The following is a 144,179-nucleotide window of genomic DNA, read 5'->3' as shown; positions in this document are numbered from 1 at the left end:
CTCGCGCACCCATCCCATTTTCTACAGTATTTTTCTACAGCAGCTCCTGCACTTCTTTGGCAGGCACATGTGAATGATGCAGTAATGAGAATGTAATACCCATATGTCCCAATTTCTATAATGTTTGTATCATTTGTGCTGGATAACACTAGTATAAAACTGGTGATCAGGGTTGCTTGGCAAAAAAAAAATGAAGGCAGAAGAGAATTTAAATAAACCAGTCTCTAAAGCCTGATTTTAACTGCCCTGTTAACATCAAACTGGTTTGAGTTGGGGGGGCTGGGCTGGGAGAGTGTTCAAATGGCAGTCAAGCACTGGGGATTGCATTCCCAAAGCAGTCATGCCCATTGCCAATTTAATTCCTGGGTTTTTGGCAGCACTAAGACCACTTGCTTCAAGAGTAGCAGTCTTATAACATCATTTGGACCCAAACAGGATTTCTCCTGCTGATCACAGCTGTAATGGAAAAGGGTTTGGAATATATAAGTAAAGAAATCTTACCACAGTTATATAGGGCTTTGATTTGACCCAACCTGGAGCACTGTGATCAGTTTTGGTGTCCTTATCTAAGGAAGGATATACTTGCTTTAAAGGGGGAGCAACAAAGGTTCACTGGACTGATTCCCGAGATCAGGGAATTGATTTAGAAGGAGAGACTGAGACTAAGCCTATATTAAATAGAATTGAGAAGAATGAGAAGTGATTTCACTGAAACAAATAAAATTCTTAAGGAACTTGACAGGGTACATACTAAGAGGATACCCACTCTGGCAGAGTGTCACAAACTAGGGGTCATAGTTTCTGGAAAAGGTATCAGTCATATAGGGCTGAGATTAGGAGAGGTCTCTTCATTCAGAAGTTTGTGAATCTTTGTAATTCTCTACCCCAGAGAGCTGTAATTGCACAGTCATTGCGTTTGGTCATAGGTTTTTGAATACTCATGAAATCGAGGGATATGGTGATAATGTGGAAGATGGAATTGAGGTAGATGCTCAATCACAATCTAACTGAATGGTGGAGTAGGCTCAAAAGGTCAAATGGCCTGCTCCCATTTATGTTTTTATATGATCCTCAATGTTTGCCCTGCCAGTGGAAACTGACAGCAGGCAAGCTCATTGCCAGAGAAGCCCAGTTAAGTACAGAATTATGATTCTTTATTAGGTTTCTTTGTAGGCCAAACAGGCCAGAAGTGCTCTGCTTGGTCCCACAAAGGAATCAGGGGCTTCCCTTGCCCTAGCTTCCCTCCCCTTCACTGACAGCAGCTGCCTCAGGATTCCATCATGCCTGCCGCCCCAACCCAAGCATTAATCTTATATCAGTGTCTGTTCCATTGGATTCCTGACGGCAGCCTCCTGTCACCCAAAAATCCACTTTCGTCTACCGGTGTCCTTGTAATTCATGTTAGGTTTATGTGGGATTCTGCCTTTGAACATTTTGCCCAAGATCCGGAATTTTAAATAGCCCAGGCCTGACACCAGCGTGCGAGTAACCATTGCAACTCCCACCAGAATTAAAATCGGGACTTACATTTACAGGTGCTGTAGAAAGTTTTACTGCTGTAGCAATTTTATCTTTACTTTGTACAGTTTTCACAGGGGCTACCACTTTCCTCCCTTTTCAGACAGGGCATAATCAACCTCTCTTTTCAGACAGGGCATAATTAATTGGTTTCCCATTTCCTTTACTTCTTGGATGAGATCACACAATAGAGGGCAATGTAGCTGCAAGATTGGGCCAGAGGCAACTACCTGTGGCAGCATTTGCTGAGCCTTGATAGTGCCATGCCAATCAGCTTTGAATGGCCTTCCGACTTCCTGCTAAGAGCCAGCCTCTGAAGCGCTACCAGACTACTGACACAGCAGGGGGCCCTTGCAATGCCAGGAAAATTCCAGCACTGTCAGAAAATGGCCCTTGATTGAAGTCTTAATTATGTTGATTATCTGCCTGCTTGCCTCCATGGTGCACTTGCCAATTCCAATGGTAGCTCACCCCTGGGCAATTTGCCAGAGTGGGACCACGTTGAGGAACGGTCTTGGGTTTTCTGCAACTTTCCTGTCCAGTCTGTCTCCAGACCTGCCGCCACAGGGCCAGAAAATTCTGCCCATAGTCTAAAAATTAAAGCTAGATCTTTGAGGGGTGAAATTGGGAAACACTTCTACACAAAAAGGCTGTTGAAAGTTTGGATTTCTCTTCCACAGCTGGCAATTGATGCTAGAACAATTGTAAAAATTAAATCTGAGATTGGTAGATTGTTGTTATCCTAAGGTATTACGGCATATGAGGCAAAAGTAGATATATCGGGCCAGATGTTTGTGGAGGAGGCGGAAAGGTTGACTCGGGAAACTTTCCAAATCGTCAGACCTGTCTCCTTTAAAAGGTCCCATGCCCATATATTTTTGTGTCGGGGAGGCGAGAATAGAATGGAGTTGGGCCCGCCACCTCATGAGACGGGCCTGAGGTAGCAACATAGTCAGGTCGATGGCCAAGCCAACAGGCTAGAACACGCACCTCTGTTTACTGGGACATCAGCCGAGTTTTAATGTTGAAAGTCAGGCCCTTAAACCATCACCCCTCACTCCCATCCACCCCAAATATCCATCATATTCCCCATGTCTCCTCATACCCCTCATATTCCCCATGCCCAGTCAAATTCACTATGCTCCCTCATATTCCCCATGCCCCGTCATACCCCCATACCCCCTCCATGCCCCTTGATATTCCCCAGGCTCCTCCTAGCTGCCTCCATGCCCCATACATCCTCCATAGCAACTCCAAGTATCCACAATGGGCAGACCTCAGGAGCCATGTTTTTGAAATGAATATAAAAAAATAAACTTCTAAGAACCTAATGGAGGTCTTACTTAAAAACACTTCCTATTTAAAAACCTCTCATTCATAAAGGCATTCAAAAAATGTAAATCCCCTCAAATGATCAATCTGTTGTAAAAACAAACATCTATTCTACTATCTACATCAAAGACCAATGATCCTTTAATAACATCTTAAAACTGTCAATGAAAATATGAACACAGCCATCTGCTGAGATAAATGGTTCTGGAATGTGAAACTCAGTCAAGCATTCATAATAGGCTCAACTATAATTACAAATCTTGGGAAATGTAAACAATGAAGTCTCTTGAAACTGAAAAACCAGATGGCCTTTTTTCCTCTAAGTTATACCAGATATGCTGACAATCAAAGTAGTCCAGGAGAAGATGGGGGCTTTTTTGCTCCAAGTGAAAGCTGCTGAGGATTTTTTTTTTAATTTTTAGAAGGACTCTGCATTTAAGTCACTTTTGATTATTACACTAGAGATCCCAAGCAGTATTTTCTTCAGTTTTGAATGCATAAGAACACTTTTTTCCATTGGGAAAAGGACTCTAATACATCTCAACACCTTACACAACGCTGGTGAATGTAATGGTCGACTTACCATTGCAGGACAGACTCCTACAATCAATCACTACAGAAAAACATATCTAACTTACAATACAGCATCTAACTATTGAAACTGAAAGAACTTCTTTTTGTATTTCAAAGCCTGTCAATGAAAGAATTCCAGGAGCAGGCAACTGTTTTATTCGGTTCAAAAATAAAAATACCTGGAAAAACTCAGCAGGTCTGGCAGCATCTGCGGAGAGGAACACAGTTAACGTTTCGAGTCCGTATGACTCTTCAACAGAACTAAGTAAAAATAGAAAAGAGGTGAAATATAAGCTGGTTTAAGGGGGGGGGGGTGGGAGGTGGGACAGGTATTTTTATTTTTGTTTTGGATTTCCAGCATCCGCAGTTTTTTGCTTTTGTCTTATTCGGTTCCCCACTTGGGACTGGGGTTGCCCTACATTGGTTCACGCCTCCTCTCAGAGGCCGTGAACTGTGTCTACTTACTGAAGAAGCCCAATTCCACCAAGACTGTGAGGGGGCAGGGGTGCTCATGATAAACTGCCCACAATGGAGTTGACAAGGCTGGAAGTGTTGTGTGTGGGCAAGGTTACCTGCACCCTTATCCCGTGCCATTGAAAATTGCCAGAAATGGGAATAGGGACAAGAATCAGGTCCCACCTGCCATTTTTAAAGGGCTCCTGAGTTGTCCTGACTCGGCAAAAATCTGGGCCATAGCGTTAGATCACAGGTCACCGAATCGATCTCACCGAATGACGCAACAGGCTCAAGGGCCTAACTCTTGTTTCAATGCTAACCCCAGCTACTCATTCTTTTCAATCCCCTGCACTTGGGATGCAAAGGAATATTTTCACTCAGTGACATCAGAATAAATTGGCAGAGAAGTTAACTCAATCTCATGACTCTGCCAGCAGCAAGGAAATCTCATGTTTGAGTAAAATGCTCTCATTTCACCCCCCCTGTCCCCACCCCTCACCCCTGCCCACAGGACTGGCCGTCTTTAACTGCCATTGGAGAAGTCAAGAATTATGATAACAATCATAAAATTATCCCTCTGGTATCTATACAGATATAATGTCAACCTCTCAAAATTAGCCTATATTTGTGTACCTGCATATTGTATCTTCAGCAAGTAGCAAACATATTTCAATTCCTCATGGAACTTAAAGTCTCAACAACACAAGGTGACCAAACATAAGACTTTAAAGAGAAGCAGCAATTCAACAACTTATCTTGTACTGTTTTGTACTGTTAATTACCTCACAGAATTCGGTAGTTTCACCATATACCAGACAAAGTTGAATAAGGCAGAAACAAATTTAAAGTTACGTGGGTCATCTTCTTCTGTCTAAGAGAAAGCAAGAGCGTTAGCGGGGCAAAATCTGCTGTGTGGAACAGAACATGGACAGAAAATGTTCTATTTCTGAAATTAGAGCAGAAGAGGAGGCCATTAGCTTCACTATACCAACGCCAATCTTTTCAGGCCATCTGCAATACTTCAACATACAGAGGTTTAAATGTACTGCACAGTAAAGATATGGATAGATGTCAGTCTATAACGACTTAGGTTGTCATCTGTACCCAGTTTTTGATACTGCTACTGATTTGTCTCGTCCAGAGGACAGGAGAGAAAGTATGTACATCCACGTCAAACTGGCTACTTCATAAACTTATTATTTTATTTTTAAAATGGATGAAGGCTTTACTCTGACATGCCTGACTAGCCATGACTCATACCAGAGGAATTTCTAACCTTCAGAAACCACATAACCTTTAAAAAAGAGGTGCCAATGCCCCCTGGGACTGAAGAAAATCAAATTCCAAAGAAATGCACCAATACCCTTTACCTTTCTAAAGTAGAGCTCTGGCCCACAGAAATGGTATGTCTGCAAGAACAAAAGGGACTCCGATTCCTCTATTAAACCTCTCAAAATTCCAGACCTGGAAAAACCTCAGAGAAGTAATAGAACCATAGAAAAATTATGGTGCAGAAAGAGGCCATTCTGCCCACCATGTCTGCGCTATCCAAAAAAGAGAAAAATGTAGCCGCTCATTTTAATCCCATTTTCCAGCACCTGGTCTGTAGCCTTGTAGGTTACAGTGCTTCAGATGCAGATCCAGGTACACTTTAATTGAGTTGAGCATTTCAGCCTCAACCACCAACTTATGGAGTGAATTCCAGATGACCACCACCCTCTGGGTAAAGAAGTTTTTCCTCATGCCCCCTCTAATCCTTCTACCAATCACCTTAAATCTATGCCCCCTCGTAATTGACCACTCAGCTAGGGGAAACAAGTCCTTCCTGTCTACCCTATCTAGATCCCTCATAATTTTGTACACCTCAATTAGGAGGCCCTTTTGCCTCCTCTGTTCTCAGGAAAACAACCTCAGCCTATCCAATCTCTCCTCATAGCTGCAATTTTCAAGCCTTGCAACGTTCTTGTAAATCTCCTCTGCACTCTCTCCAGAGCAATTATGTCCTTCCTGTAATGTGGTGACCAGAAGAGCGCACAAAATTCCAGCTGTAGCCTAACCAGCATTTTATACAGTTCCATCATTACATCTCTGCTTTTGTATTTCATACCTTGCCCAATAAAGGAAAGCATTCCATATGCTTTCTTGACCACCTTGTCCCCCTGTCCTGCCAACTTCAAGGACCTGTGGACATGCACTACAAGGTCTCTTACTTCCTCTATCCCTCTTAATAACTTCCCATTTATTGAGTATTCCCTTACCTTGTTTGCCCTCCCCAAGTGCATTACCTCGCACTTCCCTGGATTGAGTTCCATTTGTCACTTCTCTGCCCATTCAAGCGGAAGGTATATCACATGACCTCTCCCAAGCTGCTAGAACCTGTAATATTGCCATGTGGAACCGAACCCAGGCAGCCTACCATTTTACCACCCAACAGGTAACAGCGCAAAGAGCTCTGCCCAGGTAAATCGCCAGGTCCTAATCTACACTGAACTACTGGAACATTGGAACTCCTGTATCTGGGCCTATAAAACTAGTTAATCGCTACGTGCCCTCCTCCATTGGGGAAGTCCTCACTTCTGAAAAGAGGGATCACCCTGCAACAGTTCCAGCTTGCTACCCTCTGAAGGAATACACCATTGGACTTTTGATTCTGACCATGGACTCACATGAAACCATAACTTATTTTCAACGTGGTTTTATCCTGTACCCCCTTCTTTCCCTTGTCCCTCTTTTATTGTATGAGTGTAAAAGGGGCGGACATCGCGAAACACCTTCCTGCATTTTGTGTGCGTGTAAAATAAACCGACTCTCTTATTTTACCTTATCTCAAGTTTGCTAGGGGGTTATTAATAGAGGACTGGATCACTCCAAATTGAAGGGTTGGGGAAAATACACCGCCAGTTATAAAGGTGGAAATCAAAAATCCAAAGCATCTGTTTACAGATGGGTAGTGAGAGGAGAAATCAGGGCTGTTTAAATCAATCTCCCTCCTGTCCGTAACAGATTCTAGAAACACGAAGCAAAATTTTAACAGCCTTCACCCACTTGCAGCAAAGGGTCCAGCTGCTGGTTTGGAACCCTCCTGTAAGTGGAACAGGCTTTGCTGTGGTGGTTTAGTTCAGCTGCGGCGTTAACATCCCGCTCAGGGTTTCCCGACCAATCAGAAAATGCAAACGTTATGATGACCTGCACCTGTCAATTGAGCAATCTCAATTTAAAGGGATCCCAACAGGGGTCACAATGGCTCTGTTGCAGTCTCTCACTAAACATACAGTAACCAGAAGGATGGATGTGCAACATTGGAAGGCTGCACCCCTTCCAGTTCTCTGATGCTTCCAAGGACATCATGCTGTGGGCTGTGAGGGCCCAAAGATAGGTATTGTTCCCTGTGGATGAGAGGCCTCACAAACCAAACACACATGGCTGGAAGTATCAGATGAAGTGAGAGCAGAAGCTGCCATCAACTTTCCTTCTCCTGCAGCTCAATCCTCTCTCCTGCAGACCACTACAATTCAAGACACTCTTGCTGGTACATATTGAAGGGTGCCCCTGGCCTGTCCAAGCACGTGAATCACATTATCAGCAATCAAACTTTTGAGTACTCTTCTGCTCATGTGGCTCCAGGTGGACCTTCAAAAGTGGTAGGGCTCTTCACAGGTGTGGACAACCACATCCTCAGAGGGTAGCTGTTGTCTCCATGCAGTATCCATTAACTCAGTTTGGAGGCGCAAATATCTGTGGAAGATGTAACTGGAGCATTATAAAAATATCTTGGCAGCTTCCAGGATGTCTTGCACAAACATAATGAAAACTTTCTGGTGCTCACACTCCATTGAACATTGATGAAATGGATTCCCTTTCGACTAACAAATACTGCTGGTTAATCCTTGACCTCTTGACTCCTTGCACCTGTGAGAATCCAGTCAGGATCCTTTTGTTCAGAGTTATCTCAGAGTCAGAATCATTTACAGCACCGGAGGCGGTTCAGCAGCGAATTGAATGTAAGTGGCGGCCCTGGCAAACAATGGCATCAGTCACTTGGGAAATGCGCTTGTGTACTGAAGAATGAAATCCTGCAGATTTTATCATCAGCAGATCCCTGGAAAGAGCTGGAGGTTGTGGTGACCTTGACAACCCTTGGCATTTTGTACCCACCTGGCCCACTTAGTAGGAGATCTCATTTAAGGAGCCTGCAAATGTCAGAACCAACTTGTCATGGAAGTTCATGAAGCCTCCTGAGGCACTGTTGTTCAAACGTCATGAAAACTGATTCTCCACCTGTATACCCTCTGCTGACACTACAGCCTTCTTAGAACTAGAGCTCTGAGTCCATCTCCTCTGTTCTGAGTGGCAGCATATGGCTGAGGTTAGGCAGCTGTTTCTGCTCCTGCTATCCTGGGTGCTTGTCAGTGTTGCTGATGCTGCTCCTCTTGTTCCTCGGAAGTCCGAGGCAGAGATGCAAAAACGACTCCCATGCTGCAGTGAAGGCTAACAGCAGCAAAGTGCAGATTAAAGTGAGTAAAGTCCAAGTTAGTAGAAATGACATACAAAATATTGAAAATTTTCTGTAAAGCAGTGAAAACACACTCTCAGAACAAGTCCTGTGAACAAAAATCTTTCACCTATGCAGAGAAGCAGCTGTGCTGCTTCAGGCTTTAAACTAATGTTTTGTAACAGAGCTGTGCTGTCACCTTGTTGAACTTGGTGAGTTTCATACAGTTCCGGAAACCTGAGTGCTGGCTGTTAATGCCAGAATGCTGAGTTTAATTTTCAATTAACTGTCTTAATATATACAAATAAGACCTGCCATCCCCGGGGGCAGGGGTTACCTGCACACCTCCTAACACACAGTTAAAAGGAAGAACTGTGTGGGATCTTGCTGTGACAAGACCGCGCGGGTCCGCAACAGAGAACGATTCCAATTCCGACACCCATACAAAAGATTGTATCACATGGCCTCTCTCCATGTCAGTTGTATATTCCATAGAATATAGAGGAATAGCCCATGTCTCACATAGCTTCCCTTCAGCCAGTGTTTCATAGCTCATGTGATTAATTTTTTTAATGTCCCAGCCATTAACACCTGAATGATCCATCCTCCATCTTGATGAGATAGGAAGGAGCCGTTCACAACTCCAGGGGTCCCTATTGCCTCTGTTGGGGTATGTATAGACTTGTCTCTCCATGGAACGAAATGTGACTTCACAGGCACAAATTAGTAGCTACTTTAATTCAGTGTCCTTTATTCAGCAAAAGTGTCCTTTTCTTTAAAAAAAAGCGATGACCAGCTGATGAAATTATAAATTGTTATTCCGTATAGCACATCTTCGTTACAGATGGGAGAAATCATTCACTCAGTTCCTTTAAGAAAATTATCTTTGGAAACTTGCAATCCTTTTTCTATTGTCCCGCTATATCATAACCTTATTTCCAAGAACACAACAACAGAACTTAAACATTAAGGCATTTAAAAGAAAATGTGGTTTAAAAATATCAAAACTAATTATTCTACAAGAACCTTATGTACATTGGCCTGCATTACACTATCAAACCTCTGTAGTAACTAGCTGAGGTGCTGAAGCCAACTGTAATACTACTGTTACTTGTCTGCTATTGGCTATCTATTCACAGAATATTGGAACTTCCTGTTCTATTTTGATTTTGTATCACAGCACAAGGGTACAGAGAAGAATAAGAATGCTAAGTATAAAAAGATTGAGGTATATTAAGATGTTGGGTGAGGGGGTGGAAAGGAATGTCAATGACACATAAATGTTTAAAAGTAGAGATGGGCTAAACCCAGAATACTACTACCAATTAACAGAAAAGCAAAGGCTTTAACTTAACTTAAAAGTAGTGCAACAAAGTGTAGGGAAGAACAAATCAACACAGTAAAAAGAAAAATTACAGATGCTGGAATGAAACAAAAAGAGATGTTGGAAATACACAGAGGGTCAGCACATTCGGAAAGAAAAACAATTGGTTATAGCAATTCAGGTGTGTACTTTTCATGTTTTAATGAAAAGTACACACCTGAAATGTTGTAACATGTCTCCTCTCCCTACGGATGATGACTGGTCTGCTGTGTATTTCTGGCATTTTATTTTTTCCTTTTGTCTAATATTTGGGAAAATCTTCATGATGGATCCACAGAGGTAAATACATTAGGAACCATCAAAATGAAGCTGAATGCTATTATGGGAGAGGCAAAGCATAAGGGAGGTATTTTTCAATAGACAGAGTGATCTTTTCACTACTTCAGGTTTTTTGTGTTCTTTTTGTATGGGGCAAGTTGATTCTACACTGGAAAGCTTTAAAAATCAAAGGAATGATTTAGACTCAGCCTAAACGGACTAGTGTGTAATTGCCTGGGCACCAGTTGGGGATCAGGATATGCTGGTCACTTAAATGGTACTGGATTAACTGTCAACATCCTGAAGGTCACCCATTGTGTCACACCTATTTGTGGTTGATATGGAGCCCTTGGTATGGATTCCTTCTTCCCTGCTTTGCAAGTTACCACAGAATGGGGCTTCACCAAGGCATTTGCAGGGAGTGCATTCCACTAACTAACAATGTCAGGTCAGACCAAGGAAATGAAGTCTGACTTGCTGTCTGCCAAAACTCAATTTGTGCAGACAGTAGATCTGTGCTATGTTCCTGGCTCGTGTTTTTCTCTGTTCAGTTATGTACAACTGTCCAGTAAGTTTTTAATGTTAACAGAGTGTGCTGATTAAAAATTCACAAGCTCTTCAACAATCCGCTTGGAAACTTGCTGCTAAATATTGTTCTGTATTTTTTTTGGGGCACAAGGGTCGTGATTCATGTTGTGCCAGCATCTGTTGCCATGGAGGTAGGCAACAGGCAAATCTGATGGCTCCTCATTTCCTTCATTGCAGTGTTAGCCCAAGTAGAGGCTGAGTACTGAGCAGCCTTTGCAGACAGCACAATGTTGACAGTCTGTCCCTCTTAAAGGGAAGCTGCACTCGTGAAAACAGGCTGCTGCAGATGTGTGTGAAAGACTTGGAGAAGCAAAAGTTTTTAAAAATGGAAAACTGGGGAAAAAAAAAGAGGGCTCCAAGAATCAGAGATGCAGCACTAGATGCCTTAATGGTGAAGGTGGACAGAGGGAGAGAGGCCATGATCCCACATTGGGCCAGAAAGATCTCAAGGACCACCCTTTAAAGGGAATGGGAGCAGGTGGTCAGGGAGATAAATCTGTCTGGAGTCTGGCCCTGAAGGCAGCAGTGCTGCAAGACGTTTAATGACCTCCGCAAATGGTCAAGGTCAGTAAATGCATCTTCACGTGACATCTCCTACCCACTGCACCAGCCTCTCATGCTGCTCAATGTACCACGCTCCCATCATTTGCACAGGAACACTTTCGGGTACTCAGTACTCAGGTCCAGATAATCCACAAAAGCAAAATACTGTGGATGCTGGAAATCGGAAATAAAGACAGAAAGTCCTCAAAATACTCAGCAGGTCAGGCAGCACCAATGGAGAAAGAAACAGTGGGCCATAACATCTGATGGGAGTGGCAACTGAGTTGGATTGCCACTCTGCTCGAAAGTACTTACCTTGAAATGCAGGCGACTATTTGCCTAATCTTCCGACTCAGACCACGTGAGATCTGGGCAGAGCAGCCTGTCCCTAGGACCTAGCATCGAGGGCTGTAGAGTCACAGATCAGGAAACCATGCCACCCCACCTTTTTTTTTTAAAAAAAACACTAGTTGCCATAATTCAGGCAAGTTTAAAAGGTCCAGCCACATTTAAAGGTCCTTGACAGGCCAGGGAGAAGGCCGGTATATAAGCTAAGCGCGTACGATCAGCAGGGAGTGGGTGGTTGCCAGGTCTTGCTTTATGGGGAGGGTGGGTGGGGGGGTGTTGAGTCAGGGGCTGTTGGGTCGGTGACAGGCCTTCAGGAAAGGATTATCAGCTGTTGAATTGGGCCTGAAGGGGGTGATGGTGGCTGTCGGGTTAGGAACGAGGGTCTGGTCTGGCAGCAGGGAGGAAGAGGTCAGCAGTCAGGCCTGGCAGGAGTAGTCCCTTGGGGATGAGGGGAGGGTGGTAAGAGTCCCCAGGGGTGTCCTGGGAGGGTGGGGCAGTCCCCGGCAACGTGGGGGTGGGGAGTGGAGCATCCCATGGCGGTATACTTGGTGTGTGTGTGCGCGGGGGGGGGGGGAATCTCCTGGGGTTCAGGGTGTGGGGTCAGTGTGGGACTGCACAAAAGTTACGCAGAAGCTACAATTGTTTTTGATTTTTCTAACTTTTTCTGGGTAACTATTGATGTAAGACAGTTGGAACCATCTGAAGTTTGAGATTTAAATTGCATTTTCGGATGGTTCCCAGTGCAGGGCAATTGCCCTTGGGAAGTTTGCACTTCACAAGCAATTGCCGTACAAACCTACCTGGGAACCTCATTGGTTGGGGGGAGGCATTCCCCAGCGCATCTTTGGAATAAGCCCAAATACGATGCCCTGGAGCTCAGAAGTTATAGTCCAGTATTAATGTTTCAGATCAATAAATAGTCACTTATTTCCTTGCACAGTGCATTTTTTGTAGATAATACTCAGACATGAAAAGTAGGTCAAGCTATGGTTGCTTCTCATAGCACCCCAAAGCTATCTTGTTTTCACTGGAAAATCTGTTGTTCTAAGATACAAGGAAGTTTGTTTATTAACCCTCAACTCTCCTAGATGTCCAAAACTCTCATGACTCAAACAGGGAGGCCCATACTGGAGTTAGTGCAGCTATAGGATCATTCTAGCAATCAACTATTTCCAGATGATTTTTTTTTTTAAAATCCCTTTAATCTCTTGGTAAACTTTTGTTTGCCTCTCGTCATCTGCACTCCTGTTAGCATTGGACAGTAATAACTTTCAGAACAGTTTCCATACTCAGAAGAGAGTGAAAGCAAAGGTCCACACAGGGTGTTCCTGATTATAATGAGAAACATGGAAGAGAAGCAAGAGCAGTCCCATCAAGTAAGGCACAATGACCAAACACTGAGCAGAAGTAACCACTACCCCATCCCAAGAGAGACCGCAGAGAACCAGTGTTCTTTGAGACATCAATGGAGATAAATGTGTGCAGACTCTATTCAGCAAGAAGACAATTGGCCACCTCCAAGATCTGAAGAGGACCTGAAGTCACTTTACACTTGTCTGCGTTAAATTTTATCTGCCCTTTGTTCGCCCATTCCATCAGCGCCTCTTTGGACTCTTGTTGCGTATCTTTGTCCTCCTCACACTTCACAATACTTACAAGTTTTGTGTCATCCACAAATCTTGAAATTGTGCCATGTCACCCAAGTCTAGTTCATTAACATATATTATGAAAAGCAGGCATCCTAACACTGACTCCCAGGCAATTCCACTGTACACATTCCTCCAGTCCGAAAGGCAACCATTCATCCAATTTCGTATCCATGCTGCTTTAATTACATGGGCTCTAACTTTGCTGAGAAGCCTGTTATGTGGCAATTTATCAAATGCCTTTTGGAAATCCATGTACACCATATCAACTACATTACCCTCATCACTCCTCTGTTACCTGTCCCCAGTGCAGCAAATTTTCATCAGTTTACATAGGATTGCTGGCTACCCCTGTAAGCAGATGGCCATCAATATGGATGAACTTGATGAGTTAGGATCTGAGCGTAAGGATCTGCGATTCCAACTACACATCCCACATGTTAATTCAGAGCACTGGTGAAGTGCTCATGATGCTCCCAGATCTGCACACTCTTTTTCAGATCTTTGAGAAATGTCTGTGGAAAAGTGTATGCTAGGCAATGTTACATTAATTACCTTTTCTACTTGTAAAGTATTTTTTTAAAATGTTACTTTTTAAAAAATTGATTTAATATATTTTCAGGACATTCAGACTCACCTTTCAACTGGAGTTATGGCAGCTGCTTTCAGCATTTTATAGTGTCATAGGGTTGGTCGGGAAAATAGGCTAGTGGGTACGCTGTTTGCAAGTTCCCTAACCTAACATTCTTGGATTGACATTGTAGCGATTTGTGTTTTCAGGACAATTTCTTAGAGCAGCGTGTTCTTGAGCCAACCAGAGGGCAGGCTATTCCAGACCTGATAGTGCGTAATGAGGCAGAATTAATCTATGGTCTCAAAGTAAAGAAGCCTCTAGGTAGCAGTGATCATAAAATGATTCAATTGCACATTTAGTTAGAGGGAGAAAAGAGTGAGTCCAAGGCTGCTGTTTTAAACTTAAAAAGGCAATTACAAGAGTACGAAGGCAGAGCAGGCTAAAGGGAACCAGGAAATTAGATTAAAGGGTAAGTCAGTAGAGATGCAGTAGCAGACATTTAAAGAGACAGTTCATAACATTCAGCAAAAATACATTCCAGTGAGAAAGAAAGACTCTAAAAGGATGCACCATCCGCGGCTCTAAGGAAGTTAAGGATGGTATCTAATTTAAAGAAAAAGTGTAGATAGAGTTGGTAGTAATTTTCCAAAATTCGCTAGATTCTGGAAAGGTCCCATCAGATTAGAAAATAGCAACTATAACTCCTCTATCCAAGAAAGAAGGGAGACAGAAAGAAGGAAACTACAGGCTAGTGGGCCTAATAGCTGTCATAAGGAAAATGCTAGAATCTATTGTTAAAGAGATTATAGCAGGGCACTTAGAAAATCTTAATGTAATCAGGCAGAATCAACACAGTTTTGTGAAAGGGAAATCATGTTTGACTAATTTATCAGCATTCTCTGAGAAAATAACAAGTAACATGGATAAAGGAAAACCTGTAGATGTGGTGTACTTCAATTTCCAAAAGGCGTTTGACAAGGCGCCACATCAAAGGTTATTACACAAAATAAGAGCTCATGGTGTAGGGGGTAAAATATTATCATAGATGGAGGATTGATTGGCGAACAGGAAGCAGAGAGTAGGGATGATTAGATCATTTTCAGGTTGGAAACCGTAACCAGTAGAGTGCTACAGGATCAGTGCTGGGCCTCAACTATTTATAATCTATATAAATGACTTGGATGAAGGGATTGAAGGGATGGTTGCTAAATTTGATGATGACACAAAGATAGGTAGAGAAGTAAGTTGTGAAGATGGCAGTATCTACTTTCTCTGCAGCTACTTCTTTTAAGACCCTAGGATGCAAGCTATCAGGTCGAAGGAACTTGTCAGCCTTTAGTTCTAAAAGTTTTCCCAGTACCTTGTGATTGTGATTGTTTTAATAACCTCCCCTTCATCTCTTGATTTGAAGTATTTCTGGGATATTATTTATGCCTTCTACAGTGAAGATAGACACAAAATATCTGCTAAGCACATCCCCCATTTCCTTACTTCCCAGACTCACTCTCTAGCAGACCCAAGCTCACTTTTGTTACTATTTTCCTTCTTAAATCGACTACAAAAGGATTTAGGTAGGTTAATTGAGTGGGCAAAAATTTGGCAGATGGAGCATAAGGTGGGAAAATGTGAACTTGTCCACTTTGACAGAAAAAATAGAAAAACAGTATGTTATTTAAATGGAGAGAGATTGCAGAGTTCTGCAGTACAGTGGGAGCTGCATGTCCTGGTATATGAAAAACAAAGTTAGTATGCAGGTACAGCAAGTGATTAGGAAGGCAAATGAAATGTTGGCGTTTATTGCAAGAGGGATCAAGTATAAAAGTAGTGAAGTTTTGCTACAGTTGTACAGGGAGTTGGTGAGACCACATCTGGAGTAATGTGTTCAGTCCCCTTACTTAAAAAAGGATATAATTGCATTAGAAGCAGTTCAGAGAAGGTTCACTCAACTGATTCCTGGAATAAAGGGGTTATCTTATGAGGAAAGGTTAGACAGCTTGGGCCTGTACCCATTGGGGTCCAGAAGAATAAAAGTCGATCTTACTGAAACATTCAAGATCCTGAGGGGACTTGGCAAAGTAGATGCTGAGAGGGTGTTTCCCCTTTTGAGAGAGACTGGAATTAGGGGAGACAGTTTTAAAATAAGGGGATCCCATTTAAATGGAGATGAGGAGAATTTCTTTCTCATAGGTGGTCATTAATCTGTTGAATTCTCTTCTCCAGAGAGCAGTGGAGGCAGGGTCACTGAATATTTTTATTCAGATAGATTCCTAACTGACAAGGGAGTCAAAGGGTATAGGGGATAGACTGGAAAGTAGAGTTCAGGTCACATCAGATCAGCCATGACCTTATCAAATGGTGGAACAGGCTCAAGGGGCTGAATGGCCTACTCCTGTTCCTAATTCATATGTTCATATGTAAATACAGTGCGATACTAATGGTGAGCATTAAGGTCTAATTTACAGCATTCACCAGTCTTGCTAGCATAGCAATTGCAGGCCCATGGGCTGTATAATTAATGACGCAACTCACTTACTCCATAACGCCCAAGGATCCTAATGACAGATGCGCCATTACTTTGGTACAAGTAGCCGGGAAAATCTGGGCTGTTGTCTGAGTCTATTACTCTCAACAGCTACTGGTTTAAGTCATTACATTCCCTTACATAACCATATGAAGTCTGTAAGCACTACTGTCAAATGGCTGCAGCATTTAAACCTCATCTTGCTTACTTGTAATGTGTGTATTTTTATTTTTGCAAGGTATACTTGAACAGAGTTTATGCTTCTGTTTTGTAGGGCAGAAATTTCACCTATTACACCAGTACAAATAACTGCAGCGCAGAGTCTCAAAGATTACAAACAACTCAGATGAAAGTTAAACGACAAATTTGACATGGAAAACTTCATTTTAAAAATTAGCCTAACACATTGCTCCTCCTCATTTGCTCTCAGAAGAAAAAGTAATACATGCCTGGTTTATAACTTTTGGGAAAATTGTGTATACTCCACGCCTAAAACAGAATAATTCAGCAGAAGGAGATCTGCAGGAAAAAAAAAAGAATGCCATTATACTTTTGTTTTTAAAAAGTCTTTATCATGTCCATTGAATTTGGATTCTGAGAGCCAGCCTTTATGTCAATACACCTGCTTTCCATAGTCTGTCAGGAGACTATTACTCAGCAGACAAGTCTATGCTGGGCTACAGAAAATTATAAAAGCAGCTAGTGTTTTCTTGAATATAACTTAACCAATTAAAATCATTGTTATTCTATTACAAGTGGGTATTTATCAAATTAAACAAAAATTAATGATTTAAAAAAATACATTTGCCAATTACCACCCTACCAACCACCAAATGGCTGATATCAATCATCAATCAATAGCAATCATTCAAATGGTAGAAGTCATCAAGAATGCCATCAAGTAACTCACCTCCTGACTCCCCAAAGCCTGTCCACCATCTACAAGGCACAAGTCAGGAGTGTGATGGAATACTCCCCACTTGCCTGGATGAGTGCAGCTCCCACAACATTCAAGAAGCTTGACACTGACCAGGACAAAGCAGCCCGCTTGATTGGCATCACATCCACAAACATTCACTCCCTCCACCATTGTCGCACAGTAGCAGCAGTGTGTGCCATCTACAAGATGCAATGCAGGAATTCACCAAGGCTCCTGAGACAGCACCTTCCAAACCCACGACCACTACAATCTAGAAGGACAAGGGCAGCAGATAGATGGGAACACCACCACCTAGAAGTTCCCCTCCAAGTCACTCACCATCCTGACTTGAAAATATATCGCCGTTCCTTCACTGTTGCTGGGTCAAAATCCTGGAACTGCCTTCCTAACAGCACTGTGGGTGTACCTACACCACATGGACTGCAGCGGTTCAAGGCAGCAGCTCACCGCCACCTTCTCAAGTGCAACAAGGGATGGGCAATAAATGCTGGCCCAGTCAGCGAAGCCCACATCCCATGAATGAATAAAAAAGTGATACCTGCTTACCAATAACCTTCACAATGATAGTTAAGGTTCCATCAGAACCACTCAGCTCGAGTCCTCGTCAAAGCCTTGCTTCAGGCTTGCACACAGGCTGAATGCCAGAGGTGGTGGTGACAGTAGCTGCCTTTTACAGCAAGCCAACATTTGAGGAAATATGTCAGCAAAAGCCTAGCAAAACTAAGTTTAATAAGATTCATGGGGGAAACTTGCCAGCAATTGGAATTATGCCATATTCAGAGCAAGACAGTCATGGTTGTCGATGGCCAATTATCACTGGACCATTGGTGTTCTTCAGGGCCTAATGATCTTCAGTTTCTTCATAAATAACCTTCACTACAATGCAGGGCTGCTGCTGATACTTCTAGTGTTCAACTCCATTCACAATTCCTCTGACAATACCAGTAGCCCACGCTGGTCTACAGCAGGATCTGGATGACATTCAGGTTCAGGTTGACAAGCAGCAAGTAGTATGACCTTCAACTACGCTGTCTTGTCAAGCGCCATGATGAGCTGCAATGTTGCAAAATATTATGCAACACTGCACACATGCAGCAAGTGGACTCTTCCACTTATTTCATCACCTGTAGCTTGCTGCCTTGCAGAGTCCCAAAGCCCACCTTAAATCTAATGCTCAAAAAGTATCCTTCTTTCGAACCTCCCTTGAGGATCAGATTCTTACATTCAGAGCTAGCATGAGACTCAATCCAGCCCCCATTCTCCTTCTCTGCTAGTATCACCTCGTCACTCATGCTTTCTCTTATGCAGCTCACTAGCTAATTGAGCTGGCCACTTGGGAGGGCGAGAGAGCTGACATGGTCTAATCTAGCCCCAGTTTGCCTTCCTGTGACACATTGGGAGAAAAAGAGTGAAATAGGTTGTCCTAATCATTTGTTTTGCTGGCAGTAAGTGAATTGGAAAATAGAATGAAAAGGAAAGAACAGCAAATTTGCTAAACAACTATAACAACTCTTCTAATTCCCCAGCTCCAGAAACCGCTGGACATTTTTCGCCTCAAACAGGATTACTGATCTACTGTTATCTCTCATAATTGTTACGGACTGCTAATTTCTACAAGTGTAAAAGTGAGAAGCCACCACTGTAAGACCTGCAGCAATAACAGTTTATAAATTTTGTTCAGTTCATTGATGGGATGTGGGTGTTGCTGACAAGGATGCCATTTATTGTCCATCTTTATTGTCCTGGAGAAGTTGGTGATGAGCTCCCTTTTTGAACTGCTACAGTCCATATGGTACCAGTATACCAACAGGGCTGTTAGGGAGGAACTGTTCTAATCCAGAAAGCCAGAGAGTGCAGGATAGAACTGGAGCTGAATCTTTTCTTTACACACATACACCTCCAAACCCATTAACCACAGTTTCAATCTGCTCCTAAACATTCTTTTGAGTATACAAATAAAACAAATTAACTAATTAATAGCCCTGCAAGAAGCACTAACTAAAAACAAAAATTTCAACAGAAACTTATCAAAATTAAATTAAAATAATATTTTGGGAGCCAGTGATGCATTCCAGCCTTTGTGAAGCCCACCAGTTGCAAAAGGTCTCAAGCGTACCAGCTCTGCTCCTATATATTCTTTGAAATAAACCAATAACAAAAAGGGTAGAAAGTAACAAATCAACAGAAAGAACAAATAAAACAAGTTAACAAATTAACACAGGGACAAATTAACAAATTAAATGGGCAGCCCCTTAAAGAGGGACTGCAACAAAAAAGACAAAAATCGCAAAGAAAAATTCCTGTTCCTATATACTCTTTTGAGCATAAGAAAACAAATTGACAAATTAACAAATCAGGGACAAATTACTAAATTAAAGGGGCAGCCCCTTAAAGGGATACTGCAAAAAAGAAGAAATCAAAAAAGGAAACTTGTCCCCGTTTATATTCTTTTGAATATAACAAATTAACAGAAAGTGACGCAAATTAACAAATCGGGGGCAAATTAACAAATTAAAGGGGCAGATCCTTAAAGGGATACAACAAAAAAGGTAAAATTATAATGGAAACTTACAAAAGTTTCTACTCCTTATATAGGAGCACAATCCCAAGTTAATGTCCACTACCTGAATACAATTAAATACTCAAAGTATGATCAGTGCTGGTGCTACCAAGCCAATAGTGACAGACATTGTTGTCCCCCAATCAGAGTCCATTCTGTGCCCTTATTACTATTACAATTATGAGGTTTGTAAGATTATTTTTTGAACTGTGTCTTTCAACTTAGAGTAAAATGAAGGGGGTCATGACACTATTCCAAATTTTGCCTGACAACATGCCTGACTTAGTCAAGGGACTGGCTGAGCAAGGTGCGAAGCTCTCACACATTGGAACAAAGGGTAAGGACAGTTGTACTAACAATAAATAGACTTACTGGCTCCAAACATTTGAGGGCAAAAGAGAAAAGAGGAAGAGGAAAAGAACAGCAGTTGGTGTGGTCATCAGAAAAGAGGCTGCAGGTTCTTTGCAAACTACCAAAGCTAGATGTGGGTTCCACAGCCATCTAAGGAATCCATGGGATTCATCCTGGCATGGCCACAGGAAAAGACTCATCAGAGCAGGCTTCACTACTGGTAGTGGATTTGGGAAAATCCAAAACCTGAAGGAAGCACCTGGAGATGGTCATTCTAAGTTACTGCTCAGTGAAACAGAAAAACATGAATCCATTGGAAGCTGGAAGCAACTGTGCGCTGTTTGCTTTCAGGGCTGTAATTCTGTGGTGAGTGTGATGTGTGATAAGTGTAAAAGACAAATGTTCCTTTCTTTTACTTTAAAGTATAAGCTGCCTATGAAAGTAATGTTTAGTGTAACGAGCTCTGATATTTATCTTAATTGGCAGTCGGAGATCGGGAGTTCGGAGTTCGGGAACTACAGTTCCTAGCGGGCCTCAGGACTTCTGCGCATGCGCCGGCCAGGAAAGGGCCACACATGCGCGATTGGTGTCTTTCACGTCTTTAGGCCAGGAACTGGCCCTGCGCACATGCACAGAAGGGAAAGAAGAGAAGTGAAACAGTGCTGAAGCTGTAGGTCAAGTGACCTGAACAGGAGTGCCATTAGAGAGAAGATATCTCAGCGAGCAAGACATGGGGAGGGGGACAGGGAAAAGATCCCAAACCAAGAAGGTGGTCCCAAACCAGGGAGTGGGTAATAAAGACGTCCCAGGAAACAGTCCCAGGTAAGAGACAAGAGCAAAGATCAGAAACAGATCCCGTTAAGTAAAGTGGAAAGAAAGGAGCAGAGAAAATGGCTCCAAGTTAAAGAAAGAGCTGGGAGGAGCAGATTTGAAGCAAAGTGGGCTCAAGAGAGGCCCTGAAGATGTGAGAGGGCAGCGAACGGTTGGTGACTCCGTGTTGCTGGCCTTGGGTGCAAAGGTATCTTTTTGGAGCAATGGTATTCTGCTTGGCATGGCCGAAGATCTGAAAGTGTGCTTGGAAGGTGAAGCGTGAGTGTACTCAGCGATGCAGGGGTAAGGAATCTCGAAAGGCGAGATTGAAACCCTGGTAATAGATCCTTGTTGAAGCCGTCCAACTGGAAGCAATGTTTGAAGAGAATTCTAAGGAAAGTTCTTCAAATATGGAGATTGGAAACCCTCGTGAGAAAGACAGAGTTTCAGTGAGACCGGTAGGCCACGGTGTGACAAGCGTCTGGATGGATCATTGAGAAATCCAATCCATCTTTGGTTGCATCTGTCATTTACTTTGGAGTGTGGTGTGTCTGACCACAGTTCTCCAATTATTGGAAATTGTTTATCTGTCTGAATTTGTGTTTGTCTATAAAGATATTGCTGGAGTAAATGAATAGTGTGATTTGAATCATTTTCTTGTGCTTGTATTGAGATCTTTCCAACCTTTTTGCATGGTGTAATATAGTTTTTTTTGTTTAATAAATGTTTTATTCTTTTTGTTAGAAGTCTGTTGATGAGCTTTTGTGAATTTGTTCAGTAACTTACCTTTTTAAAAAAAGTTAGGATCCATCGAGCCAAGTTTCACTCTGGGGTCTGACTTGTCCAGTAGTAACTTCAGCTGGGATTGTAACATTAGTTACTAGTTTTTAGTCAACTATTACAGTAAAAATCTTAAAACGCGAAATCTTGTTATCCTTTTCAACTAATAGCTACAAGTTTGAATTTCTTCTTAAACATTATCAGTCTCTCCAGGGATTGTAACACTATCCTCAGTGCTTCTTCTAAGTGTTGTACAACATGGAGGGGTACTGATTTATCAGCATAGGGAGGTTGGTAGACAGTAATCAGCAGGATTTTTCCTTGACCATGTTTGACCAAATGCCACGAGACTTCATGGGGTGCAAAAATAATGTTGAGGTCTCCCAAGGCCGCTCCCTCCTGACTGTATACCACTGTGCTGCCATCTCTGGTGGGTCCATCCTACAAGTGGGACTGGATACATACAGGAATGCTCGTGGAGGATTGAGAGACAGTGGCTGAAAGGTCTGAATGTGACTATGTCGGGCTGCTGCTTGACTAGACTGTTGGACAGCTCTCCCAAGTGATGAAGTCCCCAGATGTCAATGAAGTGGGACTGGCAACTGGGCTGGGTGTGCCTTTGTCATGTCCAGTGTCTAGGTGTATGTCAGTTGGTTCATCTGCTTTTATTCTTATTCAACTTTTTCATAGTAGTTCTATATAACTGAATTATTTTTTAGGCTATTTCAGAGGACAGATAATAGTCAACTATATTGCTGTTCATCTGGAGTCCAATAAAGGGCAGAAGAGGTCAGGATGGCAGATTTTCTTCCTTAAAGGACATTAGTGAACTAAATGGATTTTTATGACAATCCAGTGGTTTTATGGTCACCATTAATAAGGCCAATATTTTATCCCAGATTTATATAATTGATTGAATTAAATTTGCCAGCTACAGAGCAGGATTTGAACTCATGTCTCTGGAGTGCAGTAAAATCTCTGAGTCAAATCCCAGGAGAACCGCCTCCAAATTTGTGTTAAGCAGAGTTCAGTGATGGCTGAGGAGGTCCCATTACTTCATGAATTCACCTCTATGTAACCCAATATGCCTACAAACGCAGTCTATGTCAAAAAGAACAGATTCAAATGCTGAATGAAAACAAAGTAAAGCAGCAAATGTGTTAAAAAAAAGTCTTTATTCAAATTGTTCACATCTTACAATGACCTGACCTTGCAAAAGGCCAGGGCTTTGCATTGAAAAAGGTCAGGAGTTAGCACTAGAAAAACTCCATAATTGTTTTCTGCTTTGCGTGCCATTTTAGGATGTGTGCCATACAGTCTGCCATATTGTCAATAAAGTTAAAAATGTTTTCAGTGTTTACATGCTGCAATGCAAAATCCTGAAGCATCTCTATGGCCTTTACAGCATCAGCTAGGGAAACAGGCCAGCGAGCATTCATCAGGCTCTTTAGCGTTACCAGCCTTCCCGGGCTCCTCAGTTTAAGAGCGTCCTGCATCTACGATGGCATCATTTGCCAGTTCTGTTGTGCACCTTACAGGATCGTCCACTTTTTAAAAAATTAATTAATGGGATCTCGGCATCAATGGCTAAGCCAGCATTTACTGCCCATCCCTGATTGTCCTTTAGAAGGTGATGAGCTGCCTTCTTGAACCGTTGCAATCCCTGTGGTGTAGGTATATCCACAGTGCTGTTAGGGAAGGTGTTCCAGAATTTTGACCCAGCGACAGTGAAGGACTGTGATATATTTCCAAGTCAGAATAGTGAATGGCTTGGAGGGGAACTTCCATGTGGTGGTGTTCCCACAAATCTGCTGCCCTTGTCTTTCTAGATGGTAGCAGTCATGGGTTTGGAAGGTGCTGCCTAAAGGAGCCTTGGTGAGTTTCTGCAGCGCATCTTGTAGATGGTACACACGACTGCCGCTGTTCGTCAGTGGTGAAAGGAGTGAATGTGGAAGAGGTGTCATTCAAGTGGGCTGCTTTGGCCTAGACTGTGTCAAGCTTCTTGAGTAGAGTCAGAGTTGCACTCATCCAGGCAAATGGAGAGTATTCCATCACATTCCTGACTTAGGCCTTGTAGATGCTGGACAGGCTTTAAGAGTCAGGAAATTAGTTACTTGCTGCAAGATTCTTAACCTCCAACCTGCTGTTTTAGCCACAGTATTTATATGGCTAGTCCAATTCAGTTTCTGGTCAATGGTAATCCCCCAGGATGTTGATAGTGGGGGATTCAATGATGGTAATGCCGTTGAATGTTAAGAGGCGATGGTTAGATTCTCTCTTCTTGGAGATGATCATTGCCTAGCACCTATGTGACATGAATGTTACTTGCCACTTGTCAGCCCAAGCCTGGATATTATCCAGGTCTTGCTGCATTTGGACATGGGCTGCTTCAGTATCTGATGAGTCGCGAACGGTGGTGAACATTGTGCAATCATCAGCGAACATCCCCACTTCTGATGTTATGATGGAAGGAAGGTCATTGATGAAGCAGCTGAAAATGATTGGGCCTAGGATACTACCCTGAGGAACTCCTGCAGTGATGTCCTGGGATAGAGATGATTGACCTCTAACAACCACAACCATCTTCCTTTGTGCTAGGTATGGCTCCAACCAGCAGAGAGTTTTCCCCCTGATTCCCATTGACTCGAGGTTTGCTAGGGCTCCTTGATGCCACACTTGGTCAAATACTGCCTTGATGTCAAGGCTAGTGACTCTCACCTCACCTCTGGAGTTCAGCTTTTTTGTCCAGGTTTGAACCAAGGCTGTAATGAGCTCAGGAGCTGAGTGACCCTGGTGGAACACAAACTGAGAGTCAGTGAGCAGGTTATTGCTAAGCAAGTGCTGCTTGATAACACTATTGATGACCCCTTCCATCACATTTTTTGTGATAGGAAAGTCGCATTGCTTCATGAATATCAAAACACTACCCACGCAGTACTTGACTAACAAAACTTACTAGGTGACATCCAGCAATTTTGAGGCATGGACCAGGAAAGTAGACAAACCGTTTCAACGCAAGAAAAGGAAGATTGCCATCATTACAGACAATTGCCCCACGCACCCTGACATTGTTGGCCTGGAGAGCATGAAACTGTTGTTCTTGCCACTCAACATCATGGCCAAGCTCCAGCCAATGGATCAGAGGGTGAATAGGAACCTGAGAACCCACTAACAACAGCAGCTGATCTCTTGTTATCGAGGCCATCAATAAGAAAGAGTACAATCCAACTGTACTAAAAGCAATGTTCATGATGAAAAAGGCGTGGAAAATGGTGACGGAAGTCACAATTGCCAACTGCTTCCACCATGTTGGGTTTAATCAAGTTACAACTCCATAAGACGACGAGAACAAACCCAATGACGATGCACTTTTTGCTCTGCTGCAGGAGGCAAGCATGGAAATTCCAGCAGAAACATCAACGGAAACTTTAAGGGGACGTGGAGGCGTAGTGGTATTGTCACTGGACTGGTAATCCAGAGACCCAGGTTAATGCTCTGGTGACCCGAGTTCAAATCCGACCACAGCAGGTGGATAGGCAGCCATTCTCATCCTCATCCTTGCTGGACAGAATGCCTGTTTGTCGAACTATTCCAAGGCCAGGATTTTTCTTATGGCGGACGGGGTGGGTGTGGAGCCAATCGCCATCCGTGATCGGTTCGGCGCCGCCATTTTAGGCAGGCAGGCCAACTAAGGCCCGCCCAACGTAAAACGCAGCCGGTAGCGCTCAGCAGTGCCTGTGCAGGCCGGGGGGGCGGGCGGGGAGAGTCAGGGCCAGCGCGAAAGAATGCAGCAACTTCCATGAGACACGGAGCTGCCTCAGGGAGATTGAATGGATTTTAAAATAATTGAATAAATGATTTTAAAATTTATTTAAACATGTCCCCTCATGTGATTGTGTACATCTTTTCACAAAGAGATTGTGATGTGAAATGATGACCTGTCCAATGCTCCAAGATTTCAAGCTCTTGTGTGGTCTAACTCCACAGAGCGGACGATCATATAACAAGTTTAAACAAGTTTGGCTGATCCAAAGTGACCAATGTGGAATCTCGGCTTATCACGGGCGTCGTTCTATGGGATTTGCTATTCTGCCGGTGAGGATGGTTGAGGATTTCGACATAACCGGAATTTCGTGACATCAGAGTTTGAATCATCATAATTTCACTCTACTAGTGCAGGCCTCTGGATTACTAGTCCAGTAACAATCACTATGCTACCTTTCCCATTGTCTCATCAGCATTCATGGCAATCCTTTGAAATAACTTTTAAATAGCATGAGGGGAAGGATATTCTCAGTGTATACATCCTTAGTGTACTACATTAATGTATGTTCATAGTACGTTCTTATACCTTGAGTGATTGATTTTCCTGCATTATTACCAGGTTCACAGTATCATAAAGGTGACATTCACAATAGTGGCTGCCTGCTTCCATCCCCTCTAGGCCATTCTTGGAGCTGTAGCTCTCAAAGCCTAACAGAGTCCCTGATCTGCTAAATCACTTCTATTAGAAAAGCATTTTATGGATATCTAACTGTTCTGTGGCTCACTCTATCCATAGATTTTTTTTTTTAAAACAGTCTTATATTTTGTTAAAATCAGACAACTTGTTCAATTAAGCTGCTGCAGGCATTTAAAACCTTCAATAAAATGTGATTTTCCACCCATCAAAGGGAAAGAGCTTCAGCACAGGCATTTTCCACAACAAAAACAAAAATAGCTGGAAAAACTCAGCAGGTCTGACAGCAACTGCGGAGAGGAACACAGTTGACGTTTCGAGTCCGTATGATTCTTCATCAGAACTAAGGAAATAGAGAAATGAGGTGAAATATAAGCTGTTTGAGGGGGGTGGGACAGGTGGAGCTGGATAGAGGGCCAGTGATAGGTGGAGGCAAAGAAGAGATTGCCAAAGATGTCATAGACAAAAGGACAAAGGGGTGTTGAAGGTGGTGATATTATCTAAGGAATGTGCTAATGGCGACATTAAGGGTAGCAAGCAGGACAAGCAAGTGGCAGCTGGCCCTAGTGGGGTTGGGGTGGGGTGGGGTGGGGGGGAAGGAATCAAAATGGGCTAAAAGGTGGAGATAAAACCATAGATCGAAATAAATTTAAAAATAGGTGGGAAAAGAAAAATATATATTTTTAAAATTATAAATTATTGAAAAAAGGGGGATCGGAAAGGGGGTGGGAATGGAGGAGCGAGTTCATGATCTGAAGTCGTCGAACTCAATATTAAGTCCAGAAGGCTGTAAAGTGCCTAGTCGGAAGATGAGGTGCTGTTCCTCCAGTTTGCGTTGAGCTTCACTGGCATATTGCAGCAGGCCAAGGACGGACATGTGGACATGAGAGCAGGGTGGTGTGTTGAAATGGCAAACGACAATGAGGTCTGGGTCATGCTTGCAGACTAACCGAAGGTGTTCCACAAAGCGGTCACCCAATCTGCGTTTGGTCTCTCCGATGTAGAGGAGACCGCATTGGGAGCAGCGAATGCAGTAGACTAAATTGCGGGAAGTGCAAGTGAAGCACTGCTTCACTTGAAAGGAGTGTTTGGGCCCTTGGATGGTGAGGAGGGAGGAAGTAAAGGGGCAGGTGTTGCACCTTCTGTGGTTGCATGGGATGGTGCCGTGGGAAGGGGTTGAGGTGTAGGGAGTGATGGAGGAGTGGACCAGGGTGTCACGGAGGGAACGATCCCCACGGAAAGCCGCCGGGGGAGTGCAGGGAAGATGTGTTTGGTGGTGGCATCATGCTGGAGCTGGCAGAAATGGCGGAGGATGATCCTTTGAACGCAGAGGCTGGTGGGGTGATACGTGAGGACAAGGGGGACCCTATCATGGTTCTGGGAGGGAGAGGAAGGTGTGAGGGCAGATGCGCGGAAGATGGGCCGGACACGGTTGAGGGCCCTGTCAACCACCGTGGGTGGAAAACCTCAGTTAAGGAAGAAGGAAGACATGTCAGAGGACCTGTTTTGAAAGTGGCATCATCAGAACAGATGCAACGGAGGCGAAGGAACTGAGAGAATGGGATGGAGTCCTTACAGGAAGCAGGGTGTGAGGAGCTGTAGTCGAGGTAGCTGTGGGAGTCGGTAGGTTTGTAATGAATATTGGTGGACAGTCTATCGCCAGAAATTGAGACTGAGAGGTCAAGGAAGGGAAGGGAAGTGTCAGTGATGGACCACGTGAAAATGATGGAGGGGTGGAAATTGGAAGCAAAATTAATAAATTTTTCCAGGTCCAGACGAGAGCATGAAGCAGCACCGAAGCAGTCATCGATGTACCGGAGAAAGAGTTGTGGGAGGGGGGGCCTGAGTAGGACTGGAACAAGGAATGTTCCACATGCCCCATAAAGGGGCAGGCATAACTGGGGCCCATGCGGGTACCCATAGCCACACCTTTTATTTGGAGGAAGTGAGACGAGTTTAAGGAGAAGTTGTTCATTTTCCAAACTTGGACCTTACTCACTACATTTTAATTTGGCTTGTTTGCAATTTGCGAGGGTCAGCAACATCCCAGGTGAACAGATTCAATTTGCCCAATTGAAAAATATATGAAAAAAAAACTTATACAACAAATTCTTTGGAATTAAATTATTATAGCACCATCTTGTTAACAGTATTTACTACAACATATCAGATGATGTTGATTTTCCCTGTCAAAAAGTGCAAAAGGACCAGCTGTTCCTTTCCAGTCTCCCTTAAATTTAACCTTACTTTGCAGCATCGACTCTACACTCTTTTGGAACAACCCATTCAATAAATGAGTTTCCTTCGTATTCCAGATGGAGCTGTAAACATTAAAATAGTTAATATTACCAAGTGATGAACCAGCTCAAAACAGGCATGAATGCATATAAAATTTAGATATCTATATAGTGCAACATCTCAAAACACTGCATAAATGAGACAATGGACACTTAATAGTAAAGGGAGAGGAACAGTTACGGACCGAGATGGGAGGAATGTGCAGTTAATTCTAGCCCCACTTCTCCACAGTTCATAAAAATATTTTAAATGTTTAATTCACCCACAAAATTGGCCACCTGTTAGCCTTTGATACTGTTCTCAGCATAAAAAGGCTAACTAGGCTTCTTTCAGTAAACACAAAAAATATTAGATTTATTATGAAACAAATTTCTTTTTTAAAACAAGTTATAAAACTGGTTAACATACAAGTTGTAGTTTAGAAGTTAACAATTTTCCCTCTCACACAAATATAAAACAGGACAACACAACCTGCAGAGGCTGAAGTATGGGAAAGCTTATTTTAAAAGGAAAAAATTCGAAGAGATCACTGTTGATCTAACAGAATTCTGGTCATAATAGATCTGCAAGTTCTTTCAGACTGATTTTTTCGTGAGACGGGTCCTTGATGACTCTTATTTACCACACCTCTACAGACTTTCAAAAAAAAGATGATTTATGCTGGTGAGACATTTCTGAAGAAGGTTTAACACAAAAGCAGGGCAGAGTGAGGGAAAGAGAGGGTATTTTTCTGACAGCCTGCTTCTAAGGCACCCACACACACACTCAGAGTTTTAAAGACTAAGATGTTTAAAGGATACTTCTCTTAGGCCAGATGTTTTTAACCAATCATCAAGAGTCCTTAGCCAGGCAACAGCAGTTCTTTGCTAACTTAGAAATACAAAGTATCTCTTCCCTCTCCAGGTGTTCCTCGCTGGACATCCATCTTGACCCGTGGTTTCTTGAAGAATGGCATAGTCACAGCCCCAAATTAATATTGTAAACTTTTAAAAATAACTCAAAAGGAATACACCAAAGTCCTGGGGATGCAATGAATGACCTCCAACAACCAAGACCATCTTCATGTGACATGAATCACTCCAAGTACTCATAAGTTTCCCTTTGGCTCCCAGTGACTTAAGATTTTCTGACAATTGGGCACTATTTTGCAAATTAGGTTTTCCTTTTGTGTGAATAGAGAGATGCATGGCAGTATCATAGATGCCAATGTTATAACTGCACTAAAGAATCTGGGCAAGTGGAGAAACCAATTCTAGTTCATAGGTCTTCAGCACTGCAGTGAAATGTCGTCATATATCATTGCCTAGATGACGTTCAATGTATTCAGCGTCTTTTTAATTGGAAGAACAAAATTGGCTAGACATCAACATCTATACTTTGGGGACTGGAGGAGTAGGATCATGAAATCAGCACTTTTGGCTGAAGACACTTAGAAACATTTCTGCCTTGTCTCTTGCACTTGTGCTCAGCTCCACCATGCTTGAGAATGGGGATATTCTGGCATCTCTTCCTCTCCTGTTATTGATTGATTGACCAGCAGCAATTCTGAGTGGTGTTGGTCGGATGAAAGAGTTCTCCGAAACTATTTATTTTAGGACCACTTAGTAATGTCTATTGTTTTCTGCTTTCAGTGTTTAACATCCAGGCAGCACTGAGCTGTAGTTTCAGTTGTTTATAACAGGACACAACAACTTATATTTATATAGTGTCTTTAATGTAATAAAACATCCCAATGCACTTTAGAAGTGTTATCAAACAAAATTTGACACAGCCACATAAGCCACACCAAAGCATTGAATGGTTACAGCATAAGAGACCATTCAGCCCCTCATGTTTGTACTGGCTCTCTGCAAGAGCAACTCACCTGTCACTCCCCCACGTCTAGAGCTAACAAAGAAACGCTGAATATTTCAGCAACAGACTTGCTGAGAAAGCGATGGAGCTGGGTGATATTATGTAGGTGGAAAATGGACTGCAAGAACTCACCAAGGCTCCTTAGACAGCACCTTCCAAACCCATGACCGCTGCCATCTAGAAGGAGAAGGGCAGCAGACACATGGGATGGAATTTTACAGCCCCTCCCACTGGCAGGATTTTTGTTCCCACCAAAGTCAATGGAGCTTGAATGGCTCATCGCATTTTATGGCCCCAGCCCTGCCACAACGGGGCCATAGAATTCCGCCCATGGGAACACCATCACCTGGAAGTGCCCCTCCAAGCTGCTCACCATCCTGACTTTCAAACATATACTGTTCCTTCACTGTCACTGGGTCAAAATCCTGGAACTCCCTCCCTACACCACAAGGACTGCAGCAGTTGAAGAAGGCAGCTCACCACCACCTTCTCAACGGCATTTAGGGATAGGCAATAAATGATGGCCTAGCCAGTGACACCCACATCCCATGAATTAATTAAAAAAAGTAACTGATCTTGATGATGGAGGATATGAGGTCGAATGCTCAGTTCAGGGTGAAATAGGACAGCAAGATTACAAACAGTCTGGTTCAGCCTCAGACAGCAGACAGGGAGAGAAATGGAATTGATGGTTAGGTCTGCTCCCTTTCAATGGTTTGATACAATTGCATTAAGGGCCACTGTTTAAAAATAAAGGGGTCGCCCATTTAAGACAGAGGTGAGAAGAATTTTTTTTATCTCAGGGGGTCATGAGTCTTTGGAACTCCCTTCCTCAAAAGGCAGTGGACGTGGAATCTTTGAATATTTTTTAAGGCAGAGGTTCTTGATAAACAAGTTTATCAGAGGTAGGGGGAGGTTACAATCAGATCAGCCATGAGCTTATTGAATTATGGAGCAGATTCACTCCTGCTCCTAATTCATATGTTCGAATTGCTTGCTAGGCCACTTCAGAGAGCAGTTAAGAGTCAACCATGCTGGTATGGAACAAAGGCACATCTAGGACAGATCTGGTAAGAACAGGGGGTTTCTTTTCCTAAACTAAGGATAGTAGAAACTAATTGGATGTATTTGGTCATCCAATAACTTCACTTTTTATTAGCATTTTTTTCATAGTTTATTGTTTGTTAATTGAGTTCAAATTCTCAAACTGTCATGGTAGGATTTGAACTCACATTGCATAACAGATTTGATGAGTGTTCAAAATCATGAATGTTTTTGATACAGTAAAACAGAAGAAACTGTTTCCAGTGGCAGAACAATCAGTAACCAGAGGACAGAGTTCTAAAGTGGTTGGCAAAAGGATAAACAGTGGCAACATGAGGAAACATCTTTCTAACTCAATAACTGATCACTGCTATTGTGTCAATATCACTTACAGTGCTTCGTGTATTCAGTGAAATTCGACCTTCCATTTTGGTGTAATATCTGAAAAGGACATTTGAAAATTAGAACAGAATTACAATACACTATATTCTGTTTAAAAAGGCTCTTGTTGTTTAATTCATTTTTAAATTTATTTAAGTTTTTTTCTCCAAAGATTTGGTGCTTTTCATGACCCAAGGATATCCCAAAGCACTGTACAGCCTATGAAATATTTTGAAGTTTGATAGGAAAAACATCAGCCAATTTGCACACAGCAATTTTCCACAAACTGAAATGGTGACCAGACTATCTGTTTTATTAATGTTGGTTGAGGGATAAATAATGATCAGGAGAACTTCCCAGCTCTTCTTTAAATAGTGTCACAGGATCTCTTACATTCACCTGAGAGGGCAGACAGGGCCACGGTTAAATGACATTTTAATGACGGGCAGGATTTTACCGTGGGCGAGCAATTGCACTTGAGACCATTGACAGGATCAATTAAGCAATTAAAGGACCTGCCCGTCCAACTTTAAGGTTGGCGGGCAGGTCAGGAGCCCCGGCGGCAACTAGAAAAAACATGAAACCTCATCCAGCAGCAGGGTGAGGTTTCATGTAGGGTTTTAAAAATTTTAATAAAGTTGTTATGGAAATTATGAACATGTCTCAACTCATGTGCCATTGTAAGGGATTTTGTTTTTCTCTGTTTTTAATATTTTTAAAAGTAGAGGCGATCTCCCTGAGGCTGCACTTATCCTCAGGGAGATGAGTGCACTCTTTCGTGTGCATGCGCGAAAGAGTGCACTCTCGATTTTAGGGATTCCGTCCCATCCGCACAGGGAGCGCATAGCGCTTCCCTGCGGACGTCACGCTGGGCGGGTCTTAATTGGCCCGCCCACGTAAAATGGCGGTGCCGGCGATCGGGTCCGCGCCCACCTGCGATTGGGTCAGCTCCGCCCACCCGACAAATGGAAAATTCAGCCCATAGGAACACCACCACCTGGAAGTTCCCCTCCTAGCCACTCACCATCTTGACTTGGAAATATAAGACTGTTCCTTCACTGTCACTGAGTCAAAATCCTACAGCTCGCTCCCTAACAGCACTGTGGTTGTACCCACACCACATGGGCTGGAGCGGTTCAAGAAGGCAGCTCACCAGCATCTTCTCAAGGGCAATTAGGGATGGGCAATAAATGTTGGCCAAGCCAGCGACACCCACATCCCCTGAATTAACTTTAAAAAACTTAAAGCTCTTAGTTCATTAATATCAACTCAAGCTGAAGATTGGAATTTGTTCCAATGTTAACACATCAAAATCATAAACGGTGAAACTAAAGCTTTAGGAGCCAACAAACGGTGGCTCAAGTTCAAGAAATTGACTACTTTGGATCATACTAATGCGCAAGTTATTCTTTTTAACAGATTAGAGCTCCCTTGTTGCTTGCTTTTGGATAGTCTGAAAGTGGCTCTAGTTTTTGATGTTTACAATGATCCTACAGCAGTTAAACAAAAGAGAGGCTTTCCCATCACCTAATGGAGCAACTCTACTCAAGCAATATTTCACATGCCCAACAAGGTAAAAATATTCAACACATTATCCATTTTGAAGGGCACAGACCTCAGGTATATATTTATATTATAATTTACCTACACTGTGGAAATTTTGTTTAAGATGCAAATAAATGTTTTTGTAATTTTTGATTAAATTGTCATCGGTGTACCAAAGTACTAGTCTTCCCACAATCAAATGTCCAATTGCAAAGGCCCTTAACAGGTGGCCATTTGCCGCTGTGGGCAAAGTTGACTGAATGGATCTGAATGTGGCTGCAATGTCCAAATGTCCTTATGCCTCAATATACCCTTCCAGCCACAGCTGGGCATCAGTCTCCTCAGTAACACAAGAAGAAACACCTCAACTATCATTAACTCAGCGTCAATGATTCAAACTGTATGTGATATTTATATCTTTTGAGCTTTTTTCTCTACCAGTCAGGTCCAGAAGATATCAGTAAGCTAAAAAGATTGAATCATTTCAGAACATGCTAAAAAGAGAAAAGGACACTCTGGTCTTAGTTTCAATAGAAAATTACCAGTGCAGGTTACAAACAGATTCTTTTTATCGTGCAGACTCCTGGGCATTGGAACCTCAGGACAACAGCAAGGTTGCAAACAGTCTTGTTCAGCCTTAGACTGCCAGGGGGAAGGATGGCTAGGGAGCAGAGTGGGTGGGGTTTGAGGGGAGCTTGTGCGGGGTGGCTCGGATCAAAGTCTGTGGTTTCAGCCTTCCCAATATTTTGCTGCAAAAATTTTTTCACTCATCCAGTACTAGATGCTCAACAAACAGTGTGACCAATCAGAGACAACGGAGAGGTCAAGAAAAGTGTTAAGTGATGGTGAGGTCAAGATGGGTGTCTTGAGTGTACACTTTAGGCAAGATGCTGAAGCAAGATAGGGTACAGATTCATTAGGAAAAGAGCTATTTTCATTAGAACAAGGGAGATTATGGGATGAAAACAAAAAAACTACTGCAGGTGCTGGAAATCCAAAACAAAAACAGAATTACCTGGAAAAACTCAGCAGGTCTGGCAGCATCGGCGGAGAAGAAAAGAGTCGACATTTCAAGTCCTCACGACCCTTCAACAGAACTGAGTATAGTTAGGAGAGGGGTGAAATATAAGCTGGTTTAAGGTGTGGGGGGGGGGGGGGGGGGAGAGAAGTTGAGGGTGGGGTGGCTGTAGGGACAAGCAAGCAGTGATAGGAGCAGATAATCAAAAGATGTCACAGGCAAAAGGATCAAAGAGGTGTTGAAGGTGGTGATATTATCTAAGAAGATGTGCTAATTAAGAATGGATGGCAGGACACTCAAGGTACAGCTCTAATGCCTGAGATTATGGGATGATTTGATGTAGCTGTTTAAACTTATGAAAAGGTGGGAATACAGTTATTAGAATCAGGCTGTTTTCAGTTCTTGTAGAATCCAGAATGAGGGGCATTGAAAATAAGAGATTTAGAAGTGAAAGCAAGATAAACGTGATTGTACATAGAATTGTGGAAATCTGAAATATATTGCCAGAGTTAGCGAATGAAGCAGAGACATTTAACATTTACGAATAGGCTACATAGATGTACAAAGGGAAGACTGGGAGCACATACAAAGTAATCTCCAACATGGACCCGTTAGCCTGAACATCCTGATTCGATGCTGCAATTTCTATGCAATTCTAGATTCGGATTGAGAAAGTGAAGTACTATCTAACATGGAAGGAGTAATTGGAGTCCCAGAAAATGGTGTGGAAGTAAGTAAATGGATAAATGTTGCCTTTCTTCCAGTTATATGGTAGGGCAGCTAGAAGTGGGAGCAGATTAAACTTGGAAATAAACGGTTCTGATACGATGGCACAAGTATGAGGTCGGAAATAGCTCATCTTGTGTTGGTGGTATCAGCTTGATGAATAATGAATAACTAGAAGATAAGGGCAGAGATGTGTATGTGCAGCCCAAGGCAGGCAAATAGTACAAAGATGCAGCATCTTCCTTCTAAAAGCTAGACTTCTCAAGACAGTCAGAAGTCCACAGCCTTGAAGGCAAATTGCGAAGGTCAAGCCTGAGAAACCAGGTTGCAGTATTGCTTGCCATACCGCAGAATTGTTGTACAATAACAATACTGTCATTAGCCAATACAGTATATTAAAGCTTGTTGTTGAAAACCTATAGGGACAGAATCACGCCAAAGTTACTGATGAAAGACCTAACTTTGCGAGAGGAACCAGGATAAGAAATGTACTATCAATAGTTTTAAGAGCAAATAGGGATTTAACCCAGTTCAACCGTTACCATTTAAGTCTAATTATTAAGAGTCAGGATATGGATTCAATAATGGAAACCGCATTCTATAAAGATTTACTGGGTATCATGTTGAGGAAATAAATCGGTTGCTCTGTTTATTACTCCAGGTGAGGATGGTTGTTGCATCAGTTGGTTTTTCTCAGTCATCGTTGGGAACTCTGGAACTCTGTGGTAACCGAAAATAACGCATCGTTTTTGGAACAAGCTCGGGCTGTTTGTCGCGCTTCCATAAAGCTTACATCTATATACCTCTGGAAGGTATACTTATTGGCTGGACTGCCTACCTCCACACGCTTTCTGAGTCCCTCAGCACCAGCAGCAACATCGCCGCCACTCCCCAGCAAAACATGCTCACCACGTGACACCCGCCAGCCGGCCGTTAACCGCCCGAAGCCGTCAAATCTCACGCTCGCTTCCCGCCAGACCTCACGGCTTGCGTCATCCCGTCGTCAAAATCCTCGCTCCCCATTGGCCAGCCGGTCACGCAACGGACGTAGTTTCGACTAGACCTCACTCCCGCCCGACGTCACCAAAAAGCTGAAGACGGTTTGGTAAGTGATGGAGCCGCCATTTTGTTTTTTTTCCCGTTGGTGATAGAAAGGTCCTTTGTGTGCTCACGTTGTTTGGTTAGATAAGGCACGACACTTGACTGGGCTCACAGAATGGTTACAGCACCATTCTGTCCGTCGTGTCTGTGCTGGCGCTCTGCAAGAGCAACTCAGCAAATCCAATACCGTTCCTTTTGCACCAGCCCTGCAAATTTAGTCTCTCATCCTTGCTATCATCCTGAATAATTCTTAAATCCACTTGGACAAACAGATCAATTGTTTTAATATTTCACATCAGAACAGCACCTCTGGTAGTGCATTCTTCATTAAGGACTACAATGTTCTGAATTTGATATATATCGACTCAAATTCAATATAGAATCAATAGAATGGTTACAGCACAGAAGGCGGCCATTTGGCCCACTGTGTCTGCGCAGCACGCCCCTCCCCCCCCTTGCTCCATAATGCCGCATTTCCAGATAATGATCCAATTCTCTTTTGAATGCCATGATTGAATCCACCTCCACCACTCTCAGCTACCGTATTCCAGATCCTAACCACTACCTCTCCAGCAATAACTTCTCAACCAGCTTCTAGGCTGTCACTTCCAGAGTTTCTGGAAGTTTAGGCGTTGGATCCTCTCTTGCTCACTACATGTCGTCCCTCAGTGACAATATACATGCACTGGCCTGGCTTCCACATGTAGTTAGTTGGAATGCTTGCCCCAATAATCAGGATGAGTTACAAATTATGTCATAATCCCATGCGTTTGCCAATAATTTCCATTCTCAACCATTCAAGATGAACCTGGCTATTCTCAAGCTTGGATTTTGATTTGACCCTAACCTAAACTTTAAAGCTCACATCTTACCCATCAGCAAAACTGCTTGCTGCCAACCCTGCAAGAGTGTCATCTCCTCACCTCAGCCATCAAAGCCCTCATCTCCAGATTTAACCACTCTTTAATGTTTTGATTGCTGGTTTCCCATTCTCCACAGAAGGGAAAAGAGGTGCAAAAGTTTACAGAGATAGTTTTGAAGGCTAAGTTAAACCTCTGGAGCAACCGGGGAGGTGGGGGTGCGCAGGGTACATATAGGCGGCTCGAGTTAAGGGAATCCAGTGTTGAGGGAATAAAGGGATTATGCAAAATGAAGAATTTATAGATGCAGAAATTATTTTGAGTTAAATATGCTGGGGTTCTTCTTGTGGTGTCACGCTGATTATAAATGCAAGGAAATGGTTCAGTTAAAGATTATCGAGGAAACTGATGAGTACTGATGGCAGATCAAGAAGTGCAGGAAAAAAATGGGTTACAGTTGCCACCCGCTGACTGTTGGCAGGTAAATTTATAGGTGATGGCATTGTCAAGTGCATGAGATGTATGTTAGGAATTACCATCACTACATTAATATAAAAGGAATCCTAAAAAGTGCGAAGGGATACCTACAAATTAATAAAAAGGAAGATGATGAAGCTGTACATGTATGTGCATTTTTTTTTAATTTACAAAAACAGGAAATTAAAAATTTTGTAACTTGTATTTTATGTGCATAATAGGCTCCTTTCATGGAAAGGATGACAGGCGAACATAAAATATGAAGCTCACATTTAAAACTAAATATTCAACAACTATACAAATAACAGCAGTTTGACTATTATATAACAATCATTTAAATCCCCTGGTAAACTGAGTTTCGTAGATCTAGACAAAAACGTTACCTAATTATTTAATTTGTAAATAAACAGGATACATTTGTATAGCTAATTTTCACAGTGTTCAGTTATAATACTGCAAAGTTTCATATAATATAAAATGATTGTTCTTCAGCATTTTAAAACAATCCTTAGCAAAGTACATATATCCTTCATTGTTTTCAAATAACTACAAAAGAGGTATAAAAAATCAATGTTAATCTTATGCTTTGTGACAACAAACACATGTTATATGCTTGAAGACAGTATAAATAATGCGGCACACAACGGTTTATGCATTCAACTCCTCAGTTCAAAACCTACTGGCAGAGGGACTGTGAGGGAGAGAAATAGCAAGCAGAGAAGAAGAAGAAAGCAAGTGTGCATAAGAGTAAAGAGAGTTAGCAAAAAATTATCTGACCTGTGGGGAATAACCCTTCAAAAGTTATGAATTCTTCAAGTGTGTTGTTATTGATGACACTGAGTTTGATTACATTATGAGTACTGTATATATAAGGAAATGTATGCACAACCTGTAACCACAATACTACACTATAAATAGTGTGAAATTAACTTTAAAAGACTTGGAGGAAAGAATTTCCTCTGGAGAGTTGTCCTTTCTCATATCTATAAAAATAGAAGGGCAATAAACTTTTAAATAGTAAACGTTCATTTGTACTTTGTAAATTTTAGCCACAGTTTTATTTAATCTATTTTGCTGTATTACTTCTGCAGTCTTCTTGGAGGATGAAAGCTACATTGTCACTAATTGGCATCTGAAAAATGATCAGACCTGAAGATCACAATGCAGTTGATTTAGCCTAGCTCCTCACATACTGTTATGACAGAGCCAAGGATCAGCACACCGCTACATAATTAATTTTAGAAGTGAAAGCAATAGGTAAAGTAGGCAATAGCAGACCCAGATAGGTGAATAGAGCAAGCTTCAGCTGAACACATTTGTAAAGATCACCTCTTGCTTGATTAATTGAAGTTTTAAAAAAATCTCAAGGTATAAAAAAGGTGCTAGAAAAAATGAATTTCCAAAGATATTTGACAGGTACTACTGAAGGGACTTGTTAGGAAAACTATGGCACATTAAATTAAATCTTTTTATCGTGTCCACGGACAGTCTATACATGGCCCAGCCAGAACTGGACACATTTTTGCGCCTTGTTGTTGAATTCGGCAAGATCTGGAACAGTGCATTAAATTAAATGTAATCCCATTAATAGAGAGCACCCCGGAATGGGAAGTAGGAAATAAGGATAAATGGATGTTTTCCAGATTGGATGGATATGAATAGGGGTCTGCCCCAGACAGCCACTAGAAGCTAAAGCTTGTTGATAATACCAACTTGAGAAATGGTAAACAGAGGAAGAATGCAAGAGGGCACGGATAGGTTAGTGAAATCAATGCATAGTTCAATGCAGAGGACGTGAAACATCCTTTTTCTGTTTCTTTCCCAAAACGTAAGTAATCCTTAATGGTTATAATCTTTCCAAGATATCCTGGGGTTCAAATGAAGTTGCTCTTTAAAGGTGGAAACACAGAAAAGGACCATAAAAAGTCAAATATGTTTGAGTTTTATGTCACAGATGCATTGAATGCAAAGCAAGGAAGTGATGTTGAGCTTGTAAAACATCTGGTTGGATGGTGCCTTTCATTTACATAGTATTGTAACATTTTTAGAACATCCCAACCAATGGGATGACTTTTGAAGTGCAGTTACTGTTGCTACATAGGCAAAACACAGTTTGAATATAGAGAAGTCCCTTAAACAAAACATGAATGAATGACCAAATAACCAGTTTTTGATGTTGTTGAATGAGTCTGCCAGGCTACAGCTGCAGAACTCTGGTTAGTTCTAGGCACTGATAAGGAAGAATATTGGAAGAATATAGGAGCCACAGAAAGAATAGAATAAATATTAACTAGGGAACTACCAGAAATAAGTAGTTAAAGTTTTTAAGGCAGGTTCAAAAAATTGGAGCATTTTCACTGTAAGCAAAGATTAAGGAGGGTGACCTAAGAGAGGATTTTCAAAATTAGGAAAATTTTGACATGGTAAATAATGAAAAATTGTTTTAGCTGCTGAATAGATAACTAGAGATCACAAATGCAAGGTCACTAGAAGAATGAAGGCAGATTTCTTACACAAGGGGGTCAGTAGAACATGGAATGTTTTACTGAAAGTGACTTGGCAACAAAGCTTATCATTTAAAAGGCAACTGGATAAATACTTAAAATAAAAAAGTACAAAGGATATGGGAAGAGGAGAAAGAAATCTACTTGGAGTAAGTTCCAAGCTTGAAGAGCTAGGTGCAATGGGCTGAATGGGCACCATCAGTGCTGTAATTTTTAATCATCCTGGGGAACATTTTTTTTAAAAGTGCAACAACCAGAAATATTTGTAAATAGGATGAGGAGGAGAAAGGAAAAGGAACCGATTCTGTCTCTCTTCATCCCCACTGCCTGAACTTACTACTTCATTTCACGAAACAGAATTCCTTTCTCTCCAAGTAGACTACATCTTCAGATCTTGATCTGGCATTTTGATTTTTCCATTCCGTTCTTATTTCTCAGTGGATAAATGCTGAGAATGCTGTTGCATATTCTCTTAATCCAATATAAGGCACATGTCAGCATCAAAGATACATTTCACAAGCAGCGCAATATTATTCCTTTGTTACCACGTTCAGTGCATTTTTGGTCTCCATTTACACAGTTAGCATTACAGAGGAGCAATTTACAATTTTGTTCTTAAGTGAACACTTCCTGTGCATCCCAAAACCACTTGGTCCAATATAATACAAGCTACCTATCATTTCTATCACTGTATCAATGCAAAATAGGTTAGACCAAGGATGGGTAGGAATATGATGCTGGAGTCTACTCTGACCATCCATATTTAAAATGGTGATCTTGGCAGCATAGCACAACCTTGCTTGAAACCAAAATGCTTTTGAAGAGAACAAATGAAATCTTGTTTCTCAGCCCTCTTAATTCTATTCCACACCTGCCGATTAGAGGTGCACAATGGTAAATAGTGACCCGACTGATCTCCAATTTTTCTTTCTTAGTCATAGGAAGCATCATACAATTGCTTAAAATCTCCCAGTAACAACAGAGTAATGATTGGGAGCCCATTGTTCATTAGTTTATTGGAGCATTGGTCACTCTGTTGCCACTGAAGGCATACCTTTCTTTAAATGATCAAAGTAATCATTCATTGGTATTTGCTTGAACGTTGTTCAGTTTAAACTCCATCCTCCAAACACAGCAGTGCCCAAAAAATGATTCTGAAGTGTGTACTCTAGATAGATCTTCATATTGTTGTTCCTTGCTGTTGTGGGTTGTTAAAAATGAACTTTCGGGTTAGCTGAAGCAAGACTTCTTAAATGCAGGCACATCTCCCACCAATTTTGTTGCTGGGGAGCCCTAGGAACACTGGATGAAGGCGACAATAAAGGCAATTCACTCCAATTATCCAATTCAGATAGATTTTTCATCAACAAAGGAGTCAAGGGTTAGGAAGTGGGGGAGCTGACAAAGACAGGAAAGTGGAGTTGAGGTCACAATCATATCAGCCATGATCTTATTGAATGGTGGAGCATGGTCGAGGGGCTGAATGGCCTATTCCTCCTAATTCTTGTGGTCAGTGTTCATTGTTACTCAACTCATTGAATGCCTCACAGGTAAAATGAAATATCTGTATTTTTCTCATTTGGGTAAATATGGAATTGTTTTGCAGAAGGCTAGTGTCGACAAAAACTCTGGTACTGAAATAGGAATGGTTAAGAGTTTTCCATTTGTTTTCTATGTATGAAATAAAACCCATTGCAAAATTACCACAGTAAGTCCCAAAGTTACTCATACAACTGCAGATAGATTCTAACAATGAATCTTTAGTTTGGGCTCCAAGTATTGGTGAGGTATACAGTACTCCATTAAATTGTTTGCAGAAATTACTGTTAGGCTCATGTTTTTGGACCTTACTCCCTGTGGATTCCTGTTACAGGAGATCTTCACATTATGTTTCGCAATACAACTTCCTTAAATCATAATTTAACCCTCAAAAATAGATCAGTCCAGGGCTTGCCTAGTTAGCAAATTAACCATGATGATACAGCTACTAATTATACCACAAATTCTAGTAGTTGCTCTTCTCCAAGGAGGTCCAGGGATAGGCAGTTCATTGAACGTTTGCCATAAAAGGTGGACTTAGTCTTACAATCTGCCGTGGAGTAAGTGTAGCAAAATTGGCTATCTTTGTCTTCACTGATGCAGCCAAAAGTGTAGCTCTGGGAGCTGTCTGAAGATAAAGTGGAGCCTAAAGGTGGTTGCTGTTGGTACAGACGTACATCATCCAAGCTTTGACTATGGCGATCAGTGGAATTTCGCGGCTTAGATCGCGTAGCCTGTAAAAGTGAAGACACATTTGTTCATTCAGATTTTCTAAGTTCTGAAAGATTAGACAGAATTTATACTTTCCCTAGAAGAAAGTTCTAACTTCCCTTTATAGTTTCCGTGTATGTTCGTAACACTGTTATCATTACCCAAGCTGCTTTTAGATTGATGTTACAAATGACTTAACAGCAAGTTAAAACATAGCAGTGTTCACCAAGTAAAATTATGGGAGAGCCAACTTATTGGTCTGCTGATCTACATTGCAAACATGGGTATATTTTTATATTTCTATACCTTCTGCTGACCAAATAGTTGATGACACAGCACCTTTTAATATAACATTTAAGCAATTACTGGTTTAAACATGTGAATGCAAAGAATTGGACTCCAGCTTCTTTACAAGATAGCAAAAGCAAGACTTTGTACCTGTGAGAGCGAGTCTACACTTTGTCCTCGAAGTTTTACTGAAGGATCGCACAAACTCACAGTGGTATCATTGGTAATATCTAGAAAGCAAAACAGACTTTTCATTGCTAAAAAGACAGAAATATATGATTTAATGTTAAGATGCTATTTTCAATATAGGCTTACTTTAGGTTATTTTATTAACAAGTTAAATCATTATTGTAAGCAGGTGAGATTTGGATGATTTCACTTTCCAGGATTCCATTAGTCTACAATTAGACCCTTTGGTCTTTGTTGACTGAATGAGTCTATTTATATTGTAAGATGGGATAGTATTCTGTGATTCACAGATCAGTGGCTTTGGCTATAGGCCATCACTATGGAGCTCTGTCACAGAAGAGATTAATTGAAAATCTTTACAGCCCACTATGTACCAACAACGACAACAACTTGTATTTATGCAACACCTTTAACATATAAACCACCCCAAAGTGCTTCACAGGAGTGTAATCAAACAAAATTTTACATTAGGGGCAAATAACCAAAATCTTGACCAAAGAGGTATGTTTTAAGGAACATCATGAAGACAAAAATAGAGTTAAAGGATGCTGAGAGGTTTAAGGAGGGAATTCCAGAACTTGGGACATTAGCAGCTGAAGGCACAGCCACCAATGGTGCAGTAATTGAAACCAGAGATTCTCAAGAGGCCAGAATTGAAGGAACACAGATATCTCAGAGGATTGTAGGGCTTGACGCATTACAGAGAAGGGAGGGACAAGGTCTTTGATAGATTTGAAAACAAGGATGAGAATATTAAAATTGAGAATATGTTTAACTAGGAGCCAATGTAAGTAGCAAGCATAGCGGTGATGGGTGAATTGGACTTAGCTCGAGTTAGGGCACAGGCAGCATAGTTTTGGATGAGAACAAATTTAGAGGGTAGGATATGGAAGGCTGGCCAGGAGTGTGTTGGTATTGTCTATTCTAGAGGTAATAAAACCACACCAAAGTACTGACCAGCACATAATCTACTCATAATACTTGAATTTGATTTTAAACTTTAAATAAAAACTATTGATTTAAAAGGGTTTTGTTTGTGTACTTTGTTGCTAAAATTAGTCACTATTGTTTGTGACTTTCTTTGAAGCCGTTCACAACATACTGCATTCCCTAGCTATCGAATCCATCTCTCTCCATGGTCACTGCCTCAGGCTGAACCAGACTGTTCACAACATTGACAACATATGTGATCTTTAGCTGAGCTGCCAGTCCCTCCATCATAAAGACCGTCTACTTCTACCTCCATAACTTGTCCCATCTCTGCCCACAGTGCAGCCCATCTGCTGATAGAAACCCTCATCCATGCTTTTGTTACCCTCCAGACTCAACTACTCCAAAGTTCATATCCTAACTGACAGTAAGCCCCTTTCAACCATTACCTTTGTGCTCACTGACAAATTGCTCCTGGTGCACTAATCCCTCAGTTTTAAAATTCTCATCTTCCCGTTCAAATCCCTCCATAATCTCACCCTTATCTCTATAACTTTCTTCAGCCCTGCAATCCTCTGAGAACTCTGCATTCCTCCAATTCTGACCTTTCGTGCATACGTAATTTTCTTCACCCCCACCATTGGCAGCCTTACTTTCAACCATCTAGGCCCTGACCTCTGGAATTCCCTCCAAAATCTCTCCACCTCTCTCTCCTTTAAGACACTCCTAAGAACTTACCACTTTGACCAAGTTTTTAGTTGCCAACCCCATTATCTCCTTTAGCTAGGTGTAAATTTTGTCTGACTGTCTCCCGTGAAGTGCCTTGGGACAATTTATAACATTAAAGGTATTATAAGTTGATGTTATAGTTTTAAATCACACCAATGAAATTATGGGGGCTGCAACCCACTTGGCTCCTTTAGAGCAGTGTTATAATAATGCTGGATCCCAATCTGTCCCTGTAAATTCAATTGGCCTTTGTATGAGCCAACCACATATGCTCCAATAGGCTTTATGCCACTGATCACCAGTGGGTACGATCACAGCGTAACTACTCTGATCGTAGCCTATGAATTTTTACCCATGATCTTTATTTCTACTTAATTTCTACTGATCCTCAACCCTACTATAATCTTTATCAATTTTGACCCATTTAACTTGAGTCTGAGACTAGGCCTTAATTCCTTCTGAACCTAAGTGAAAGTTACTGAATTAGAGATGGTCATTACTGAGCATGCATCCTATAACCATTCAGCTCACCTTGCCAATAGTCCTGCTTTAAAATGGGATAGTCAACAGATTCACCTTCAATTATAACATTTTCTTGAGATGTCTCAAGTGGATCATCGACAGGGACCTCCACCTCTGTAGCAGGAAAGAGTGGTAGTTAGCTATTGAAGAATTAGGTTTAATCAGAAAACAGTCTTATAAAACTGTTTGTTAACCTCTTTAAACTTTAAATTCTAAGCCGTGACTAGTGTTTTTGGAGATTGATTTAGAAAGTAAAAACTGAATCCAATGGGGCACTGACCTAATGTACTCCATGTATATTATATGCAAAGCATCACATATATGCTTCAACAGCTATTTCACTGCAGTTACACGTGTGGTTGTGTGAAAGGGTTTTAAAATCCAGTTTGCTAGTTGCCCATATTATATGAAAACCTGCAAAGCTTCAAATTTGTATTTTGTGTAAATTGCCTAATGTTGATTTAGGGAGATTGATATGGCTTTACAATCTAGCAGCTGTGGAAAGCAAAAGAATTTGATTCATCCACCATTGTGAGACTTGGACGACCAGCATCTTTAGTTAATTTAATAAGAAATGTTCCACCCCTGTATCTCTTTGACTTGACTGTCATTGACAGAGTGGTGTTGGCTTCATGGGTTTGGTTTGAATCAAGTCAAGCCCATCCCCACTGATTTCTAAAAACCCTTAGGACTGTCTTAGATTCACTTCATGGTTACAGATTATGCGTCAATTTTCAAAGTATTTTTGAAGATCAGAAGCAGCCTCACCCAAATGAAAAACTGGGCTGTTTCTCTGCCTGAATCGGCTGTGATCTTAATATATGTCACTCCAAAGAAGCTGAACATAAATGCTAAATACTGGTAGCTTTTTGTACAGACTGCTATAGTATTGTCAAGTGACTGGGAGAATAGTCATATAACTGAAATTTGCCAACATTCTTACCATCATCATCAGTCCGGTCTTTGCTGCTGCTCTCTATTCCTGATGTATGGGAGCTTCTGCGGCTCATCATACTACAGTATTTAACTGTACTGTGCACTGGCTCAGTAGAAAATGGTTCATCCACTGCCATCTCCACAGACATTCTGTGCCTCGAATCTGCCTCAATCCCAGAGGTATGTGAACTACCATGGCTAACGGTTGAATGACGGGAGAGCCGTTTGTTCCTTGCACTTCCTTGACTGCTTCCACTGCCATGTGAATGCTCATCTAGTCGCTCTAGATCCATCTCAAAGACATCACTGATGTACGATTCTCTGTAGCGCTTTTTCTCTGCATTGTACATTGTGAAGGAATGTAAACTTTAATGTAAATATGGAAAGCATCTTTGCCCAAAAATAAAGTAAAATAAATTAGTTAAATTATTCACTCTCCCAAATAATTGAGAAAGCCAGGAATTAATCGACAGATGTTGGAATCTGGCATGTCTCAACTGAGTTTCTAAAATGGTATGAGACTTTTTTATGTTCACAATCCTTTAAAGTACTGGTTCCTCAGAGAAGTGAGGCAGGATACCTATAGTGGGAATTCTTGTACACGTTAATCAGTATATTTCAGATTCAATTTAGTTCCTGAGGGAGAAAATATTTCTGAATTGGAAGCTTTACTGAAAATTATTCACACTATAATGATCAGGAAAATGATGATTGAATGTTTCATGTTTCTTGCTGACAGAAGCAAGCAATGACATAAACAAAAACAGAATTACCTGGAAAAACTCAGCAGGTCTGGCAGCATCGGCGGAAAAGAAATCAGTTAACGTTTCGAGCCTTCATGGCCCTTAGTTAGAAGAAGGGAGAAATATAAATTGGTTTAAGGTGGGTGGGGCGGGGGGGAGACACACATTGAGGGTGTGGTGATTGTGGAGATGAGCAGATAATCAAAAGATGTCACAGACAAAAGGGTCAAAGAGGTGTCGAAGGTGGTGACATTTGTCTGAGAAAAGTGCTAATTAAGAATGGAAGACAGGATATTCAAAGTACAGCTCTAGTGGGGGTGGGGTGGAAAGACTAACAAGGTTTTAGTTTAGATTTAAAAATAATGGAAATAGGTGGGGAAAGAAGAATCTATATAAATTATTGAAAAAAAAAAGGGGGGGGGGAAGAAACGGGGTGGGGATGGGGGGAGGGGGAGTTTAAGATCTAAAGTTGTTGAATTCAATATTCAGCCCAGAAGGCTGTAAAGTGCCTAGTCGGAAGATGAGGTGCTGTTCCTCCAGTTTGCGTTGGGCTTCACTGGAACAATGCAGCAAGCCAAGGACAGACATGTGGGCAAGAGAACAGGGTGGAGTGTTAAAATGGCAAGCGACAGGGAGGTTTGGGTCTTTCTTGCGGACAGACCGCAGGTGTTCCGCAAAACGGTCGCCCAGTTTGCGTTTGGTCTCTCCAATGTAGAGGAGACCGCATTGGGAGCAACGAATGCAGTAGACTAAGTTAGGGGAAATGCAAGTGAAATGCTGCTTCACTTGAAAGGAGTGTTTGGGCCCTTGGACGGTGAGGAGAGAGGAAGTGAAGGGGCAGGTGTTGCATCTTCTGCGTGGGCATGGGGAGGTGCCATAAGTGGGGGTTGAGGAGTAGGGGGTGATGGAGGAGTGACCCAAACCTCCCTGTCGCTTGCCATATTAACACTCCACCCTGTTCTCTTGCCCACATGTCTGTCCTTGGCTTGCTGCATTGTTCCAGTGAAGCCCAACGCAAACTGGAGGAACAGCACCTCATCTTCCGACTAGGCACTTTACAGCCTTCTGGGCTGAATATTGAATTCAACAACTTTAGATCTTAAACTCCCCCTCCCCCCATCCCCACCCCGTTTCTTCCCCCCCCCTTTTTTTTTCAATAATTTATATAGATTCTTCTTTCCCCACCTATTTCCATTATTTTTAAATCTAAACTAAAACCTTGTTAGTCTTTCCACCCCACCCCCACTAGAGCTGTACTTTGAATATCCTGTCTTCCATTCTTAATTAGCACTTTTCTCAGACAAATGTCACCACCTTCGACACCTCTTTGACCCTTTTGTCTGTGACATCTTTTGATTATCTGCTCATCTCCACAATCACCACACCCTCAAAATGTGTCTCTCCCCCCCCCCCCCAACCCCACCCACCTTAAACCAATTTATATTTCTCCCTTCTTCTAACTATGCTTCAGTTCTGCCGAAGGGCCATGAAGGCTCGAAACGTTAACTGATTTCTTCTCCGCCGATGCTGCCAGACCTGCTGAGTTTTTCCAGGTAATTCTGTTTTTGTTTTGGATTTCCAGCATCCGCAGTAGCTTTTAGCTTTTTGTTTTTATCTTTGCAAGCAATGATATGGTGGATGGCCTTTCATAAACACACCACAAGGTGGCAGCAGCAGCACGACCAGTGACCAAAAATAGACTCGGAGCAGTAGCACCATTCCCACATTCCAAAACTGGATGAGGAAGTGGAATCCAAGAATTGCATTCATGTACAACTTACAATCTTCAGTCTGTACTTTTTAACCTAAAAAAAAAATCCTAAACTCATTAATTTCATAGTGTTCCTATTCACACCCCCCTTTAAGCCCAAAAACAATCCACAATCCAGCTCTCCCTTCCCACAAAAGCCTCCTCTCCCCAAATGAACGTTACTTGGCAGAGAAACCCACAATTTCATTCATAGTTCCTAAGAGTCTTTCCAAAGAGTACCCCAATCCAAAAGTAAAACCAATCCACCACCCGCCCCCGCTTTGTCTCTTAGTCCATCTTGCTACAAGCTACCCAGTCTGAGATAGGACAACCCTTTAGCTCCAAAGTACAAAACTGAATGGTTAAATGGCCTGAAACCTGGTCCTGCTGCAGACTCCCTCCATTCGAAATAGCTGACCACAAATACATGCTACACAGCGCCCACTGATGAGAAAGGATGTGTAGAAAGGATCGAGTACTTCTGCTGTAACCAAGCACATGCACTTCTCCAGTTCTGTTTGAATGACCACTGAAGAAGAAAAAAATGCCCATTTGAAAGAAGTTGTATACCACAAGAATGTAATATCTCAGTTCCAATATGTAAATTAGGACAGGTAAGAAAGAAAGGAAAGAAGAAATTACATTTCTATATAGCTGCTTATCATATCTTCAGAATGATCCAAGTGCTTCACAGTCAACAAGCTACATTTTAATTGCTGTTGCGTGGGCACAGCATAATCTCACAAACAGCAAACAAATGAACAGCTAGATAACCTATTTTTGATGGTGCTGGTTGAGGGAGGAACGCTGGAGAGAAGATTACCCTGCCCTTCTTCAAACAGAAGTAGAGGAAGTTTATTTGGAAAAGGTACTACAACATTTTGGAATCAACTTGGAGCATTTGTGAAGGGTCCAGGCTAGTTAAACTTTTTGTTTTAAGTATGCAAGTTTAACAACAGAGTTTAAACTGTACGTTGGAGGTTTTCCCACACACCTAGGTTGTGTTTTCTCTGTTCTTACCTTCCATTTCTTCAATTTTTCGAATCTGTTTGAGCACGGGCTGAACATTCATGTAGAGTCGATGGCTGCTACTGAGGAGCTGCAGCAAATGCCTGGATCGGAATGGACAACCTGTGTAATAGATCAGCTTCCGGGCGGAGGGTAAACCATCTGGCTGGATCTCAAACTTCTTTCCCTACAACAGAAAAGGAAGCAAAAAGGTTTAAAATCATACAATAAAACACAACTCCAGTGACGGAAATAATCTGATAATTGATATGAGAGAAAAATCCTGCAACGTTCTCCTATTTATCACTTTTTTTATTCTTTCGTGGGATGTGGGTATCACTGGTAATGCCAACATTTGTTGCCCATCCCTAATGGCCCTCAAAGGTGGTGGTGAGCCATCTCTTGAACCACAGCAGTTCATGTGATGTTGGAAAGGAAATTCCGAGGTTTTGACCCAGCGACAGTGAAGAGAAGGTAATGTAGTTTGTAGTCAGGATGGTGTGTGCCTTGCAGGGGAACAGGCAGTGGTGTTCCCATGTGTCTGCTTCTCTTGTCCTTATACGTGCAAAATCTGGAGCAAGTAAAGCCTACTTGGCCAGTCAAGTCCACTCCACATAGAGTTCATATGTTATTCTATCATAGGCATCCCACAATCACCACCATCTCTGAATCCCCTACTCTACAGAATCCCAATCTGGCCTGGAAAATATTAGATATTGAAGAATATCTTTATAATTCCTCAATTTCCAATCTTCAGCATTAACTTAGCCCATGCAAAAAAAAACTGGAGTAAAATAAATCAGTTGTCCTTTCACAGGCAACTTATAGAAATCAGGAATATGCCAGAACGGATGAAATCTCACTTTTCCCTGACAAGTATTTGATTCACTGCTCCGACACTTGCCTCTGTGGTTAGAAAATAATGCGTGCAAAAATGTGGAAGGAAAAGAGGGTCGGGGATAAGTCAAATTAAATCCAAGCTTAAAGAAAAGAAACAGCTATCGTGCCATCATAGGGCAGTAAATTGGATTTAAAGTTTCAAAGGATAAAATGTCTCCTCGAAAGACAAACTCACATTGGAAAGATACACATACATGTTCCATTCTACACTGAATCAGCGGTGAAATCTACAGCAGAGCCCTTGACAAACCATGCAGAGTCTACATGGCTGTTTCACAAAAGCACCATTAATGATCGGGGAGTATTGTGGCATTCTAATTTAACTAGTAAGTGAGTGATACAGATTGTGAGCTACAATAGCACATAATTATTAAAATTAAGGGTTTAAGGTAAGGTTATTTCCTCAACTCATCTGCTTATGAAACCCTGACCCATTCCTATGTTACCTCTTGACTTGCCTATTCCAAACCACTCCTACTGACCCGCCCCCTCCTCTCCCCTCCCCTCCATGTTATATTCTCTGTGAATTTGAGGTCATTCAAAACTCTGCTGCCCCGTGTCCTAACAAGTCCCATTTGCGTATCACCTCTCTGCTCACTAGCCTACACTGGTTCCCAGTTAAGAAACACCTTTATTTTAAAATTATTATCCTTGTTTTCAAATCCATTCTTAGCCACAGCTCTCTCCGTCTCTAATCTATTCCATCCTATGTTCCTCCAAGATTTCTGCACTTCCCCCAATTCTAGCCCCTTGAGCAAGCCCAATTTTAATCACTTGACCATTGTCAGCTGTGCCTTCATGTGCCAAGGCCCTAGGTTCTTAAATTCCCTCCCTAAACCTCTCCTTCTAGCTTTCCTCCTTTAAGACACTCCTTAAATCCTACCTCTTTGATAAAGCTTCTTATCATCTACCCTAAAGTCTTCTCATGTGCCTCAGTGCAAGTTTGATTTGAGGACGCTTCCAGCTCTTAAGTGAGAGAATGCTCCATGCACTTCACAGTGGGGGTAAAAAAATACACAATTGAAAATCAATAGCAAATTTATGTAGCATTAAAAGAATAAAAGAAATCTGATGCATCCCATCACAGGGGAAAATAAACAGAATATGGCCAGAGCTTCCATGAAAATGAACATTGAACAACATTTGGGGTTAGAAACAAATATTGACTGGACAATGAAGAGAAACCTCGAAATGGCATTTTGCTGTTTAAGGAATGAATTGTTCAAAACTAGCCTTACAAGATTCCAAAAACTGGCAGGACCACATTCCTCCACTTACCAGGAAAGTAAGCTTGCCAACATTTGACCACGGAAAGTCATACAGCAATTGCCGGACGTTCTGAGACTCCTATAAGCAGAATAAACACAGAAAGTTAATATGCTTAACAATTAATTGCAGCAGGAATACAAAGTGCGTGACGTTGGAATTATAAATGCAGCTGAATACGGCCACTTTGCAAGCATTAAACGAACATTACATTTTTACACAGTCACATCCTTGTTTGTACCTGATAAATATGCATGCCTTTCAAAGTGAGCCCAAGCACCACCGAGGGACGCGCTTCCTTCTTGTCCTGCAACGGAATAAATTGTTAGCATATGCAGAGGCAAAACGGTGTTCAGGAGGTCATTCGAAGCTCTGTGACCCATGTCCTAACTCGTACAAAGTTCCATTCACTCATCACCCCCCGTGCTTAAGCATTGCCTCAGTTTTAAAATTCTCATTCTTATATTCAAATCGCTGCCCCTCCCTATCTCCCTAATCTCTTCCAGCCCTGCAACTCTCCGAGATACCTGCACACCTCTCGTTCTGGCCTCTTGAACACCCCACCCCACCCCCCTTCCAATTTTAATCGCTCCCTCATTGGCAGCCACATCTTTGGCTGCCAAAGCCCTAAACTCAGGAATTCCTTCCCAAAACTTTTCCATCTCTCTGCCTCCCTTTCCTCCTTTAAGATCCTCTTTAAAAGCTATACCTCCATGTCCCTCTGCCCTCATACCTCCTCATGTGGCTTGGTGTCAAATTTTGTTTGACCACGCTCCCGTGAAAAGCCTTGAGACATTTTACTACATTAAGGGTGCTACAAGCTGCTGTTGTTGTAGAGATTGCTGACCACCAATACAAAGTTTGGAGCATCCTTCTATACAGTTGATTAAAGCAAACATTTCAACAGCTAAAAGTCAACCTGTGTACAAATAGGCAGAACAACCTGAACGTGTAGCACACAAGGTTTTATGACACAAGTCATAACCAAGCTTCTGCCATAGGGTACATCCTACTTAACCAAATGCAGGTTGGCAACAACCAAGGCTCAAATACAGCCAGGTGTCTACATGTCTTACTGATGGAGTTTAGCCAGCTAAAGCCCTATAGGCTCACGGACACAGAATGCCGGTAAGATTCTAACTCCTTGTCCTGCTAACCCTTAGGCTTACAGGGTTAACTGGAATCAAATGGGAAGAATCATGGGTCCCAGTTAACAGATCCCATTAATGAGCCAGGTTGGCTAGAGCACTGCGAACCTGCTTAGCTCTGAAACAGAATTAGAATTCACGTGCAAGAAATAAAATGGATTCACCCATAAATCTTTGATCTATCGAGGCCAAATATTTCAAATAAAAATTGCCAAATGATGCCACTTTTTCTTCCTTGAAGCAAAGGAAGGTGGAAGCAAGGTGGGCAGCCCAGCAGCTGTGGGCAAAATGGAGGGGGTGCCTCTTTTGGGGGGTGGGGGGTCCCCATACCCATCAGAGGCACCCCCCTCCACAAGATCGTATCCCCCCCCTCCCCCGCTTTAACCCTCCACCCTGATCTCTAAAACACAGCCCTCTCTCCCCCTCCCCGGAGTTACAAAGAATGAGAGGTGATCTAATTGAAATTGACAAACTTCTTGTAGTGCGTGACAGGGTAGATGTAGATGGGATGCTTCCCCCTGCTGGTGAGTCTAGAACCAGGGTACACAGTCTCAGAATAAAGGGCAAGCCATTTAGGGCTGAGATGAAGAGGAATTTCTTCACTCAGAGGGTGGTGAATCTTTGGAATTCTCTACCCCAGAGGGCTGTGGAAGCTCAATCATTGAGCATGTTCAAGACAGAAATCGATAGATTTTTGGATATTAATGACATTAGGGGATATGGGGGTAGCACAAGATAATTGGGATTGAGGTAGACAAACAGCCATGATCTAATTAAATGGCAGGGCAGGGTTGACAGGCGGAATGGCCTACTCCTGCTATGTTCTTATTTGTGACTGCATGTGGTGGGATTTTAGAGATTTGAACTGATCTGTTGGTTTACTGCTCTCTGTAGCATTCTGCTTCTACTGTTGAGCACTCTTTAGTCTTGTTTGTGGCTTCATTGGGCTTACACCTCATTTTCAGATCCAGACAAACTCTCCCATGTGCTACATTGAACTAGGGTTGGTCAGATAGCTTGACTGTGATGGAAGTGAGAGGGATGTATCAGCCAGGCATGTCACGACAGCAGATCACGGGCTCGAATTACTTATGGGCATATTGAACTTTTAAGGAAGACGTGTTTTTTAAAAAGACAGACAAGCAAAAGCTGGCTGAGAATGTAAAGTAACCGCTTTCTGGAAAATTCCTATGTGGATTATACTTGGCCGACTAATCCAGAGAGACCATCGGATATCGCACCTAAAAAAAGGCGTCAAGGCCTACTTCAGACAGAGACACTTGAAAGGAAAAGATGCAATGCAAAAGACTGAACTTTAATTTCCTGTGGTTGCAGAGACAATGGATACCAATCTCAGCAGAAATCATCACCTGTTGACTTATATCTCAGAATGTGGAAATGATCCGAGTTGAAAGAAAGCAGACATGTTTGTTTTTCCCTTCCAGGAATACACAAGAAAATGGGTTAAAAAGCCTGCCGCAAACCTGATCTGTGTGCTGTGTGTTATAGTTCTGGTGTGCTCGTGTGTGCTGTGGGGGTCACAGCAGAAGAACAGCAACTAGGAATCCCTGCAGCTTGTAGATAATAGTCTCTATCTCTCTCTCTCTGGCTGGAGGCAAGTCAGCTAACCTGCAGAACCAAGTGTCTCCAAACCAACTGCTCAACTACCAAAGTCAGCTCTACTGGAATCACCTAACTTAGCTGCAACGTTTCACCATCTACTCCTCACAGGCAAGCCAAAGACTAATCCGTATATCTTTTTCAACTTTTATTTTTGGACTCAACTTCTAATTTCTGATCTGTGTGTGTGTTGCATTTTAATTTTTTTTCTTGGGTTTTTAGTAACTAATAAGCTTACTCTTTCTTTGACTCAAGAAAACCTGGTTAAATTGACTTCTAAAACATAAATATATTTGGACTGGGAGAAGGTATCCACGAAGGAAGGGATCCTTTTTAAAATAACCTTGTTGCGACCAACGAAGGGGAGCCAGGTCATTCCTCCTCACCCGCAATCATAACAAATTGGGGAACCTCGCCCAGGACTAGTCGTAACAGGCATAAGGTTACAGATTGCAGTCGTACACGTTTACACTGCTGATGATTGTCCACAGTGCCTTGTGCATGCCCAATTTCAAGCTACTGGATCTGTTCTCCACGTTCAAGGTGCTATTAGAGATTGCTTTTGTTACTGTTGTTCTTAATCCACCCTGTTCTACATAGTGGTAGTGCCACACAAGATAACGAATGATATGCTCAGTGTTAAAATGGAACTTGGTGTCCACAAGGATTATGCAGTGGTCATTCCTACCTGTGCTGCCAAAGACAGATGCATTTGCACCCAGCAGAGTGATGAGGAGTGTCTTTTCTACCCTGTGTTCAACATGGAAGAGTACCAATTCATCAGCTGAGGGAGGGCGGTAAGTGATAATTAGCAGGATGTTTCCTGAAGCCATCAGACTTAATGGTGTCTGGAGTCAATGTTGATGATATCAACTGTAAACTGCTGTGGCCAACTCTGTTGGGTCTATCCTATCAAAAATGACATAGTGATGGAGGAATATGGGATGTTGGCTGATTCTGTGTGTGTGCCCATGGCACAATCCACAAATGTTATGGAGGATGACTTTATAGCAAAGGATGTCTAAGTCACAGTTAAGTGATCCACCTGATTTTTTCTATACCTTGTATTGGTTTGATATGGTCATGTGATGCAGTGGTAGTGTCCCTGCCTCTGAGCTGGAAGCTCCAGGTTCAAGTCCTACTCCAGGACTTGATGGCCACGGAAGGTGCGTTCATAATATGGTCAAACAGGTTGATTAACAGCCTGTGTAAATCCTTATGCCTGATGGCAGGCAGTAAGAGTGGGAGAGTTTCCCGGTCAGCCATACTGCAGAAGGCGATGGCAAACCACTGCAGTACTTTGCCAAATATAATCATGGACCAATCCAAAGAAAGTCCATGGTTGCCAAAGTTCTCTTAGGGCATGGTACGTGAAGGAGGAGGAGAAGTGGTTTGATACAGCTGATTGAATTGGAGTGTTATATAAGCCAAACCAAGGAAAGGATGGCAGGTTTCTTTTTCTAAGGAACGTTATGAGCTAGCTGTTTTCTTTTTGGAGATCTAATCTGGTTATTTTTACTGATGCACACTTTTTATTTCCAGATTTATTTTTTAAACTTCATTCAAATTCTCATATGGCATGGTGGGATTTTAACTCACATTCTCGGTATCATTAGTCCAGACCTCCAGATCACTAGTCCCGAAATATATAATCATTGCATTACCGGCCCATATCTGCAAGGGGTGTACTTCTGTTAATACCACAAGCCAAGTCCTCATCTACTGTGATTTGATGGCATCATGTGAACATTGCAAGCTGTTATTTTAACCTATCTCAGGTATCCAGTGCTACTTCACAAACTTAATTGTTCCTGGCTCACAATCTGCCTCGCTTAGATATCTATACTGGAACCTGTGTTGCACAGGCATACACATGCACACAATACTGGCACATCAAAGTAGTCAAAGAGATAACTTTCAATGAAAGAAAACTCTTTTAGGCTACATTCACCATTAGGGTGACAAAGCATCTACCAGACTATAGCACTGCCAGCCAAGTCAAGAGGAAATTCTTCTAAGACTTGCAGCATACGTGTAATTTATTCCATTAGTAACTTTTTCTCCTCCCATTTTAACAGCCTTGTAATTTAGTAATAATGAATGAAAAGAAAATATGTTCCTTACTTTCTGGAGCCTGTAATAATGAACAGGCACGTCCTCCAAAAGACAGGCCTCTTTAATAAACCTCAGCAATCCCTCTTTAGGAGTCAGGCCACGATGCTCTCTGTGCATTTCTGGAACATGCTTCAAAATGTAATCACAGCCCCTTTTGTTAATTACCTATGTACAACAAAGCAAACATTCCACTTTTTAGTTAAAGCTCTAAGCACCATAATTATTATAGTCACATGGGTTAGAAAACACATTTGTCATCTTTCATTTTTTTTATAGTCTTTCACGGGACATGGGCCTCACTGGCTAGTTCAGCATTTTTATTGCCCAGCTCCAATTGCCCTTGAGAAGGTGATGGTGAGCTGCCTTCTTGAGCTGCTGCAGTCCATGTGGTGTAGGTACACCTACAGTGCTGTTAGGAAGGGAGTTCCAGGATTTTGACCCAGCGATCGTGAAGGAACGGCAATATAGTTCGAGGTCAGGATGGTGTGTGGCTTGGAGGAGAATTTGCAGGTGGTGATGTTCCCATGCGTCTGCTGCCCTTGACTTTCTAGGTGGTGGAGGTCACAGGTTTGGAAGGCGCTGTCGAAGGAGCCTTGGTGAGTTGCTGCAGTGCATCTTGTAGATGGTACAGACTGCTGCCGCTGTGCATCGGTGGTGGAGTGAGTAGATGTTGAATGTGTTGGATGGGGTGCTAATCAAGCAGCTGCCTTGTTGTGGATGGTGTCAGGCTGCTTGAGTGTTGTTAGAGCTGCACTCATCCAGGCAAGTGGAGAGTATTCCATCACACTCCCCACTTGTGCCTTGTAGATGGTGGACAGGCTTTGAGGAGTCAGGAGGTGAGTTACTCTCCACAGAATTCCCAGCTTCTGACCTGCTCTCGTAGCCATTGCCGACACTGCAGTGCTGCATCTCAACAGCAGCACTCCTACAGAACAAAACTACTGTTCACACACAGTTAAGCACATGAAACAAAATATTATAATAGTTGTTATTTGGTTTTTTTTTTAAAAAGAAACTGGACTGGTCTAAGTGTTTTATTTGCAGCAATTAACAAGACAAGAATGTATGGAACAAATAATTGTTGTGCACACCATCAAACCATTCTGGTGCTACCATAATTATTATTACTATCCCTTTCCCTCATTGACAGCACTTCAGGCAGTGCAAAGCAAGAGTCCAACCAGAGCATTCAGCTATAATTTTCTTTGGCAATGCAATTATAGATTTTATCCTTCTAAATTTTGGGAGAGAACATTGAGCTAACAAGGCTACGATGACATTCTGCTGGCAGATTCATTAAAAACATCACACAAAAAGCATAATCTCAGCTTAAATAGGTTTTTCATTTCTTTCCCTATAGTGTAGCAGGACCAAGGCATGAAATCATCTGGACATTCACGTTCATAACAAATTCCTTTGTAATTCACCACCTCAAAAAGATGCTGTTCTGCCAGGTTTCATGTTATTCTAAGTCACCATCTAATGCTAGAAAAATTTTTCCTTTTTTAGAAAAACAAAAGATTAGGGAGAGAATTGGGATGCATTTATAGAAGAGCTCTTAAGCTTCCAAATGCTCTCTGCTCACAGCAACTTTAAAGATGGAGCACAACACCGGAGTAGGGTCTTCACCTGATTCTGGAGCTCAATGGGATGGGAGCCCCTGGAGGAGGCAATCTCACATCTTCAGTTTAATATCTTGTGGAATGCAAATCCAATGTGGTGTAAAACCTGCCTTTAAAAGTCCTCATGTGGTGGGGTAAGGGGAGGGCTATCTGTTGGATCTTCTGGGCATCTCTTAAACTGACCCAGAATTGAATTAAACCTTGAGAGAGAGAGAGAGAGAGTACAAATGCTCTTACCAGTGCTCTCATACGTATTTCCAAGTTTCATGTAATCTGCAAACTTTGAAATTATACCCTATATACCCAAGTCCAGATCAATAATATATATAATATATATCAAAAAGAGCAGTGGTCCCAATACTGACCACTGTACACTTCCCTCTAGTCCAAAAAACAACTGTTCACCATTATTCTCTGCCTTCAGTTCACCCTATCATTGGACCTTTTTGTGATACTTTGTCAAACATCTTTTGAAAGTCCATATACACATCAACTACACTATTTTCATCAGCCATCTCCACTCCTTCATTGAAGAATTTAATTGAAGTTAGTTAAACATGATTTGTCTTTTACAAATCCAGGCTAATTTTCATTTATTCATCTTTAATTTTCCAATTCTCCAAACAATATTTTCCTGGATTATTGTCTCTATAAATTTCTCCACCACTGATATGAAGGCTGACCGGCCTGTAGTTTCTGGGTTTACCTTTCTCTCCTTCTTTTGAACAGTGATGATGTCACCTGAATCTTCAATTAGATCTATTCCCGCCTATTCAGGATCCTCGGTATCAGGCCATGAGCAAAATCCACATGCCTTAGCCCTGTCTGCACTCTCAGGAATAATTTCTATATCCTGACTCAAGCCCAGTTAAATACAGAGATAAAAACAAAAAGCTAAAAGCTACTGCGGATGCTGGAAATCCAAAACAAAAACAGAATTACCTGAAAAAACTCAGCAGGTCTGGCAGCATCGGTGGAGAAGAAATCAGTTAACGTTTCGAGCCTTCACGGCCCTTCGGCAGAACTGAAGCATAGTTAGGAGAGAGGTGAAATATAAACCAGCTTATATTTCACCTCTCTCCTAACTATGCTTCAGTTCTGCCGAAGGGCCGTAAAGGCTCGAAACGTTAACTGATTTCTTCTCCACCGATGCTGCCAGACCTGCTGAGTTTTTCCAGGTAATTCTGTTCCAGTTAAATACAGCCTTGTCTATAACTGTCAAATCTGGAGAATGTCACTAGATATACCTGGAACTCAAACAGGACATTCCACTCATTGTCTGCGCTTATATTGTGCCTGAGCAAAGCAGTTTTGCTTCAAGAAGGGGAGGGAAAACAGGTTTGTGGGCGTATGCTTTTGTCTTATTGTTCTACCTGGTTTCAACGGAATGCCAAAAGTAAATGCCAAATTGTTACATCTTATGATTCAAGAGCAAGTTTGAAAGCAACTTGTTTACTGACCGATAGACCAAGGAAATATCTGCTTTTTCTCCCTTTTAAAGAATTATTACGTTACTAGCTTATTCTTGAGATTTTTCCAATAAATCTGCATCTGCTAAAATTAAAACCATCAGTTATACTTTGAGAAAACAGGAATTCCATGAGAATATTAAAGTTTTTGCCTCCGCAATGTTTTGTCCAAGAAGTTTTGAAATCAGTAAAAGGACACTTGTTCCGCTTCCCCTGATAGTCAGGCTACCCCTGCACCTCCTCGCACAGGCCCCCAAAAAAGAGATCCCTGATCCTCTCCCAGCTTAGCCTCCGCGACCCGCCCCCGATGTTCTTTCTATTCTCATCCACTCACTGTTGCCTCCTCTTCCAGGTATTAGCTACAAAAATGAGCCCAGCTGCTCTTCAGCCTGTTCCTGGCACCGCTCCAAAAATCAATCTCCCGTCTCATGAAATATCAGTCGGCTTCTCTCTGATTTCCCATCCTGTGAAGGCCAGAGCAAGCACCGACTTACAAAGAAGTCTGAATTCGTTGAAGCGGTGGCAAGGTTGGGGAGTTTTCAGGAGAGTCTGCAGGTTTCAAGCTGGGGTGTTGTCCATTGTGTGCACATGCAGTTCTGTTGTGATTAGTCATAAGGCCAGCCTGAAGACCAGGCTTCTCATCATTGATCCATTGCTACATTTTGTTAACTTATGTCCGGGGAGAAAATTTTTTATAAGCCCTTGGGAAAAGATTGTAAATTGTTTACGGTTATGGTTTCAGGCAAAACAACCTGTTATGTTCATCAGTTCCCCAGCTTCAATGTTTTCCACGTAAAAGTATTTATTAGAGTCTTTTTCAATAAAAGCGTCATTTAACTCCACGCACTGATGACTAGGACAACAATTCTCTTCTCTTTGTACAGCAAGTAAGATATGAATCAGAATTGTTCCGTTGGCATGTGTCATTGAGGAGTAATGCTTTGTACAATTTTTTAAATGTGACATTACGCAACATTGCATTAATTAACCTAATAGAGGCCTTTAGCATTATGAAAGGTTATGAAGTAGATGGTGTATAAATTGGCCATCAGTCTAAATTAGTCATCAAGCAATCAAATAGCGAATTCAGAAAAAAACTTCTTTACCCCGAGACTGATAAGAGTTTGGAACTTCTTGCTACCACAGGGATGTAGATCAGATAAATAGTAGAGGTACATTTAAGGGAAATGCTTAAGGGAGGGAGAAGGGAACAGCAGGTTATGCTGATAGAGTTAGATGAGGAAGGATGGGAGGAGCATAAACACTGGACAGTTTGGGCCAAATGGGCTGTTTCTGTGCTGTAATTTCTATGTTATTCTTTGTAGTAATAAGGTGCATATTGGCAGAAGCTGAAAATACACTCTTTGTGCCTTGTGACATGGATTAGTTTTTGGACTTAGTCTGAATAATATGTAGTTTGTGTATTTGAGCTCTGATCTCCGAACCATGAGATTGAGGAACAAAAAGGAAACCTGATTGAGGGGTATATGACAGGGGAGGGGTGGGGTGGAAGAGGAAGTATATGGCTTGAAACAATCTATAAACTGAACAAAAGTCAGCAAGCAACAGTTTATAGATATGAAGTGCTTAGTGCCACTGTTTGTTTCACATAAGCTACTGGTACCAAGTGTGTATTTTATATTGCTCTAGCTATTAGACGTTTTACTCATATTAAATAGACAACATAATCCTGCACGTTCCAAATGCCGACTATGCAAACATCCAGGTTACCTTGAAACCTTGAGGAAAGAAGCCCACCAAGCATATCTCAAAAAAAAAACCAAGTTTTTAAAATATCTATTAGCGAGTTAAAATTCTTACAACTGCACATACAAAACCTGAAATAATGATCGAACTTCAGCAAACAAAAACAAATAAGTTATTCTTACCCACTGAGGGAAATAATGCTGAGGCTCAAAATATTTTCCAACATGTACGTGCTTCTTGTAGTTCCCCAAGTCAGCCTGTAAAGCATATGCTGCAAGCAAAAAATAGACTTCCTCTTTGCTTGTGCACCTCGAACTTAAAACTTGCTCTTTTAATTGGCAATAATAGAAATGCCTTGCCTTCTTGTCACTGCGGGGATAGGGAGAATTTTACAAGAGTTAGAAAATGAACTGAACAGCTGTTGATGTAAGTAACATGCATTGTATGGATAATGTTTTCAGCATGGTATCACAACCTGGCTCATGAAAGCTGTGCGCAACGGAGCCTTGTAGACCAGGAGGTGTCAAAAATGATGCCCAGACTGCACTGCAAAAACTGATCCCAGCTGGAAGAGTGAAAAAGGCCCCGTGCTTGTGAAAATGTAGATCAGAGGGCGAGGAGGAAAATCAGTCAGAGCTATTTCTCTTTATTCCTATCCGACGGCAACCGCCAACCTGGGAAATGCCCATGTTGAATATCAGGCAAGGAGCAAGCTCGACTGTCCTGTATCCTAACAGTCATTGTTTGCACCCAAAAAAGCAAGCACTTGGGGTAGACGGAAGGCAGAGTTGCCCGTGGATCTATACCTCAACAGACAAGCGGCACGATAGGGGAACTTGGATAAAAGTGGCAAACAGATTGGGGAAAAATTCTATAAAATCAGTCAGACTTGTATTCCAAGGTTTTCAACCATTCCCCCTCCTTTCCCCATTCACCCGCCACATGCAGCAACAGCTAAACAGCCATCTAACTGCACAACAGAGAGCCACAATGGAAGAACCCTTGAAATTATCTTCATTTTAAACTGCGGGTGAGCGGTAAAATTAAGTGCAACATTATTGTTCATTTTGCAGGCACTACTTTGTTTGAAAATCAAATATCATCAGTAGTCAACAGAATCCTTTTCAGTGCAGGTGTGCCTTCTATTTTTCTCTCATCATTATTTTACCTCTACTTTACTTATTTTGAAGATAAACAAATGAGTCATTGGAAGCACCCATTTGTCAAGGTCACAATGCTGACCAGTCACACAGTAAATGTACGTTTATTACTACCAGGCTCTCTTATTTTCATCTGAGATTAAATTATTCAGCAATTTTTTTTTTCTACAAAGTTTGACCCATGGTAAGTGTTCTGTGGAGATGGCTACTGAATAGATGTGTTTACTTTATTTTTAAACTCAACTATTGAAGAGGAACTCTGTACCTTATTATTTTTCCATTTTCAACATAGTACTGCACCCTTAAACAAACGACGAATGGAGCACCAAAACTTTCATTGTTCTGTTAAAAAAGGAAAAGGGGAAGGAAGGAGGCGGTATCATTAGAACGTAGCTATACATTTCTGCCAAGATTAAAGCTCTGATTTTAACCTAACCACATGGGAGCGAACGGTGCATGCTTGGGTCGGAAGCCTGTTTTGCACAGCTACCCGACTTTACTCGCCGCTGCTTGACTTCAGGTTATATTCTCTAATTCTACATTCCTGGTTTGATTTGAAGTAACCTTCTCCAATACACTATCCATACCACAACTTGCAACTTTCATTTACACAGCGCGTCTACCTTTAAAACATTCCAAAGTGCATCACCATTGGGGGTCAAGCCTCAACAACAGGAGGAGGAAGGCAGTCAAAGCACTCTTGAAGCAGTCAGTTTTAAAACTGGGCTGGAGATAAATTCATTGCACATAATACCCTTACAGTCTTAGAGCAGACTGAGGAGATTTTCATCCCATTAATCCACATTGTGCAGTGGGAGTCAGTTAGTTCAGTTGGCTAGATGACTAAAGTATGGTGCCAAGGGTGCAGGTTCAACCCTTGTACCGGCTGTGCTAGTTTATGAAGGCCTGCCTCCTTGCTTTGCCCCACACTTGTGGAGTGGTGCCCCTCAAGCTACATATAACCAATTGTGTCTCTCTAATGGAGAGAGGTGTCTCTGGTCCTTTGGCTAATTGCTGTTCACACACAGGTTGCACATAAAAAGATTAACATCTCACCTATTATGCCACCCAATTTCTCAAAAAAAATTGCCTAGCAAACTATTTCAGTTGCAAAAAGCACACAAAATCCACAGATCTGTTATTCTATAATAAGCACGATGCAGGAACTCAACTTGGCTATCCTAAAGACTTGAAGGTTACAGTTACTGCACTTGTACCAAATAACAAATAAAACTTACTTTGCTAATTTCTTTCTTCCATTCCTTGGGAAAATATTTGGTGAGCTTCTGCTCCAAGTCTATGAAAATGTGTTCATTGTCTAAAAATATGAAAATAACACTTCAGTTACCCTCTGTGAGAGTGACTGAGAGAATGGCAGCCCAGCCCAATCTGCTGTGTGGCTTAACATTGCATTGTTAAACAAGAAACAGAGAACATTTTGTAAATAGCAGGCTTCCCAAAATATTTGATAATCAGGCTCAGCGTTAATGCCTCTTGCAACTGAATATTCTTCGTCTGACTCATACGTGATGAATGGGCTACTCAGCTAAGGTAGCAGGGCTGTTGGCAACCGGCAATAGGGGAAAGAAAGAAAACCCTTCACTGTTACTCAAGATGTGCTCCGCATTCAATCCTGGCTTACAAGCTTCTTTTAACCTGCCATTGTTTAACCTTTACTCAATCCTCCTGCCTAGCAGGTTTGAAAGCCGCCTTCTTATTCCTGATACAGTACTATTCTTTACATCCTTACTTAAACAATTCAGCCTCCATTACCCTTAGTTACTGATAACTAAGCTCAGCAACACTCCCTCAAATACTTAATTGTCTACGATAGATTCAATGAGCTTCTATTTTGAAATGTAACATTTATGTGTCACCCTTTTTGCATACTCTCAGTTCCACGGATTTTATAAATTTCAGAATCCTAAATCTTCCCCTTACCAATAAATCCATCCAGGATGGCTGTTAACCATTCTGGTGTTTTCATCATAAATCCTCTGTAGCTCCCCTGCAGACACGTGCTTATCTCATTTTTCTTTTACTGTTTTCCCAATGACCGTCTAGCTAATCGTAATGCTCTACAATTAACATTCTGGCCTTGTAACAGGTTTCCCTGCCAGAATATTGCGCAGTATGTCCTCTGCCTTTGTTTACTAGCCTTGAGCACCATCTGTCAAACAGGAGATTCTTCACGCTTAATCTTCCTGATGACACTGAGCTTTTCAGTTGGTTATCCTATAGCCTGAGGTGGATTCATAAATATTTTAATAAAACAGTCAAAATTGGAAAGCACAGTTCACATACAGAAACATACAAATAAACACACTTCCAATTTGAATACCGATGCACAAAACCCTTCCCATTCACATTCAATTATTCTGAATTCTAGATTCACTAACAGACTGAAAATTAATCAGTCTGATCCACACAGAAACAATTCTGTATTAGCTAGCTTTTCACGACTCAGCACATCGATTCCAGGCTGTGAGACATGTGCCAGTCATTCATTTAGCATTTTAAGAAAAAGCAAAATATTGCACAAGTAAAATTTTTTAATTTTGACTAATTTAACTTGTGCAAATAATTCAAAAGGAGCAGTCTAACAAAGTTTGTGATCCGAGCACAGAACTCTTCGTCAACTTGCATCTCTCGGGATTTAACTACAACTTTTTCAGAGCCAAACTCACTGAAGGACTGACAGATTTGAGCAGGCAAGTCCCAATTAATTGAGCATGAAGCTTTCACTTCCCATTAATATTGAACAAGAAACCAGAGTCAAACATAGTTTTATTCCATCTCGGTTGTCAAAAGTCACATCACACTCCCTGCACCACCTTTACCACTCCTCCTCCAGCTGTTATTGTAAATGATTAACAAGTGAATTGAGAGCATGATTGGCACATTTTTTCACTTTGCGATTAACACACAGAAGTTCAAAGTTATTGAGCACCTGATCCACTGAACAAGAAAGGTGCTAAGTTTGATTTCTAGTTTGCACCTAACCTAAGGCAGTAGAGGCTGGAAGTAGCCTCGTTATGCTGGAGCAAGAGAACAGGAGAGGGGACAAAAAAAAAATCAGCCAGCGTGCCTGATCCCAATCACAATCTACTGACCCTTGCTCTTAAAGGGAGAGCACAACTGTGTCACACAAGATTGGGATTAATGGTCTATGATGGACCTGTGATCAAATGCTTAGGCCAGTACATAAAGGGTGGCTTTTTTTTGTTGAGATACTAAAAGGATGTCATAGCTTATTGAGCCCTCCCCTACAAAGGGTTATCACCTTCAGCAGAAGGCAGATAATTGAAAATAAGGGGGAAAAAAAGATCACTATCTTAAAGCAACTTGATCTATGACTCTATCCATCTCCCCCTGATTAAAGAAATTCCATCTACATTCCAGACTTAATGAAATATCATTGGGCTTCATACTTGTGGTAAGTGGTTACATGGATGAAAATAACTTATCTTGATAATGGCTATTCATTCGGTTTAGCTTTTAAATGCTACAAACTTTAACAGCTTTAAATTGCAGATTTAGTAACATAGCATCTGAAGTCATTAAGTACTCTCTGATAGACAGGTAAAGTGGGCACAGTACTTTTCTACCTCTGCTTCTCTAATGCAATAGGTTCTGTATCCAAAATGTTGTGTTTTTCTCCCCTCGCTTTTTTTCATTCATTCACGGGATGTGGGCGTCACTGGCTGGCCCAGCATTTATTGCCCATCCTTAGTTGCCCTTGAGAAGGTGGTGATGAGCTGCCTTGTTGAACCACTGCAGTCCATGTGGTGTAGGTACACCCACAGTGCTGTTAGGAAGGGAGTTCCAGGATTTTGACCCAGTGACATTGAAGGAACGGCGATATATTTCGAAGTCAGGATGGTGAGTTACTCGGAGGGGAACTTCCAGATGATGGTGTTCCCATCTATCTGCTGCCCTTGTCCTTCTAGGTGGTAGTGGCCGTGGGTTTGGAAGGCGCTGTCTAAGGAGCCTTGGTGAATTCCTGCAATGCTTCTTGTAGAATGTACACGCTGCTGCTACTGTGCATCGGTGGTGGAGGGAGTGAATGTTTGTGGATGTGGTGCCAATCAAGTGGGCTGCTTTGTCCTGGACAGTGTCAAGCTTCTTGAGTGTTATGGGAGCTGCACTCATCCAGGCAAATGGAGAGTATTCCATCACATTCCTGACTTGTGCCTTCTAGATGCTGGACAGGCTTTGGGGAGTCAGGAGGTGAGTAACTCATCGCACGATTCCTAGCCTCTGACCTGCTCTTGTAGCCACAGTATTTGTATGGCTAGACCTGAACCAATAAATACTGCATAGCCAAAATGAGCAGTTTGGCTATAGTTCTCCTTCTGGTTAAGTCAGCAAGTAGCTGTGTCCTGTTATACTCCTGATAGCCAGGTGGTGAAGGAAGTCACAGTCTTTACTTGGAATAGATTTATTCACGGCGTGAAACATTACAGGTATATATCGCTTGACTAGAGAAGATTATAAAAAACAGCCAGAGTTCCTGTTGCTGATTATTGTACAAGATGAAGGTGCATTAGTGGATATTGGGTAGTACAAGATCTGGATCGGCTGCAATGTCCCAAATAGGCAATTGCAAATAGGCTCACAAATGTGGAATTGCAACTCAAACCATGTAATAGAAGAAGACCGATGCTCATGGCACTGCTTACCTCAGTAAGAGGTCCAAAAAAAGGGTAAAATTTATGATTATACATTTCATTTAATCATGGCATGTAAGCTTTAGATTTAGAGAGTTGGGAATTTAGGAACATGTCTATTCAGTCCCTCATGCCTGTTCCACCATTTTATGAGACCATGGCTAATCCATATCTCAATTCCATTTACCTGCCAAGGTTCCATATCCCCCCCAATACTCTAAACATAACTAAAATCTATCAATCTCAGCTTTGAAATCTTCAATCAACTCCAGCCTCAACAGCTTTTTCGGAGGAAAGGGTTCGAGATTTACAATACCTTTGAGTGAAGAAGTACTTCCTGACATCACCCCTGAACACCCCTTGTTATGCCACTTGTTCTGGAGTCCCCCACACAGAAGAAATAGTTTTTCTCTGTCTACCCTAATAAATCCTCTAATCATCTTAAACATCTCAATTAAATCACCCCTTAACCATACTCAAAAAGAATACAAGCCCTACTGTGTGCAACCTGTCCTGTATCATTCTGGTGAACCTGTACTGCATCCCCTCCAGATCTAGTATATCTTCCTGAGGTGCAGTGCCCAGACTGAATTCAGTACTCCAGATGCAGTCTAACCAGAACTTTATACAATATATTAGAAATATCTTGTGACCATCAAGCAATTGTTTGTCAAAAGTACTTGGTGAATTCAGATGCAATATTATGTTACACTTGCCTGAATGGGAAGTATTGGAACCTGATTATTTTCTTCTTAATAACTAAAGCCCCATAGAAAAATAAATGTTTAGACTTATCATAAACGTTACAGACAAACCAAGTAAATAAGGATGTAGTGTTACCACAAATTATCAAAATAGAACAAGGATTTGGCAAGAATCATCTCTTGGCCAATCCATTCGCTGGAGGTCATCCTATTTCCTCATAAAAAGAATGTTTAAAATATTGAATCCCAACTTACTTTGTACCATACTCAGACCAAAGAAGTGACCATCCCGGATCTTCAGGATATCGCAAACTTGATTGTAGAGGTCCTGACCTGTAGCTTTTACCTACAAATAAACAAAAAAGTCAGAACAAGAGAGGCACAGCACAAAGCATTTTAAACAAGCAACATAGACTGTCTCCAAATATCGCTATACCAGGAGGTACTCATGGTGACTGAAAATATTGAACAAAATGGTGTAATTGCCCAAGAACTTGATAAACAGTGATGGCAATGTGGAATTAGAAATGCACACTGTCAACTATCAGTGCAAATCCTGAGCAGTCATGCAGTTTCAAATTTTAGAAGATATTGGGAGTCTATTTGATCGGTGGGAGCAGGAAGTGGCCACGACCAGGATCTCTGTTTTCTGTGTTGGGTTATCAACAGTGCATTAATTAGATTTGCTCAGCATTTTACTTGCACAAGATCAACCTTTGTGAACTAAGGGTAACACATCATTTCCAAAAGGACAGCAGATTGGTTAACTATTCTGAATAATGGAGAGGAGGATGAGTTGGGGGACTGGGGTGGATGAGTTGGGGGGCATCAAGGTGAGTCTTGTTTTTTATTTATTCTTTAGTAATTACTGACCAATGTCAAGAGCTGCCAATAAATGAGGTGCTGAGAGTGATAATCTGCAGCCTCTGAGTGTCTTCAGACTTAACAGATGTCTTTTTATTCTTTTACGGGATTTGGGTGTTGCTGGCTAGGCCAACATTTATTGCCCACTAATTGCCCATGAGAAGGCGGTGGTGAGCCACCTTCTTGAACCACTGCAGTCCATATGCTGTAGGTACACCCAAACTGCAGTTAGGCAGGGAGTTCCAGGATTTTTACCCTGCGACAGTGAAGGGACGGCGATATATTTCTAAGTCAAGGATGGTGAGTGGCTTGGAGGGGAGAAAATCTGGATTTAAGCCCAAAGACTGACGAGAAACGGGTCGCTTTAATTATAAATCAAGACAGCAGCAACCTTGTGAGGAGGGCCCTTACCAGACATTTTTTTTAAAAACCTGCAAATGTTGAAAATTTGAATAAAAAGAGAATGTTGGAAATAAACAGCGGTTAGTCAGTATCTGAACAGAAAAAAAAGACAGGGTGATTTGCAGGTGGATCCCACTAGTCAGAGTAGAAGTTGACCCATGTTTTCATTTGCTGATGGACACTTCCTATTTTTAATTATTGTTGAAGTCGCAGAAAACATGGATGGATTAGATCCAAAAAAAAGTGTTTCAGAAAGATTAATTATGATTATGATTAGCCATCATTCATGCATTATTAACTATATAAATGAAGGGTTTCCATTTAATAATTTTCTGCAGTGGTATGTTTCCAGTCCAATGAGAGGACATGCACTTTTGGACCTGGTTCTGGGGAATGAGTTGGCCCAAGTGGATCAAATGTCAGTGGGAGAGCCTCTAGGGGACAGTGACCATTGTATCATAAGGTTTAGTTTAATCATGGAAAAGGGCAGGGAACAATCCAGAGCAAGGATAATTAATTGGGGGAAAGCCAACTTCGATGGGATTGAGAACGCATCTGAGTCGAGCGAATTGGAATCAAATGTTGGCAGAAAAGACGGTGGCTGAACAATGGGCCACCTTCAAAGAAAAGGTATTGCAGGCAATGCCAAGGTATATTCCCTTGAAGGGGAAAGGTAGGACAAGTAATTCCAGGGCGCCCTGGATGACGAGAGATTAGCACATCAAATCACTAAATGATTGGCAATGGGTAGTTTTGCAATTGGTGTCAGCGTCAAACACTCCCATATTAGGTAAACTCAATTAGATGCTGAATAACGCTCTCTCTAGCCCTTCCAACAACTTGTCCCTACACCAGCATCAGCGTCCAAATAGTAAACCCCTCCACAGTGCAGCATCGTGAATAGTCCATTTATATCCTCTCTTTAAACTGAAGCCAAAGTAACCTGGCTTTTTAACTATTTCCAAATTTATTAGGTGCACCTTGCGACTGCCAGACAGCCAGCTTGTAGCTTTAAAATGAATGTAATATTGTGTTCAAATTATCCTCCTTCCTTTACATAAAGAAAATAATGACACGTTGCCATCACTAAAATACCTGTTTTCTGATTTCTGCCATTTCAGCTCTTCCATTCTCCAGGTTAGCTTCTGAAACATCGGTTAAGGGGCTATATGCATCCCATAGCATCTCCATTCATTTTCACAGGTGGGGATGGGAGTGGGATGGATTGGCACTTTAGGTTGGTCTGGAAACTAATCCAGAGTTATCCAAACCCTGATCAGCTCCTAGTTCAGGCCAGTAGACCAGCCCATAATGAAATAAATTAGACCACTGAATCCATCCCACTCTGTACCTATCACTACCGAAGCAACTCAAACCAGAAGGTCACTGAAATCAGAAAATGAACCGCAGATAAATACTGCTAGTGCTTTGATTTAAGACAGATCTGAGGGAGAGAGTGCTTTGAACACAAAGCACGCCTCATAGATTTTTCTTCCTCTGTCGTATAACATATTATTTAATTGTTATTTATTTATTTAGCAAATGGAAACCCCCGAAGTCAAGCAATAGCCTTCTAATTTGCTGAGTTTAAGGTGATTAATCTGCCACTTAGTCTGTAGAGGGGACACTCCATGGTAACATGCAGCATTGTTTGTGTATCTCCATAAGTGCATAAGGGGTTTGCACTGAGGCCCTAGCAGTGGAGGTTGGCTGCACTAGGGGCCCTGGCCTGTCCTGAACCTATTTAGCAAGAACCACTGTAATTTGAAAGTTCAAAGCCTGCCATTCGACAGATAGAGTTTGTCACAGTGAACTTGTTAGTGACTTCCCATGTTCCCCATTCCTTGAACCAAAGGATGTCTGACGATAGATTTTGCTCAGGAAGAGTGCTCCATATGGGGCACCGAGATGGAAAGGTGTGTTGAACAGGTCATCGTGGAGTGGCAAGTGAGGTGTGGCCTTGCTAATTAAAGTGAGGTCTACTTCTCTTTGGTGGTGTTGGGAGAATGGGTGGGGGAAAGGGGGTGGTGTGGAGTGGAATCTCTCACAGAAAGAACCAAGTACCCAGATGTGCCTTTAAGGGCAATCACTAACTTACTAGTTGCTTTGAACTGGGTTCATCACTGCACATCTGCTAATTTCATTCATGTCACGCTATAATTTCTGCTGTAGGAAATGTGAACTTTTTATACTTTGTATCTTTTTAAATACTTTTTTTATAGATTTATAGGTAATGAATTCCTTTTTTATGTGCATTTTGTAACAGATCCTGGTAGATGAAGTGTGTAGATGCGAGCGTGCTGCTGCATAACTTGAGAAAATTAGAACCATATGTATGGATGGATTGTTTATGTTTGGGTCCTGATTATGGCTCAGGGCTTGTGACCAGGGGCTGTGGTCACAACTGACAGTTAATGTAAGCATTGACAGACAGATAACAAGATCAGAACACGACAACACAGGAAAAGCCCCTGGTTACAGTGATAAAAGGAAAGGACTCAGAAAAGTTCTTTGCACAGATTTTGAAGATGACAGAGGGAGAGAAAGAAGGGGAAGAGTCACAACGAGCCATCTGTAGCAGCTAGGGGCTGCTAGGGGCAGTGGGAAGCAAGAAGCACCAGAACCAGGGTATTGACTGCCTTCTTTTGTTAAGTATAACTTTTGTTACTTGATAAATTGTCCTGACACCACTGCATCAAGTGTCTCCTTGTCCAAATTTGTTTTCTTTGAACCTCTCTTATATTGCTGAATGCGGGCTGTGGAGAAAATGGTCTCTGACATTGGAGATTACTGGTCGATCATAATCAAAAAGTATTTATGAATACCAAACAATGTACAAGGTATTAATTTCAGATTGCTAAAGGACCAAAGCAATGTAAAAAGGTACGAAATCAAACGTGGAAAGGCCAAGAATGGGGGAATCCTAGATTGAGTGCTTGTTTGACTTGTACCAGGTTGTTTAGTGATTAAGCTGCTCCAGACGTTTAAGCAGAGGAGTTTCATTGCTGCAATACTAGTAACTGTTTCAGCATTGTAGCGTGCAAGTTGAAGACTAAGAATGTGGCCAGTCAAGGGAGACTAGAACGTCTCAGCATGTTATAACCTACTGTTATAGAAAAGCTATATCGTTTGGACACCAACAAATGGCATAACAATGTAACTAACTGGCCACATCCACATAGTTAACCTTTTCAGTAGTGTCAAGTATCAATTCTGAAACTCATAAAGAATCACAACAAATAATAATATCAATTGATATTCCAGTTGCAATAAATACTAAGTTCTGGTCAGTGCTTTTGTGTAGCCACAAAGAAATTTCTACTCACTCCAACGAGAACTTCAAGTTGTTCCTTGTTTGGCAGAAGTACAGAAACAATGCGTTGGCCCGGCATCATTTTATTTTGGAAAAGCTGCTTGCTCATGACGATACTGTGGGAAAGTTTCAGTTTAATTAATCTCTGTCCCGTCCAGTGCTGCCTTCCACAGGTTATGACGCTCCCTTCACTGAACGTAGGACTACATCCAGTCTGGCCTCATCCTCCCTGCCAAATAACCATGTTTCAATGTTAATTAATGAAAACAAAGCATGTGACGTACCAGGACTTGCGGATGTGGACACGTAGAGGCATAAACAATTAAGGAATCCTGGCCACAGATAAGGTACATCATTTTAAGTGTTACGCACAAACATAAGCATTTTTGACATCCAAAGAATGAAGGGGGCGGGTTTAAGAGAATCCTGGCAACTCAAGTCAAACTTTCATCAACATTTGCGCAAACCTTATGCAATAAAATAGGAATTAAAGACAAAGGCTATTGAAGGTCATTCTAGAAAACTTTTCTCTGAAAAAAGACACTCATAACAGTGTTGGCAGCTTTGGGAAGAAAAGAAAGTTTATTTTGAAAAAAAAGCATCCACCCACTTTGAGATACTGAGCAAATAAATGCAAATATTTCCGATGATCACCTGACTTAGTAGATCCCTTATGTTCAGTTTTATCTATGGTGCAGTGCAAAACATGTGACAAATATCAATTGTACCACCACGTGGATGCATGTATGCCTAAATGTAACATGTCTTTGAGCACGCTGTAAATACAACCAAATCCTTAATTTATTCAAACATGCCATAAGAAGATAAGAAACAGGAGCAAGAATAGACCATATGTCCCCCTCGGGCCTGCTCCAACATCCAGTATAATCATAGCTGATCTTCTATCTCAAACTCCGCTTTCCTGCCTGTTCCTATATCCCTCAATTCCCTGAGAGATCAAAATTCTATCTTGGTCTTGAACATAGTCAGTGATGGAGCATCAACAACCCTCTGGGCAGAGAATTCAAAAGATTCACACCCTGAAGAAATTTCTCCTCATTGCAATCCTAATTGATCAGCACCTTACCCTGAGACTGTGCCCCTGTGTTCTAGATTCCCCAGCCAGGGGAACCAACCTCAGTATCTACCCTGTCAAACCTCTTCAGAATCTTGTATGTTTCAATGAGACCACTTCTCATTCTTCTAAACTCCGGAGAGTGTAGGCCCAATTTACTCAGCCTCTCATCATAGGACATGTTATTGTGCAACACACAGATTGGAGGAATTTGATGCGAAAGCCTTTCTGTCAGTATTTTCTTCCTCCAACAGTTGTGTTTTCTTTTAAGGAATTTGCTTTTCCACTTACTTTTCTTGACCCTGGTGTGCCCCCGCCCCCCACCACCCCACTGTGTGCTTTGGCCACTCGTCTTGTTTGCTCTCAATGAACAACAAAAAAATGTGTTCTCAGCAACAAAGTTAGAAGGGGCCCAGACCAAAGTAAAAAATAGGAAAAAAAAACACACACTAAAAGACTGTAAATAAAATTCGAGACGAACAAACCACTTGTAATTTACTTAATCAGAATCAGTTGACTAGATTATTGCCTTGTAATTCAGTCCCACCTATCCAGTAACTGTGCAATCGATTTACCATCCAGACTATACATACATCAGTTACATTATTGCAGACCAAATTAAATATTAAACATAAGGTTGAGCAACATCTTGATTTTAAAATTCTCACCCTTGGGTTCAAACCCCACCAGGACCTGGCCCATCCTTATCTCTTTAATCTCCTACAGCATTATAACTCTCCACTTTCTGTGTTGCACAATAGCATATTGCAATAAATTGGGAATTTGGTGGTGTTTGCCCAGTTCTGGAGGATACGTTAAATACTTACGTGCTTCTGGTGGCACGGTCAATATTTGTCACGTGTTTTGGACTCCACCAGGTGAAACTGAACATCATGGGTCCACTAAGTCAGGTGATCTTTGGAAATATTTACATCTCTATGCTCAGTATCTCATTGTGGGTGGATGCTTTTTTTTTAAAAAAACTTTTTTTCCCCCAAAGCTGTCAGTGCTATCTGGGTGTTCTTTTTAGGAGAATAATTTTCTATAATGATTGGCAATAGCCTTTGCCTGGCACTCAAATTCTGGCTTCCTGTTCATCCCCGATTTCCATCACACCACTATTGGCAGCCATGCCTTCAGCTGCCTAGGCTCCAAGTGCAAGGATTCCCTCTCTAAACCTCTCCATCTTCAAACAACTCTTTAAAAGTTACCTCTTTGACCAAACTATTGTTCACCTGTCCTAATCTCTTTATGCGGCTCGGTTGACACTCCTGTGAAGTGCTTTGGGATGTTTTAAAATGTTAAAAGCACCATACAAATGCAAGTTGTTGCAAATCAGATGTTGTTGTCTCCCAGGAAGTGAGCATTCCCTCTAGAAATTCAGACAATGCTTTTTTTCCCCACAAAATGCAATGACTCCAAGCAGACTATAAAATAACTATAATTAATATGATAGACTGTTAGTCATCTTCCCAGCAATATGAATTGTTGTTCCCTTTACTATTGGTATTCTTTCGATCTGTCCTGATGAGTCAAGACAAAAAGCTTAGACAACATGTCTCTTTTTAGCAATATTATAGACTCAATTAAGACTATAATAGTCTTAATAAAGTGTGTTTGTTTTTGAACAACAAGTGCTGACATTAAGGGATATTGTTGGAGAAGTTAGTATTTAATAAGTCATCCCTTCATGCTAGGCTCAAGTCATTAACCCAAGGAGCTGGGCCTAACTGTGAGTTTAAATCGTATGAGTAGACACGTGCACCAGTCAGATGCACTAACTCTTGTGCGTAAACAGCTGGGGATGCCAAAGAAATAATTTGGGATGATGCAGGGTGGAGTGGGAAGAGATAGAGAGAATACTTTCAACTGGCTTGTAATTTTAAAAGGCGTGATGATGGTTGAGAGTCTCCTTTTAAGGTCGCATTCAGATGCCAACAGGCAGCTCTTTCAACAGGTCTTAAACAGTAACTGAAAATAAAATGTCAGCAATTACAAAGAAATGTAAAAGGAGAAGGAAAATTCAAGCTTAATACACACAATTAACAAAACTAACACTCCTGCAAGTGCAACTAGCAAAGAGAATAATCCTTTTCATTAGACCGAGAATCTGTTGGCCAATTCAGAACCAAGTTGGAGATTTGAAAACAGACTGATGAACTGCACACAAAACAAGGGCCAATAATACACATGCATGCACACAGGTACAGACAGGCACATATGGGCAGACAGACAGGCATATAGACGCACACACTGATATATATAGGCCTGCTAATACTCGAGCAAGTGAGCCAGTTTTACATTTACATGTGTACCATCAGCCTCTATTCCACTTGTGCACATGATATTTTTCATAAAAGCCAGCATTTCAAATATTAACCGCGTGCCACCACCTCCACCACCACCTGAAATACAGACGTGCCTGGTTGAAAATCCAGATGGGTTCTCACCATACTTTTGGCCAGGACAAATCTGGATATAGGTTTCAGTAAGCCGCTTGCTGAGAAGTTGTTTTGTTCTTTGAGCAATTAAAAATAACAATGACTTTTAAGAACCGGGAAAAGCCAGCAAGTCCATCCTCTGACCCACACCTGCTCGGGTACACAGCATGCACAGGCCACATCATCCCACAGTAAATAAAACAGATGTAATTCAAGAGGGACTGTGGCAAAGCCCAGACCTAACAGTAATATGGATAAGGGACAAAAGGAATATTACTTAATCACCACGTCACAATGACAAGATGTTCAGTGTAAAGGCGACCAGAGCGGCTTCATCAAAACCCAAAAGGATTAACAGCTAAAGATTAGCTACAATCTGTATGCTCTCTATAATTCTTTGATCACAATTCATAGTCCTACGCCTTTGGCTCACAGTAGGTCATTGACACACACACACACACACACACACACACACACACTTCACTGAGCAACATTCATTCAGGAACCTTATACACAAGCAAACATACAAGGATTCCCCTCTCCGCTCTCAAAATAAATGCAAACCTCCAACCAGACCAAAAAGCAGCTCTTGGCACCTCAGAGTCTGTGGTGTGGATATTTAGTTCTGAACAACCGAATTAATCCATCAAGAGAGATTAAAATCATGGCTAGGTTTTCAACTCGCCTCCGTGAGTAGGTGCCAGGGGCAAAATAGCCTACTCCTGTTCCTATGTTCCTAACATTAAATTCATCTACTGCTCTACTTTGCTGAGTTCAGATAGATTTCTCAAAGTATAGACTCACACTTCGGCTAAGAAGTCAACATCCTTCTGCTGCCTCATTCCAAGTACAAACACCAGGTGTTGTATGATGTCACTGGCGCTGCATGCCACTGTAATGTAAAGGTGCTCAGCAGAGCAAGGGTTAAAATGGGACTGCAGGATAGCCCCACCCAGGTATGATGTATAGCCTCACATGGCAATAGACTGAGAGAACAGTCTAGAGAGAACATTCTGGAGCCAGCCTGCATGGAGGCATCAGCTCCATGCAAGACCATACCTTGGATCTGTAAATAGTTAAAGGCTAACAATAAAGGGTTCATGTTTAAATAGGTAAGTCTCAAGATCTCTGCGTTGAGACATCACAGCACATCATAATACAACACCAGGGGCAGGATTTTCCATGCGAGGTTCAGGACCCTGCCATCAAGCACAAAAGGGGAGCAAGGCAGGGCACACTGTGTGGAGAATAGTCAGGCATCTGCGATTTTCCCCAAATTGGCCCAATTACTGGCCGGAGGACAGGCTCGCTGTCCACAGGGCTTCTGAAGCTGGAGGACCAGTAGGAGGGACTCCAGCTCGGAAGCTGCATCAGGATGCCAAGGCAGCTGAGTAAGGGAGAGGGCCCTCTCTCCAACTATTTTAAATGGAAAATTTAGCAGCCAGAACAAATTGTAAGGGTGGGAAACTCCTGCACAGTGAGGTCTGCTGCTGTAGCTGAAGCCAGCAGGAAGGGAGCCTGGAGCACTGGCTCCTCAGTTGGCCTCCAACAATAGGCCTTTAATTGGGTAAATTGACTACCCGCCGCTTGCGGGCAAGTAGACCTGCTACTCCTCCTCCCCCATGCTACCGCCAGAAAAATGCCCCGGGAGTGGGACGGAGCCAAGGATCTGGCTTCAGGCGCAAAATTCCACACCTGCCTGGCTCAGTCTCTCCCTTTCATGATCATCCTCACACCCACCCCACACACCCGGCCCCTTCACGGCCTAAATATTCATCCCAGGCACTGATCATTGGAGAGCTATTCAACTGTGGAAGATGACACCATTCCTAACCTACCCTGACTGGACAGTTTCCACTTGGGAGTCATTGGGGGAAGCACAAACTATACAGCTAGCCCAGGAGCACTGAGATCAATTGTAGAAGCCCTATTGGCAGGTTTTGAGCAGATTAACCTCAAGGCTTTCACTAAGAATTCCAGGAATGTCCATCCTATCCACTGGGTATCTGAATCCAAAGTGTAGTTATTAAAGACTTGTGTGATAAACAGTGGCGCCTGGCTCAGTAAACCCATTATTTGTCTATATCACAAAGCAAACATATCAGTTGACTGATGCTAGGGAAAGTATTAATCCGTGAAGATCATTCCTCACAGTTACAGGACATTAATCTACGTATCATAATGAGTCAACTGATTCAAGCTGCAGGAATTTGCTGTAATCAGAAGCACTAGAGTCTAACAGACCTTTGTACTTCACGTTTGTATTTATACTGATACAGAATTATTTGACTGCACACCTCTCCCCGCAACACCCACACCCCCCCCGATCTTCCCCCAAATGGTTGGCAATTGAAATTGAAAGCACATGTAGCTGTGAAGTTTCATCAGCATCAAATAACAGATAGCAGGATTTTGGTTATGTTTTTAAATGTTTGAGGAAGAAAGGAATAAAAGGTTTAGCTGATAGGGTTAGATGAAGTCAGGTGGGAAGAGGCTCAAAGTACAACCGATTTCAGCAATCAATACCACAGAGCTGTTCTTATTTCCATTGTCGGAGCCTTAAAATGTAATATTCTGAAACACATTGCATTTTAAACAAATACGGACCAGAAAGCACTCAAGATAAGAAGAAAAGGGTCAAAGAAACGGGAAGAGTTGTAAAGCTGACACCAGCACAGGCATGATGGGCCGAATGGCATCTTTCCATACTGTAATTTGTATATTTTAATTGTTCTTGGAATGCCAAAACTGGCAAAGCAGTATATTGCCCGTTCCCAGTTGTCATGAGGGCATTAAGAATCAGCCATGCCAAGTTAGGGCTTGAGTCACATGCAGGTCAGACCAGGTCATTTCCAAAAAGGACAACAGTGAAGCAGTTTGGTTTTTGCAACCACCTAGCAGCTTTCATGTTTATTTTCTGCTGTTAGCTCACGTATTACCAGATTTAGTAAACTTGAGCTCAGTGTCTCTGGGTGGCCAGTCCAGTGTCATATCCACGAGGCGACCCCACTCAATTTATCAAGTGCTGCATCCCTTGTGTCCCTACCCCACATTTGCCGATAACCAGGAAAAAGCCAATAAAATTTGGCTTCGGCACCCCTACGTTAGAGGAGTTGGCTAAATCAACGATGGTTCCCACCCCTCTTTACTACCCAGTGAAGTGCAAGTCTGTGGATGTCACACAAGGACAAGATTGGGCTCAACTTTGATATCATCCAACCCCAAATAGTTGCCAACATTCACAATTCGAGCTTACTGAACAAAGAAAAAGAAACATATTTAACTCCTACAGCATAAATGAAGTCACTATTACCTGCATCACACTCATGACTGAAGAGTAAGTGCAACTGCAAACATTGATGAAGTAAAACATGATAAATTCTAGCACTAACTTTCTGCTTGATATAGCTAATCAGCTTGATATATGCAACGCAGCATGTTACATTAAGCCAAATTGAAGTCCTAAATTTTAGTCCCTGGTCTGTGCTGAATTAGCTGGTAACCCATACTGAGGTGAGGGAGGGGTGGGAGGAAATAGTGCCCCCTTGTCTTGGAGGGAAATTAAATCAGCAAGGGTTCCCACTCAAACATCATCAATAGCCTCGCCTGAAAAATACACAATGTTTGTCAACAGGTCTGAACTTGGCTGCAATTCCCTGCACAGTCAAATAGCCTGCTGAGATTATCTTTATAAACTTGCGCGTGAAGAACAGCTAGTTGGGTAGGGTATCAAAGGCTGTGCCCCAACAGCAGTTTTCATTCTTCATGGTAAAACTTATCAGAACATACGAAATAGGAGTAGGCCATTCAGCCCCTCGAGCCTGCTCGTCTATTCAATAAGATCATGGCTGATCTGATGTGGCATTAACTCTACTTTCTTGCCTGCTTCCCCCATAACCTTCAACTCCCTTGTCGATCAAAAATCTAACACAGCCTTGAATATATTCAATGATTCAGCCTCCACTTCTCTCTAGGGAAGAGAGTTCCAAAGTTTAATGACCCTCAGAAGAAATACCTCCTCATCTCTCTCTTAAATGGGAGAGCCCTTATTTTTAAACTGTGCCCCCTAGTTCTAGACTCCCCCACAAGGGGAAACATCCTCCAAGCATCCACCTTTTTGTTGCTTACAGTAGCTCAATATGCTCCCTTTAGACACAGAAGATTGGGATGAGTAAATCTCAGGGTAGCTTTCATCACTTGGGTGGCAATAGTACAATAATTTTCCCTGCTCATCGTTACATCTCAGAAACCCTAGCAAAGGAAAACACTTCTGCTATTTTCCAACACATCCAAATCAGTGTCGTTAATACAATTTTGTTAAAGCCACAGGTGCTATGGGAAATGGCCCCATGGACAAGGAACTACTTACTGTACTTAAGGCAAACTGAAGCTCAGCACAAATCCACACTGAGGGGCAGAGGGCTGACCAAGAGAAATGGTGAAAGTAAATTTTTTAAAAACTTAACAGCCCATTGCAAAGAAACATGTTTCGACCTATTTGACTCTGAGTACATAATGGCCAGAATTTTACATCCTATGGGTGGGCGCGCGTCTGACCCCAAGAGGCGTAAAATCGCGCGAGATTATGTCGGGCGAGCGTAACGACGGCATCACGCACTTTGCATGATATTTCGCTCGGCGGGCACGTGCAAAAGTTAGAAGAGCGCCCGCTGACAATAAGCGGGCAGTCAAGCTCGTTCACGGTCCAATTGTAAGCGATTATTCGTGGTCCGTCCAAACTTACGGTTGGCAGACGGGCTATTCGGCCAGGCGGGCTTTACATTTTTGATAAAACCTCATCCAAGGGCGGGATGAAATCTCCATTAGGATTTAAAATAAAAAGGAATACCTGGGGGGCTGTTTTTTTTATGAGGTCTGCTTTCAGGTGCTTGATTGTGCAGCATGGACATTTTGTGCAGAATTTTTGTGCTTTCTTTTGTTATCTGGGGGTCTGCAGCTCCCTGGGGCAGCTGTCCCGCCTTCAGGGAGCTCGGTGGAAGCACTCCCCATCACCCGCGGTGACATCAGCGCCCGGCCTCTTCCTGCCCCCACCAGCAGTGCTGAGCCTTTCTCAGGGCGCATTTCACGCTGACTGGCTGTTAATTGGCCAGCCAGCATGAAATCACGGTCAAGGGACGGTTAAACCAGTCCGCTCCCGGGCCCACCAATCGCACGCACCCAACAAGCGCAAACTTCAGGCCATACTTTCTGTTTGCAGGTATAATGTGTACAATTACCTTACACTAAACACAAATTCAAGTCAATTTGACACAATTATACCTTACACACAAATAGATGGTTATTGGAATTTTTGCCAGTTTCATTTGCCTCATTTCCTTCCTTCCAATTATTGCTTCTTTCTGCTACTCAGAAAAATCTAAAAGAAGGGCCTATAAGGTCTGTAGAACTGCCAAAGCTGTCAAGTTATTTAAATAGCCAGCCCTTTAAAAACTGAAATAAAATCCTGCCTGTGTTTGTGAGAATTTAAAAAAAAACCTGTTCCAGCAATTTCAATTGTTGTTTGTTGACATTGTGGGAAAGGAAGATGTACTGGGTGGGGGGGCGGGGGGTGGAGGTGAGGTTGGAAGGGAGGGGACGAAGGTGCCAGGTGAGGTGAGGTTGATGGGTAAAATTCTGGAACTCACTCCCGAACAGCACTGTGGGTGTACCTACACCACATGGACTGCAGCGGTTCAAGAAGGCAGCTCACCACCACCTCCTCAAGGGCAATTAGGGATGGGCAATAAATGCTGGCCAAGCCAGTGATGCCGATGTCCCATGAATGAATAAAAAAAACACTGTTTCAGTTTAGAAAAACAGATTAAAAGAGCCCTTTCACTGAACAATTTAAATTACAGAAAACAGGTTGTTCTCAAAGTGCACACATTCTAAAAAGATAGGGAAGTTATTTATTGAGGCCTAATAACATTTTAAATTTCTATCATAACAATTTCACCTAATGCAGTCACCCAGCAGGTTTAGTAAACTCTTAAGGGGTTCCGGATTACTGAATTAGTCAGTTACAAGATCTTTATAGATAATGAAGGCCGCATTTCACTTCATCCACCCAAGCACCATCCAATTATTTCTTAAACTCCATTCCGACTGGAAATTCATTCCAAAATACTAATCACTCTAAAAATAGATGTCCTGAAAGGTTGCTGGAAGCAGATAGAGTCGTAACTCAAAAGGGATTTGGATATATGCTTGTAAAAGTTTGCAGAGCTATGGGGAAGGAGCAGGGTGTGAGATTAATTAGATAATAGTAATAAGGAGACAAAATGGATCAAATGGGTTCCCTCTCTGCTGTATGGTTCTCTGATACTCTCTACAGGGGAAAAAAAAAAGTCTCCCGATTCAGTCCTACAATTACCTTGTATTAGCTTGAACCTGTAGAACTTAATTTCCCAGTTAGTATTTTCCATATCCTTAGCAAACATACACAAGTAGACTACCTCAAATCCAGCTACCCAAAACCAGCAGTGTCCAAGAACCAGACATTTTTATCATGTTCCATGCACCAATTTTAATGAAGTACAATTTAAAATAAAATCACTTAGCTGGACAATTCAGCTCGGAGCTGCATTTACACAGTGTGGCTCCAGACTAGTACCGGCTTCTGTGCTTCATGCACTGCTCTATCCCACACTCCAAGGAACCCTTGACCCCACCCAGCATGACCTGAACTGTCCATGGCCTGAACCGCCTGACCCAAAATCCAGCAATATCCAAAATCTGGCACGGCCTTGATCCCGAGGGTGCTGGATTTAAGGTATTGTGCCTGTACGTCAAAGTCCTTTAGGATGCTGTTTGGCTAGGCTGAAAAGCACCATGATTCTTCTCATAAATCAGAAGCAGTCTATGGCTTTTCTCTGCACTACCTCTTAACACTCAATTATATCTTGTGTTTCTCAACAACCAGGAGCGCACTCAGTGCTCCAGGTACACTTTGGCCAGGGCAATAAAAAATTTGATTATGATTTTCCCTGACTTGTAATCTGCTCTGTTGGTTATATTGTTCAGCATTCTTTTGGCTTTGTTGATTGCTGCTCTCCATTGGTTGTGAATGCTGAATCTACTAAAATAATTGGAGATGCTGAATAATCCTGAGCCTGCCAAAAGCTAAACAATAAATAATTTAAGATAAACAATCAATATAGCTCTTAATGGCATAATGGCACTTAATTGTTAGAAGCAACACACTTACGCAGCAACTGGTTCTCTGCAAACAAAAGGAATCTCTTAAAGCCTTGTGCCTTTTTGAATTACCCAGGAGCTTGGGGAGCCTATTGTTCCCTGTTGCTTTCTCCATGATAACACCTCAGCCAATCAGAGTCAACTTGCCAACCAATTGGCACCCTTTTCTCCTGTAGTAAAAATTGCGATTACTTGAAATTTGGTGTTCTTGTATTTGTTTTGAGTGTAAGATGAAAAGCTTCAGCAAAATGTCTTTCTTTCCAGCAAGATTCAAGTTCTGTACAACTGAGTGACTGTTTTATTAGACATTCTTTCAACATTCTCCCCATCTTTTTCAACATCATCCATGAAGTAAGAGTCTTGCCTATTTTTTTCCTTCCTATGCACAACAGCTTGAATTTAAATTTCAATCTGCTATTATTTGACCCACTCACCTATTTTTCTTCACCTGTAATTTCATGGCTGTCTTCTCTGATTCCACTGCCCCCCTCCAAGCTTGGTCCCAGAAGAAATGCTCAATGTCTCTCAATACATTGCTCAATGAATAACATGAGACAGGGACAACAAATAAAATTATTTGAGACAACAAGTAAACGAAGAAGAAAAAAGATGCTGACAATCATCAGATATTCTATCCATAAGGTCAAAAACAAAAATCAGCCTGTCTGATTTAGGATACAAACTATGAATTCAGTTTATTAAAATTAGCTAGATGAGAGCAGAAAGTTAATACATATGTTACTTGCAGAATTTTCAACTTCCAGCTCCTCCAGATACAAAAATAATTTTAACAATCACAATAATTCACTAATTCTTAATCATAAAGTATCTTCGCCACAAGGTTTTTTCTGCAAAGAAAGCAAATCTATTCTCTCTCTCAGTCGGCTCCGAAGAACTGAAGGACATTGCTTGGGACATACCTCTTGCACCCTTTGACCTTGAGAACAGGAAGTCAAGTTGGCTAGCATATTTAAATGAAGCTGCTCAAATTTCCTGGACTCTCCTCAGATGGTAGACTTGGGCATGTTACCTAGCCTTTTCCTTCCAAGTGATTGATTTTTACAACAAAGCTAGCCATCTCTTTTAAGTGGTTTCTACTTATTTTGCTATTCCCATAGAAATTACCTTTGAAGTGATATATCGGATACCAGTTATTAACATATACCTTCTCCAACATGTGGAAAGAAAGTTGGCAGAGGGATAGAAGCAACTGAAGGACATTTTCTCACAATAATCAAATATAACGTGACCAGCCATTATAAATCTGTTAAGCCTTGCGTATAATCAGCATGTCCTGTGGGCATCACAGGCATCACCCTTGCACTCTGTAACACTTTTTCCGCCACACTTTGCTGATAACCTTGAGGGCTATATAAAGCAGTTCACTCTGAGTAACTCCACAGGAGAACTACTTTAAATATTAAAATTATATAGATGTGATTTTGCTTAGAAATACAACAGGGAAACAGGTGTTCAGTTAACTAGTCCATATTGGTGTTTATCCTTCACATGAGTATAGTCCAAATCCCATGTGCTTCTGCAACCTTTTATTCCCTTTTGCTTAAACCACCAGATTATTAAATGTTGATATTGTCTCTGTTTCAACCATTGCCTCTAGAAGTGCTTTCCACAATCAGGTAATTCTTTTAGCCTCCTTTCTTTCAACCAGCTCTCTAACATATCCTTAGATGTTGACATGGTTTCTGCTTCCGTCACTAACTCCAGCAGTGCATTCCACACCTTCACAAAATGTGTTTCCTCTGTTCTCTCCTAAATCCCTGACATTCAATATTGAATCTTTGTCCTTCACCTTGGACCACCCCCAACCACAGCAGAACAATGTTCCTCACCATTTGCGACTCCTCAGATACTAAAGCAGTCCATGTCTAAATGCAGCAAGACCTGGACAATATCCAGGCTTGGGCAGGCAAGTGACAAGTAACATTTACGCCACACAAATGCCAGGCAATGACCATCTCCAACAAGAGAGAATCTAACCATCGGCCCATGACAATCAATGGCATTACCATCACTGATTCCCCCACTATCAGGATTCTGGGGTTACCATTGACCAGAAACTGAACTGGACTAGCCATATAAATACTGTGGCTACACGAGCAGGTTAGAGGCTAGGAATCCTGTGATGAGTAACTCACCTCCTGACTCCCCAAAGCCTGTCCACCATCTACAAGGCACAAGGCAGGAGTGTGGTGGAATACTCTCCACTTGTTTGGATGAGTGCAGCTCCCACAACACTCAAGAAGCTTGACACCATCCAGGACAAAGCAGTCCGCTTGATTGGCACCACATCCACAAACATTCACTCCCTTCACCACAGATGCACAGTAGCAGCAGTGCGTACCATCTACAAGATGCATTGCAGGAATTAACCAAGGCTCCTTAGACAGCACCTTCCAAACCCACGACCACTACCATCTAGAAGGACAAGGGCAGGAGACACATGGGAACACCACCACATGGAAGTTCCCCTCCAAGTCACTCACCATTCTGACCTGGAAATATATCGCCGTTCCTTCACTGTCACTGGGTCAAAATCCTGGAACTCCCTTTCTAACAGCACTGTGGGTGTACCTACACCACATGGACTGCAGTGATTCAGGAAGGCAGCTCACCACCACCTTCTCAAGGGCAACTAAGGATGGGCAATAAATGCTGACCCAGCCAGCGAAGCCCACATCCCCTGAATGAATTAAAAAAAACATTCAGTACTGTTTCCCACCCCTTACAGTGTAAAATCACCTCTATTCTAATGTAAAACGTCCCACAGCAGGAGTTTTCAGTCGGTGTGCAGGGGCGGCACAACACGCCAAAGCGTAAAATGACGCGCGATGACATCGGGCGTGCGTCCCAATGTCATCGCGCTGAGTTGCGATATTTCGTTCGGCGGGCACGCGCCAGAGTCAGCTGCACGCCCGCCGATATATAAACGGTCTATTAAGGCCATTAAGGAATTAATTAAGGTTATTGTAAACGCTGCCCATCCAACCTTAAGTCTGGCGGGCAGGCAAGAAGGTTTTTAGGAAACCTCATCCGCAAGCATGTCCCATCTCATGTGAGTCACATGAGGGGACATGTTTAAATACATTTTTAAACCTTTTATTCATTATTTACAGTAGCGATTCAATCTCCCTGAGGCAGCTCCGTGCTGACTCCGTCCCGACACTCCCTCTCCTCCCCAATTTCAAAATTTGCAGATGATATGAAACTTGGAAGTATTGTGAACCATGAAGTAGAACTTAAAAAGGACAAAGACAGGTTGCTGGAATGGGCAGACAAGTGGCAGATGAAGTTTAATGCAGAGAAATATGATGCGATTCATTGTGATAGGAACAATGTAGACAGACAATTTAAAATGAAGCGTACAATTCTATAGTGGGTTCAGAAGCAGAGGAACCTGGGTGTATACGTGCATAAATCGTGGAAGGACAGGTTGAAAGAGTGGGATTAATAAGGCGTACAGCATCTTGGGCTTTATCAGTAAGAGCATAGAGCAAGGAAATTATGTTTTTTTTAATTCATTCAGTATTTTTTTATTGCCCGTCCCCAATCGCCCTTGTTCAGAGGGCAGTTAAGAGTCAACCACGTCACTCTGGGTCTGTAGGCCAGACCAGGTAAGGACAGCAGATTTCCTTTGCTAAAGGACATCAGTGAACCAGATGGACTTTTACAACAATCGACAATGGTTTCATGGTCAGACTTTTAATTCCAGATTTTTATTGAATTCAAATTTCACTATCTGCTGTGGTGGGATTTGAACCCAGGTCCCCAGTGCATTACCCCAAGACTGGAATACCAGTCCACTATGCCATCACCTCCCCGTAAGGAAGGAAATTATGTTAAACTTGCATAAAACACTGGTTCGGCCTCAGCTGGAGTATTGCATCCAGTTCTGGGCACCACCCTTTAGGAAGGATGTGAAGTGGTTCGAGAGGGTGCAGAAAAGATTTACAAGAATAGTTCCAGGAATGAGGAACTTCAGTTACATAGAAAGATTTGAGAAATTGGGACTGTTCTCCTTGAAGAGATGGTGGAGAGGAGGTTTAATAGAGGTATTCAAAATCATGAAGGGTTCCAACAGAGCAAATAGGGAGAAACTGTTCCCATTGGTGGAAGAATCGAGAACCAGGGGTTAAGGTAATTGGCAAAAGAAGCAATGGAGATACGGGGAAGAGTATTAATGCAGCGAGTGGTTAAAATCTGGAATGGGCTGCCTGAGAGTGTGATGAAGGCAGGGTTTGTTGAGACTTTCAAAAAGCAATTGGATGATTATCCAAAAAGGAAAAATTTGCAGGGCTACGGGGAAAAAGGCCAAGAGTGGCACGAGGTGAACTGCACCTTCAGAGGGCTAGCACAGACACAAAGGGCTGAACGGCCTCCTGTGCTGTACCCATTCTATGATTCTCAGTGCAAGCACAGTTTTGTTTAGCTGCAAAGCAAGCTCCACAGCCATATCACACAGGATAAAATAGCTCCATGACGATAGATTTATGGTGGTTTGGCTGTTCGTTTGCTGAGACTCTGTCGGATGGGACTTTACAAGATGTGTAAATTAACACAACAATCCTGGTCATACATTTCCAAGGACTCCACACAAAAGTTATTTGTCCATCAGCACACAGGGCACCTTTTACATGAATATAAAGGCAACTGAAGCTTGACTTAACCACTCTGATGTTAAGCATATTTACTGGGTACATTAATGAGGATTGAGGTTGTTCCAACTCAACCAGCCTTCTTTTAAGAGAGAAGCACGAGCCCTGTCACCAAGTTTTCAGTATTTTGTTTCATTCATCACAGGCGCTGACAGGAGCTGCCATCTTTGCAACTCATCTCAGGCTGGCTGATGAGAAGCAGCCCCCTTTCCCCTCACACACACACCCCATCCCCTCACCAAAACCCCCCCCCCCCCCCCCCCCCCCCCCACACAACCCCAAATGCATTCAAGATCTTTAGAATCCGAAAAGTCACATTTCTGTTGCCAGCCTCCAAAGAAGCAGCAAAACAGCTGGCCCTGATCAGGAGGCCCAGTATTGTCGGATGGCCGGCTCCTTTTAATCAGGCAGGGGTTAAATGGTACAGCTGGGGAAGGAGTGAGCTGCTGACCCACACAGGTCAAGAACAGATAGGGGCAATTCCCAGGGTGTGCCACGTTAGGCAATCTCAGCAAAGGCAGTAGCAGGGACATTTTAATTTCCCTTAGTGCCTCAGATAAGGAAGATGGAGGAGCTGGGGTAGGGTGGTGAACTATCAAGGTTTCCACTCCATAGCTCTACCCAGTGACCCTGGAAATGCGTGTATCTGGCTGTCAGATGTGAGGATGAACAGGTTCAGCTGTCATGTAGCCTCCAAACCTCGTCTAGTTACCAAATTGCTACCACCATCACCATCACAAGCTACCAATGATGACCATTGTTTGGACTCATATGAAGGAGGGTCATTTTGGCAAGGTACCACAGGACAGCTGAAATTCTGGTATTATGACAATGTCTTCAGGAGACAGGAGAACCTTGGAAAGGAAATGGTCCAATTCCTCCCTCTCCAGCTTGAGGGACCTAGGTATAATAATCACCTGGGAGTGAACTACAAGGCTATAATCAAGGAATTCAGAGTGGTGGTATCAAAGCTAGGAGATTAGGTTACAGCCTGGCAACTCTATAGCTGATACTTGTGTGTGTTATAGAATTACACACATCACACATTCTGCACACATTTAAAAACAGCACACGTATACATAGCACGGTCCGAAAAAGAAAACACCAGCCTAACAAATCTCAGAAATTCCAGAAGCAATACACGCTGAAAGGTTAAATTGCTAAAAAGTCAGCAAAAAGCGGAAAAGCATTTCAGTAAACATAACAGTCGTGTGAAATGTTCATATCATGTCTCCTCGAATTCTGATAAAAACACCCGACAAGAAAGCGTCCCCTTCCCAAATTGGTTTGACCTTTCGTAATACCGGGGGATAAAACATTCAAATGTTTAGAGATCCTTCATTCATACTAAAAAGAAAGGCTTGAAAGATCAATATTATGCCCGTTGTGCCTCAGGGCGTTCCAAAGTACTTTACAGCCACTGGCCAGTCCTGGAGTGGTGGCTCCCGCCACAGTGGAGCCATTCAAAAGTCCACCAGAAGATCCCGCTGGCGAGAGGGGCTGGAAAATTCCAGCCTTTGCTGTAATGCAGGAAGCGCAGCAGCTAATTTGTGCACAGCCAGGTCCCATAATTCTTTATTTTTAGTGGTGTTGGTTGAGGGATAAATATTGGCCAAGACACCAATGAGGATTCCTCTGAACTTCTTTAGAATGGTGCCATGAGATCTTTAACATCCACCTGTCGGGTGCAGAATGGGCCTTGGTTTAATGTCTGATCCAAAAGGCAGCACCGCCAACAGTGCAGCACTCCCTCAGTACTGCACTGGAGTGTCAACCTGGATTTTGTGCTCAAGTCTCTGGAATGAGATTTGAACCCGCAGCCTTCTGACTCAGAGGTGAGAGAATGTAGTGGGATTGTTTACATCCACCCGAGAGGGGCAGGTGGAACCTTGGATTAACATTCCTTCCGAAAGATGGTGTCTCCAACAGTCCAGCACTCCTTCGGTATTGTACTAGGAGTTACAGCCTGGATTATGGGCTCAAGTCTCTGGAGTGAGGTTGATACCCACAGAGCCACAGCTGACACTGTGGTGATAGCGGCAGCAATTCAAGAGAACCATGTTTCTAAAGCATATTAGCTTAAAAGACTTTTCCTGATGCGTGTTAATGCCAATACACGAGGTAAACCTGGTGACTGTGATATATGTATTTCCCTGATGACTCCCTGCCCCCATACCAGAGCTGACAGATGATGGCCTTAGCCAACAGTGCATGTCAGCTGCAGTATTGAGAGGGGTAACCCGAGTATGTAAGGCCACTAACCTACTCATCTAATCTGCTCATCTAATCTGCTCACAGGAGGACAGCTGTTTGCTCCACTTCAACCTATCACACAAGGGAATCCATTCCTGCACCGATGAATACTCCAAGATGTTGCCGATGAATAAGATGGTGAAACAACTGCTCTAATTGATGCATGCCTCCTTTCCGTTATGCAATCTTTCCGATTGCCACATCCCCGGCAGTGGGTAAAAGGGGGTTCCTGCAGCACAAGCACAAAAGGCTTCCTTTCACCCGTGTGTTAAAAAGGGCTCTGAGCAGCCCTGTATCTCCCGAGCAAAAAAGATGCAAGCAGGTCTGTGGGCAGCCTTCATAGCAACATCCCTGCTGAGATTTGGCAGCATTGCAACGTCTCGTACCCACAAGGTGAGAAGTCCTGTACGCCTGCCTCCATGGCACTGCAGCTGATGGCCCAGCGGTTAAGCAAACATCAGAGAGTGGCTCACTTCAGATATTTCAAACCTGTTTTTGTCAATTTTGTTTTAAATATATCCCACGAATACTTTCAAGTCGAGAGGCAAGCTACATTGTTCCTAAGCACCGCGTCACAGTATCTGAGCTGAGTCTGAAAGTCTAAGGGTAGTGACGAAAGTTGGTGGGTGGGCAGGGCGGGGGCGGGGAACAGGGAGTCACTTCTGTCATATTTTTCAGACAGCTTGTGCTGGAGGTCATTGATGTGGCAGAGCCCAGCGCCCTGAAGCCTATACCATTTGTGTTTACGTACACTCACCAAATTATACATTTTTTTGCTCCCGTTTCTGAACAGTGCCCTGTGTGCACCCCACTCACCCACTTTTACAATTGTCAACAGAAGCTGGGCTCCGCAGTGTGTAAACTGAGGGGGACAACACCCCAAAGTTGGATTACCCAAAGCAAGCACTCTCAACAGTAGACTGAGGTCCAGAAGAACTCTGGTTCTCTGAATCCCCACTGTTTCACTAAAAAAACAAGAGTGTCATTTCATAGAGAACTATTGATCATAATACCCCGCCACAAAAGCATTTCTAAAGTTGTGTTCCCCATTTTAGCTGAGCCATATTTGAGAGAGTGGGCGATGTTAGCAAGCAGAAACAAATTAAGGGACAATGTAAGGAAATCAGAGCACAGTTCCATCCAAACCATGGGCTGCATCTTACAGGGGTGCAGATGTGTGGGGAGTTCCTCAGGGTAGTGCCTTTGGCCCAACCATCGTCAGCTGCTTCATCAATGATCTTCCTTTCATCATAAGGTCAGAGGTGGGGATGTTCGCTGATGATTGCACAATGTTCAGCACCATTCACGACTCCTCAGATACTGAGGCAGTCCATGTCCAAATGCAGCAAGACTTGGATAATATCCAGGCTTGGGCTGACAAGTGGCAAGTAACATTCGTGCCACATAAATGCCTGGCAATGACCATCTCCAACAAGACAGAATCTAACCATCGCCCCTTGACAATCATTGGCATTACCATCATTGAATCCCCCACTATCAACACCCTGGGGGTTACCATTGACCAGAAACTGAACCGGGCTAGCCATATAAATATTGTGGCTACAAAAACAGGTCAGAGGCTAGGAATCCTGCGATGAACAACTCGCCTCCTGACTCCCCAAAGCCTGTCCACAAGTCAGGAGTGTGATGGAATACTCCCCACTCGCCTGGATGAGTGCCACTCCAACAACACTCAAGAAGCTTGACACTGTCCAGGACAAAGCAGCCCGCTTGATTGGCACCACATCCACAAACATTCACTCCCTCCATCACCGTTGCACAGTAGCAGCAGTGTGTACCATCTACAAGATGCACTGCAGGAATTCACCAAGGCTCCTTAGACAGCACCTTCCAAACCCACGACCACTACCATTTAGAAGGAACATTTGTGCCACACAAGTGCCAGGCAATGACCATCTCCAACAAGAGAGAATCTAACCATTGCTCCTTGACGATCAATGGCATTACCCCCATGCCGTGTGAAGAAGGATAAAGGTAACAGATAGATGGGAACACCGCCACCTGGAAGATCCCCTTCAAGTTATTCACCATCCTGATTTGGAAATTCATTGTTGTTCCTTCACTGTCGCTGGGTCAGAATCCTGGAACTCCCTTCCTAACCACACTGTGGGTGTACCTACACTACTTGGACTGCAGCGGTTCAAGAAGGCAGCTCACCACCACCTTCTCAAGGGCAACTAGGAATGGGCAATAAATGCTGGCCCAGCCAGCGAAGCCCACATGCCATGAATGAATTTTTTAAAAACTGCTCACCCCCACGCCCCCCTCCTCCCCCACCAGAAGGAAAGACGGCCAGATGCCGACATGACCGGAACAAGCCTGCCCCATAGCCATAATATGCTGGGGTTCGGCTAAATTGGTTGATAGGGGACTTCTGCCCCTCAGTGGCAGGGAGTCCTGTCCTCGGGAGCTGATAGATCACCTGACTGGCAGGCAGCTTCAGCAGTCTGGCAGTGCCAGAGCTCAGCAGTGGGCACTGCCGGGATTGCAGGAAGGGGGCGAAGAAGATCATGGCTGCCTCAGAAAGTCTCGGGGTTTTTGAGCGAGGAGAAACCCTAGAGCCCAGAGAGGGAGGGAAAGAGGGGGACGGGGAAGCTGGGTTTTGTGAGGCAGATGATGTGGAAGGAAGGCAGGGGTGACATCTTGGGGCCGGGGGTGGAGTGCCCCTAATGCGTGTAGGGCAAACCCCCCCCACCAAGTGAGGTGTTCCCCCCCACCCCCCTTCCTTCTCATCCTTTGTCACGTAGGCCATAAAAATCGGCCGCCCACTCATGCTTCTTGCCCACACCAGCCGTATTATGGCATGGGCAGCATATTATCCAGGTCAATGGGCTTGCTATCAAAGTAATTATCTTTATTTATTTACATATGGTGGGCGGGCTGCTGATTGTGGTGCCCGCCCAACTAGACGATTATGGGGGTCAGCTCAGGGGTAGGCGGGAAGGTGATGGGTTAGCCAGCCTATTTTACATGCCCCACCTCCCCCCTCGCCACAAAGACACCTTGCGGGGGCATGTAAAATCCATCCCATTGTTTACTGACAGAAAGCTACAGAAGAGCACTGTCAAAAAGTTAGCAATGAATCAGCTCCCTGTCCTCTCAGGGACAAGATGCACTCTTTATTAATAATTCCCAATTTTAAAGAATAAAAACCTCATCAAAAATACCCTCAACGTGATTAAGGAAAAGAAAAAAGGAAGTTATTTATTTTATGAAAAGCATTAAGTACTAACCTAACCTGTAAACAAGTATTTTGATGCGTTAATTCCCTGCTGAATGAAATAAGGTAGCCTGTCAGTCCTGTTTCCTTGGAATAAAGGTTTACTCTCTTGTAACAATTCAGCCTTTAAACAACCTCATAATGGGGAGTTCTTTTGCCATGTTTATTTTGAGGTCATCAAGATCACACTTTTCTGATGCAACTTTCCAAAACAATCTCTTGCTCCATTCAAAAATTGGTTCCTCTATGAATTCATGTACTTCTTTAAAACCAAGAATTTTTAATATCGATTACTTGTTCAAAACAGCAGAAAGACAAACACCTACTTCAATTCATGTCTTTGTTTATTTTAAACAGCAATGGGTCATTAACCTCCTCTTTAAAGTATCGGTGACCGGGCAAACTGCAGGACATTTCCAGTTTGATCTAGGAACCGACCTGGAATGACAGTCTGTACATCCTGCTTCTGCTTTTTTATTTGTGGTCTCATCGCTCCACAGTACAAACCGTGCCAGTTAGGATTTTGAATTGTACAAACGCTATGAGTGACACGAACAGAGCTAAGCGAGATTCAACTGGTATAACAATGTGTGGTTGCTCAGGGTTGGAAGAACAGCTGCTGTCATTGACATCTGCACCCAAGGTCTTTTTGTTAATGACCCATGGAGATTGGAGATCTAAGATCTGCAACAGGAGACCGGAAACCTGTCAGATGATTTAATGCAGTTAGCGATTTGGGGGAGGGAGATGTGGGCGGAAGATTGAGCAGAAGGTGTGCAGTAATGAGGAGGAGTTTAAAAATATTTGCCCTCTTCCTTACTTTCTCCATTAATCCTAAATTTTAGCTCCAACAGTGTGCATTTTGTGCAGCCATTTGTCTTGGGATTTTAAAGAGAGGCAGCTGCTGTAATATGCCACTCTTCCAGTCGAAGATAAATAAAAACTAACACCTTCAGATGAAAAATAGGGGAAAAAATACTCCACCTTCCAAATTAAAATAACTGAAACAATCAGAGGAAACTGCTGGAAATAATAAATTGGGGGGTGATTCCTAACTGATGTTGGTAGCTCTGTTTCATTTTAAGTGATTGAGCGTGACACACAGCCAATGTCGAGTATTGCTCAGATATATTTCCGATCTTCATTGAATTATGTGGGTGGATTGAATACTTCAAGTTTATTCTGAAAGCCTGAATGTTTGCAAAATAGGACAAAGGCACAGACACACAGGTGGAACACTACATCAAAACGTCCAGTGAATAATGAACGAGGTGCGGATTCCCATCGAGGAGAGAAAATCCAGAGATTGCCTGCCATACCCTGCCGAAAAGTAAGCCTCCTTGGGCCTCAATTATTTACTATCTATATTAATGACTAGGAGGAGGGGGCAGAGCGTAATGTATCCAAATTTGCTAATGATACAAAAATAGGTGGGAGGGCATGTTGTGATGAGGACATAAGGAATCTGCAAGGGGATATAGATAGGTTGAGTTGAGTGGGAAAAAACTTGGCAGATGGAGTTTAATGTAGGAAAGTGTGAGGTCATGCACTTTGGTAGGAAGAATCAAAAGGCAGACTATTATTTAAATAGAGAGAGACTCCAAAATAGTGCAACACAGAGGCATCTGGGTATTGTTGTGCATGAAACACAAAAGGTTAGCATGCAGGTGCAGCAAATAATTAAGAAGGCAAATGGAATTTTGGCCTGTATTGCTAGGGGGTTGGAGTTTAAAAATAGGGAAGTCTTGTTACAGCTGTACCGGGTGTTGGTAAGTCTGTACCTGGAGTAGTGTGTACAGTTTTGGTCCCCATATTTAAGAAAGGATATACTGGCATTGGAGACAGTTCAAAAGCGATTCACTCAGCCGATTCCTGGGATGAAGGGGTTGACTTATCAAGAACGGCTAAACAGGTTAGGCCTTTATTCATTAGTTTATAAGAGTGAAACGTACAAGATTCTGAGGGGGCTTGATAGGGTAGATGTTGAGAAGATGTTTCTATTAGTGGGGGAATCTCGAACCAGGGGACATAGCTACAGAATAAGGGGACACTCATTTAAAACTGAGATGCGAAGGAATTTCTTCTCTCAGAGAGTAGTGAATGTCTGGAATTCTCTACCCCAGAGAGTTGTGGAGGCCAGATCACTGAAAGTATTTAAAGAGGTGGAGGATAGATTTTTGAAATATCAGGGAATTGAGGGCTATGAGGACCTGTCATGAAAGGGGAGTTGAGGCCTGGGGCAGATTAGTCATGATTTTACTGAATGGAGGGGCAGGCTTGAGGGTCCCAATGGCCTATTCCTGCTCCTATTTCTTATGTTCTTATGTTTAGCTGAGTGCAAAGCTGCAATGGCATCAACTGAGGGGGTCTAGAACCAGGGGACACAGTCTCAGAATAAGGGGTAGGCCATTTAGGACTGAGATGAGGAGGAATTTCTTCACTCAGAGGGTGGTGAATCATCAGCATTCTCTACCCCAGAGGGCTGTGGAGGCTCAGTCATTAAATATGTTCAAGAGAGGTCGATTAATTTCTAGGTATTAAAATCATCAAGGGATATGGGGATAGTGGGGGAAAATGGCATTGAGATAGAAGATCAGCCATGATCTTGTTGAATGGTGGAGCAGGCTTGAGGGGGCCGAATGGCTTACTCTTGCTCCTATTTCCGATGTTCCTAACTGCTACACTGACTGCTATTCCTGAATGGATTAAAGAGGAGGTAAAAAAAATCTACAAAGATAAGAACATAAGAAATAGGAGCAGGAGTAGGCCATTCAGCCCCTCGAGCCTGCTCCGCCATTCAATAAGATCATGGCTGACCTGATTGTGGCCTTAACTCCATTTTCCTGCCTGTTCCCCCATAACCCTTGACTCCCTTGTCAATCAGGAATCTGTCTAACTCATCCTTGAATATGTTCAATGATCCAGCCTCCACTGCTTCTGGGGGAGAGAATTCCAAACGCTAACCACCCTCAGAAGAATTCCTCCTCATCTCTGACTTAAAACCCTTTTCTTGAAACTGTGCACCCTAGTTCTAGATTCCCCCGTAAGAGGAAACATCCTTAACATCATACAAGATCTGCAATACTGAAGAGATAAATGCAAACATTTGTTGGTCTAATTTTCTATTCAGTTTCAACAACCTTAAATAACTTAATATTATAATTCTCCATGCCTCGCCCCTCCCTATCTCTAACTTCCTACAGTCCTATCATCCTACAAGATCTCTGCGTTCATCCAATTCTGGCCTCTTGCACACTCCCCCATTTACATTGTTCTACCAATGGTTGCCATGGCTACAATTACCTGGACCTCAAACATTCAAAGTTCCTTCCATTAACCTTTCCATGTCCCTACCCATCTCTCTTCCTTTAAGATACTCTTTAAGGCCTATCTCTTTGAGCAAGCTTTTGGCCACCTGTCTAAATAAGTGGCTCAGTTTCAAATTCTAGCCGATTTTGCTCATGAGCAGTGTCTTAGATGCTAGAGACCGTGTTAAAGGCGCTATATAAATGCAACATGTTACTGTTGCTCAATAACAGAGTGTCAGTAGCAGGACAGACGGAGTAGTGGGTCAGGATGTTTGCTGTTGACCACTATGAGCGATCTAGTTTAGACAGAGCAGATGGAAATTCATCCACTAACACCTGTGTGAAGCGAGTTTGAACAATTTAAACCTAATCCCTACTTGGTTTGAGCCGATAGCACAAAATTGACACAATGAAAACTGCATTCAGAGAAGCCAATGTGTGTGGCAAATGGAAAATGCTACCCGAGTACATTGCTGAGTGCACTTCCAAGTTTCAGGCGAAGGGGTAGGTTGGTGTAGAGTAGAGAGGACTTTACTCTGCTTATAACTGTGTGAACTGAGTACTTGATATAGGCCCTCAAAATGAACGACTCACATTTTACAGTGTATCACCCCTCACTTTAATTCAAAATTTCACCTAAAATTTAAAACGCAACTGCACTCACTCAGTGGGATAATGTTACTGAGTGATACAAACAAGGAGGATTCAAGACAAATGCGCAGTGTGTGCTAAGTGAGCTACACTCCGCCAAGACAACATTAATGGTGTCAATGGAAACAGGGTAGAACACAAAGGATAGAAAAATAGAGTAACCGGAGTTCAACCCTGATGGCTACCTAGTGACCTTAGCTGGGTGTGTCTGCACCCGCAAGCATGTGCATATAGCTCTTGTATCCCATCAACAGTCATTGTTCAAACTCAAACACAAGAGAAGTGCACCAGTCACCCCCTTGGAACTGAATCTCAGCGTGAGTTAGCTTCAGGCAAGGAAGATTGGAGAATGTGAACAGCCCTCGAGTCAAATTAGGTTACACACTGAGCTGCTATTCTTTCCTTTCCTCAGCATATAGAAACCAGAAAAAAAAACCAGAAAGACAGCACTTTGGTATCCAGAATCAATAAGAAGTGTTCCCGACCAGCCTAAGCTATTACACCACTTTAAAAGTAGAGTCAAAAATATCTGTGCTCTCCAAAAGAAATAGGCTTCTTAACTTTGGTTTAGCGACACAACTTGATTTAGGTGGAAAATCAGAATTTAAAAGCAGTTTTTAGTTTTTAAACAAAATTTGTAGTCTGGCAAACAAGTGTTTGTATTCTGCCATTTCATGTAACCTATACCTAAGCATATCATAGAATCAGAAACTCAGACGGAGGCTATTTGGCCCATCGTGCCTGGTATTTGAGAGAACTATCCAATTAGTCCTACTCCTCTCCTATAGCCCTGTGAAGTTTTTCAAATGTGTATCGAATTCCCTTTTGAAAGTTACTGCTGAATTGGCTTTCACCATTGTTTCAGGCAGCATATTCCAGATCTTAACAACTCTCTGCTTTAAGAAATGCTCTGCAACCACTCCCCCACCTCTGGTTCTTTTGCCAGTCACCTTAACTCTGTACTCTAGTTACCAACCCTTCTGCCACTGGAAACAGATTCACCTTATTTATTCTATTCCAACCTCTTGTAATGTTTAAGCATCTCTGTAAATCTCCCCATAAAGCTTCACTGTTCTAAGGAGAACAATCCCAGTTTCTCTAATCTCTTCACATAATTAAAGTCCCTAAGCCCTGGATCCCTGATATATCCTCTGTACACTTCCTGAAGGGTGATCCCAGAATTCGATATAATGCTGTACTTAGGAGTAACCTCAAAAGTGACAGACCAGATTAAACAGTTCCATTTGCTAAATTGCACAAGTGTTCCAGACTAACACGTCAGCAGTGCCACCAGGGACCAGCTAACAAATCTGGGTATTCCTTTATCATTCAACATTGGATTACAGTATTAGGAATCTTAACAGGCACATGTTTCCCCCATGTTGTAAATCAAGGAACTCCTCTTGTGTTCCCTATGTCTTCTCATTACACGCTACAAATCAAAATTGTTTAAAAACTCAGACGTAAACCCCAATAAAGATTCACCATCTAACTATACTGTGAAATCAACACAAGCAGAGGCTGGCAAGAAAACTAACCACACGACAAACAGGCCTACATTGCAATCCAGCCACAAAGAATGGCTTTGTTACTGTTTGAGAATTTTTAATCAGACTAACAGGTTTCAGATATTCTTTTGATCATGGGCTGCAGAAAAATATGATTGCTATGCCATTGCTCGTCACTAAGTTGAGCATTACTGAAAAATCCTTAGACTCTTAAAATGCAACAAACACAATAGCAGAAAGCTCACTGCTTGCAAGAGCCAGCACAAATGTAAAGGTAGGAAAACCAGCAAATGCTGGAAATACTCAGCAGGTCTGGCAGTATCTGTGGAGAGAGAAACAGAGTTAACATTTCAGGCCGATGATCCTTCATCACTTCCGATCTATTTCGAGCATCTGCAGAACACAAGAGTTAGGAGGAGTAGGCCATTCAGCCCTGTGAGTCTGCTCCGCCATTTAATAAGATCATGGATGATCTGATTGTGGCCTCAACTCCACTTTCGTGTCTGCCCACCTCCACCACCACCACCCCCATGTCCCTTGAGTCCCTTGTCAGTCCCTTGTCAGTCAAAAATGTATCTAACTCAGCCTTGAATATATTCAATGACCCGGCCTCCACTGCTGTCTGGGGAATAGACTTCCATAGACTAATGATTCTCCAAGGGAAAAAAATTCTCCTCTTCTCGGTCTTAAATGGGAAACCCCTAATTTTCAAACTGTGTCCCCTAGTTCTAGTCTCTCCCCACAAGGGGAAACATCCTCTCAGCATCCAAACTGTCAAGTCCCTTCAAGATCTTATGTTTCAATAAGATCACTTCTCATTCTTCTAAATTCCAATGGATATCGGCCCAACCTGTCAAACCTTTCCTCATAAGATAATCTCTTCATCCCAGGAAGCATTCGGTTGTACCTTCTCTGAATTGCTTCTACTGCAATTATATCCTTTCTTAAGAAAGGAGGCCAAAACTGTACACAGTACGTCAGATGCGTACTGGCAATGTACAGCTGCGGCAACACTTCTCTACTTTTATACTCAATTCCCATGGCAATAAACAGCAACATTCCATTTGCCTTCCTAATCGCTGGCTGCACCTGCATACCAACCATCTGTGATTCATGTACCAGGACACCCAGATCCCTCTGTACCGTAGAGTTCTGCAGTCTATCTCCATTCAAATAACACACTGCTTTTCTATTCTTCCTGCCAAAGTGGACACATTCACTTTTTCCCACATTATACTCCATCTGACAAAGTTTTGTCCACTCACTTGACCTATCTAAATCCCTTTGTGGATTCTTATGCCCTCTTCACAACTTACTTTCCTACATATCTTTGTGTCATTAACAAATTTAGCAACCATACATTTGGCCCCTTCATCCAAGTCATTTATGTAAATTGTAAGTTTTTGAGCACTGATCTCCGTGGCACTCCACTCGTCACATCTTGCCAACCCAAAGATGACCCATTTATCCCTACTCTCTACTTCTAGTTAGCCAGCCAATCTCCAATCCATGCTAATGTGTTAGCCCTACAGCATGAGCTCTTATTTTGTGCAGAAGCCTTTGATGTGGCACCTTGTCAAATGTCTTTTAAAAATCTAAGTACACCACACCTACAGGTTCCCTTTTATCCACAATATTTGTTGCTTCCTCAAAGAACACTAATAAATTAGTCAAGCACAATTTCCCTTTCACAAAACTATGTTGACTCTGCCTGATTGTATGATGATCTGATAAATGCCCTGCTATTACCTCTTTAATAATGGATTCTACCATTTTCCCTATAACAGTTGATAGGCTAACTGGCCTATAGTTTCCTGTTTTCTGTCTCCCCTTCTTGATTAAAGTTGTTGCAATAACAATTTTCCAACCCCCTGGGACCTTTCCAGAATCTAGGGAATTTTGGAAGGCCACAACCAATACATCTATTATTCCTGCAGCCACTTCTTCTGAGACCCTGGGATCGGGTCTAGGGGACTTGTCAGCCTTTCGTTCTAATAGTTTCCCCTTTATCCCTACTCTCCAACCAATATCCAGCTCATGTTTTAAGGGGTTGCGAATGGTGAAGCGTGCTGGAGTTGGCCACATGCTGAGACAGAAAAAATTGATAAGAACTGGGGACAGAACATTTTAAAATATTCAGTACTGGGAAGCTAGAGAATGGGAAACTTCTGCAAGCAGGCAGCAGTTTTGCAGATAGGATTGCGGGGAGAGGAGGAAGTTGCATGGAGATTTAAAGTGTCAATCAGGGTTCTGGAATCTGTTGGGTAGAGGAAAGGGAGCTAAGGATTGCACACAATGTAGTCGGCAACTGGGAATCTGCCAGGGGTGGGGGTTGGGTAGATTAGGTGGGGTGCAGGGGAGAGAAAGAGGGCTAAACGTTTTAAAGAATAGGCTGGGATGAACGGCAGTGGTTCAGAAGAACCGGTAGCTGAGAATTTTGAGAGGGCGGCACCAGGAAAGCCAGAGGACCCAAGGCTTCGGGCATGAATATGAACGGGCCCAGAAAAGCAGACTGAAGGAGAAAGAAACTGAACTAACTAACCAAGCAGATAGGCAGGCAGCCAAAAGAGAGTCAGCCGTTCAGTGATGCGATAGAGAGCCTGTATGGTGCCATAAGATGGGGGCTGCAGAAAACTGTGCAATGACAGACAAGTGTGTACACAGGGAATGGCGTTTGTCAATGCTGGCATTAGGAAATATTAATCAAAAAACACAACACAAAAAGTTGTTCTGGAAGTGCATGTACATACAGTACCTTTCATAGCAGATGATGTAAAAATGACGAAACCAGGCACAGAGTGACTAGCTTGCTTGTGGCTAATAAGAAAATTATAAATACTGGTTATCTGAAATAAATACATAAAATGCTAAAAGAAAAACACAGCCGATCAGTCAGTATCTGGAAATAAATCCTGTTGAGACAAAAGGCATGGTCCAAAACCTTAATATGCCTTTTCTCCCCACAGGTGCTGAAGGACCTGTAACTCATGTCCTGCATCCTCTACTTTTATTTCTGCTTGTGTTTGACATGTTCAATAGTTTCAGTAACAATTTTAAAGGCACAATCCTGCTCAGCTCCAGTATTACCAGAAGAAATCACCAATAATAATTTTACCTCAAATGTCACATTACACCAAAGTAAATCAAGATCCAGCATGTGGGAAATTAAAGTGCCGTTGTGATGCCAGGTACATCCCAGTGATTGGCTGGTCAAATCAAACAACATGTTTTTTTGGTTGTTTGTAATAGGCAGAGTATAGACGGCACTCAACCATCCTGCGCTTGCAAAACCCAAAACAAAACATCTACTGTTAGATGTGATTCTGCATTTGGGCAGCACTTGCTGAACAATCCTAAGTGCGCTAATAGCGACACTAACAACCAATTTAAGATAATCAGTCGAGCTCGTAATGTGGCTCATTTACGCTTACTAGAAGTGGCATACATTCATATGCAGGAACCCTTTCTCTGCAAATGAAAGGAATATATTCAAGCCTTCCACCTTTTTTGAATTACCCAGGAGCTTAGAGAGCCTATAATTCCCCATGGCTTTCTCCATGGCAACATCTCGGCCAATCAAAGTCGACTTGCCAACCAATCAGCACCTTTTCTCTTGTCCTATAAATTTTTGTGATCGTTTGAAATTTGACATTCTTGTGTTTGTCCTGATGAGTGCAAGATGAAAAGCTTCAGCAACCTGCCTCTCCTTTCAGCAATATTCAAGAAATTAAAGTGTACTCATCAGCATCTCAGTTTAAGAGATTTGTAACTTCACCATCAGGGCCGTATATAAGGTAACATGCAGAGTATTTCCTCATACCTCTAACCTCTGATCTTTGCCCCAACAACCTGAGTCAAGAAGGCATGTTAGTGTCAGGAGCACACAAAGCTTACACTACTGATATCAATAACCATCATACAAACACGATGATTTTAAAAGAGAAAGCATGGGTAACTTGTCCCACTACCACCTTTGCATCTACCAGAATGTTAGCACTAGGATTTCAGTAGAGCATTTGAAATCAGACATATAACACTTCTGCTTTTATTTTGCTTTAAGCTTGGTAAACTTCATATTAGTGGATGGTTTTGAAATGTCCATTTGAACCAGAGGGACGGGGAGAAGGGGGCGCAAAACACACATCAGTAAAATTCGAAAGTTTGTCCTGCCAGAATGTTGTATCTGGGGGCGAGAATACCGCGGCACTATACAAATGCAAGTTTCTCTTCTTTTTTAAAGACCCCTATCATTACTACTGTAATTTACTTTTCCAACTAAAGTGGTCTCAGTCTTTCAAGTGACAACATTTCTTGGGATAAGAGTTGATAGATGTGGGTTTCTTTCCAATATCTTTTCCAACGATCCATTCTGCATGTCCAAGCTTAAACAGTGTTAATGGGGTCTTTGACTAAAGCAGCAGAAGGGGTGAATCATAACCAAGCTTCATCCTGTCCTCACACAATGCATAAACACTGTGGCTACAAGAGCAGGTCCGAGGCTGGGAATTCTGTGGAGAGTAACTCACCTCCTGACTCCCCAAAGCCTGTCCACCATCTACAAGGCACAAAACAGGATTGTGATGGAATACTCCCCACTTGCCTAGATGAGTGCAGCTCCAACAACTCTTAAGAAGCTCGACACCATCCAGGACAAAGCAGCCCGCCTATTTGACACCCCATCCACTACCTCCATGCACAGTGGCAGCAGTGTGATTCATCTACAGGATGCACTGCAGCAATTCACCAAGGCTCCTTCGACAGCACCTTCCAAACCCATGACCTCTACCACCTAGAAGGACATGGGCAGCAGACGAAGGGGAACACCACCAACTGCAAGTTTCCCTCCAAGTCACATGCCATCCTGACTTGGAAATATATCGCCTTCCTTCACTGCTGCTGGGTTAAAATCCTGGAACTCCCTCCCTTACAGCACTGTGAGTGTACCTACACTACATGGACTGCAGCAGTTCAAGAAGGCAGTTTACCACCACCTTCTCAAGAGCAATTAGGGATGGGAAATTAAAATGCTGGCTTAGCGAGCGACACCCACAACCCGTGAAAGAATAAAGAAAAAAATTGCCATTGGTACCAAGCAGACACCAAATCAGAAAGTATATGTGGTAAACTTGAACTCATCCAAAACTCTGCTGCCTATATACCAACTTACACAAAGTCCCATCCACCCATCGTCTCTGTGCTCACTGACCTATAATAACCAATCCCTCAAATTCAAAATTTGCACTCTGGTGTGGAAACCCCTCCACGGATTCACTCCTCCCCAAGTCTTGTAACCTCCTCAAGACCTACAGCCCTCCAAGAATTCTGCATTCCTCCCAGTTTCAGCCTCTGGTCCATCTCACACTTGCTTTACCCCATCATTAGCGACTGTACCTTCAGATGTCTAGGCCCTAAATTCTGGGTTACCCTCTCTTAATCTTTCCACCTCTCTCCTCCTTTAAGGCACTATTGAAAACTTTCACCAAGCATTTGGTCACCCATCCCATTTTCTCCTTCTTTGGCTCTGCATAATTTTTTTTTTGCCTGATTACACTCTTGCAAAGCATCTTGAGACGTTTTACTCTGTTAAAGGTGCTATATAAATGCATGTTATTGTTGTTTGAATATTTCTTGCTCCTCTCCCACCAGATTAGCAATAGACCATTGAATAGGGAGCTTGTCAACCTTCCCACAACTTATTCTTCCAGATGCAACACTTTATACTGGGTGCCTCATATTTTTTTGAAACTGTGGTTGTGTCTGGGGACACATCTAAGGACATTATTTTTAAAGACATACATGAAACCTTCTACAAATTTATTTAAATTAAAAAAAGAAAATTTAGCTTTAAGCAGAGTGAACATTTCAATGACCAGCTCTTTACCTTGTCGAACATACATAGGACGAGAAACAATCTACATACAAGGCGAAAATGCCCCACGTCAACGTTACAAAAAAAAAGAGACCCTTTCCCTGTTTAAAACGGCGCGGAGCTTCTTGGTGGAAAAAGTCGTGAAAAGTGACGTTACTTCGCCGGAGTGCGGTTTACGCTCAGCAACGAAATTTGCGGCCAAGTAACGCCTGGGCTCACTCGGGGTATTTCCCAGCCTATGTCAACCAATGACGTATCGCAATGCGATTGAAACTCTTTCGAGTTACCAACAGTCACAGATTGCAACTTCTTTCGAGTACAATCACAGTTCTTGGTTTTCCAGGAGTGGGACATGAACCCACAACCCTCTGATTCAAAGGCGAGGGTGCTATGAACTGAGCCACAGCTAACACCTCAGCAATGCGATTGAAGCTGTTCAAACAATCGAGCCTCAATATTTGCACACGCCCACTAAACCTCTCAAAGCGCACGATGTTTGAGTGGAGCATTGTTGTCAAGTGACTTGCGTTAGCAAATTCGTTCCCTGTCCCGGGGCAAATTAAGTTCTCAGTCCCGGGGCAAATTAAGTTCTCAGTCCCGGGGCAAATTAAGTTCTCATGTGGCCAAAGGGAAACATCAGAGGCTTCGCCACAACAGCAACAACCTTAAAGCATAAAAGTGGTCAATCTATCTCTCCGTTCCAAATAGGTGGAAAGATCATTTTGAAATAACCTTTCTAAATAACCTACGTGAATCCGAGTGGAAGCGAATGCCGCTAGTGTTTTTGTCTTTCTCTTTCGTACATGAGACAGATTGTATCAAAAACCGAAACTTCTCCCCCAATCCTGTGGTACTATTTTTGTCAAAATAGTCATTCAACGATTTAGTCCCTCGGTTACTAGAGATTATTTTGCTAATAAGAAGACAGATGTTTCTCGATAGTGTGAGGAAATGTTCTTCACTATGAAGGGTTTTTTTTTAAAAGATTTTTTTTTAGGTCTCTTTTTTTTCTAGAGTTTGAATCGCTGGAAAGTTCTATCGGATAAAATGGATCATTTACCAAAATAACAAAGGCCCACAGCGACTAAACTGTTCAGTGATACAGAGTGACTATCGACAACATACCGAGTGACGAAGGACGCGTCAGGAGACGTGTCCCTCACTGTAACTATCCTCCCCTTTTTTGGCAGCTCAGGGAGAAAGATGAACAAGCTCGCAAGTGGAATTTACACTTCCCTCCGACACCCAGACAGATTCCTCACCGCCCGTGCCACCCCTTCAACTTTCACCTGCTGTTTTTGGTTTTTAAAATATTCAGATCAACGCCCGACAAACTAAGACACTCCAAACAATATTGATCACAACCCGTGAATCATGACCACCCCACCCCACCCCCACCCCCGGACTCTCCCAAAATCTAAAAGCCAACCGGCAGTTCAACTCTGAAGAGGGGTACGACGGCCAAGTTCATCGTAACTCTTTCGAGTTATCAACAGTCACAGATTGTAACTCTTTCGAGTACATTCACAGTTCTTGGGTTTCCGGGAGTGGGACATGAACCCACAACCCTCTGACTCAAAGGCGAGGGTGCTACGAACTGAGCCACAGCTGACACCTCAGCAAGTCATCTGCTTCATGGAAGCTTCAGTCTGTTTACATGCAGGATTGAAACGAAAAGGGAGCCTTTCAGAACGTACATTAAATAGCAACTTTTGTTATTGTGGCAGCTCAGCATTGATACAACAGCGACCCGTGCGCGCCCCAAAAGCATCGCATTTTTGTTTTTAAAAATTAAAACAACGCTTAAACCATAATAATTGAGACTCACTGCATATTGCCAGCAGAATACGTGGGATGGCGGGGTGAGTCCAGACCGTGAAGCCTGTGCTAACTGCAGATCTGTAAAGCGAGCGAGCGAGCTCAGGGCAGGCAACAGGTTTGACATGCACAGCGCCCGCCACTGCCGACTCCACCACTCTCCCAAACAGGGGGGACACTCGCCTCCCACACACCGGGAGCTCCGGAGGAGGTGAAGCTGAGACCGTTCGCTGCCCCCGCTTCTCCACCCCCCCCCCCCACCCCGTTCCCAATCGCCAAGGCTTCCTCGTCACCTCCAGTTAAGTATGGGTGATGATCACCACCCCCACCCCCACCCTCCCTTCCCTTCCAGGGGGCGGCAGTGACAACTGTCTTCACTGTGTCGAGTAGTGGGTAAGTGTGTGAGTCACGGAGTAAACACTTTAGGTGCTTGTGAATGCACTGCAGCGATGTCAGTGTCTGGATTTGAGCGCCTTTACAAACGTAAACAGGCGAGACATTTACACACACACACATGCACCGATGAAAGATTATAAAGCTTGTTCACTCACAGAAATGGCTGCAAAATAAAAGAACCTCCCCCGACAACGGCCCTGAGCTGAGCGAGTTTCCTGACACAATGTTGCCCGGACTGGGATCCCCCGGGCCGCAATGTTGCAACATTATCAGTGAATGGGACGCAAAGGTGGATGAGCCTTTCCGTGGGGCGCGCGCAGGCTGGGTGGTCGCGAGCGCGCTTTTACAGCGGGCGCGTTCGCGATGCGCGTGCTCGCGGGGGGGGTGTGGGGTGGCCCACTGCTCTCTCTCTCACACACACACACACACACACACAGACGATGAGACAAGGGCAGAAAGCCTCATTGCTGTCAACATCCTGCAAGGATAACCAGCAATTTTAAAAAATAAACTTAGGAACCCCCCCCCCCTCCCCCACCTCTCCTGGATTCCCCTTGAGCTGATCATCTTCAAGATTATAAGGATTAAGCTGTGAGGTGGATTTTGCAGTTGAAAGTGAGCTTGTATTCTTAACCCCCACCCCTCCTCAGTTCCTTTGGGGGGGAGTTGGGGGTTGGGGGGTCGGTGTCCCATAGGGGACAGCAAACCTCTGTGAGTGCCTCTCAAATAGGGTCTGAAATAAAACAGTAGGTGGACATGTAAGTTTGCCAAATGGCACAACGTGTGGGGTGTCTAGAACATCACCAGGCCTGGCAAGCCATCAAAGTATACCCTTTCACCGCAAAAAAACAACATGAATTAGCTGATGGAGATGCTCTGCATTCTGTCATGACAGCTGCTAGATGTTGGAGTTTGGGTTTGAGAAGCCGTTTCTAAGGCTTCATGCCTGGATTAAATCGAAGAGGGGCACAAATGCTTGGCCTCTCCAGCTCGTCATGGGCAAAGTGGGGGTTCGTGCCAGGAAAATGGTGCCAAGAGGTTCACAGGCTGAGCTTGTGCTGCTCACTGACCAGAACATGCGGTGGGCGCATACACTGTTCACAGCGTCAAAACATGGGGCCTGGTGAGAACTGATAACCACCCACCCCCCCACCCTTGGCCAGAAGATACTATGGCTCACTTTCTTCAAAGATAATAATGTACCTATAAGAACGGAATCGATCATCCGCCGTATACAATCCATGAATCACTGCTGCTACCAGGTTGTCCAAAGTTTTCAGCTCAGACCCTTTCCTTACATCATAAACTTACGAGCCTATGGGCCAACTGAGAAGTGCTTTTTATCTAGTCAAGCAGCAGGAAGCTCACCAGCACTCAGCTCTGCGTTGTTTTACCCAATCAAATCCTTACAGTACTTTTGCTTTAGGGTCCCTCTGCTTGCACCGAAGTTTCCTTTCGCCTTGTCAAAGTGGAATGTTCCCCTGCTGGCAGAGTGCGTGCACTTCATATCAGATAACTGAAACTGCTTAGGCAGGCTAGTTCAGTTTGCAGAGTCTTGCACTGTGCATATGCTTGAGGTAGATTTTTCTGTGTTTTTGCATCCAGAGTCATTCATAATTCATAAACCAAATCCCTGGCATAAATGATCAGGCAAACCCAAAGTTTAGGTATAGCCGTGTTACTCATGTGTATCCTTTTATTCTTTTCATGGGTTGTGGGCATCACTGGCAAGGCCAGCATTTGCTGCCATAATTGCCCCTTGAACGGAGTGGTTTGCTGGGCCATTTCAGAGGGCACTTAAAAGTCAACCACATTGTTGTGGATCTGGAGTCACATGTAGGCCAGACCAGGTAAGGACAGCAGATTTCCTTCTCTAAAGGGCATTAGTGAACCAGCTGGGTTTTTTTTGCAAAAAATCAGAGATAGTTGTTATGGTCACCATTACTGAGGTTGCCTTTATATTCCAGATTAATTAATTGAATTTAAATTCTACCAGCTGCCATGGTGGGATTTGAACCCATGTCCCTCCAGCATTAGCCTGGGCTGCTAGATTACTAGTCCAGTGACATTGCTCACAGCACCTTCATCCCCACCACTATACCTGCATTTCCTCATTGTTTTATGTCTATCAATCCCTGCTCCCATTTGCACCTCGGTTTATTATATTGGCACCATCCCTTGAGTGAAGAGTTTCCTGCGATTACACTGATTCAAAACAGGTATAAAATTAAGCCTGAGAATTTTTGGTGCAGTAGGAAGACAGAGTCAATTTTCTGATGTTTTACTGTGTTTTTTCACCCTCACTGAACCGTAATTTCTGTTTTTTTATGACATCAGTAAAAGTCACATTAAAAATGGGAAAGCTTCCACGATTGCTTGTTGAGGTAGATTGCTTGTTTCCACCTTGGGTACGGTCAGCAATTCCAGTGAAAATTGGGCCATTTTGAAAAGTGTTATCTTCTCCCTGAGTTTTCACTCAAAACGTCTGCCTTATAAACTATTAGCTACTCATTCAATGATGAGAATGTGGAACTCAACCACCTGGAGTAGCTGAGCCAAGTAGTATGAATGCCTTTAAGGGGAAGCATATGAGGGAGAAGGGAATTGATTCAATACTGGGATAGATTCAGATATAGAAGGATCACGAAATATTACATTTGCCATAACCAATGCTATGAGTTTTAAAATAAATCACTTTAAAAAATATTCCTTAATATATTTAAGAATGGTAACTTGGAAAAATTTGATGACTACAGCTGAGCTGAAAATTGGTTTGCCACAAAACATAAGCATTTTGTACCATAGGGTCAATCCAACACCTATAAGTAACTTTAAATGACTTTTAGAGAAAATGCAAAACTATCATTTAGTTAGCTTGTAGTAGTTAGTACCTTGATAGGTTTGAAAAAAATCACTCAAGACTTGTCAAAAAGTACCTGTTGGTGTCCATGTGTGCAAAAAATACAGCTTAATCTTTGGAACTGCCTGACAATTGTTTGTGCGATTAGTGTAAACTGTTTGTTAATGAGATTAGCAGTAAATTTAGGCACAAAATGTCATTGGCAAATGAGCACACAAATAGGCATAATTTCAAGTGTATCTTCCCAATTGTGACCCCTCAAATAATTCTGTATCTGTGTCAATAATTCCACTGACCAGAAGGCACACAATCAAGATTGGATTTCTTTTCCCTTTGTTACATGTAAACATGTGATTCCTCCTCAGACCATGCCCCAAGAGGACATAGGTGACCATGGGCGTCCATCAGATTGGTCCATGATTATGCTTGGGCAAAGTTACTGCCCATTGCCTTCTGTAGTATAGCTGACCAGGAAACTCTCCCACTCTTACTGCCTGCCATCAGGCATATTGGAAGGATTTACAGGTTGATAATCAAACTGTTTGACCATGTTATGAACGCATCTTCCATGGCTTGAAGTGGGATTTGAACCTGGCGCTTCTGGCCCAGAGATAATGACACTACCCACTGTGCTACATGGCCTCCTAGCATGGGGTGACATTTTAATTTGAATTGTTCGCCATACTGCCTGAGCTATAAAGACTTTTGAATGTTATTTTCCTGTGGAAAAAGCAAAATGGGATATTAGGTTGGGCACTTTATGATTATCTTAACATTCCATTAAATTAATCTTGTCAGTCATCTCTAAGTAGACTGATGACATTGCATGACTCAGATTTCCAGAGATATTTAGTGACTGCTGGAATCACGTTATCAAATGATTATGAAAAAAATGTAATTGAGTTGGATATAATATTAGAATGTGAAGGTGATACTAAGATATCCGCTATCTACAGGTCTGGGTGAAACTGAAGGGTATCTAAGTAGAGCCTTAAATCCAATTTCACCTCCATTAAAAGAACCAACAATGATTCAACTATGACCACATTCATTCTAAGTAGGTAAGGTAGTCAACTGCTATTGAATCATGGAGTTTTACAGCGCAGATGAATATGGTATATTGCTGAGAAAAGTTCAACGTAGGAACAGGTGTAGTTTATTCAGCCTCTCAGGCCGATTCTGCCACCGTTCAATCAGATCGTGGCTGAGCTGTTGTTCACAGGTTTAAGTGTAGGAAATTTTACACTTAACTCCCAAGAATGCACAGTGTAAAATCAATAAAAATTGGCCAAGCTCACAGACTTGCGCAGGAAATTAAAATGAAACCACAGCAGACAATAAAACGTTTAGTGCTTTTTACCTGTGAGGTTATTTTATCTAAGTTTACATGCTGCTTTATTAAGTTGTATTTTTACGTGGTGGCACTGTTTAACTTAAGATTAAAATGCATTGCACAACTCGATTGGAATGTTGGCATGTGCCATGACTAATTGTAGTGTCACACTTCATTTTGAAATCCACAGTCGAGCCTGTGTATTTGTTTGCTAACTATTAACCTTTTCAAGGACACAAATGTATTTCTGGGTTTGACTGAAATGCCCTCTGAACAGGGGCACATTAACTTAGAAAAGGGAAGGGAAGGGTGCAAAATTGACCAGGGAAAATCTAAATTTGGATGGTACTTGTTGCTCCCAGCTCCCAGCCATATTGATTAACGTTTCATCAGCAGAGGAATTTGAATGCTGTATTGGGTCACATGCCCATCAGTCATTGTGCTTGGCTGTGCCTTCCCCTGGAGCATTCTTCAAGCTGGGTTGAGCAGTAATGAGAGTTTCTGCAAGAGGGCAACTTTAATTCTTACAGTGGGAAGTGTCAGTGTTACCTGCTGTGAAGTAAAATTGCCACGTTTTGCAGTAACCTCCTATGGATCCCGATTGGATGTGGCCGTGGAGTGGTCACTCTGGCTGCTTTGGCTCTCGTCCGCAGTCCTGTCCACACTCAGGCGGCTCTGGAATGGGAGCACACAGTGTCTGCTGGTACACTTAAGCCCATCCACAACCATGAGCAGCGCAAGACCTAGAATGTGCGCTGAACATGGACGATAATATTATTTATGAATTCAATGTTTCCTTTTTTTTATGGCTTAGTTCTTTATTAGTTGTGCCCCTCTGAAAGGAAGGGGTGTTTTTGTTTGATAACACCGCAGCAACCCAGTGTTTTTTTTTTTAGTTTCATTAATAAAAGGCCACACGGTTTTACAACCTGAATCTTGGGTTTATTGTCACCCATGGGTCAGATGTCCTCCAACTCACTAGGAGTAATCATTCTGCATTTCTCCAGTGCATTTGTCTGTGTTCTTACAAACACTGGGGAGAAAACAAATCTAAAATGTTCAATTCAATGTCAAATCTAATAGATGCCCCATGAGCTACAGTTTAATTGGGGTCTCAGACTTTGTCACCTCCCAGAATGAACGATCCACAGTCACATCAGGAAAATGCAACAAAGCCCTGCTCTTATTTGTAACTAGCCCACATACTTTTTAACCTAGGTGTTTTTTTTTGTTCAGTGTTTTCTGACTTCTTATGTGTATTTTTGTGATCAGCAAGATGATTAAGCTGAAGGCCAAGGCCGGAATTTTCCATCCCTGTTGGCATCGAGTGTCATGGCAGGTGTGAGCGGACAATATGGCGAGAAGGCCAAAAATCCATTCCATGCCATTATGAAGCCAGTTTACAATCGTCCGCTCCACTCGTCAAAGGCAGGCTGCGTTTCCCGGCTCTACGTGTTGGGAACATCTGCATACATAATAAGCCCTGCTCGCCGGAATCATCCCCTGACACTGGATTATCTGGGCACGTCGGTGTGATCGGACACTGGCATGTTTCACAACAGCATTTAAAAGGCGTGTACCTGGCGAGCTGAACATCGAGGGGAACTCGGAGGTGAGTGCACATTAACATTGTGCAGCGTTCGGGAGGGTCACCCGTTCAACTTCAAGGAAGAGGTGTCGCGCATGCAGCGTGGGCACAGGCAAGTCGCCTCTTCCAGGCTGGCTGACAATGCAGTGCCAGGGCAAAGGCTGCACTGCGCTTGGGTCGAGTTGCTGGGGGGGGGGCAAGGCAGCACAGTCTGATGGTAATGCAGAAGCACAGGCGGGGTGGGTGGGGGGGTGGGGTGGGGTGGGAAGGAAGCGGACACGCATTAGGGAAACCTTGTGTAAAGTGAGCATTCCTCTGCAGCTGAGACAGTTCAGGTGCAGCCACACTGTCATGCGTGGAGTTGGGCCTCTAGCTTATCTGCGCACTCAAGCAACGCAGAGGCATGAACGTGCCACCAAATGCTCCAGAGCTTTTCACCCCTCGGGCACAGACTGCAAACTAATGAGTGTTTTAGTGGACTGCAGAACAGTTGGACGACTGCGCATGTTGTACAATCTCCTTGTGAAAGCTGGCCATGGAGCTGTCACCGGTGGAGGCGCTCATAGCCCCTTGCAACGTCTCTATTCAGTTTTGGACCAGTCTCCCTCATGATTCAAGCTAACAGTGCAGCCTTGCGGTGCGGGTTAGGAGAATGCTTGTGCCTGAGCTGAGAGCACAGCATGCAGTCTGATGGGCAAAGCTGTCACCAATCGATCAGGTGGAGTGAGATGGAGGTGGGTGGGGTTTCAGGCAACCATGCAGCGCACCAAATCCTGGCCATCCAAGCGGTGGCCAGCACTCTCCAGCATGCATTAAGGGACCTTCAGACTTAACCAAGAGAGGTTCTTACTACACTCAAGCTAACTCATGCATCTCACTCTTACATCCTGCAGGAGGAGTACATCAGGAGCATGGAGCCTGGTGATCTCCCTGTATACCTCATGGCTCAGAGGGAATGAAGACAAAGGAGAAGAGAGCGAAGGAGGCACTTGGCTGGGCAGAGGGAGGAGCAGCATCCTCAAGAAGAAGGAGCAGCTGGGGCTCCTGTGCATGTTGCTGAAAAGCCACAGTGAGTCATCGCTGATTGGCACCTAGCTAGATCCAGGGTCTAGAGACAGCACTTGTCTTTCATGCAGATGACCAAGAACCAGTGTCACGGAACACTGCGCATGTCCAGGGAACTGGTCAGTCACATCTGCCACCCGCTGCAGGATTTGGTGCCAGGGGGTCATGGAGGGCATCCACTGCCAGTGACCATGAAAGTAACTGCAGCACTCAATTTTCATGCCAGTGGCTCATTTCAGGCCTTCACAGGTGATCTCTGCAGGATCTCGCAAGTCTCCACATACAAATGCATCCAGGAGGTCACGGATGCTATATTCGCGATGGCACAGAACTTTGTGCATTTCACCCGGGATCAGGAAAGCCACGAAGCAAGAGCACTGGGATTTGTGCAGATCTCAGGTTTCCACGGGTGCAGGGTGCCATCGACTGCACTCACGTGGCACTTAGATCTCCGTGGCAACAAACGGTCAACTACATCAACCGTAAGAGCTTCCACTCGCTGAATGTGCAGCTGGTGTGCGACCACAACAAACACATCCTGCAGGTCTGCGCAAGGTTCCCAGGGAGTGTCCACGACTCCTACATTCTCAGTCGGTCTCAGATGCCTGACGTCTTCCAGGGCCCACAGAAGCTGCAGGGATGGCTCCTTGGGGACAAGGGCTACTCGCAGAGGACGTGGCTGATGACATCCGTGCGGTGGCCTCAGACTGCAGCAGAGCGACGCTATAAAGAGGCTCAGGCTGCAACTCACAATTTGGTGGAGCAGGCCATTGGGATGTTGAAAATGAGGTTCCAGTGCCTGGACCGGTCTGGAGGAGCCCTGCAATACAGTCCATAAAGGGTGTGGCGAATCGTCGCCCCCTGCTGTGCCCTTCACAAATTGGCACTGCAATGGGGAGAGGAGCCTGGCTGAGGAGGAGATGGAGGAGCTGCATGTCTCCTCCGATGAGGAGGATGTTGACGGGGATGAGGGTGATGAGGCCTCTCACACAGGCCAGGTGAGGCAGGAGTGCTTGGGAGACCCTCATAGCTGATGGAGGATAGATTCATGGAGGATGATGACAACATGCAGTGAGGCATCACCATAGATCCTCACATTGCACCTGTGAATGTCTGACTCCTGTCTGGCTGATGGCAGCGCACATACCCTCTGTGAGAAGGCTCCTGTCATGGAGAAGCGGCAGATGCCCATAGACCCTACATTCCAGGAGGATGATGACGAAATGCAGTGGGGACACTCCATAGATTCTCACATAGCTTATGTGAATGTCTGACTCCTGTCTGGCTGGTGGCAGCTCACTTGCGCTCTGTGAACAGGGTCACATCATGGAGATGCAGCGGGGAAACTAACTTCTCCTGATCCTCTGACATCCTTCATGAGCTGAACCCTTCAGGATCACACTGTCACCGGACACAGATGCTGATGGGGTGGAGGTGCCAGCCACACCTTAAAGGTGCTGGGAGCACACTGAGAGAATGACAGAACTCAGTGCCACTGGCCCAGGACATTCTGGCAGCAATGATAAGGCCCATTGAGCTGCAGGTATGACTGATGTGACCAGTGACTGTGAAGGCACAGCATCAGTGTGCTAGGAATGTTGCATAAAGCACAGGGAAGAGGCCCTGGACTGAGACACCTGCCTTTATCTTGTGCAGGGACCAAGATTTCATAACTGATTGACATGAACACTGCTCACCAGAACAAGAAGCTGTAGGCAAGGAGACATTCTTGGGAGTTTATTTACACAAGCGAACAGTATGTACAAGTGATTAACACCCGTGCCCAGGCTGTACAACTACATCTTTACCTTCCTAACCCTGCCGCTATGTCTTGGTGCTCCCCCAACATCGACAGCAGAGGTGGAGGCAGTCTGCTGACTGCTACGCACTGCCTGTGGTGACCTTGACAAGCGTCCCCTGGAGGGATGAGACCTGGAGGCCTGTGGCCTGCTTTCAGGATCCTGCTGTGTAGCAGTAGCACTCTCCTCAGCCTGTGGAGCTGGAGCTGCTGGGGTCACAGGAAGAGAGGATTCGAATGGGCCGGACACTCCTGGAGTTGCCTGGCCGATGGCCCTGGGGTGTGCACCTGCTGATCCTCCCCACTATGGGTGCCTGAGGGCCCCGGTTGACTCCTTCAGGAGAAGGGGTAGCCGGAGTGAGATCGAGCTGCCTCGCACCCTTCTTGCGTTGACACTGTTGGAGGCCAACTATGGCATCGGCGATGGAGTTCAGCCCATGCAGCAGTGCAGGGCCAATGTCCTACCAGTGTTGACCTCAGTGCGTTGCAATGCCGGCACTTTCACCTCAGAGTGAAGGCGGATGGACTCCTCCATCGTGTCTTGCAATCTGAGGAATGCAGCGGACATCCCTTCCTGATGTTCCTGAGCTTGCCTTTGTAGCTCCAGCAACTGTGACATGACCGAGTCCAGAGGCTCATCATTTGACTTGGACTCAGCAAATTTCTTGCCTCCAGCAGTCATCCGAGTGCTGGACACCTGGGAAGTCCCTGCCACTGCCTGCTGTGGATCAGACAGTGCAGTGTGCTCTCCAAACTGTGTCTCCAACGCTACTATGGAACTAGTTCCCACCGAGCTGTGTGTCTCTGCACTGGTGGAGGTGTGGGTGAGCGCTGTGACGAGTCTTCAATGAGGGTATCATCAGATTCTTCTTCCCAGGTTTCTTTGGGGCTTGAGCCAAGGACCTGGCTCATGGCCCCTCTTGGCTGCTTGCCAGATGTGCCTGCGAAAGCAAGGCGAAATAATGAGTGCATGGTAGGGGACTGCGGAGCAGGACACATCACTCACAGCATGGTTGTCTGATGAATGCTGCACTGCTGGATCCTCACTTGGTTGAGCATTGCCGACCTCACCATCAGCACAGGAACAGTCCAGATTGTCGCCGGTCAGCTGGATGACTCTATTTTCAAAGTCCATGAGGACCTTAATGTCGGGCATTCCTCCATCAGTTTGAGACCTCTCCATTTTTTTGTGTGCCAGGTTCCAGGTTGTCCAGCATGAATACAGATGGAGAGATTGTAAGCAGGACACCTGCCAGGCCAGAAAACAAGGATGCCTGGCATGTTTGTGGGTGATGAGTGGTGCCATAGATGGGATGAGGACACGATCTGCAAGGCAAATGAAGGTGTGTGTGAGAGAGCGAATGGTGATGTCCTTTGAACTGCCAGTCAGTGAGGTCCCTGTGGATGTGTGATGGGTTTGTGAGTGTGTGAGTTGAGAATGATGAGAAGAGTGACTTACCCTGGTGGAACGGAGGTGATCATTCATCCACTTTCGGCACAGGGTGAATGTCCTCTTCTACAGGGTGTTGGCGCTGACACTGCCTCCCATCTGGATTGGTGACCTTGCCTGCTGGTCTTCACCCAGAGCAGGGATAGAAGACATTGTGGCGGGCCTCCACTGCGTCCAGTAGGCACTCGAGGGAGGCATCACTAAATTTGGGGGCAGCACGTTTCCTCCCTTTGGCAGCCATCAGTTCCCAGCAGCTTCCTATCCTTTGAAGAGTGCTAACTCTGTGCAGGGACTCCCTTTAAATATACTGAAGGCCTGAGGTGAAGGTGGAGAAGGCGAATCAGACACCTCCCTGCCAGTGACCCAGTGTGTTTCCCGAAAATGAATGAATGAGGCAGGATGCACCAAAATGGGAAGATACAGCGTGAAAAGCCACCATTGCAGTCGGTGGGTAAAATGTCCTTTCTCACAGCCGCTACTGCACTTAGTGCAAATCTGGGGCAATTCCGCCCTAAGTCTCTTATGGTCTGAAACCTGTGCTGTATATGTGCCATGTGTGGTGTAACTGTCCAGAATTGTCATATACTTCCTTATGATGGCATAAACTGGAGTTTAAAGCGGAATGTCCATCATATTCTCCCGTATTCTTTGAAAGGCACACCAATGTGCACATGCTAATATTAATAAGGATTTGTTCTTCATTTGAATAATACATCAAAGTCATGAGATACCACAAAATAATAAAAGTACAATATTTAAAAATAAAGGTCCAACCACCTACAGCTGCTTCATCATAGGTCAGGAGTAGGGATACTCGCTGATGATTGCACAATGTTCAGTTCCTCAAGTAACGAAGCAGTCCGTGGCCACAGGCAGCAAGGCCAAGATGACGTTCAGGCTGGGGCTGATAAATGTCATGTAGCATTCAAATCACACAAGTGCTAGGCAAAGATCATCTCCAGTCAACGATAGCATAATCGCCACCCTTGACATTCAATTGCCGAATCTCCCACTATCAACATCCTGAAGGTCACCATTTGACAGGAAACTTAATGACACCAGCACATAAATATTGTGGCTACAGGAGTAGATCAGAGGCTGCACATTCTGCAGTGAGTGGCTCACTTCCTGACTCACCAAATCCTTTCCACAGCCCACAAGCCGCAAGTCAGGAATGTGATACTTGCCACTTGCTTGGATGAATGCAGTTCCAACGAAACTCAAGAAGTTTGTTACTATTCGGGACAACGCAGCGCGTTGGATTGGCACCCCATACATCACCTTACCCATTCCACTTCCTCAGATACCGACAGAATGTAGCTATGTCTACAGATGCACTGCAGCGACTTGCCAAGTTCCTTTGACAGCACCTTCTGAAACTGTGACCGCTACCACCTGGAAGAACAAGGGCAGCAGGCGGATGGGAACATCACCAGCTGCAAGTTCTGCGTCAAGCCACACCCCATCCTGACTTGGAAATTGATCGTCGTTCCTCCAACATCACTGGGTCCAAATTGTGGAAGCCCCGACCTAACAGGACTGTAGGAGTACCTTCACTACACAGTCTGCGGCAGTTCAGGAAGGCAGCCCATCATCGCTTTCTCAAAGGCAATTAAGGATGAGAAACAGCAACCCTCTTATCCCATGAATGAATAAATTAAAAGTGAATAGAATCTCTCCATAAGGGTCAAAGTATCTTTTTTTGGAAAGTACTTATCACACAGTTTGATAGATAACCCCACCTTTGGATGAAATTGCACAGCGGTGATGGGAAGTTGAAGGGCACCACCAGAAGTTCAGGCGGCTCTCTGAGGGTGCAGTCAGGAAATGGAGCCCAAAATGCACTTGAAATTGCATTGGTTCGATGGCACTTCAAGTTTCAAACATATGAATAATTAGGAGCAGGAGTAGGCCACCCGGCTCCTCAAGCCTGCTTCCCCCCCCTTCGATAAGATCATGGCTGATCTAATTGTAACCTCAACCCCACATTCCCGCCGATAACCTTTCACCCCCTTGCTTATTTCCCGCAACGTTTCGAGTCTTCATGACCCTTCGGCAGAAGGGTCATGAAGACTCGAAACGTTGACTGATTTCTTCTCCACCGATGCTGCCAGACCTGCTGAGTTTTTCCAGGTAATTCTGTTTTTGTTTTTTATTTCCCGCAACATTCATTTGTATAATTACAAATGTAAGATCTTCCATTAAATAAGTCCAGCCAGGCAATGTAATGGAACATAATTGTTCCTTTCTTTGCCATTGAAAAATGTTCATCGATGTACTTAAGAATGGCAACCATGTGCAATTTTACTAATACAGCCGAAAACGCATTCATCGCCAAAAGCTGCTTTTGTTACTGGAACCTGATTTGGGCAAATTGCATTGTCTGAGTTATCATACCAGCGCGAAATTGGTGCAAAACAAAAGTGTGAACGATTTCGGGTGCAACTCATGTCTAAAATCCCCCGATTTTTTGCACTATTTTAGCCAATTCCACCCAGACTGCACTGATCTCCAGTTAGAACTATAGATAGGAACACAATTATTGGGCGGAATCGTCCCCGGTTTGCACGAAGTGCGGTAGTGGACGGGTAAAACAACATTTTACTCGCCGGCCACAATGGCGGGTTTTCACACCCGTATCGTCCCAAACCCGCCACATTAATTATGCATTCCGGGGAAACACCCCGTTTCCATGGTGGGCAGGCTCTCATTCGCCCGCCATGCCATCACCTCGCTGCTTCATCATGCCAGGCGCCATATTTAACGTCCAGCCGCGCGCACACATCTCAGAGCTTCCAGCCAATGGCTGCTACAAAGAAGACATGGCCCTGAAAGGCAAAAAGACTGCAGCCCCCAGATTCAATGACGCGTCCCTCGAGCACCTTTTGGATGCAGTGGAGGCTCATCGTGATGTCCTCTAGCCCCACACTGTCCGTAGGATGGGCAACAACATCACTAATCTGGCTTGGGAGGCATTGGCAGCAGTGGTCAGCACCAATGCCCTGCAAAAGAGAACAGCGACCCAGTGCTGGTACATGATGAATGGTCTCATCCATTCTGCCAGGGTAATTCATTATTCTCATCACTCTCAACTCACACACTCACAAACCCATCACACATCCACAGGGATCTCACACCTCAAGGGACAACACCACTAACTCTCACACACACATTCACATCTCCATCAGGCTCATATCCTCTCGAGCTCGCATCCGCATCCTGTCCATGTCTCCACTCACCACACAAGCATTCCACGCAGTGCCATGTGTCCTGCTCACATTCTCGCCATCTGTTTTCATGCAGGAGAAGCTGACTCACCAGCAGGGAGAGGTCCCAGACCTGGGGTGGAGTGCCCCACATTAGGCCCCTCACTCACTGTGAGGAGTGTGCCATCGCGCTGACTGGTAAGGACATGGACTGTGCCTGCGGTAATGGTGGGGTCGGCGGTGAACACCCTTGTGAGTGTCCTGCACCACATCATCCCTCTCTCAATGCAACTGTGAGTGCTCTGTCTCCTGCTTTTGACTCTGCTGCCATGCACTGATTATCTTTACGTTGGTTCACAGGGAGCTCTGCCAAGCGACCAACACCTTCAACCAGCCAGTCCCTCAGCTCCATCCACGTCCTCACCTCCAGCCAAGAAGACACCTCCTCCATTGGAGAGCTGGAAATAAGCAGCCTGGAAGATCCATCACAGCACTTCCCCACACCCTCCACCAACGCAGAGACACATACCTCCCTGGAACCTAGATCTAGAGCAGGCTCGGGTTCACAGCCTGGTGATCGCCGCATGGACATGTGCACAGCAGGAGGAGGCAGGTTCGTGCGATCTCCCCGGCACTCGGAGGACTACCGGGGAAGAGGCATCTCTGTGAGGTCCAAGTCAGATGACGAGCCTCTAGATTTTGTCTTCCAACTCATCATGGAGAGTCAGCAGAAGGCAGGGGAACATCACGCAGAGCTGTTGGAAGCCCTCAACAGAGTGGCGCATGAGTCAAACGAGTGCATCCGCCTGCTCTCTGATGACGTGGTGCCCACATGTGCGTGTATGGAGGTCTCCATGGGGAGGATGGCAGACGCCATGAAGACCCTAGTCCAGCAGAACACGGAGATGCGCATAGACCTACACTCCATCGCGGGAGCTATGGGTGAGTTCCTGCAGCGCGAGAGGGAAACGAGGCACCTCGACATCCCTCCAGGTGCTCCTTCCTCTCATGGAGTCAGGCCGGGGACCCCGGGCACTCAAAGGGAGGAGGAGCGGCAGCTGTTCACCCCTGGGTCACCCACTCAGGAATCTCAGAGGCTGTCCTCTCCCTCCGAGTCCCCTTTACCTGTGAGCTCCTCAACCTCGTCCTCTGTCACCGCAGAGAGAGCAGCTGGACAAACGAGTGATTCTGGAGGGAGAAGTGTGTGTAGCAGGGCCTTTTGGAGCCTCGTGCCAGCACTCTCCCACTCACTCGAACCCTTCCCATATCACACTCACCTCAATGTCCCAAGCATTTTGAATGCTGCCTGCTGGGGTTTGCTTTCAGTTGTCCATCTAAGCTGACCTGCATCTCCGCCCACCCAATGATCACACTCCCATGCAGCACCTGATCCTGCCCACCATGACTGTCGTTTCACTTTCAATTTGGAGACCATGGTCTGTATTCGCTTTATCGTCAGCTTCCCCACCTTCTCCCCTACTCCAGTCATCTATTTCCTTTTCCCCCATCACTGTTGACCCCCTTGGCATCACCTTTCGCCTCCCTTTTCCTTCAGGGATGTCCAGGTGAATGTGCACGTTCCCTTCCTTCCCAAAAATTCCACCCCCATCCATATTCACCTCCTGACCTCCTCCTTCCCACCAGCAGGGCCCGTGTCTGCCTCCGAGCCCCCACCAATCACCCTCGCCATCTCTTCTACCTCTACTGTCGAACCCTCACCCTCATACCCTACCATCTCACTCTGCCCTTGGTCACCATTCTCACCATTCCCTCATACCATGTCCAACCTCAGTTCACTCCCCAGGAGGCGATCTGGACCCATCAGACCCCTTCCTCACACATTCACCTGGACATCACTCCCTCAGGGCCCCTTCCCCCCACTCTGACCCCCTTCTCCCCCTGAACCCCTGAACCCCTTCCCCCCTCCGGACCCCTTCCCCCCTCCGGAACCACTACCCCACCTTAGACCTCCCCTGTTTTCTCAGTCTCTCCCCCTTCCTGACTCCCTCAGACACCCTTACTTCTTCCGCCGCCCTTAGTCCTTCCCCCCTCCCGACTCCTTCCTCCACCCTTACCTCTTCCTCCAGCGTCACTTCTTCATCCAGCCTTACTCCTTCCCCCTTCCTGACTCCCTCAGACACCCTCACTTCTTCCTCCAGCGTCACTTCTTCATCCAGCCTTACTCCTTCCCCCTTCCTGACTCCCTCAGACACCCTCACTTCTTCCTCCAGCTTTACTCCTTCTCCCTTCTCGACTCTTTCCTTCACCCTTACTTCCTCCTCTCTCCATACTCCTTCCTCCCCCTGGACTCTCCCCTCCTCCACAGTCTTTCCTCCCCCTGCACTGCTTCCCCTTTCGGCACTCCTTCCCACCTCCGAACTCCTTCCCTCATGCCTTACACCTGCCTCCCCAGTTGGCATCTTCTCCCCCGAAATCGCCCCTTCCCCCATACTCCCTCCCCTCTCCCAACCTCACCACCCCCCCTACACCTTCATTCCCCCCTCCCAACCTCACCCCCCACAACACCTTCATCCCCCCCCAACTTCATCCCCCCTGACACTATTTCCCCCCCTTCCAACCTCACCCCACCCGACACCTCTTCTTCTCCCAGTTGATCCTAGACCTTCCTCTCCCACCCCCTCGGCCATCATCCGTTGTGAGCATCAACGATGACTTTCCAACTTCCGAGATCTACTTCGCAGCAGAGCCATGTCCATGAGAATCCACCCAGCATGCAATGGATGACCCTCCAGGATCCCGTCGCTCCAGCATCTTCTGCTCCTCGGATGTCCGCAATGTGAACAAGGCCCTGGCGGTAAGTCCCGACTTCTGCACGTCACGGTTGACAAGACATATTCTGCACCGGCGTGTTTTCCCATCGACGTGGGCGGACAATCCGGCGGGGAGCAGACATGAGTCCGGCGGGCTGGCCTAATAATGACCTGCTGAGGTATTACAATGAGGTTCCTGACATCTGATGGTGGGGAACAGGGTCCGCCACCGATGGGCTGAACGGGTGATCGCAAACTGGTTTCACAATGTCGTGAGGCTGATCTTTGGCCTTCTCGCCATATTGTCCGCTCACCCCACCAAACACGCCCGGTGCCAGCGGGCATGGAAAATCCCTGCCGTTGGGCCAGAGCTTCCGAGCAGCGGCAATCACAGTCAGATTGCCACTCTACCCCTATTTACTTACACTACAATCCAGCTGCACATTTCTTGCCCAACCTTCCAACTCTGACCGGCTGAGAGAAGTGTAGTGCAGCAGGTTCCCGGGGCCTTCAGTGCAGGGCAGAGGGTTCCTGGGGCCTTCAGTGTAGGGCAGCGGGTTCCTGGGGCCTTCAGTGCAGGGCAGCAGGTTCCCGTGTCCTTCAGTGCAGGGCAGCGGGTTCCTGGGGCATTCAGTGCAAGGCAGCGGGTTCCCGGGGCCTTCAGTGCAGGGCAGTAGGTTCCTGGAGCCTTCAGTGCAGGGCAGCGGGTTCCCGGGGCCTCCAGTACAGGGCAGCGGGTTCCCGGGGCCTTCAGTGCAGGGCAGCGGGTTCCCGGGGCCTTCAGTGCAGGGAAGCGGGTTCCCGGGGCCTTCAGTGCAGGGCAGCGGGTTCCCGGGACCTTCAGGGCAGGGCAGCGGGTTCCCGGGGCCTTCAGTGCAGGGCAGCGGGTTCCCGGGGCCTTCAGTGCAGGGCAGCGGGTTCCTGGGGCCTTCAGCGCAGGGCAGCGGGTTCCCGGGGCCTTCAGTGCAGGGCAGCGGGTTCCCGGGGCCTTCAGTGCAGAGCAGCGGGTTCCTGGGGCCTTCAGTGCTGGGCAGTGGAGTTGGGGGAAAGGAAGCCCCACCCCCCTGCATTTTTACGGCTCTAATTGCCATAAAGCGGGTAAGCTTAAAGGTCCAGCCACTTTGAAAGCCAGGAAGATGATAAGTGTGCAGCAAGTGGGTAGGATGGGTTGCGGGGGAGGTTGTGTGGTCAGTGGAGGGGTAGAGTCGGGCGGTCAGTGGAGCGGGTTGGGGTGGTCAGTGCAGGGCTGGGGGATAGTCGGGGGGGTGAGTGGGTAGTTGGGTTGTGAGGAGGTAATTAGGGGTAGTCAGTGGTGGGGGTGTAGTCGCGGTGTGGGGTGGTAGTTGGGGGTGTTGGGAAGGTAGTCGGAGGGGTAGCAGGGAATTCAGGGGGCTCCAGTGGTGGAGGGATCAGGGGTATAAGGGGGATCAATACTATCATCACCCAGGAGTTAGAAGTGGTTTTAATTCTTTGAACTTTTCCTGGGTAACTATTCTGCTAAGATAGTTGGAACCATCCAAAATGTCTGAATTAAATCAGAGTATCGAAAGGTTCCTGGTGCAGGATACTTGCCCATCGGAAGTTTGAACTTCTCGGGCAATTCCTGTGCAGTCCTTGCGTGGGGACATCCGGGGGGTGCAAGCCAGCGCATCTTCTGGGGTACCTTCCAGGTACAAACCTCCCCCACCCCCCAAACTGGGGAACGGAAGTTAGGGGCCAATGAATTACACTACTGGAACTCTTTCGTGTTACAACCGGACCTGGGAAGTCGACAAACAGAAATTGAGAGTACAACAGCTCTCGCACTGTACAAGGTTGGCTGCTGATGCCAAGTTATGAGTGATCTCCCTGCAGCCATTTTCCCTCTACTGGCTTAACAATCAGAAATTAAATATTGTGATCTCTTAGCCTGCCGACATTAATATTTCACAGAGACTGTTTTTGAAATCAGACGATAATTGTGATCACACTCTCCTCTGGGCGGTTGGAGTGTAAGCAGTATATGAACTCTCCTTTACAATTTGGTTATCTTGGTCACTTTTTATAGTCACCAGTATAATTTCAGAGGTAGTGTTTAGACTCAATTTTTCATCCTTAAAAATTATAGATGTATAACATGTACATTTCAGGATGAAAACTCTGCAATTGTCCCAGAGCCAATGCCAAGTGGGAGATGGACCAATCAATTCTTATTTAATTTAATTTTGTTGGCTTTGTTTAACAAATAATGAATGTACCTTTGTACCCCACTGTGAGCAAAACACATAGGGCGGGATTTTGAGGTCGTCAGGCGGGTGCAGTGGGAGGGCCCAGGAGCAGCTGCGAAACGGTCCACCACCCGCCATCGGCCTCCAACCACAATTTCACGCTGGCCGGCCAATTAAGACCCACCCAGTGTGAAATGTGGCTCCGCATTGGCCGGGAAGGGCCAAGTGGGGGAAGGGGCCTGCCGTCTGCCAGGTCCAATGGCGACCCGGTTTAAAAGTGGCCCAGGCAGGTGACCCTGGAAGGCTGCCATGGAAGGAGGTCTCCTCTGCATTCCCAAACCGAAGTTATGGAGTCAACATGGACATGGCAGGCGGGAGGGCAGGTCAGGTGGGCACTCAGCACCCGCCCCCCCACGAACTCCACTTTTCCGATTATAGCCTCGCCATCTCCCTGGAGGAGGTGGCTGCCAGGAGGGACACCCTTGTCCCCAGAGATAGGAGGAGGAGGCCACCGCACCTCACAGAGAGGGCATGGGAGGAGGTTGCAGCACTGGTGAGCAGCCCTGATGTGGTGCGGCACACATGGGTGCAGTGCCGGAAGCGCTTCAATGACCTGCTGCGCTGAAGAGGGGTGAGTACCGTGTTGGCATGGGTCAGTGTGCAGAAGTGTGGCCACCCCCACCATGGACCCCAGGGGTCCTAGAGTCTGAGTGCCAAATGTCAATAACGCCGGAGCTGCCCAAGGGGGTGAGCCCTGGATGCTTGGACTGAGTGCCTTGCAGCTCGAGGGCCATGACCTGGGTGTGCCCTGGGAGGTGTTCTTCAGCTGGGGTTGGCCAGGCTGCAATGGCGCTGCAGGTAGAGAGTGGACTAATCAATGCCCCTCAGTTCTTTCAGGGAAGACAAGCCATAATGAGGCAGAGAGGGCAGCCCAACCTCCTGATGCTCAGCAGGTTCGAGCAAGATGCCATCGGGCTCGAGAACCGGCACGGTCCCCGTGTAACCGGGTTTGGAGAGGTGGGGGTGCCAGACAGAGGTAAGAGCGCAGTGCACAGAGGTGAGAGTTTTGGCTTGTGCAACCATTCTAGTATAGTCCTTCATTGATGTGAGCCTCGAACCTTGCACCCATGACAGTGTGATGACTTTAACTAATGACATATCCTTGTTCTCCCTTTTAGGTTCACCAGCAGGCATTTGCTCTGCAGACTCCTAAGGGTCACCCCCTGACTCCGGAGGCCCACCGAACTTCTGTTACACGTGCGTCACACCCGCTCTCCGAAGCAGGCACGAGCGCAGATACCAGCACCTCAGTGGGCAATAGATTGGTGGCTAGTATCTCAGTGCACATTGGTGAGGGCATTTCACACTCACTTGAGGAGCATGCAGAGGCAGAGAGTGCCCAGGGCTCCGGCAGTCGGAGGGCTGTTTGGGACCAGGACGATGCTCAGTCAAAGGCTGATGATGAGCCTCTGGAATCGCCCAGTAGGTGACAGATGATAGATGTCCAGTGAGATGTGCAAGAGGATATGGCAGAGATCCATGAGGGTACGCATGCCAATGTCTACACTATGGAGGAGTCCATGTAGAGCATCAGCACCGCGTTGACCCTCATGGCTGAGTGCACTGTCTCCTCCATGGAGAGAGTGGCAAATCTCATGGAGAGGCAGGTTCAGGAACAGAATGAGGGGTTCCTGGGGTTGTGCTTCCACCTGCAAGTCCTCACACAGACACTGAGCTCAGGTGATCAGTGCCAGTGTGGGAGATGGATGAGGCACCCAGTATCCCAGCTCAATGCACATCCATCAAGCTGAGCAGATAGGTCCAGAGCAACCTCACATTGGCGCATGAGCTACCTGTCGTCTCTGCGGGCTCCATTCAGGGTGCTCTGGATGTCAGCAGCAGATCCTCTGCCAGCGACCGTGGCATCTGATGAGGCTGCGATAACTGAGGAGCTGCCAGTCGTGGCACTGGCCGCTCCCTTCCCGGCAGGGCCAGCAAAGGCTCCACTGGCCAAAGGATGACCACCAAGGTCATCTAGGCCAACAAGACAGCAGAGTCAGCAGACTGCCTCCAATGCCGGTGCCAGTGAGGTTGCGGGGAGGTCACCAAGACGTAGCACTTGCAAACATAAGTTAAAGGTACCATGAGCACAAGAGGGACAGGTCACAGGTGATTTTATGTTTGTTTATGTTTACCTATACTGGCCTGGGAATGAAGACCAGAGAAGTTTATGTAAATAGTTTGGAATTGTCAAAATGAGATAAATTTTGTTTTTGTCGTCATGGCCTAAGTATGCTTCACCTTTTTATTTTATAGGTGTAGGGTACGCCAGTATGTAATGCTGGATGTTAGTGGCTCTGAGCTTTATTGCACAGGCACTGACTGTTCTTTGTGTTCAAATGAAATTGTCATTTCAGACATCCGGGATAGAGGCGGCAGCCCTGGCATGAGTTTGAGCCTGATCTTTGGTAGCCTAGCTGAAGGAGTGTTGGATCAGGCATCCCTGGTGCCCCTTGCCTTGGTCGAAAAAGGTTGTAAGGATAGGCCCAGCAAATACAGACCAGTCAGTTTAACTTCAGTGGTGGGCAGGATTCGGTTAGCAATTATTCAGGTTAGAATTAGAAGTCACATGGAAAAATATGGGTTGATAAGGAAGAGCCAGCATGGATTTCAAAATGGGAAATCATGTTTAACTAACTTGCTGGAGTTTTTTGAAGAAGTAATACAAAAGGTCGATGAGGGTAATGCTGTTGGTGTACATGGACTTTCAAATACAGTGCCACACAACAGGCTTGTGAGAAAAGTTATTGCTCATGGAATAAAAGGGACAGTAGCAACATGGATACAAAATTGGCTGAAACATAGGAAGCAGAGAGTAATGGTCAGTGGATATTTTTCAGGCTGGAGGAAGGTTTGTAGCGGAGTTCCCCAGGGGTTGGTATTGGGACCCTTGCTTTTCCTGATATATATTAATGATCTAGATCATGGTGTGCAGGGGACAATTTCAAAGTTTGTGAATGATACGAACCTTGGGAGTGTTGTACAACGCGAGGACGACAGTGTAGAACTTCAAGAGGACATAGACAAGTTGGTGGAGTGGGCAGATTGGTGGCAGATGAAGTGTTAGGTGATGCATTTTGATGGGAAGAACATGGACAGACAATATGAGATAAGGGTGAAATTTTGAAAGGGATGCAGGAGTGCAAAGACCTGGGTATATATGGCATAGATCATTGAAGGTGGCAGGACAGGTGGAGAGAGCAGTTAATAAAGCATATAGTATCCTGGGCTTTATTAATAGGGGCATAGAGTACAAGAGCAAGGAGGTTATGCTGAATTTATATACGATACTCGTTAGACCTCAGTTGGAATATTGTGTACAGTTCTGGGCGCCACACTATAGGAAGGATGTGAACACATTGGAGAGAGTGCAGAAGAGGTTTACAAGAATGGTAAGATAAAAGCAAAAAACTGCGGCTGCTGGAAATCCAAAACAAAAATAAAAATAAAAATACCTAGAAAAACTCAGCAGGTCTGACAGCATCTGCAGAGAGGAACACAGTTAACATTTCAAGTCCATATGACTCTTCAACAGAACTAAGGAAAAATAGAGAAGAGGTGAAATATAAGCTGGTTTAAGGGGGTGTGGGACAGGTAGAGCTGGATAGAGGGCCAGTGATAGGCGGAGATAGCCAAAAGATGTCATAGACAAAAAAACAAAGAGGTGTTGAAGGTGGTGATATTATCTAAGGAATGTGCTAATAGGTGACATTAAGGGTAGAAAGCAGGATAAGCAAGGTACAGATAGCCCTAGTGGGGGGTGGGGTGGGGTGAAGGAATCGAAAAAGGCTATAAGGTGGAGATAAAACAATGGATGGAAATACATTTAAAAATAATGGAAATAGGTGGGAAAAGAAAAATCTATATAAATTATTGGCAAAAAGGGGGATCGGAAAGGGGGTGGGGATGGAGGAGAGAGTTCATGATCTAAAATTGTTGAACTCAATATTCAGTCCAGAAGGTTGTAAAGTGCCTAGTCGGAAGATGAGGTGCTGTTCCACCAGTTTGTGTTGAGCTTCACTGGAACAATGCAGCAGGCCAAGGACGGACATGTGGGCATGAGAGCAGGGTGGAGTGTTGAAATGGCAAGCGACAGGGAGGTCTGGGTCATGCTTGCGGACAGACCGAAGGTGTTCCGCAAAGCGGTCACCCAGTCTGCGTTTGGTCTCTCCAGTGTAGAGGAAACCGCATTGGGAGCAGCAAATGCAGTAAACTAAATTGAGGGAAGTGCAAGTGAAATGCTGCTTCACTTGAAAGGAGTGTTTGGGCCCTTGGACGGTGAGGAGAGAGGAAGTAATGGGGCAGGTGTTGCACCTTCTGCGGTTGCATGGGAAGGTGCCGTGGGAGGGGGTTGAGGTGTAGGGGGGTGATGGAGGAGTGGACCAGGGTGTCCCGGAGGGAACAATCCCTACGGAATGCCGCCGGGGGGGTGAAGGGAAGATGTGTTTGGTGGTGGCATCATGCTGGAGTTGGCGGAAATGGCGGAGGATGGTCCTTTGAATGCAGAGGCTGGTGGGGTGATAAGTGAGGACAAGGGGGACCCTATCATGTTTCTGGGAGGGAGAGGAAGGTGTGAGGGCGGATGCGCGGGAGATGGGCTGGACACGGTTGAGGGCCCTGTCAAACACCGTGGGTTGAAAACCTCGGTTAAGGAAGAAGGAAGACATGTTAGAGGAACTGTTTTTGAAAGTGGCATCATCAGAACAGATGTGACGGAGGCGAAGGAACTGAGAGAATGGGATGGAGTCCTTACAGGAAGCGGGGTGTGAGGAGCTGTAATCAAGGTAGCTGTGGGAGTCGGTAGGCTTATAATCGATGTTGGTGGACAGTCTATCGCCAGAAATTGAGACAGAGAGGTCAAGGAAGGGAAGGGAAGTGTCAGAGATGGACCATGTGAAAATGATGGAGGGGTGGAGATTGGAAGCAAAATTAATAAATTTTTCCAGGTCCAGACGAGAGCATGAAGCAGCACCGAAGCAATCATCGATGTACCAGAGAAAGAGTTGTGGGAGGGGGCCAGAGTAGGACTGGAACAAGGAATGTTCCACATACCCCATAAAGAGACAGGCATAACTGGGGCCCATGCGGATACCAATAGCCACACCTTTTATTTGGAAGAAGTGAGAGGAATTTAAGGAGAAATTGTTCAGTGTGAGAACAAGTTCAGCCAGATGGAGGAGAGTAGTGGTGGATGGGGATTGTTCGGGCCTCTTTTCGAAGAAGAAGCGAACAGCCATCAGACCATCCCGGTGGGGGATGGAGGTGTAGAGGGATTGGACGTCCATGGTGAAGAGGAGGCGGTTGGGGCCAGGGAACTGGAAATTGTTGATATGATGTAGGGTGTCAGAGGAATCACGGATGTAGGTGGGAAGGGACTGGACAAGAGGAGAGAGAATGGAGTCAAGATAGCAAGAAATGAGTTCCGTGGGGCAGGAACAGGCTGACACTATCGGTCTGCCAGGACAGTCCTGTTTGTGGATTTTGGGTAGGACGCAGAAGCGGGCTGTCCGAGGTTGGGAGACTATCAGGTTGGAAGCTGTGGAAGGAAGGTCTCCAGAGGAGATGAGGTCAGTAACAGTCCTGGAAACAATGGCTTGATGTTCAGTGGTGGGGTCATGGTCCAGGGGGAGGTAGGAGGAAGTGTCTGCGAGTTGATGCTCAGCCTCTGCAAGGTAGAGGTCAGTGCGCCAGACAACAACAGCACCACCCTTGTCAGTAGGTTTGATGACAATGTCAGGGTTGGACCTGAGAGAACGGAGTGCAGCAAGTTCAGAGAGAGACAGGTTAGAGTGGGTGAGAGGAGCAGAGAAATTGAGACGACTAATGTCACGCCGACAGTTCTCAATGAAAAGATCAAGAGAAGGTAAGAATCCAGAGGGAGGGGTCCAGGTGGAGGGAGAATATTGGAGGCGGGTAAAAGGATCCGTTGAACGGGGAGAGGACTCCTGCCCAAAGAAGTGAGCACGGAGACGAAGGCGGCGGAAGAAGAGTTCAGCATTGTGCCAAACCCGGAATTCATTGAGATGAGGGCGTAAGGGTATGAAACTTTTGCTGAGCACTGAACGTTCAGCGTCGGAGAGAGGGAGGTCAGGAGATATGGTGAATACACGGCCGGTGCTGGGATTGGAAGATGGGATGGGGACAGAGGGACAAGTCTCTCTTCTCATATACTCTATTTCCTCTTTTTCTATGCCCTTAAAAATATGCTTTACCTCTCTGTCTTTCCTCATTTATACAATCTTTAGGCAGTTAAAGGCACAGCCTGGTGTCACTCACCTCCAGTTTCCTGATATACCTTGACCACTATTTTTCGGTAGCGACTGTGACCTGCCTTTTAGACCTTTAGCTAACTCAACACAGAGTGAGAATCAACCCTGGCATCTTCTGACCCATGTGCCTCTCATGGCCCTAAAATTACACCTGTACTTTGCGAAAAAAAAAGTCCTGCATTTATGTACCACCTTAGTGTGTCAGTGAGAATGGTTTCAATGTGCTTCACACAAATTACATTTGAAATACCATCATTGCTGTGTGTTATAAATGGTATCCTCAAATTGTGAGGAGTTCTGGCAGAGGACAGCTATGTCAGTTGTGTGCCATAGATGCTCAAATCTGTGTGCCTTGGACTTAAGGGAGCAAAGATGGCGACCAAACCAAGAGGAAGGACCAGGGTGGATGAGAGTAAGGGTATTTATTGGGGCCAAGGGAAGGTGGAGGTGAAGGTGTGATTGAGAAAATCAGTAACTGGGAGATGGTGGCATAGTGGTAATGTCATGGGACTAGTAATCCAGAGACCCAGGCTAATGCTCTTGGGCAATTCAATTAATAAATCTGGAATATAAAACTAGTCCCAGTGATGGTGATCATGAAACTATCATCAATTGTTGTAAAAACCCCATCTGGTTCACTCATGCCCTTTAGGAAAGGAAATCTGCCATCCTTACCTGGTCTGGCCTTCATGTGACTCCAGATCCACAGCAATGTGGTTGACTCTCAACAGCCTCTAAAATGTCCTAGCAAGCCACTCAGTTCAAGGGCAATTTAGGGATGGGCAATAAATGCTGGCCTTGCCAGCAAAGCACACATCCCATGAAAGAATAAAAAAAGTCTCATGGTAAATGGAGTACCAGCGGCTAGACACATGGGAATTTGAAAATACCATTGGAAGTGACTTGGAAGCAAAGATCTTCCAGTGGTGGATCACATCAGCTCAGCAGTGCTATCACCATAAACAGTTTTCCATTCACTGTTGATCATTCCTGTGCAGTATTTGATCTATGTCTCCAGCTATTATTAATTGTTCGTTATCCAAGCCCCAGTGATGTGAATTTTATGCTAGACACGGCGAATGTTTTCTTCTCTAGGATAAAATCCAACCATTTGTTGGTTGGTTGGTTCAGCTATTGTGTTCTTCTTGCCTGTGACATATTCTGGGAGGTACACCTGTTGTTGAAAGTCTGACTGCATGGCGAGTATTGTAGAGCATCCCAAAGGCCTTATTATTTTGGCTGAGCCTTGGGAGTCACTGAAGATTTTCTAAATAGAATTACGGCGTTTGCTCATTTTGCATACATCGCATTACATCATCCAACAAAGCAGCTTTCAGGCCGTCTTGCTACAATATAAAGAGGTTGGCTCTTTTCAATTGAGGTTATTTGTTGTCCTGACAACAGTGCATTCCAGGATCAGCTGCTAATGCACAGTGCGTAGCACTGGAACTTGAACAGACATAGACCATGGGAAAATTCCAGCATACTTTAACATCAATAGAAGTAGAAATAGTCTTATTTTTACCCCTAAAATAACCTGCGTCTGTCATTCCTAGTTCCTCACTGCCTTGAATTTGGCATTATGTTGCTTAATGTTTGATGATATACATTAACTGCATAATCCAGTGATCAACTGCTGATTATAAGGTGACAACATTTAGCAGTGATTGTGTTAGGATCATGAATCAACTCCAAAATGCAGATTAACTATCAATGTCCTCTAAACATTGTTTCAGCAAAATGAGAGTACAACATAGAATAAATCCAGTCATTGTGACAAATATCTTAGAGCGATTCTGCCCTAAGCCAAAAAGCACCTACAAACAGCACTGGAATGGAAACTCTCGAGCTAGTTTTTTTTTCATATGAAAAAGACTGAGGGGTTGGGGGGGAATACACTTTTCACTGACTACGAGAATTTTTTTTTATATTAAAATTCCACTCACCTCTGAGTGAATTTCACCTGCCTGTTTAGTGAAAAAGTGACTCCGTTAAATGGAAAAAAAAATCTGCAATTCCAACTTTTTTAGCTGTTCAGACAAAACAGCTACAAAGACAGCACCCTGTATAATTTGGAAACCTGTTATTAGGATCATTTTTTTGTTCAAGAGAGCAACAGTTTTGAAACCCTTAAGAAAGCAATAGAATGTGAAAAGTCAAAAATTTAGATTTGCAAAAGTTGCAAACTATTTATCAATATATAACAGATTTAACAGTTTATCTGATTTATGTTTATCTTTTATGTTTATGTTTATCTTTTTATCTTTTTACTACAACCATTATCACTCCCTGTGCCTTTTGTCCTGTGGTATTTGTTATTTAATTGATCCTGTACCCCACCCTATTCCAGCCATTCTCTTCTGTTCTTCCTTCCCCCCACCCACTCTTTTGAAGGCATATAACCCATCACATTTCTACCCTCATATTAAAACAAAATATTGCGGATGCTGGAAATCTGAAACAAAGACAGAAAAAACTCAGCAGGTCTGACAGCGTCTGTGGAGAGAAAAACAGAGTTAACAATTTGAGTCCGTATGACCTTTCTTCAGGTCTGTATGACCCCCTGAAGAAGGGTCATATGGACTCGAAACGCCAACTCTATTTCTCTTTCCACATTTCTACCCTCCTTCAGTTCCGAAGAACAGTCATATTCAACTCAAAACGTTAACTCTTTCTTTCTCCGCTGGTGCTGCCAGACCTGCTGAGTATTTCCAACATTTTCTGTATTTATATCAGATTCCCAGCATCCACAAAGTTTTGCATTTATCTGATTTAAGTGTCAGCTGTGGCACGATTGGTAGCACTCACCTCTGTGGTAGCACCCTCACATTTGATTCATGAAGTTCTGGGTTCAAGTACAATCCCCACTTACATGGGCACAAAAATCAAGGCAGATACTCCAGTGCAGTACTGTAGGAGTGCTGCAATGTTTGGAGGTGCTGTCTTTTGGGTGAGATATCAAACTGAGGCCCTGTCCTCTCTCTAAGGTGGATGTAAAAGATTCCATGGCACTAATTGAAGAAGAGCAGGGGAGTTATCCCCAGTATCCTGGCCAATATTTATCCCTCAATCAACATCACACAAAAAAACAAAATGGGCTTGATTTTGGCTGAGTTGGGGAGACTCCATGGACCTTTAAAAGTGGTGGCCTGGACCCAATTCCGGGATTCTCGGTGTTCCCGATTTTCATCAGGGACTTTTAAGGGTGCAGGTTGGTTTGAGTCGTAATCCCACACCCTGCATTCCCAACTTGGCTGGCTCCATTGTGGGGATAGGTATGTCCTAGTATGTCTGCAATTTCATGGAGGTGGGTCATCTTTTCAAAGAGTTGTGGTTCAAGGCACCTCAGAGGTGTGATCAACCATAGTCTGCATGAGGGAACCTCGTGTAAGGTAGGTGCAAAAGATCCTTGTCATTACCCCCCTCCCCATGCAAAGGGATGCTCCTCACCCACCCCATATGGACTCTCATGTCCTCTATGCCAAGGGATGCCCAACCACCCAACCCTTATGACTCCTCAGGCCTGCCATGCCAATGGATGCCCTCCACCCACCCCTTAAGGGCCTTCACACTCCCCATGCCCAGCTATGACACTTCCATGCCCATTCACCCACTATGCACTGTATAGAACAAATGAGCCCTATAGCAAAAATAGGATGTGTAAAAAACACTTCGAAAAACAGTGATTCATTGATAATTTTCCACTTTCTTAGGAAAAAACTCCCTTTTACTACAGGCCAATAAAAGTGCCAATCATCCAGATCCTTTAAAAGTATCAATAGCTGAAACTGCAAGCACTTGAAACCTCTTCATCTTATATAATTAAACGTTGTGCAATTGCCAGCATGGATCAGAGAGCCAGAGCTGTCAATCAAGCAATGTTTTCCCTGGGGTTCAGGTGTTTCAACAAGCTAATGGATTTCTGGACTCTCAGCCAAGCCTCAGTATGCATTTTTGGCTGAGGGCCCAGACATCCATTTGAGTACTAAAACACCTAAGGTGTATTTTATAGGGCATGAGGAGTATTGGGGAGGGGGAGTTGATGAAAGGGTGTGAAAGGTGAAGGCTTGGTGGCCTTTCTGTTTTTACTATAACTGGGATGAAGCGCCACATCATTGAGTTGGGCCTTTTAAACAGCCTGCCTGGGCACCCAGCAGCTCCTTGTGGCTGCTTCCAAACTCTCTCCCAGGTCAACTGGCCCGACTGCAGCACCACCCACCCCTACAATGAAAATCCCATCTTGGTGGCCACTTTCTGTCAAGGCTGACAGGCCGGGCCAAGAAATTTCCCAGCTCCCACTCCTCGTCTCGAGAATGAAAAGCCGGCCTGTTATCTGGTCACTATCACATATTGCTGTTTGTGGAATCTTGCTGTGCGCAAATTGTCTGCCACGTTTCCTACATTACAACAGCGACTTCACTTCACATAGTACCTCATTGGCTGGAAAGCACTTTGAGATGTCCAGTGGATGTGAAAGATGCAACAGAAATGCAAATCTTCCATCTTCTTTTGACTGCAATCTCACCTGAGTGTTCAGGTATCGGCTACAAATTCTGAAGCTTTGCTCCCACAGTTTCACATTTTCTGAACTCCGTTATTGAAATGACTAATTTGTAGTTATCCCACCACCAAACCACAGCCCCCACCTCACAACCATCCCATGTATGGCCCACTATAATTCACAGAAAATACCTAAACTGCACTGTTCAGTATTTCATATTTTGGCCTATTTGCAACTCTTTCCCCTACAAGGCTGTGGACGGTGGAACAATCGGAGCTTTCAAGGTGGAGATTGATAGACTTTTCTTAAACAAGGGTATCGAGGGATACAGAGCTAAGGCAGGTTAATGGAGTTGAGATACTCAGATCAGCCATGATTTAATTGAATGGCAGAACAGACTTGAGGGGCAGAATGGTCTCATCCTGTAAAACCTGGCGTAAGTAATTGATTGGTAGTTTTGAATAGTACATCAGCTCAACTTTTTCTATTAAGGGTTTGGTTCTATGAGCTGTGGATCAGGTCCCAATACAATCTTAGACATATCTTATTAAGCTGCTTAACAACGAGAGCAATACTGTGAGGAAACTGATGATTTTTTTCATTTTACATTACGAACAGCATCCCTCCCAACTACAATATCAGCCTATCTGCATCCAAAGTCACCAAGGCCCACAAGAGCGGGTAGTTTACCCTCAGACCCTGCAGTGTAAATTCTGCATCTGGTGGCATTAGTGACTATATCTTCCAGTTAGGGTTGCTGACGTTGATTAAGTGTATTCCTGGAGGTTTCATCACATGACTTGCCCTTATGCTCCAGCCATCTGTCGGCCAACACATCCACCCTTGTGACGCACTGCCTTCCTAAGCCAATTGGAAAGCAAAAAGACTTATTACCCAATTGGATGATGCTTGACTGTCAGCCAAGCAGCCTCCCCTACAACCCCCCCCCAACTCTGCCCCGCCGACAGTGCCCTGGAGATTGATTTTCAATTCCTGGAGACTCCAGGTCAATCTGGAGGGTTGGCAACCCTACTTCCAGCCATGGACAGGCTGAGCATTGAATTGAGAAGGCGGTTGAAAAAGCATATAGGATCCTTGGCTTCATATGTAGATGCATAGAGAGCTAAAAACCAGGAAATCATGATAAGCTTTTTTAACATACTAGTTAGGGTCCAGCTGGAGCATTGTGTCCAATTCTCGGCATCACACTTCAGAAAGGATGTCAAGGCCTACAAAGAGGATGCACAAGAGATTTACTAGAATGCTACCAATGTTGAGGGATGTCAGTTACACGGAAAGACTAGGGAAACTGGCGTTGCTCTTGTTAGAATAGAGAAGATTGAGAGGAGATTTGATGGAAGGTTAAAATATGGAGTGTTTTGATCGATTAAATAAGGAGAAGCTGTAGCTAGTGGCTGAAGGGTTAACAGAGGACACGGATTTAAGGAAAGTGGCAAAAGAAACAGAAGCAACATGAGGAAACACCTTTCACACGAGTTGTTATGACCTGGAATAACAGGCTGGTGGAAACAGATTCAAAGAAATCTTCAGATGTGAATTGGGTGAATACTTGAAGGGGAAAGTTTGCTGGGCAACGGGGAAAGAGCAAAGGGGTGGGATTTATTGGATAGCAGAGACACATCGGGCTGAATGGCCTCCTTCTCACTCTATGGATCCGCCTGCATCAGGTCAGAATTGCCGTTTCCCAATTGCCTGGCCCCGCCAACCTTCCTCGCTATTCAACAAACATCCGACATGCAGAAATGAATCATGGCTTCGGGGCAACTGCACAGTTCCAATGTTGATCTGCCAGTGCTATGCAATCTGTTTCGCAATGTAAGTAGAGTGAATTACACAAGGTCAGAAATCAAGGCTATTACAGAGTCCTGCTATCTGAAGCAGTTCAGCACCATAAACACAATTTAAAGTGCTGCTGCAATGGAAGATTACCTCTGATTGCCATGTGGGAAGATTTGGTGTGGTCAGTGTTTTCCGCAGGATTGTAAATAGGTTCTTTTAGAATGTGCTTTACAATTTTACTAAAAATTGTGACTAGAGTAAAGCCTCCCACTGTGTTTATGATGTCAATAGCACTCAGTGGCCAGAGGGAAAATATCCCACTGTGTTTACAACATCATGAATACAGGCTGATCCTATGGAAACTTTCCTGCTATGGTGTTTATTCTTCAATATGAGTAACAAAAAAACGAGATTGCTGATCCTGGGCCATTTCAACTATTCCCAGGCTTGAGGAGAGGCCCTGTCTCCAGCCCAAACAGGTACTTAAGGTTCCCTGAAGTGGCTAACTACATCTCCTACTGTTGATTAAGAGTGATAACAGTGGTATAGTGATAACTTGCTGGCTGCATTATGTGCAACCAATGTTATGAAGGAGGCCCAGGGCACAAATATTGTTTTAGGTAATCTCAGTTGGAGAGAGGAGGATTGGGAATCGTTTTGTAAAAGACAATGCTGTGAGTTCAAGAGGAAAGTCTTCTCCGTATGTATGCCTATGCAATTACTGAGCTGTCCACTGAACAAAAGAAACGAAGAGGCCATCAATTCTGGCTCAAGGAATTAAGAGGAAGGGGTCAAACAGGAAAAGGAGATCTTACAGTAAATCAGGGATTCCCAAACTATGGGTCATGACCCCCAATGGGGTCACGGAGGTCACATTTGGGGCTGCGTGCTCCCCCCTCCTCCGAGACAGCAATGGCCACCGTGGAGAGGAGGTTCTGGCTGCAGGCTCACTGGATCCCTGCCGGCTAACAGCAAGGGGCGGACAGTGAGCCCGAAGCATCCTTTAATCTTAGGAGCAAGTGCCATGTGAGCTAGGGATGTTTGTGTGCCAATTTGCTACGGGCAGAAGCCAGTTAGTGTAAGTCAATCATTGCCTGAGTGCGGGAAAAATCGGGAGGTCACAGGGCTGAGCCGGTAAGATGAGTGGTGGCTTCAACCTTCACTGCGTTGCTGCTCCTGTCTGCCTGTTGTACAGGCTCCTGACCCCAGGATGGCAACTCACAGGCACCAACAACTAGGCTCAAAGTGGGGGAAGGGCGGTTGGGAAGAGGGGCTGCTGAGTGGGTGTGAGGGGGAAGAGGGTTGGGAAGCGGGGCTGGTGAGTGAGTGAGGGGGAGGAGGGTTGGGAAGAGGGGCTGCTGTGGGTGTGAGGGGAAGAGGGTTGGGAAGAGGGGCTGGTGAGTGAGGGGAAGGGCGGTTCGGAAGAGGGGCTGCTGAGTGGGTGTGAGGGAGAAGGGGGTTAGGAAGCGGGGCTAGTGAGTAAGTGAGGGGGAGGAGGGTTGGGAAGAGGGGCTGCTGAGTGGGTGTGAGGGGGAAGAGGGTTGGGAAGCGTGGCTGGTGAGTAAGTGAGGGGGAGGAGGGTTGGGAAGAAGGGCTGCTGAGTGGGTGTGAGGGGGAAGAGGATTGGGAAGCAGGGCTGGTGAGTGAGGGGAAGGAAGGTTGGGAAGAGGGGCTGTTGAGTGGGTGTGAGGGGGAAGAGAGTTGGGAAGAGGGGCTGGTGAATGAGTGAGGGGAAGAGGGTTGGGAAGGGGGGCTGGTGAGTGAGTGAGGGGGAAGAAGGTTGGGAAGGGGGCTGCTGAGAGAGTGATTGAGGGGGTGGAGGATTGGGAAGAGAGGCTGGTGCGTGAGCGAGGAGGTAGAAGTTTGGGGAGAGGGGCTGGTGATTGAGTGAGTGGGGGAGTAGAGGTTTTGGAAGAACAAAAATAGATTATAATTGTTGACATTATGGATGGCACTGGCATTATTTGAGCTTAGTAGCTCAATTATGCAACTTCACCTCTTCATTTGTCATTGCTGCCATGTGACATGTTGGCCAGATTGCCACCAAGTTGTGAACGAAGCAGCAGACAGTGAAGTATTCACTGCCATTCTTCATGTTGTCAGCTTGTGAAATCTATACAGCGGATTCTTTTTTGAGGCAGCCTTGGCTCAGAATGTTATTGGGTTCAAGTTCCTCTCAGGAGACTTCAACACAAAAATCAGCAATGATTGTCCCATGCAGTACTGAGTGAATGCTGCATTGTCAGAGGTGCCATCTTTCGGATAAAACATTAAACTGAGGGATCCGTCTGTGCTTGGAAGTGGACATAAAAGATCCCGTGGCATGATTTGAAGAACAGCAGAAGAGTTTTCTTGGGTCTCCTGGCCAATATTTATCCTTAAACCAACACCCCTAAAAACAGATTATCTGGTCATTATCACATCACTGCTTGTGGAATTTTGCTGTGCAGAAAATGCCTGCCATGTTCCCAACAATAGTCTCTACACTTCAAAAGTAATTAATTGACATGTCAAATACTTTGGGATGTCCTGAAGTTATGAAAGGCACTATATAAATGCAACCTTTTTCTTTAAATCTTGAAAATAACAAATAGGTGCTCCATATGATTATCTTCGTCATAGTACAATTATTGATATTTGGAGGATTTGCACTGCAGGCATGAGCCAAGACAACATCTCTGTCACCTGTGAAAGAGGGAGTGGCATAGCATCAGTAGAATGCACTCAGGGATCCACTCACTAACGCCTCAACTGGGAACCATCTCAGTCAATTCTATTTTCCTAAATCTCTCGGCAAGATTAGTCACAAGCATGACCAGGAAGACTGAAACACAAGTGATGATATTTACATGTTTACAGAACAGGAGCCTTACTATTACAATAGAAGTGTACATTCTCAGGAAGGGCATCATTGGGTGCAGAGGTGGAGTTGCGTGCAACACTTTGCAGTCATTGAAGAAATTCCAAGCAATGAAAAGAATTAACAGGCAGTGCCTCAGACCAAAGCACAGCACCATCAAGAGCATCAGTACCAGACTGAAGTGTCAGACATAGTGACTATTTGCCCAAGTCCACAAACTCCAGAGTCAAGCAGACACTTTTGGCTTGTTCAGATACATATTTACTGGTCAAATCCTAAAATTGTCAGGAGCAGCAGATTTTTCACTCCCCTGACCATAGCAGTGAATGTACAGAATATGCCAGACGATGTACTTATTTGTGTGCAACTTGCACCTGTGATTCCTGCACATGTAAATATGAATTATTCAAAATCACGAGGGTCCTTGCAACTGTTGTGAGAATGTTAAGAAGGAACGTATCCCACACAGCACAATATTGCTGTTTAAATAGAATATCTCTGATTGTCCAGTGTTGATGGTTGCTCAGATTAAGGCCCGAAAGGTGTCTGTCGTGTATGGAAGGCAAGAATCATAATACAGTTTAAACTGCTTTAAGATAATCGACAAAGACATCTCCAAAACGCACATGACATTTATCGGAATTTACTTTGAAAGGATGAGTATTTTGTTATGGATAACATCCTTTGCTACAGGATCTTGGGGTTGCATGTTTGCTGCATGGTGAGAAATCACCCAGATTTCATACAGCACAGTGTGTTAAAATGGAGACTTTTAATTGCATATCCTATGGAACGTGTGCGACATTTGCACTTCTGTGAGACGTTCGCCCTCCTACTGCCTGCTAACGTCAGATACAAGATACAATCGCAATTCACCAGCACAAGGTTTCCTCATTTCAAACACCAGCTCTTCCACTGTGGTGCCCATTCCACGCTAAATTTATATTTTACAGAAACACAGAATTGTCACAGCCATTCGGCCCATCGTGCCTGCACCGGGACTCTCCAAATGAGCACCCTCACCTTCTCCCTGTAACCCTGCACATTCCTCTTTTTCAGATAACAGTCTAATTCCCCTTTGAATGCCTAGATTGAACCTGTCTCCGCCACAGTCTCAGGCTGTGCATTCCAGACCCTAACCACTCACTGCATGAGCGAGTTTTTTTCTCGTCTCGCTTTTGCTTCTTTTGCCAATTACTTTAAATCGGTGCTCTCTCGTTCTCGATCCTTTCATGAATACCTGCTCCCCATCTACTCTGCCCAGGCCCCTCGTGATTTTGAATAACTCATATTTACATGTGCAGGAATCACAGGTGCAAGCTGCACACAAATAAGTACATCGTCTGGCATATTCTGTACATTCACTGCTACGGTCAGGGGAATATTAAAATCTCCTATTCGGGACAATTTTAGGGCTTGACCAGTAAATATGTATCTGAACCAGCCAAAAGGTGTCTGCTTGACTCTGGAGTTTGTGGACTTGGGCACATAGTCACTATGTCTGACACTTCAGTCTGGTACTGATGCTCTTGGTGGTGCTGTGCTTTAGTCTGAGGCACTGCCTGTCCATTCTGTTGGATGCCATGTCATTATCAGTCGGAATTCTTCTGATGGCCCGGTCACCTTACATAGATAAAATGGTCATTCCTCTCACTGCCTTGCCATTCATGGAGTAAGCTGCTGTGTTCACTCAGAGAACAACTTCTACGTAAAGCACTTCACACATTTCTGAGAAGGCGTTAAATAAATGCAACTCTTTGATTCATAACTTACTAGGCTCCATTTTAATTATGACCCAGTGTAATGTAGGCTAATTGAAATTTAGGGTGGAATTTTCCCAGCCTGCCCCTGACGGGCTTCGCGGTGGGTGGGAGTGGAGAATCTGGAGGGAGGCAAAAAAAAAAAATCGGGCTCCCGCTGGCTTGAAAACAGTTTGCAATTCTCCCAGCAGCTCTTTAATGGTGGGTGGGGTATCCCACCGACTAGTGACGTGAACGCCATTTGCTTTCATTGCCATCTCATGAGAATGCCCCTTAAATGTGCTTCTCGCCGGAATTATGTGGCGCCTTCCGACCTTGCTTCATGCCAGTGGGAATTCACGCCCGTCTGATTCACGTTTGAAAAAGAGTGGCATGCAGCAATCAGACCTCCCTTCACTCGCGTTTTCGAGGTCAGTGCGACATTCATAGTCGACCCGCGGCAGCGCTGCGCCGATCTCGTTGCGATGGCAGTAAAACGCCGCACTGCTTGGGGAGGGGTGCGTAGGGTCGGTCTGCTCCTGGCGAGATGCCTCCATAGTCCCAGAGGACACAACTGTGTATCGGCACTCAGACACTGAAAAAGAGACCAACTGTTTTGGGGGGTGGGGTGGTGGTGGTGGTGGTGGTGGGGGGGGAGCGGAATGATGGCAGACACGTGGAGGGCAAAGGAGCAGGAAGGCATTGTATGGGGGGGTGGGGGGAAATGATGGCTGGCAGAGGGGAGACTGAGGGGTGAGAAGCTGAAGCCCCACAAGGAGCAATGAAATGCTGACACATAAGAGGGTAGATGGAATACCACATGTGTGAAGTGGAGGCAGATTCTGGAATAGGAAAGTGGGGGTGTGTGTTAGTGTGACACAAGAGGAATGGGTTGCACAGAGACTCATTAAATGGAGGGTGGGGGGCAATGGGAAGGGACACAGTGCAGTGATTAGTCATGAGGGCAATGGGAAACTCATTGAAAGTCAAAGTTCTTGGTCTTGGGCCAACAGGTCGGAGTGAGAGAGTAGAGACATTCCTGGGGCTCACAGTCAGGAATGAGAGAGTAGAGGCGGTCCTGGGGCGTAGCTGGCCGTGCTATAGGGCTATGCATGGCAGGCATGTTGTACTGCCACTCCAGGAAGGGCCAAGGGCTGTGTGCCCAATTGGGATAATGCACAGCTTGGTGTGCAGGGCATTTTCGTCAGGGTCCATGGGTTTGTCTGGTTCTGTACTGGGCTTCAGTTGGGATGGTCATGGTTAGGGGAGGCATCTACAGCCAGTATACGGGTAAAACATAGTAAAGAGGGGAGGTATTGGAAGCTCTCTTGGGGGGCGGGGGGGGGGCGGGGGGGGGCTCTCCTCTAGATGAGGAGGGGTGAGGTCTACATGGGGCATGGGCATTTCAACAGTGATGGACTCAGGGCAGAGATTTGGAATGTTGACCACAACAACAATGGGATCCAATAGTACTGGGGGAGGCTGGAGAATAACTGGAGGGAGCTCTGCAAGTAATGAGGTTCCAGATAAATTTCTGGGATGTGGACAGTGAGAGGTGGGGGGTGGGGGTGGTGGTGGGGGTGGGCGTTGATGCTGGTCTCAAAATGATAGTATAGAACCAACATCTTGCACATACGAAATAATGGCGCAGTTTAAAATCAAAAGTAGAAACAAATCTGCACAGAAGGGGGTCTGAGGCAGTGTGGGAGGACTGCACTGCTGGACTCAGGGGCCCTTTCTGGGGGTGCCCTCAAACTTGTTGGAGCCAGAAGATAGAAATTGAGTCGGAGCTGAGAGAAAGTAGGAAGACTTCCTTGAGAAGGTAGGCATTGGAACCCATCCCTTTTGCCACACGGTAACAGGGAAATGTAGGAGTCATTGGCTTCACAGAATAGTCGCTCCATTTTAACATTAACACAGAGCAATGTGAAATTTGGGAATGCAAGCAACAGTTAAGCAGGCGCAGCTACTACAAAAATGGCATCTCATCAATGAA

General features: G+C 44.1%; 1 protein-coding gene across 1 annotated transcript; it reads right to left on the bottom strand.

Moving 5' to 3' along the window:
- Positions 1 to 41,682: 41,682 nt before the first annotated feature.
- On the bottom strand, positions 41,683 to 105,686 carry LOC144689918 (FERM domain-containing protein 6). The gene is made up of 14 exons (XM_078557427.1): positions 105,588 to 105,686; positions 72,260 to 72,362; positions 67,923 to 68,013; positions 63,532 to 63,611; positions 62,559 to 62,635; positions 61,316 to 61,502; positions 56,345 to 56,500; positions 51,694 to 51,759; positions 51,465 to 51,533; positions 49,299 to 49,473; positions 45,793 to 46,122; positions 44,859 to 44,963; positions 42,630 to 42,709; positions 41,683 to 42,214 (listed from the first exon to the last, which is right to left on the bottom strand). Exons 2-14 carry the CDS (start codon positions 72,353 to 72,355, stop codon positions 41,933 to 41,935), a joined length of 1,794 nt encoding a protein of 597 aa, XP_078413553.1. The 5' UTR covers positions 72,356 to 72,362; positions 105,588 to 105,686; the 3' UTR covers positions 41,683 to 41,932.
- Between the last annotated feature and the right edge of the window lie 38,493 nt (positions 105,687 to 144,179).

This window comes from Cetorhinus maximus, chromosome 14 (genome assembly GCF_964194155.1).
Source record: "Cetorhinus maximus chromosome 14, sCetMax3.hap1.1, whole genome shotgun sequence".
Classification (NCBI taxonomy): domain Eukaryota; kingdom Metazoa; phylum Chordata; class Chondrichthyes; order Lamniformes; family Cetorhinidae; genus Cetorhinus; species Cetorhinus maximus.
Note: the sequence above shows the minus strand (reverse complement) of the source record. Positions and strands in the feature narration are given on the sequence as shown.

What these genes read in the sequence shown, in the direction of transcription:
- LOC144689918 (XM_078557427.1), bottom strand. Translation starts at nt 72,355, where the DNA reads ATGAGCAAGCAGCTTTTCCAAAATAAAATGATGCCGGGCCAACGCATT. An exon ending in AAGGCATGCATATTTATCAG is followed by an intron (nt 51,534 to 51,693) that starts GTACAAACAAGG and finishes TTCTGCTTATAG; the next exon opens with GAGTCTCAGAACGTCCGGCA. An exon ending in AAAGCAGGACTATTGGCAAG is followed by an intron (nt 42,710 to 44,858) that starts GTGAGCTGAATG and finishes TTTGCTTTCTAG; the next exon opens with ATATTACCAATGATACCACT.